At 32.6% G+C, this 132,676-nt stretch overlaps 6 protein-coding genes and 2 long non-coding RNA genes across 20 annotated transcripts; 3 read left to right on the top strand and 5 right to left on the bottom strand.

The window, feature by feature from the left end:
• Positions 1-12,537: 12,537 nt before the first annotated feature.
• Positions 12,538-15,762, top strand: LOC134727708 (uncharacterized). The gene is made up of 5 exons (XM_063592090.1): positions 12,538-12,667; positions 13,358-13,449; positions 13,992-14,150; positions 14,710-15,090; positions 15,467-15,762. The coding sequence occupies exons 1-5, from the start codon at positions 12,636-12,638 to the stop codon at positions 15,634-15,636; spliced, it is 834 nt and encodes a 277-aa protein (XP_063448160.1). The 5' UTR covers positions 12,538-12,635; the 3' UTR covers positions 15,637-15,762.
• A 2,625-nt stretch (positions 15,763-18,387) lies between these two features.
• LOC134727706 (uncharacterized) lies at positions 18,388-20,235 on the bottom strand. The gene is made up of 2 exons (XM_063592089.1): positions 20,132-20,235; positions 18,388-19,435 (listed from the first exon to the last, which is right to left on the bottom strand). Exons 1-2 carry the CDS (start codon positions 20,233-20,235, stop codon positions 18,403-18,405), a joined length of 1,137 nt encoding a protein of 378 aa, XP_063448159.1. The 3' UTR covers positions 18,388-18,402.
• Positions 20,236-24,526: 4,291 nt separating this feature from the next.
• Positions 24,527-27,826, bottom strand: LOC134681018 (uncharacterized). The gene is made up of 3 exons (XR_010100553.1): positions 27,182-27,826; positions 25,664-25,772; positions 24,527-25,182 (listed from the first exon to the last, which is right to left on the bottom strand). It is a non-coding gene; the product is annotated as an uncharacterized LOC134681018 (long non-coding RNA).
• LOC134681017 (uncharacterized) lies at positions 27,718-33,617 on the top strand. 6 transcript variants are annotated; one of them, XR_010100549.1, is made up of 3 exons: positions 27,718-27,741; positions 31,347-31,453; positions 32,031-33,617. It is a non-coding gene; the product is annotated as an uncharacterized LOC134681017 (long non-coding RNA). The 6 variants fall into 6 exon arrangements; XR_010100548.1 differs by lacking the exon at positions 27,718-27,741 and adding an exon at positions 27,862-27,909; XR_010100552.1 differs by lacking the exon at positions 27,718-27,741 and adding an exon at positions 27,905-28,049.
• Positions 33,618-47,872: 14,255 nt separating this feature from the next.
• LOC134681942 (2'-5'-oligoadenylate synthase 2-like) lies at positions 47,873-50,291 on the bottom strand. The gene is made up of 3 exons (XM_063541567.1): positions 50,119-50,291; positions 49,642-49,829; positions 47,873-48,236 (listed from the first exon to the last, which is right to left on the bottom strand). The coding sequence occupies exons 1-3, from the start codon at positions 50,251-50,253 to the stop codon at positions 48,062-48,064; spliced, it is 498 nt and encodes a 165-aa protein (XP_063397637.1). The 5' UTR covers positions 50,254-50,291; the 3' UTR covers positions 47,873-48,061.
• Positions 50,292-60,531: 10,240 nt separating this feature from the next.
• LOC134681016 (2'-5'-oligoadenylate synthase 1-like) lies at positions 60,532-67,717 on the bottom strand. Its single transcript, XM_063540374.1, has 6 exons — positions 67,525-67,717; positions 65,635-65,830; positions 64,043-64,319; positions 62,349-62,527; positions 61,522-61,709; positions 60,532-60,896 (listed from the first exon to the last, which is right to left on the bottom strand). Exons 2-6 carry the CDS (start codon positions 65,797-65,799, stop codon positions 60,725-60,727), a joined length of 981 nt encoding a protein of 326 aa, XP_063396444.1. The 5' UTR covers positions 65,800-65,830; positions 67,525-67,717; the 3' UTR covers positions 60,532-60,724.
• A 2,722-nt stretch (positions 67,718-70,439) lies between these two features.
• On the bottom strand, positions 70,440-121,233 carry LOC134681013 (2'-5'-oligoadenylate synthase 3-like). Of its 8 annotated transcripts, XM_063540368.1 has the most exons (15): positions 121,078-121,213; positions 95,134-95,205; positions 93,554-93,621; positions 89,659-89,712; positions 87,395-87,576; positions 85,810-86,083; positions 85,202-85,380; positions 80,869-81,056; positions 77,697-77,816; positions 76,660-76,834; positions 75,135-75,408; positions 74,478-74,656; positions 73,783-73,964; positions 73,109-73,228; positions 70,440-70,772 (listed from the first exon to the last, which is right to left on the bottom strand). In XM_063540368.1, the coding sequence occupies exons 5-15, from the start codon at positions 87,560-87,562 to the stop codon at positions 70,508-70,510; spliced, it is 2,124 nt and encodes a 707-aa protein (XP_063396438.1). In that variant the 5' UTR covers positions 87,563-87,576; positions 89,659-89,712; positions 93,554-93,621; positions 95,134-95,205; positions 121,078-121,213; the 3' UTR covers positions 70,440-70,507. The 8 variants fall into 8 exon arrangements, with proteins under 8 accessions (XP_063396438.1, XP_063396440.1, XP_063396435.1 ...); XM_063540370.1 differs by lacking the exon at positions 95,134-95,205 and having other exon boundaries at positions 121,078-121,233; XM_063540365.1 differs by lacking the exon at positions 89,659-89,712 and having other exon boundaries at positions 121,078-121,211.
• Positions 121,234-121,319: 86 nt separating this feature from the next.
• Positions 121,320-130,883, top strand: LOC134681015 (uncharacterized). The gene is made up of 2 exons (XM_063540373.1): positions 121,320-121,453; positions 128,815-130,883. The coding sequence occupies exon 2, from the start codon at positions 128,822-128,824 to the stop codon at positions 130,490-130,492; it is 1,671 nt and encodes a 556-aa protein (XP_063396443.1). The 5' UTR covers positions 121,320-121,453; positions 128,815-128,821; the 3' UTR covers positions 130,493-130,883.
• Positions 130,884-132,676: the final 1,793 nt, after the last annotated feature.

Raw genomic sequence — 132,676 nt, 5'->3', positions numbered from 1 at the left:
TCCAAGTTTTTAACTCCAAAAGGAGTTCCTATGGGAAATTGCATTGTCTATATTTACAGAAATGCATCCTATAGGAGCGGATCCAAGATTTTTCGAAGTCATAGGGACGACATTCTATAAAATAAAAGAACTATTGCCGAGCGTTAGAAGACGACAATAACCCACAAACAGATACACATACACACAAAACCCACTGACTAGTCAGAAAGAGGACCTCGCCTTTTCGGAATTTTCATGACAGAAGAAATTCACTCTGCGTAGCTTATTAATGGTTAATTATGACGTTACGCACCGGCAGTGTTCGGTTTAGTAAATTAATGGTAACGTTACTCGACGTTTTTAATTATTTCAACCGACTTCTGTACAAAATGTCAAGGTTTTGCACTATTTTTAAATACAGCTAGCATTTTGATGTTTGACTAATTATTAAAAATAGACTGTAAACCTGACTGATTATATATTTTTGACAAATAAAATGTATTTGCTCATAATCTTAACTTATTGAAAGTATATATTTTAAATACTTGTCACTGCCCAAGCATGTTAAATGTTGCAAAATGCATATCCTCACGTCACGTTAAAAAAACTATATTTGCCGCAATGCATTTTTTTGCATTTGCAAGTTTTTGTAAATGCAAAATAAACAACTTTTCCCTCACTGTAAAAAATAAATAAAAATAGCTTGAGAAACTACGGTATCTGCGCTTTTAAATTCAGTAATAATCTTATATTTCAATATATAACGAGATGGCTAAAGCTGTATCAAGGTCTGCAAGTCGAGCTATAAGTTTATTGATTGTTAAATATAAAGCACATGGTGATTTCCAGCACAGTACCTTTACAACATTATTTGATACTCTGGTCTGGCCAGTAATAATCTACGGTGCATCCATTTGGGGCACTCGTTCTTTTTCTTGTATCAACGCTTGATACGGTGCTTTTTGTCCGCAATTTGCTTTTTGTCCGCTTTTGCTTTTTGTCCGAAACTTTCGCTTTTTGTCCGTTTCGCTTTTTGTCCGATAATTTTGCTTTTTGTCCGAAACTTTTGCTTTTTGTCCGTTGCCTTTTGTCCGTTTCGCTTTTTGTCCGATAATTTTGCTTTTTGTCCGACACTTTTGCTTTTTGTCCGTTGCTTTTTGTCCGTTTTGCTGGTTTAGCTCACCTGGACCAGAGGACTAACTGAGATTTACTCATCAGTAGGCATCCGTCTTCGACGTTAAATTTTACAAAATCTTTCTCCTCTGAAACTACTGGCACAATCATACTTAAGGTATCTAGTTTTAAAAAAAATATCACATGACCCCGCCCAATAATCAAGATGGCCGCTATGTCTATAAATAGAACTTTGGGTAAAATTTAGATTTTGGCTTATATTTCTGAAACCAAAGCATTCAGAGCCAATCTGACAAGGAGTAAATATGTTTATCAAGTCAAGATCTATCTGCTGAATTTTTTTTCGACACATCGGATAACAGTTTTTAGAGTTGCTGCCCCTTAATTGGTAATTTTAAAGAAAATTATCAGATTTTGGTTTTTATTTGAATGAAGTTTTATTACGATCTGTGAAAAAAATGTCAATTTTGATGATCGTAGTACGATCGTGTATATCGCAATAAGGTCGTATCACGCTCGTGGTGAGGTTTTCAAGATCGTGATGAGCGTGGCCAACTTTGAACATGTTCAAAACAATCGTGGTGCGGTCGTGGTGAAATCAGGTCGTAATAGAAGCGTAGTGAGAGCGCACTAAGGTCGTGGTAAGATCAAAAAGGTCGCTGTACCATCGTAGCGAGGGCGCAGCGAAAGCGTGATTCTATTTTCGGAGAGACAGCGCTGTTATCTCACAGCGATGTTATTACGACCTCACTACGACCATCATGTTATCATAGAGACCCAACTACAAACATACCACGTTAACACCACGCTGTTCACGACCATAGTAGGATTCTAGTACGCCCTTAACGTCCTCAACACGCTCTTCTTACGACCCCACTACGTTCATTTTACGACCATCATTCTCATTGTCATTTTCACATAAAATATATTAAATCTCTCCAGGTTTTATTTGTCTGTATGTAATTAGGACTTCTTTTTCTCTAACGGATTAACCATGCTTCTTGTTTTTATATGCTAGTAGATTATTTTATACCGTTGGTTTTCCCGTTTGAATGGTTTTACACTAGTAGTAATTTTGCGGCCCTTTATAGCTTGCTGTTCGGTGTGAGCATTATTTTTTGGATTAAGTTATTTTTGGATTAAGCATTGAGTTTCCGTGTAGAAGGCCGTACCTTGACCTATATTGGTTTACTAATATAGATTGTTATTTGGATGGAGCGTTGTCTCATTGACACTCATATCACATCTCCTATTTCTATTGACACATCTGTGTCATCTCTGCTATCGTTCACTAAAATATCGTCATTTGAGCTTAATGGACCAGCAATAGGTTGTAATTTAGATTTGATTGGTCGGTTCGAAATCTCTGCTGGATCAGGATTCGAAACTATTAGAGCTCCTTTTGCCTCTACATCAACCCCTCAGTACCACCACGCCCACGTGCGGTGAGAACGTGTTATTATCGTAGAAGGATTGTCGTAGAAGCGTAATGAGAACGTAGTAGCATCGTGAAAGCAACGAAAATTTACATTTCCATGCCGCTCATACCGCGACCTCACCACGATCTGAATTTATTTTAGATCTCGGTGAGCGTGGTGTGATCGTGGTTTAGAGGGACTGGGGTTTAACTTGTTATAACGGCTTGGATTTCAACTTAGCTAACTTGTTTTAACGACTTAACCAACATCGTACTCTCTTGTTCCTGTCAAAAAGGGACAAGTTTTGGTGTGATTTAATAGAAATAGATATGAGGGTTTGGATGGGGTTAACTGATTAGAGAATAATGCCCTTAAAAAATGAAGATTAGAGAATAACGGGCAAAAAAAAAAGATTAGAGAAATGTATGGTCTAAAAATATAATGAATATTGAATGATTAATAAAAGAAAACACTAAAAATTAACTGTTAACAGAATTTTCCCTTCTTAAAATTTAAAGAAAATTATCAAAATTATCATTGTAAAAATATGATAAAAGTGAAAACAAACTTGGTAAACTTTTTTTTGGTTTCGTGATAACAAACTATAGGATTCAGTCAATGTGAACTGGTTTCCGATACTTCTACTTGGACTTTTAATTCAGTGGCGGATCCAGAGGGGAGCGTAGAGGGCGTCCTTTGTTCAGACTTTAAAAAAAAAAAAAAGATTAATCAGACATATTTATATTTTTGTCCATCTGATGAGTTAAGCCTTTTTCAAATGATTTTTATAGCTCGTTCTTATTTTGTACTGTTATACCACTGTCCCAGGTTAGGGGAGGGTTGGGATCCCGCTAACATGTTTAACCCCGCCACATTATTTATGTATGTGCCTGTCCCAAGCCAGGAGCCTGTAATTCAGTGGTTGTCGTTTGTTTATATGTTACATATTTGTTTTTTTTAACATAAATAAGACCGTTAGCCAAGTTTTTTCGTTTGAATTGTTTTACATTGTCTTATCGGGGCCTTTTATAGCGGACTATGCGGTATGGCCTTTGCTCATTGTTGAAGACCGTACGGTTACCTATAGTTGTTAATGTTTGTGTCATTTTGGTCTTTTGTGGATAGTTGTCTCATTGGCAATAATACCACATCTTCTTTTTTATATAGACTTCGTGAACATGGTGAACTTTGCCATTTCCTGTGTACTACTTTTTTTATTTTATACGACAATTTTTGACTTATAAAGATATTTTTCGCTGGAATTTACTGATTATCAAAGTCATATGATTCGATATGGTGAAGTTGACCTGCAGTGCGTCGAATAAAACGTCTCTCAGTCATTTTGAAATTCAAATTACAGTAACACATTGCATAGGCTGAGGATGACAATCATAACCTTCAAAGCAACACAGAATTTAGCAAGAACATATTGACTTCTATTTCACTATTCCACCAAACAGAAAGTAATGCTCTATAGACTATTACACTCTCATGAAAAATAGTTCCACTGCAATAGTATCTAACTACGGAAATATGTTTAACCCCAAACGCCCCAGCCTATTTAAAAATAATTTAGCTGAATAATGATCCCTAGTCAGTATAGGCTCTATATAGTTTTAAAGTCGTAAGTCCGAACCATTTGATTTGAGGAGACAGTCTTAGATATTTGAGAGAAAATAAATTAACTCTAATTTTTGCCTTAAACAAAATTTATAGACGCAAAATAAAAATCTTGTCCACTATTTTGCTATTAGAAACGAAAATTCCCAACAGAATTGTTTAGCATTAAATGAACATGATGAATAAAAGCGGGCATATTTTTTTATGGCAGGGGTTTTCATGGTTGACCGGAATGTCTGTTTCGCCGAACTGATATATATGGAATACTTTTTTCAAGACCAGACTGCAACCTGCCTGCTGGGTGTGGCCTTTATGTCTTCATTTGTCGGCCGGCATTAATAAATTCGTTGTCATTTCAGACTCATTCTTAGCCTTTGATTGATTTGGAACCCTTTACTTCCCTTAATGTTGTTGGTGAAACATATCAACCAAATATTTGGATAAAAATTGCTTGTTTGTCTATTTTAACTCGTGTAAGTATCAAATTCAATGGAATAGTCCAGCGTATATCTTGTTAACAACAACAACTCTGTGAGGTTATTCTTACTTAACTTACAACAAACGTGCGAGAATTTTTCATGCCTACATGTATGTTTTACTGACACATCACACATTAAATGTATCAGTACATAGCTCTTGGATCCAAACTATCATTTAATGATAGAAATTAATAAGGAGATACAGCATCTAAAATGTCCAACCCTTACACCTTACCAGCAATTACAAAATATGCATGCCCCACGCCAGGAACCGTTTAAAAAGTGCATATTTCACTTATTTTATGTTTTAAGTCCTAAAAAGGGGCCAAACATAATTTTGCCTCGCTCCGCTCGTCGATCTTTGCAAAATACGGCCCCACTTTCAAAAAACCTGGATCCGCCCCTGTTTATAGCTGACTATCGCCCCTGTTTATAGCTGACTATACGGTTGGCTTTTGCTCATTGTTGAATGCCGTACAGTGACCTATAGTTGTTAATTTCGGTGTCATTTTGTCTCTTTGAAGAGTTGTCTCATTGGCAATTACACCACATCTTCTTATATGTAGTCAAAATCACCGGAAAGAACTGATGAGAACTTGGACTTGTTACATGAAGGAACTAGCACTTTAATCATGCAGAACAATACGCATCGACACGTCATTGTTGAGAAACAAATGAAAGCCTTGCTGTTGTTTGGAAATCACCGTTCTCATTCATTTAAAAGAATGTTTTTTACTTTTATTTTAAGATTAAAGAAAACTTGATATATCATATGTAAATATACTGTCCTATCTTCCACGTTTACCTCAACTATCGATCTAATAGTCTCGATGCACCAGAGTTATCGTTCTTACAATCAACAATAACGTCTGGATTCAATTGTAGAGATGGATGTTATATTCATGAGCCTCGTCCTCAGTTTAAGATATTTTTTCCCAATACGCGATTGGATGGTATTTACATATTGAATAATAAACTCCTCCCTTACTTCAATAACAACAACGTGGTCGAAGAGCACGTGTATCGTGTTGTTTTATTTCAAAGAGGAGAGTTTTATCTTTTATTTAGATGCATTTTTAAATGATTTGTGTTAAAAGCGAGATGAACAAAATATTTTCATTGAATGTGTAAAACTCCTGAAAATCTTGAATAAGGATTCTATAAGTATTTCCATATAAATCCTTGGTTAAAAATAATATATATATATATATTGCCAGAGACATATTGATGTTGCCTTTGGTATAAAAGAAGCATTATAAATCTCGAACCCATTCTCCACCTCATCAAAAGATGAATGATTGACCCTATTTTTAAAAGCAAGATTTAATTTAGCCTATTGCTGGCACCACTCTTTTTTTTTTTAATGCGGAAAACATATATGGGCTGATTATATAGGGAATAGCCTTACCACAGTAGCCTGCATCGGCCCCTCTAAGACAGTCAGTATTTTTTTTAGATACGTAACTCACGACCACTTCATGTATATTTACAAGCATACACGCTTTGTGTATTATATCAACAAAAATGATCGGGGTTTTAATGGGTACACAAATCACTGATTTGTCAGTATCAATACAATAGCGAATATTGTGTTTATCTTAACAACTAATGATAGTGCCTTTACTCCCCCTTCCATTTCGGAAAGATGATTGATTTGTTGTTCGGAAAAAATTCATGTATGCATTTTCCAGAGGATGCAAGCTGTATATGCCAAGCAGCTATACCGATTGTTCATTACTGATATCAAAAATAATGTTTTACCGTTGATTTATTTATTTTCTTTCTTTTGTATACTTTTGACAGTGACGTTAAACTAAGGAGTTGTGTACTATCCTTCTGGAAAATGCATGCACTATTTTCCTAACAACTTATCAATCATCTTTTCAAAATGGAAAGGGTCTTTCTAAGTAAATAATTAAACCTCATAGATTTAATCATATTGACTTTATTTTGTTTTCAGTTTTGCTATTATCCTGACAAGGTAGAATTGGACATAACTGCTTTACTTCAAATTAAACTTCCTGGTGCTTTTTTTTTGTATATAATTAAGTTAGAATAATTCGGCTGGGGAGGTGGGTTGCATTTGAAATTAATAAAATGAATATTTTTCACATTTACATATATCAAGATTTAATAAAACACTTCTAGTTCAATTTTTGTAAGTCTTTCAGTTTACAGGGATTTTTTTTTTCTCAAAGCTGACATTGTATCGCTGTTTTACACGGCTAATAGTTTCATGCGATGGTAAAGGCCCCTCTCTATATCTTTGGGAAGAAAGAGGGGGGGGGGGAATGGATTAATAAACAAGGTCAAATAAATTAGTATGACCGATGTGGAAACTAAACTTGAAATTGATAGAAAATAGCAAAAAAAGTTAGTTGTATATTTAAAAAAAAAATAAAAAAAAATCACGACATAGAAAATCAAGAAAATTTAGAAAATTTAACGGATATATGAAAAAGGGCTCAACTATTGCTCGGTCCACAAATATCTAAGAAATGTCCTTGGTTTAAGTATTGTAGCCATCAATGAACAAAATTATTACCGTATAGTCTAAACCAGACCCGACACAACCAAATGAATAAAAATTTAACTAGAGGCTCTTGTGAGCCTGTGTCGCTCACCTTGGTCTATGTGCATATCTGACAAAGGACACACATGGGTTCATGAGAAAATTGTGTTTTGGTGATGGTGATGTGTTAGTAGATAGTACTTTACTGAACATTCTTGATGCTTACAAATTTCTCTATCTAATTAACTTGAACCAGTAATTTCAGTGGATTTCTGTAATATTTCTTGTTGCAGTCATAAATTAGACTGTTAATGACAGCTTTACACTTAAATTGATTGGATGTGTGCTGATTGATACGTCTTTAGAAACAGATATTTTTACAAGTTGTTCTCGACTTTGAGCTAGCTGTCGGTAACTGCCAGTAAATACAAAACAAGTTGTCCTAATCAACTGATTTTTATAGTTCAAATTCATCTATGGTACTGTTAAACCGTTGTCCCAGGTTAGAAGGGGGTTTGACGCTGAACAACCACTATTGCATTCTGAATGTGCTTGTTCTTCAGTGGCTGTATATCATATTTGCTTTTAATTCATTTTTAAAATAAATCAGACTTTGTTTTCTCTCTGGAATTGTTACACATTTCTATTTTGTGGCCTTTTATAGCTGACTATGCAATGTTGGTTTGTCTCATTGTTGAAAGCAATATGGTCACATTTAGTTGTTATTGAAATAAAATATTCTGCACTGAATAAAAATGAGAATGGAAATGGGGAATGTGTCAAAGAGACAACATCCCGACCATAGAAAAAAACAACAGCAGAAGGTCACCAACAGTGGCGGATCCAGAAATTTTCATAAGTGGGGGCCCACTGACTGACCTAAGAGGGGACCCGCTCCAGTCACGCTTCAGTGATTCCCTATATAGGCAACCAAATTCCCCCCCCCTAAATCCGCCTCTGACCAACAGGTCTTCAATGTAGTGAGAAATTCTTTTTTCAAGACTTGTAAAATAAGAAATTTCACCAAGAGACTGAAATGTGTTTCCTGCTTAAATGATTTTATATTATTCTTTTAACAGATAAAAGTTTACTACAATTTTAAAGATATTTAAAATGGTTATAACAATGAGGTCAAGGTCTGACAGATAAACCAAGCCTGGCAGACTTGTATACCATACAATCATTCCATAAACCAAATAGACATTTAGAGACATTTTGTTTCTAATGTTTTAGAGGAGTATCCACTATTTGAAAAGTTACACTGACTTTTGAACCATGAACAAAGACAGATGATGCATGCCAGCCAGACATGTAAACTTTACAATCAATCTAAATAAAAGCATCTTTGGGGTTTATTATATTTCATTACATGTAGGTAAATGTTGTCACTTTTATAAAAATTGAAAACTCAACACAGATTTAATCATTTTATGGTTCATAAGTTTTTTGTTTTGCACCATTGCACAGCTTTTTCTTGTTCAAAGAATTAACTGGTATTGTTGTATTAATTTCATCAATACATCCAAATTTCATCCACAGCAAACTGCAAAAATCACTCTTAGTCCTGAATCTTCTCTCTTTTACTGTTGATAGTAGAATTAGCAAGCAATAGTAGTGTAATGTAATCTTAAGGGCTAGAGTTATAGCTCTTAAGAACATTGTAAATATCAGTTTCATGTATACACTTGATGAATGGTTCTCTGCATCTTATTTCCCTACAAAGATATGACACAAATTCAGACAACTGCTTTATTAATTGGAGACAAACATAATGTATTTAAAGAATTACTGCATGCATTTACTCTTTTAATTGTTTGGTATTTGACTGTAGGGAGCATTATGTTTGATTAGACAGTTAAAAAAGTATCTTGATTTGTTCCTTTGGTTATTCTTGTAGTTGAGTTGCTGTCTCATTGGCATATACCCACATCTCTTCAAACAGTGTAAGCTTCATGTAATGATCTAAAAGAAAGTTTCATATGAAAGCTTAAATCAAAAAGGTTATTGTGTATAAATTATGTGCTTCATTTCTTCCAATTAAAGAAATTATAAAAGTAAAACTGAGAAAGGAAATGGTGAATGTGTCAAAGCCACAAACAACCTGACCATAGAGCAGATGCATTGAACAAAGTTAAAACATTATATTTTTCTTAAAAATATGTTTAAATAAAAAAGTTAAAGACTTAAATTATACTTAATGTTTTTTATGGAAACTTAAGATAATACCATATACATATACATTAGTTTCTTAAAGCCTTACAATTTCAGCTTTTAAAGTCTTGAGGCATGGAAAGTCTCCTGTCCTTTGATAAATGAAATTAGTCTCCTTTAGTTGACCATAGAACCATGGTAAATTTTGCAACTCCATCATGTTAAAAGGAAGTGCTAGAAAATACAATAATGGAATAATCATTACTTAAAAACTATCAAATTTTATGAGTAACAATTTATCATTATAAAAGGTAAATTTTAATAAGTATACAATGAACAATGTCTCTAGATCTGTTTTAATTTGCAGGGTTTCAAAATAATGAATAATACCTCACAGCCATAATACATGTAATATTGATAGCAATTATGAATTAATAAAATTATATTCACTCATTGACAAATATGGTTGTGGTTAGAATAAGATCATCATAATATCTGGCAATTTTCTATGATCTGAAATACCCAAAAAATCACTGACCAGTGAGTTGTGGAATGCATGCTTGCAGACTATATAGTTCTTCAATCTTGAAAACATTTTCCCCTGATGGTCCTGCAAGAAAACCTGCTGGTCCTTACTATAATTATCTATAATTTCTATTAAAAAAAATAAGCAAAGTCATATATCAGTCCTTTAAAATATTTGATTGTCAAATCTTTGGACCACCACTTTTATATAGGATTCTGTGCTTGTAAATGATTAAAATAGCTTGTAAATGAAAGAAACTACATGTACATTTTTACATGTTGTTTTGGAAATTCTTGGTTATTTCAAAGTCAGTTTTAAATAAACAATTAACGATTCATCTGACATATCATTAAATTTATCAAATAAAGGCAACATGTAGTTGTATACTAACTGCTGTCCAAACAATTTTCATATTCAGCACTCATCACTTTGCTACATTCCATTTGTTTTAATTTCTCTCTAAGATGTGCAAAATTGATCTAAAATAAATATTTAATCTTTAAATGACAAAATTGTAACTTTTATAATGATAAATACAAATACAAATATTTTTATTGGCACAAACTCATTAACAATAAATGGTTAATTAAGACCTATGGCATTACATATAACTATAATAATTGACATGGTAGAATGAAAGGTTCCATGATAACATATCATACTAAATTATGAAAAGTTACAAAATGATGTATCATATAAGTTCACTATATATATCTTATATTTAGACACTCTGATATGAAAGAGGAAGACAGTCTAAGTAATAATGCTGAGCTAGAATTAACCAATAGAGATATTTTTTCATCAACGGTAATGTTACGCTGTATTTGAAATACAACATTTATTTTATTTTCTAATATTTCTCGCTTTGAGGTAAATCTATTACATTTTAATAAGAATTGTTGTTCATCCTCAATTTTCCCATTTTAACAGGGGGTCTCAATGGGGGAGTTCCGATCTCAGATTCCACTTACTGGTCGGACTTCATTTGCTAAGGCGGCTTAACCCGGGTTAGCCCGGTAGGTACTTCCGGTTCGGCTAAGACACTTCATTTGCTGAAAAATCACCCGCCGGAGCACAACGGCTCACGCCGATCTTGCCGGTCTCCGCAGAGCGGCAAGACATCACCCGGTTAAAAAGAGCATGGCGGACAGCGAATGGTAAGGTAATTTGTCGAAGCTTAAATTTTCAGATTGTAACACATCTGGGAACAGTACATCTATGAATTCTTTCAAAATGTGATACTGCTTAACTCGTTTAACATTTACTAGTATTATTATCATTTAGCAACTGTATATAAACAGTTATCACGTTTGATGAGTCGCACATACGTGACATAGGCCTGATATATGTACCCAAAATATATTTTCCGAAACATTGTTGGTAATACAGTGGTATTTACATTTAAAAATATAAGTTATAAAAATAATGGTGTTCTTTTTTAATAGATTATACCGTTGGTTTTCCAATTTGCATGGTTTTAGGAAAACCAGTAGTATAATTTTTTGGGGCCCAAGCTTTGACTTTACAAATTGTGACTTGGATGCATGCAGAGTTGTCTCATTGGTACTCTAATCACATCTTCCCAGAGCTATATTGAGAGGGGGCCAGTGGAAAATTTGATTGATTATATAGGAAATCAATGAAGCATGGCTAGAGTGGGCACCCTCTTAGGCAGTCAGTGCCCCCCCCCCCCACCAACTTTTGAAAATTTCTTGATCCACCACCACTTCCTTTATCTTTGAAGTGTTTACCTTTTTGTTTATTATGTTTATGTCAACAAATATTCAACTTTCAACATCAAACAAAATTTAAAACATCTTTATACATGTTATAGTTCTATAACCATTGTTTAAAAAATACTTCTGTTCTTTTTCTTAGCAAAAAGATTCAAGAAAATCTTACATATACATGCTATATTTGTCACCAGAAGGCACCAACAGATTCAATACACAGCTTGGCAGAGCAAGAGGCATCAAAGAGGACAAAAATTTTAGTAGACGGCAGTTATAGGTCTGTTGATTAACACAACATTAAATAAAATTACATATTTTGTTATGAGAATTTTGAATTATATATTAGATTGATTTTGTATAAAGATTAATAATCTGACAAATTGGTTACATTTGTCATTTTTGTCTCGCTTGACAAAGTCAAAAAGCGAGACATAGATATGCTGTTTCCAGCGTTGAAGAAGAAGATGGTGGTGCCAACAATGTACATGTATTAGTTTGTAATTAGGTCTAGTTTATGGTGAACCACTAGTCATGCTAGTGGTAATTGTGGAAGATATTTGTTATGCAGTTGTATCAGTATTGGAACATCTCATTACCATGGAGATTATTTGACCAACCCTTAAAGTTATGGTTTAATGACTGATTTTTTAAAAGTTTACATGTATTAGTTTTGCTAAGGTTTATTGAATTTAGGAACCATCTGTGATCATTCAATGGTATTTGTATATCATGCAGTTGTATAAGCATTGACACATCTCATTTCTATGAAGATTTTTTAGCCATGTCCCTTCAGTTCAGTTCATTGACAATATTCAATATTTGCAGATCTAACATGTATTTTTTTGTTTTTAGAAGTGTTTCTATTTTTAACAATTTCAACATTTGCATTATAGAAATATCAAAAAGCGAGACATATCTCTGTGATAATAGGTTATTTTCTGAAGCAGATTAATTTGATAAAATTTAGATTATTTTTTTTCAGAATCTACATCAGGTGCAGTTACTGCAAATTCATATTTCATGCTGACTGTGCAAAGTACGAGTTGATCGATTTGATAACGAAAGAAGAAGAAGGCATTTGCGATGTCTGTTCTGGGGAGCAACCCAAATAACATGTAAATATAATTGCCGATATATATATATATATAACCCTGGCGAGGGAAGAACCAAAAATTTGCAAAAGCAAATTTACAGATCTAACATTGATGTTGGGTTGATGTTTAGACGAGTTGTATATATATATATAAACGAGTCTAAATTGAAAACTACGTTCAAACCTATGATTGCATATATATATATAGTAATAGCTTTAGGTTGTCAGTTTCTTAAAGAATTATTTCTATTTTTTAATTTTTGCCCTTTAAAACTTGTGTTACAGCACAACAGAAGAACAAATCAGTTGAAAAGGGCATAAATCATCAGACCAATTCAAAGCAAAAAAAACATTTTTAACAAAATCACAGGCTGGAATAATCAAGGTATTTTTACATCAAAAAGACACCAAGTACAGATTTCAGAGTACTCATAGAAACTGATAAATAGTTCAAGGTCTGTAACAAACAACAGAAAAAAATATGTTTCTGTATATACTAGTAATTCAGTACTCATCATGCACATGTTACGTACTCATCCAACATCCAATGGCATTTGTGTAAAAAGTCATTTACAGGAAGAGAAATTGTAACTTTGAGTAATGCCAAAATATAGGTATTGATAGATTGTAGTACAGTGAAAATGTACATGTTTTATATATCAATAATATTTAATACAGTTTCTTTCACAGCCTTCTTTTAAAATGATTATAGGGTATGGATTAGTTTGACAAGAAAGTCTGGAGAAGTTATCACCAGACTAGTGCATAGAGATATTGCAGAAGCATTAAAATCTTCAAATACAGGTACTTAAAGCGAATCTTTCATAAGTAAATAAATCTTACTTGCATGCTTAATTTCTAGAATCAATTATTCCATTCATTTCAGGAGTAAAGAAATTTCTTCTTTTTTATATTGACTATTGATGATGAGGCTTATACTCCTTACAAAGCAAAGTTGGGCTTTATCACATTGTAATAGAAAAAAACAATTGACCTCTGGGGTATCCATAACACAAAATCAGTACCTGTACAACAACAAAAACACTCACAAAGCAAAGGAAAAACCCTTTTTATTGCTGTTCTTCATATCAAAGTCAGTGTGAAGCCTTCAACACAGAGCAAAAAAAACACAAATCTTTATCACATATGACAGTGTGTATTAATGAAAATAACACAGCTAAGTCTTTTTGAGGGACAAAATATGTATGTGACTTTGTAGTATTATATTTTTTAATCTAGAGGTCAGATATATAGATTTAGAAAAACTAGATATTTTCATATATATGCAATGCATATTCCTGATATGAGTTGTAGATATTTAACATATATATGTTACTTTTATTTAGATCCAGAAGTGAAAGCTTTACTGTGGCAAACTTTAACTAGTAACAACAATGAGGGGTCAATGTTAACCAAGAACAATGAGGATTCAAACAAAAACAAGGATGAACAGCCAGGTTGTAGTACTAGTGGCAATGTCTGTACTAATGCAAGAGAGGATTCAAGTATGTTACTGAAGTCAAGAGTGTTTTTATATTTTCACATATTTTGATTGTTAAACTGTAAAAACTTGAAAGAAAAACTTAAATATAAATTGTTGAAGAGTAATTATTCTTAAGTCAAAATATAGGTAAGAAAATCCCTTTAGTGTTGTTCTTCAACTAGTTAAGCTGATAGTCATAATAGTAATGAATTATATATCAAATATTATTTCATGTATCATTCATATATATAATATATGTATGTATTCTGATATCTGTCAATCTTGTATTAGGTTTACTTTTTGGTCTAGACAATTTTTCCAGAAATTGTTGTCAATTTTATTATATTTCAGTTTTGATGTTGGTTTTGTGGTACAATAAGCATTGAAATGTGATTGTGATTAAGTCTTCATTAAGTACTGTGTACACAAATTTGTTTGTGTATCTATTTATCACAATATGTACATTATTTAACACTCTAGTTTAGGTGTACAGTTCTTTATATGCTGTTGCACATATATATATATACACCTAGTATACATAGTTACTTAGCTGATTGTTAAAAAAAATAATTTATTTGCAGGTATGCAATGGACTCCTTCAGCTGAGAAGTTAGTGTTGAACAAGCACAAGGAATTAGAAGAATCCAATATACCCATAAAGAATAAATGGAAGAAAGTATGTGAATTCATGAATACATACAACTATAAATTTACTGCAGAGCAGTGCAGGCTAAAAATCAAAGGACTTAAAGAGAAATATGAAAGAAACAAAAAAAAGAATGAAAAATCAGGAGAATCTCCAGGAACGGAAGATGAGCTAGAATTAGATGATGTATTTGATAAATTCCCTGATATGAATCCAGAGTTTTCAATTGATTCCTCCAGTTCCTCCAAGAAAGGACCGACAAAAAGGAAGGAGTCCTCAAGTCCGGAAAGTGATTCAAGCAGCAGTGTAGTGAATGGTAATTATTTTCATGTGTTGGAAATGTAACTAACAGGAATAGTATATACAAAAATAAGGAGATGTGGTAATGATAGTCAATTAAGGACAACTTTTCTAAAAGACCAAATAACAAATATGTGAACAATTTGATATAAAAGGCAAATGACCCAAAATAAATTTTGAAATAAGAAATGTGGTATGATTGCTACTACAGGATCTTTCAATTTTGTTATATGAATGAAGTAACTGATTTTTTTATTTGAACTGCAGTCATTGTGGGGGAAAATTTAGTTGAACTTATTCAGATTGGTCCACTTTATCTTCAGTAACATTATGAAAAAAAAGTTAATTTGTAATTCTTGAGTGTTTGTAAATAATTTTATATTATTTTGTAGATAAAGCAAAATCCGCAAAAAGACCAAGAAGGGGTGTTGATGTTATAACGGATTATTTTGGAGATGTCTTGCAGAAGAGAGAAGACGCTGCTGAACGTAGACATAAAGAAAGAATAGAGACGATGAACTCTCTGGTAGAAGTGATGAAGCAGGTGGCTAATAAAAAGTAACTCAAAAGACACATACATTTATTAGATATAGATTTGTGCCAGTCTGTCAGAGTGTTGTACTGGGGTTGTGTAATGTTTTATTTTGATTTTTTTTAATTAGTTTTGATGTAAGGGAACATAAAGACAATTGAGGTCTTGTGAAAGTACAACTTTTTGTCTGTTTTTGAAAAACAACAAATAAGAAGAAAAAAAATGTTAAGATACATGAATCATGACATTTATTGATTTAAAGAAATGTTTAGTATTAAATACATGTTGCTTACAGTAAAATGTATCATATTCAGTGGTCAAAGAAATTAACAATTGTTGACTTATAATTTTGTTCCCTATAGCTATTAATATGAAAACAGTATGCATGTTTTTATTGCATACTGGTATATTTGTACTTGGTTTTAACCCCATTTGTTTTTTATATGATTTTTATACTAGTCGATGATATTGACTGTTAAGTTTTATTTTTTTAAAGTTTTATTTAAACTGTTTGGAACTTGTGATTTTTTACTGAATAAACAGTGACATATAGTTGGTATAATTTTATCTCCCTCCTGGATATACTCAATCTCCCCCGGTAATTCATACTCTATGTCCTGACTAATGTTGTCTGATCCAATGATAATAATTGTTTTCTCTGGATAGTCATATACCGTAGCAGATGTTTCTAAATCAAGATATGACATTTATTGATTTAAAGAAATGTGTTTGTATTATACATGTTGCTTACAGGAAAATGTATCATATTGGTCAAAGAAATTAACAATTGTTGACTTATAGTTTTGTTCCCTATAGCTATTAATGTGAAAACAGTATGCATGTTTTTATTGCAAACTGGTATATTTGTACTTGGTTTTAAACCCATTTGTTTTTTTATATGATTTTTATACTAGTCGATGATATTGACTGTTAAGTTTTATTTTTTTAAAGTTTTATTTAAACTGTTTGGAACTTGTGATTTTTTACTGAATAAACAGTGACATATAGTTGGTATAATTTTATCTCCCTCCTGGATATACTCAATCTCCCCCGGTAATTCATACTCTATGTCCTGACTAATGTTGTCTGATCCAATGATAATAATTGTTTTCTCTGGATAGTCATATACCGTAGCAGATGTTTCTAAATCAAGATATGACATTTATTGATTTAAAGAAATGTGTTTGTATTATACATGTTGCTTACAGGAAAATGTATCATATTGGTAAAAAAAATTAACAATTGTTGACTTATAGTTTTGTTCCCTATAGCTATTAATGTGAAAACAGTATGCATGTTTTTATTGCAAACTGGTATATTTGTACTTGGTTTTAAACCCATTTGTTTTTTTATATGATTTTTATACTAGTCGATGATATTGACTGTTAAGTTTTATTTTTTTATTGAATAAAAGTGTTTGGAACTTGTGATTTTTTACTGAATAAACAGTGATATAATTAACTAAAGGGAGACTTGTATTTATCTTTCGGGTAAAATAAAACATCTTTAATAAGATGATGTGATATGATTGACAATGAAAGCAAATATTAAAGATGTCAAGTAGATATCACTGTATGACCTTCAACAGTAAGCAAAAGCAACTCTTTAAAATGCCTCATAATTAAAAGTGTTAAACCATTCAAACATGACAACTAACTACCTGATTTGTGCAAATCAATTCACTAAACACATACTAGGATGATAACAACAAGCATCAACCTAGTTTTAAAGATTTTATCCACATAAGATTTTAAAGGATTTTTTCAACATACTATTGATATCATTTATATGTAAGGTTTCAATACAAATTAGTTACAAAATTTCAAAATCATTTCTTTAACATTCTAGTTAATGAGCTTCACGGTTATACTGCTTTAGCATTTGTCAAATTAAGACTGATTTCCTGGAACATGTCTGTATGCATCTTACCATTGCTCTTCTTTTTGATCTTTGATGTTGTTTATTGCTCATGGTATTCCCTGTTAATATTTATTTTAAGTTCTCAAAATTTTAAGCTGGAGCTACACTGACTATATTGAAAAAAATATATATTAATATATATAAGTAAGAAGATGTGGTTCTTTTGTATGAGTCTCAATTAGACAAATAACCATCCAAGTCACAATGTGTAAATGGAACACACATAAAGGTCAAAGGAAGCCTTCAACTTGTCTCACAAGTACAGCAAGCTATAACGGCCCCCCAAAATGACTATTGTAAAACAATTCAAACAGGAAAACCTATGGTATAATCTATAAAAAAAAACCAAGAAACACTTTAAACCCCACCAACAAACAACCACTGAACAACAGGCTCCTGACTAAGTACATGTGTATGAAAATGCAGCAAGTTTATACGTTATAACAGGCACCAACCTTCATCCTAACCTGACACAGAGGTGTAACATTACAACTTGAAAGACAATTGTTGTTAATTTGTATTATTTGTTAATTTCTGTGTCATTTGGTCTCTTGTGGAAGTTGTCTCATTGGCAATCATACCACATCTCCTTTTTTATAAATAATAGCATATCAATTGAAATGGTGTAACTCGATCAAAATAACTTATTCCCAAAACACTGAATGAACAAGTTTGATCTATGACACAATAGGAATAAACGCATATAAACAATACTTTTGACAACTAATTAAAAAAAAAATTGATGGCTTTTAATCTAGACCACCATTTAGGTTAGACTGGCATAATTTTGTATAGACAAACTTATCTATATTTTATGATTTTTATTAAAGGAAGATAACCATTTCTAAATTCATCACATAGTCCATGTTAGGCGATTTACATTCTGTTTGTAATGTTCAGTCTTTTCAATTGGCCTTGAGCATCATTCTCAAATAATCCAGCGATACCAGGTACAAAATTTTGAGCTGGAACAACTACATCATTTAAGATTTCCTCAATAATATCCTGTTCAATAATGCATATGTTGTGCAAAATGCAGCATGCAATGATTGTCTGACAAATTTCTCTCATGGATTTCATGTTAATGTATTTTAGTCTTCTAAATCTTCCTTTGAGCATGCCAAAACATCTTTCAATCACCTGGCGTTTTGATGACAATGCAACATTAAAACGAGTTTGCTGTTGTGATAAATGTCCATTGTCTCTGTATGGCGTTAAGAGCCATTCTTTTAAAGGATATGCTGCATCTCCCAATAGATGATAGCGACCATTGCCACATTTCTGGAATCCATTTTCATATAAACCTGAATTTCTAAATACTTTGGCGTCGTGGACACGTCCCGGCCAGCCTACATTTATGTCAATTAATTTCAAATCTTCGGTACAAACACCTTGAAGCACCACTGAGTGAAACTGCTTTCTGTTGAAGTAAGATTTTGGATTATGTGATGGTGCTTCAATTTGAATATGGCTACCATCAATTGCTCCTAAAATGCCTGGAAAATTGCGTGTTCCGATATCATCAAATCTCTGTGATATGGGCTGAAAATCATTATTTTGTGGCCATACAATAAATTTTGAAAGCAGATTATCACAAATTGTCTCAATAACTTGTCTTTTACAACGAATAAAACTATGTTCTGTCACTCCAAATCGATCACTCAATTCTTTAATTGTTTCTTGGGAAACTAAATACCTCATAGTCATTAAAACCTTCTTCTGAAGAGGAATTTCAGATCTGCCCCCAGGAATAGCTCGAGGCAGTAATGCTGGGTATTGACCCAAAGTCTGACATAGTAATTCAATGGTTTCATGATTGACTTTGAAAAACTGTTTAAATGAATCTGGCAAATAGTTTGGAACAGTATATTCAAAATATTGAAGAGACTTTATCCTATCTTCTCTATTCCTGAAAAGATAAGAAAAGAGAAATTTTAAAAGTAACAGGTTACAAATTCAACAAATAAAAGTTTGTAATGTATCAATTGTACTATATTTTCAAATGTCCAGTGGAAAATATTTCATACATATGATATGAAACAGTAATGACCTGGTGGCTTTATACTTCTGATTTTGAACATGATTGCAACATGGTATGAGCTGAAAGTAAAAAAGTTTGCATAAGAAAGATATAAGATATGCTGAAAACGAATATTCTATAACACAAAATAATGTGAAGCCACTGAAAAATAACACTTACATGTAAATCCCCCTCCCAACTCCAACCCGACTTCCTGAAATAATCAAATGATTATTACTTTCATAAATTGATGAACAACAGTCTTCTGTATAATTTAAGCAGTTTATACATGTACCAGATAAAAGTGAGCAAAAATTGAAATCATTTATTAAAGGAACAATTAATAATTGATAACTGCATGAGGGAATATTAAATCAACCTGAAGAAAAAATTTTAAACCTATCTGAGACTACTGTATTACGGTGAGGTAATTGGATATATGAAAATGTTAACATGCACTTAAAAATTATATGATGTTTTTGATATTAGATGTCTTGATTTAATTTCACGAGCAATTGTTTATCCAGTAGCCCTTCCCATGATTAGAACCAAGTGCCTGTGGTAAATATATATATAACTATGTACACTGCTTGTATTTGTATCATCTCCAACATAATTATGTCATCATCTTCGTCTTCTTCATCAAAAATTAAAAAGTCTATCGCACTTGCTGCTGCGGCAATCTCCATTTTGAATAAGCCGATATAAGCCGTTTACACTCGTTTTGCTCTCTAGCCGGCTTTGAGCCGGTCACGTGACCGGGCTAAGCGGGCATAGCCCGAACCAGAGCAAATGAAGCAGGCCCACTGTTTAGACAGATTCCCATATCCCGCTTACACTATATACGTAAGCAATTCTCATTTTTTTGTCATTTCGCGGGTCCTGCAATATCTCATACCCCGTTTTCACAACACAATAATTTGACTTTCACGTGTCACGCTTACAAAAAAAATTGTGTCCTGCTTTTTTTTTTTATTTGTAAACTCTGTCCTGCCTTTTTATTTTTCAGTCTATTCGATCCTGCCTTTTTTTCTTAGCTTATCCTGACTTTTTTACAACAATTGTCACCCTGCCTTTTTTTTTTGGCCAAGTTACTCCTTCTTCTTCTTCCGAATACGGGAGTAGACTCCTAGGTAGGAGTGTAAAACTTCCCGGAACTTGTGTGCTATGTACATATGGACTTAATTTAAAAAATAATATGACAAAGAAAAATCGTTATCAATAACATATATATACATTATGTACAGTGGCTTTTAAGTTTAATAAGTTGCTGTGGATCCTTCAAATGAGTGGATATGCCACTTTTGAAGGATTCCAGGGTGTCAGACATACCTATTGCTTCAGGTAGTGAGTTCCAGTCCGAAATAGTGGGAGGATAAAATGAAAATTTATAGAAATCTTTATTTGTAGATATTTGCCTAAATTTATGTTTCCCCCTAGTGCGTCTATCAGATATTGTTAAGTTATCCTTAGGAACTTCAACTAACCCCCAATTTATTTTATACAGCATAGTTAATCTAGCCCTTTTCCTTCTTAATTCTAAATTTTCTCATTCCAATGATTTTATTAAATTTGAAACTGCTCCAGGTGATCTGTCTTTATAATCATTGAAGACAAACCTGGCTTCCTTACGCTGTACCTGCTCAACCTGAGTGATGTGTTGTTTTTTGTACGGATCCCAGACAGGGGAAGAGTATTCGACGACCGGACGGACAAGTGATGTGTACGTAAGGTTTTTAACCTTACATGTGCAGTTTTTTAAATTCCTACGAAGAAAACCTAAGGTTTTATTTGCCTTACAAGTAATATTGTTTATATGTGTTCCCCAATCAAGAACATGGCTTATAGTTACGCCTAAATATTTACTGTCTTTTACTGCTTCTAAAATATGATTATGCAATATATAATCAAAAGTGGAAGGTTTACTTTTTTTAGAAATATGAATTACATAACACTTCTCAGGATTAAAATCCTCTTCCCATTTTACTAAACTAGACAAATCTTTTTAAAGTAATTGTGCATCAGAACTATTATTTACATTTCTATACAATAAACAGTCATCTGCAAAAAGTCTTACATTGCAAGTTACATGTTCGGGTAGGTCATTTATAAAGAGTAAAAATAATGTTGGGCCTAAAACTGTTCCCTGAGGGACACCAGAATCAACTGCTAATTTTGAAAATTTTACACCGTTTAGTAGTACTTGCTGTTGCCTGTCAACTAAAAAGTCATTTATCCAATTTAAATTTTGATTTCTAATACCATAAAATTCTAATTTCTGGGCTAATCTTTTATGGGGGACTTTATCGAAAGCTTTGGAAAAATCTAAAAGTATGACATCTATTTGGTTACCATACATTGTATCCCAATGATTTAGCAAGATCTTGTACGCTGATGATAAGTTGGGTCTTTTGCTTCTAAACCCATGCTGACTATCATTTAAGAGGCAATGCCAGAGAAAACCAGGCAGGACTGTTCAACTAAAAAAAAATAATTTGGTCAAACTTATATTTTTCCCTTTCAGTATAACATACTGACTGGGAATATATAATTTTTTTTTCAATTTTTTGTGAATTTGACATTTTTTTAATGAAATTCAATATAAGGGCTCAAACCGCTATTTTCCATTGAAATGTATGGGGAAAAAGCCAGTTTCTTACTGTTTTCAATTATCCATCATCAGAGAAAAACAATACTTATGACAAAACTACCTATATGGAAGTCTAGTACTATGTTGGTGTAAAAAATAATGAAAATAAAATTTTTGGTATCTTTTTGATTTTTTTCAAAAAATAAGGTAAAAAAATGCTAAAATAAGGAAAATTGAGAAAATTGAGAAATGCCAGTTTCTAACCGTTTTCAATGAACCATCATTGGAGAAAAACAGCCCTTATGACTAAACTACCTATATGGAAGTTTAGAACTATGTCGGTGTAAAAAATAATGGAAATAAAATTTTTGGTATCTTTTTGATTTTTTTCAAAAAATAAGGTAAAAAAATGATAAAATAAGGAAAATTGAGAAATGCCAGTTTCTAACCGTTTTTGATGATCAATCATTGGAGAAAAACAGCCTTAATGATTTAACTACCTGTATGGAGGTCTTGTACTATGTTGGTGTGAAAAATGATGAAAATGAAATTTTTGGTATCTTTTTGATTTAAAAAAAAATAAGGTAAAAATATGCTAAAATAAGAAAAATTGAGAAAATTTAAGAAAAGCCAGTTTCTAACCGTTTTCAATCCTCTCTTTTACTCTTTTTAAAACAATTAAGTAAAAAAATGCAAAAAATAAATGGTATTACATGGATTAAGTGGCAAAATATCATACACTTTTGCATCTTTATTGTATTTATCATGTTTTAGTGAGTTTTTGATGAAAAAAAATAAAGAAAAAAAGTTGTAGTCTTGTCGCCACTTTGTTCCTTTGGTTGCCATAGCAAGCATAAAATGTACACTATTCATTTCCTGTAGGCCTTTTTTGTACAAATTTTCACCATGAAAGTACTTAGTTGGCAGATGCAAGAAAATTCTCACTGAATTGGCATCTAGATCATAAGTCAATGCCACAGATACCTATAATACAATTTTTTGAAGTACTTTGACCTTTGACCTCAAAGTTAAAAGATGACTTTTGTTTACAATTTTGTGTCGGGAGCATTATCTGTTTACCCTTTGAATGTTTTTGATGAAAAAAAATAAAGAAAAAAAGTTGTAGTCTTGTCGCTACTTTGTTCCTTTGGTTGCCATAGCAAGCATAAAATGTACACTATTCATTTCCTGTAGGCCTTTTTTGTACAAATTTTCACCATGAAAGTACTTAGTTGGAAGATGCAAGAAAATTCTCACTGAATTGGCATCTAGATCATAAGTCAATGCCACAGATACCTATAATACAATTTTTTGAAGTACTTTGACCTTTGACCTCAAAGTTAAAAGATGACTTTTGTTTACAATTTTTTGTCGGGAGCATTATCTGTTTGCCCTTTGACAAAATCTTTCGATATTTGGCACATGTGTGCAGCACCTCAAGACAATCTGTTGTGTTCCAAGGACCATCATCCCCAAATTTATCCAAACCTTCCTTTAGGGGAATTGAACCTTATAACAAAATTTCATAGATATCCATTAATTTAAACTGAAGGTATTGTCCGGAAACCAATGTGTCTTCAGACAACAACAATGACGACATCATACCATTATACATTCCCAAAAATTGTTTGCGGTCGAATAATAAATGATTAGATCCAAATTTCTCAACCTTGTATATTCTGAACTCCCAACTGGCATGACCATCATGACCATGGATCTTTTCCGTTTATAATTATTTTTTTATTTTTTTTTATTTTTTTTTGGGGGGGGGGGGGGGGGGGATTTCAAATCAAGGACAGACACCACATGAATACATTAGTACATGCAAGTATATAATTGATAGTGACAAAATCTATAAATAAGCATGCTCTTTGTTTTTGCAAAATCAAATATGATTATGCAGAGTGGTTAAATTCTTTATTGAAGGCTGTACCTATTACTATAAACTTTTACATTGTATGGTCTCTTAATGGAGAGTTGTCTGATTACAATTATGCAGAGGCGGATTTAGGGGGGGTGCAGGGGGGTTCATATAGGGAATCACTGAAGCGTGACTGGAGGGGGCCCTCTTAGGTCAGTCAGTGGGCCCCCTCTTATGAAAATTTCTGGATCCGCCACTGTTATACTACATCTTCTGATTTTTATTGTGTTCCATAGCAGTTTCTTCAAAACCTTTGGAAATAGAAGCACCCTTTATCTTCATCACTTGGTTTGTATAAAAGTCAGAATATGACAACAGATAATTATTTCCATACATCACAATGATTATGGCCTAAAGAGAACTGTGATAGGTACATGCAGCCTTGAAATTGGCAATCATATCAAACCTCCTTTGTTAATAAGACGGATAACTTGACCTGATTAAATGTGACATATACTTAGCAACAGTGTTAACATAACAATTAGTTTATTCTGTTTAGTAATTCAATCCATAAATTTTGATCAAGATTCAAATGCATGTACTGCACAAAACAAAAAATAACAAGGGCATACTACATTGATACTTATATTAAAGTTGTTTTTTTTGTGTACATATTTCTAAATAGCACAAAAATGTTAACACAATTATTTTAAAAAATACAATTTTTGACTTTTCATTCCCTTTTAACAGATTTGTTTTAATATAAATATATCCTTTTTTCTGTAACTCTGTAATAATTTGGAACTTATTTTATCAACACATATATATACATCTTTTAGAAATTCATATAAACCCTTGCATAACATAAATGACATGTATAAATATTTGCCTATATAAACACATGAAACATGATAAATATCTAAATAGTTTCAGAAAATTTTGAAATATTCTTTCAGACACCCAGTAATATTTTAAAAGATAAAGATTCATAAACAACTAAGTTGATATTCTTAAAATTGTCCTCTATCAAAATTGTCATTTTCAACATTTTAAAGTAACTTCCAAAATATTACCAAAAGTCAAACATATACATAAAAAAAACTTAATAGGTATTGAAATGTTCTGTTGTATGAGTCTCCCAAACTGGTTATAGTTTCATGTGTGATTTTCTTTATGCTCAGTCACCTGAAAACAAATGAAGGAATAGTCAAGCTATACATTTATACATCAGTTTTTTGCTTGAAAATGTTTTAAATTAATTATATTAAATAAGATGAATTTTAATATTATATACATATATTCAAGTACACATATTTGAAGTTTAGTATAATTTTTTAGAAGATTTCACATTCAGGACTTCAAATACATTTGTAGTGAGAGATTAAAACCCTTCTTGCATATCTGGAAAATACACACTTGGTCTCATTAATTTTTATGTGTGTGTATCTGTGTTTTAATTTGTTCTTAAATTAAGCTGACACTGGTCATATTAAAATGTTTAACAATTCATTTGTTATGCATTCTTATTCTGATTTACATTATGTACTGATGTAATGTCTAGTTTATTTACAGGATTTAAGATTTCACATACTTTATCTCATATGGTACTTTATCAAAATATAGATAAACATGTAAAAAATGTACTTTAAGAGATACTGGTACTCACTTATGAATTTTCATATTAATGCAGTAGGTTAACTTCAAAATCAAGTTGATCCATTTCTCTAATTATAGGCTCCTCTATATGTAAGTCTGTCATCTGATGTATCTTTTATCTGTTTAAAGAAATAGCAGATTATAAGGTGATCAATTATTCTTTGAATTGAATTTGGAAAATTGTATTTAAAATCAAATTAGTTATTTTCTTATCTTAAGAACCAGTGGAATATATATATTGAGCTGTTAGCATCTTACTACATTAAAACATTCAAAGTTACAAGACTTTTTTGTATGATTAATTCTATTTTTCAATGGACAGGTTTAATAATGTATAAAATGATCTAAATGAACACTTTAAAGCAGAAAGGTAAATTGTGATTTACTTATTACTAAACAACTTTACTTGATATATTTGAGTCAAATTAACCTTATATGTTATGCGCTTCAGGATCACACATGTACATGTACCTAAATTCTAATGACAAGATCTCAAAATGTGCTAATTTTAAAATATTTTTTTCAGTTTTGAACTTAATGTTAAAAGTTTGAAATCCTTGCAATTGTATCATGTATATATCACATGTCTAATTTAGTTTCTAAGGACACGAAGGACAATAAACAACAATTTTATGAAACAAAGGTATTGCTGTCCCAAAAGATCCCATCAAATAGTGGATTAAGAATCTAATTATCTTAAGATTTGATATACAAGTTTTATTTTTATAAATAAATATATATATATGTAATCATGATAACCACTTTTCAATATATGTGTGTCTTTCATATGTCATAAAATATAGGTACACTGTATACATGGTATATGTAGCAATCAAAATTACAGAAAGTTTAAATTTGACGTTCCTGATTTTTAACAAATTAAGCTTTACTGTTTACATGTATATCTGACATAAACATACATACATGTATGACTATCCTGATAACTGTAGGATTGTCTTTACTTTTATAAATTGTGACTTGGATGGAGAGTTGTATCATGATCTATCATTGACACTCATGCCACATCTTTTTATACATTTATCTATTCTACATGTACATGTACATGCAAATGTATTCAGTTGTAGTCCCATTTTTGCCTACATGTACATTCATTTTGGCACATGAACATACCTTACTGACATGTACATATTAATGATAAGCATAATAAATAAGGTGACAGACATGTATGGTCTGTTTTGTATATGGGAGATAGTTGTACATGTGATTTTCTCATTGGCAATCATCATGATCATAACCAAATCTTCTTTTTTTTTGTAACTTTTGAGTCTGATACATGTAGTTTTTTTGGTTTTTTTTTATTTTAAATTATTATCCTATTCAAATAATGTTTAAACATGATGAATAAAATTGTATAAAATTGCTTTCAGCACAGATCATACATTTGCAGAGAATAATTTCACATTGTAACTAAAAATATGAGGGAAAGGGGGGATGTATTAAAATTATTGAACGGGCCAAATGATTTATCCGAGAAGTAATTTTAAACTTTCATAATTTAAACTATTACCTGTTCCAACTGGTATAACTGTCGCAAAGAATTCTTTTAAACACTATCACTATCATCTGCTTCAAAGTGATCAGCCTTTCCAGTTTTCAAGATGCACAAAATTATGGCATTTAGATCTTTATAGTTTGCTTTTGGTGTCCATGATATACCATGTAGCTGTTTTAAGGTGGGAGAAAACTGTATAATTTCCGGCATTTGTCCAGCTGAATCATCAAAAACTACTCACGAATGGTTTTAAATTCCTCATATTCCACATTTCCAGCAAATAATACAATAATTTCAGTCTTATAAATAATCCTCATTCCCGTACAGATATTGTAACTACCTCTGTCTGGAAGTGATCACCCGTACATGTATGCAACAATCTCCTGGTGAGGGAAATAAGTTTCCCAACACCACAAAGTTATGTACTTTTCTTAAATCTTATCAAAATGTTCAATTATGTATACAAATATACAACAGAAGTTCATTTTTCTGTCAAAACGAGTGATAATATATATATCAAAACGTGATGAAAACCACTATAAGCACCACCGTTTGATTGGATTATCGTTTTTCTGGTAACCCGTCTTATGGTTGAGACAAGGTCTCAGTCATTTTTTGTTCGATTTATTTCTAGCTTTTAGATTGTTTCGGATCGAAAACTCGTAGTAATAGCTGCGCATGGTCAATTAAATCGAAACATCCGGTTTGTTTAGTCCACATTGAACTTCACATTTTATAGGCATGTATGGTTGTCTAATTAACTGTTTAGGTTCAGATAATTATTACAAAGTCCCCGACGGGATATCTTGTCCAATTTAAAAATCTACCGGAATGTTTTTTCATTGAAAATAGTGTTGAATTTAAAGCACCACCAAAAAATGATGTAAGCACCGGAGGAGGAACTCAGGAAGCTTCTGTCTGTCTTAAGGTCTTACATCCAGAGCTTGGGGACCAAACTTGTGTTGTCCATTCCAGAGGCCAATTCTGGTATATCATTAAAAAAAATCATATCAGCACAAAAAAAAAACCTTACCACTACAGATGATAGCTTAAATTCCACCACAATGTCCAATAAACAGGAAGATGGGGTCTACAAAACTCTTTTGGGGTCTAAGATGGTTTGTTACGCTCATAAGTCCACAGCCACAAATGGTCCAATCTACACAAGTACTGGGGTCTGTTGGTGTATATATCATTAAGAAAAATATAAGCACCACAGAAAAAAAAACTTAGCACCACGGGAGGTAGCTTCCCTCCAATTGGTTTAACTGACATGCATAGGGGTCTAAAGCACTCTATTGGGGTCTTAGATGGTTTGTTATGCTCATTAGTCCACAGGCACATATGATAAAATCTACACAAGTCATAAGGGCTGTTGGTGTGTATATCATTTAAGAAAAATATAAGCACCACAGAAAAAAAAACTTAGCACCACGGGAGGTAGCTTCCCTCCGATTGGTCCAACTGACATGCATAGGGGTCTAAAGCACTCTATTGGGGTCTTAGATGGTTTGTTATGCTCATTAAACCACAGGCACATTTGATAAAATCTACAAAAGTCCTAGGGTCTGTTGGTGTACAAATGTATATATCATTTAAGAAAAATATAAGCACCACAGAAAAAAAAACTTAGCACCACGGGAGGTAGCTTCCCTCCAATTGGTCCAACTGACATGCATAGGGGTCTAAAGCACTCTATTGGGGTCTTAGATGGTTTGTTATGCTCATTAGTCCACAGGCACATATGATAAAATCTACACAAGTCCTAAGGGCTGTTGGTGTGTATATCATTTAAGAAAAATATAAGCACCACAGAAAAAAAAACTTAGCACCACGGGAGGTAGCTTCCCTCCGATTGGTCCAACTGACATGCATAGGGGTCTAAAGCACTCTATTGGGGTCTTAGATGGTTTGTTATGCTCATTAAACCACAGGCACATATGATAAAATCTACAAAAGTCCTAGGGTCTGTTGGTGTACAAATGTATATATCATTTAAGAAAAATATAAGCACCACAGAAAAAAAAACTTAGCACCACGGGAGGTAGCTTCCCTCCAATTGGTCCAACTGACATGCATAGGGGTCTAAAGCACTCTATTGGGGTCTTAGATGGTTTGTTATGCTCATTAGTCCACAGGCACATATGATAAAATCTACACAAGTCCTAAGGGCTGTTGGTGTGTATATCATTTAAGAAAAATATAAGCACCACAGAAAAAAAAACTTAGCACCACGGGAGGTAGCTTCCCTCCAATTGGTCCAACTGACATGCATAGGGGTCTAAAGCACTCTATTGGGGTCTTAGATGGTTTGTTATGCTCATTAGTCCACAGGCACATATGGTAAAATCTACAAAAGTCCTAAGGTCTGTTGGTGTACAAATGTATATATCATTTAAGAAAAATATAAGCACCACAGAAAAAAAAAACTAAGCACCACGGGTGGTAGCTTCCCTCCAATTGGTCCAACTGACATGCATAGGGGTCTAAAGCACTCTATTGGGGTCTTAGATGGTTTGTTATGCTCAATAGTCCTCAGGCACATATGGTAAAATCTACACAAGTCCTAGGGTCTGTTGGTGTATATATCATTTAAGAAAAATATAAGCACCACAGAAAAAAAACTTAGCACCACTGGAGGTAGCTTCCCTCCAATTGGTCCAACTGACGTGTATAGGGGTCTAAAGCATTAGATTGGGGTCTAAGTTGGTTTGTTATGCTCATTAATCCACAGGCACAAATGGTCTAATCTACACAAGTCCTGGGGTCTTTTGATGTACATATCATTTAAGAAAAATATAAGCACCACAGAAAATTGACTTAGCACCACAGGAGGGGGTTTACCATCCATTGGTTCAACAAACGGGTAAAATAATTTTTAATGCTGTTTGGTGTTCTAAGTTGGTTTGTAAGGCTCATTGATCCACAGACAACTTTGATCCACTCTTCAAGTCAAGAGGTCTTTTATATTATATTTTATTTGATGAAAATATAAACACCACCAAAAAAAACTTTGCATCTGGAGAGGTAGCTTCCCTCCAAATAGTCCAAAGGATTGGTAGTGGGTCTAAAATAGTCTATGGGGTTCTTATTTGCTTTGTAAGGCCTGTTGGTCCAAAATGAACTGTGGTCCAATCTACATTAGTCTAGGGGTCTCTGGTTATATTTCACTGAAGAAAAATATAAGCACCACCAAAAAGAAATGTAGCACCACAGGAGGTTACTTTCCTCCATTTGGTCCAACAGATGGGTATAGGGGTCTAAATACTGTTAGGGGTACTAAGTTGGTTTGTAAGGCTCATTGGTCAACAGGAAACTGTGGTCTAATCTTTAAGTTAAGGGTTCTCATAGGGTATATTTCATTAAAGAAAAATATAAGCACCAAGAAAAACAAACTAAGCACCATGGGAGGTAGCTTTCCTCTCGTTGGCCCAACAGACAGATTTAGGGGTCTAACACATTCTTTGGGTCCAAGATGGTTTGAAAAGCACATGTGGGGCGATCTTCTTGTCCAGAGGTCTGTTGTGGTATATTTCATTTAAGAAATATAATTAGCACCACCAAAAATGAACTTAGCACCACAGATGATTGCTTCCACCCCCTTGATCCAATAAACAGGTATAGGGATGGAAAAAGCACTTTGAGAGGTCTATCATGATTTATATGGCCCACTGTATGTGTCCAATCTACGAGTCCAGGAGTTTTATGATATATTTCATTAAAGAAAAACTTGATTTTGCTTTATAGGGCCATTTGGTCTACATGTATGCACAAAATGTTACTGACAGGTCTGTATCCTTAAAGCTGTGTAAATGCAAACAAATGTTGTGAGGAGATTTAAAAGTCAGAAAAATTGTATTTCTTATGATAATTCTCCATTGCTCTTCCTGTTCTCAAGGCAAAAACCCTCTACAGGAGCACATGGAATAGTATGAAATAAGCACCTTAAACATAAAGTAGCTTTGTAAAAAAGAAGAAAAAAAACCAAATATGATATTCAGCAATGATAACAGGCTGCTGACTTGGAACAGTCACATATAGAAAATCATAAATAACATGACATGTACATTATGGTGTGATATTTAAAATCATATGCTAAATTATTGATTCTTAATTGTACATCATTTTTATGAAATTGTGTGTCTAACTAGATATCTAAGTCTTGTTTTTCTTTCCGCAGATTATCCAAATTGACATCAAAAGTGTTCAGATATCAGATGTATTACAGCTAAAGAATGAAATTATTTTGATCATTTCACAGCTTTTGCCTACAGTCAACTTTTTATGGTAGGATAATATGCACGTCTTAAGTATTAATAGTGTATACAAATGTAAACAGCCAAGGCTCCGTGTTGAAGGCCGGACTTTAACCTATAATGGTTTAATTTTTAAATTGTTATTTGGATGGAGAGTTGTCTCATTGGTACTCACACCACATCTTCCTATATCTATGTAAAATAAATCAATGTATACACACTTTTTATCAATTAATAATTTGTTCATTCATTTTCACATATTTTGATAAATTACATTGCACATAATCTAAATAAATTATCACACATTAAAGTAAACAATAAGTATATGCAATTGGATAAATATAAGTTTCAAGTAGACAATTATTCTATGATATTACAAAGGTGGCAGATGACCTGTAGTTGTTAATTTCTGTATCATTTGGTCTCTTGTAAAGATTTGTCTCATAGGCAAATACATGTACAATCTATTAGGGAGCTGATTTTACTGATTCAGACAATTTATTTCGTTCTATCTTGCTTGATTATGTAGCATTAAACAATTGTCAGTAGCAAACATGTATTTGAATTTCAAGTTATTATTTTAATAGATTAAGGCTTTACTTTTTCAGTGAATCAAAGAATGAAGAGAAATCAACTTATTTATACCCAAGCTGACCAACTGTCAAGAAAGAGAAGACAAGGCAACTCCATCTGAAGGAAATTAAAAGAAAAGATTTTATTGTTAAAAAACAATAGATGTGAAAATGTTATTTTTTCAATCTAAAACACACATAACAAAAACTACACTTAAAAAATATGGTTCAAGAAAGTTTCTTAAAATATCAGTCTTACTATTATTATATACTTGAAGATGTATTGTAAAAGTAAATTTGTTAGATTAAAGTTTTTCAAGGCTTGAATTATCTTCCCTTATTAACCTAACTTTATGCAAGACTATTTGTTTTCCAACTCATAGAATTCTAAATTTTTAAAGTTGAAAACATGTGTCAATATTTGTTTCTTCTTTGTTTACAGCTTTATGAATGGAGTTCAACCTTTTATCTCAAGACATAAAGGAAATCTACTGTGCACAGATTTAAAAGTCTTCCTCTCTCTTTTTTTAATGAATTTTAAAGATTTTTTAAGACAGACAATTTAACACTGTATTAGAGAAATTTATGTTGCAGAAATTCAAGATACTTTGTAAAAACAAACAATATGACTTTTTTACTTAAATTAGTTCTTATTTCAAAATCAAATGACTAAGGGAGATAACTCTACTTCTAAATTATTTATCTGAAATTGTAAATTAAAGTGGCTCATTTTAGTATTATCACTGACAGATAGATTTGTCCCTTAATAAAGATTAATGTTCCTAACAATTGATGATAACTTATATCTGCTGATGCAAATTGTCCCTTACTTTTAAGAGTATTACTTTTAAATTAAATATATGTTATTTTCAGGAGTTGTGTCCCTTTAATATTTTTTTATTTATCAGAATATGTTTGGTGTATATGTACTCAAGGTGTAATTTTATGCTGATTACATTATCTTTATTTATATTCAAGGTTGTCAAACAATCCTGTAGTTGTAGTATTTTGAATTAAGAGATGATCTGTATCAATATGTATTAAAATTCATTGTTTCTTTTGCACGCACCTCAATAACATAGTAATGGCTTATTTTTTTTTATCAACCTTAATGGTGAAAGAATTCAGAATTGACGAATTCTGAAATTCTGCATTTTAGATCTGTGGTAATAAATGATTTATTTGAATTTGAAACATCATTTAAGTTGACATGTTAGTTTTTCAAACATTTACAAATGAACACAATTGTTTTTTTATTTGAAAAGATAATAATTTGAAAAACTTATTACATTTAAAATTAATGTATCTCCTACCTACTGATACTTCTAAGAATTTTGTATGCATAGATATTAGATTTATAGAAAGTCAAATTTGAAAAGAAACTTGGATTGCTGTGCATAGTTTATGTTTAATTTGAAATTGTAACAAATTGTAAACTTTTATTTGATTGTACATTGTGCTGAATGTTAAATGAAGTTAATCTGTATAGATGAAACTTCTGTTTTGAATATTCATTGATTAATAAACTAAATAAGATTATAATGCAATACCTGTCTTTGTATTTTTTATGAATTAATTCAGAACTACCACAATTTAAATCACAAATAAAACAGTTGTCTTCTGTTTGAAGTTTCTCTGTATGTCCATTAAATAATTAAACCTGTTAAACTAAGCATAAACATTTTCTTGCTTACTGAATGATCAAATCAATAGAATATAAATCATATGTTCCAGAATGCAAGACATAGGGATGCTGATCTCAACTTTTTTCATTTCAGATGGTAGAAGAGTTTGATAAATTATATTTAGATGTCTGTCTTGTGTCTGGTGTCATTGATCTCAGCGTTTTTATCACCTGATTTTGTCAATTATCATGAGTAAAAGGACAATTATATTTGGTATTAAGTCTGCACAAGAGGGAAACATTTCTGTAAGAAGGAGTTCATCTTCTTTTTAATTATTGATTAGTAAGATACTATAGTTATTATGGGTATGAGTATGAAATGATTATGAGATCTACTAATATGTGTCGGTTTGGCAGAACTCATACTTTTATTTGAATTTTATGATTTCAAACATAAACATTACTTTTACTGTTCTTGTGGATGTATGTTCGTTTATAACATTTTATGCAAGCAGGGGCTTTAACTGTGTCATATGGACACTTCCCAATTTTTTTTTACATTGTAGCTATTATCTTGAAAACTATATTAGATAGATAGAAACTCTAAAAATGATCAACAATGCAACCATCTACAATTAAGACAAAATGGAAAAAATTAACCAAAGACTCCTTGTTGGAGTAATTGCCCTTAAATGACGATTTTTAACTTCTTTCTTGTTTGCATATATGTTTGCTTTCAAATGATAAGAATTGTAATAAATAGAAAATTAAAATCTTAATGGTTTACTTTTATAAATTGTTAATTGGAGGGAGAGTTGACTCATTGGCACTCATACCACATCTTCCTATATCTGAGATCTACTAACAAACTCAAATTTTGAGTACATACTTAGTAGACTGTTGCCCTTTAAGGAGTGATTGTCCTTAAATGAGGATTTTTTTACCCACTTTTTAGGTTTGAAGGACTATGTTTTTCAACAGACAATTAATATCCTTTTAAAAGCCTCTTTTAGTCCATCGTTTCTTTGTTGAAATAAGACCTTCATGATACTGGAGCTTGTTAAGAAGATATCTTAAAAGCTAGACTAACCCTTGTACTTCCCCTTTCCAAATGGAAAGGATGTTCTATTTGATAATTACGTTTGGTGACAATGTTGATACCAGTCCTCCCTTCCGATTTTGAAATAAAGGATACCATCAGTACAGCCAATATAAAAAAGAAGATGTGGTATGATTGCCAATGAGACAACTGTCCACAAAAGACCAAAATGACACAAACATTAACAACTATAGGTCACCGTACAGCCTTCAACAATGAGCAACACCCATACCACATAGTCAGCTATAAAAGGCCCCGAAATGACAATGTAAAACATTTCAAACGAGAAAACTAACGGCATTATTTATGTAAAAAAAATGACTTTCATCTAGCAATTACCAATAAGGGTGGTTTTGCACTAAACATAAAGACAAAAAAAAATGATTTCAGCTTTCTTATCTTGAGCTTTCCATTTCTATGTAATAACGTAATTGACATGACCATCAAATGGACTTATTCCAGTTGATAAGATATTTCATAGTTTCCATACACGAACATGATTACTTTGCCAGATGCTGTTGCTTACAAGGAATATTTGGAATCAGAGATCAGATATTTCAATTGGTAAATTTAAAGTAAGCCCCTGATAAAAGGTTTACGGAAGCTGATATTATTTGGGTTGCCGTTTTAGAATATCTGCCAGACAGATGACCACGGCTGAATTTCAAATTGGGAAAGCCATATTCCTTTTTTATTTTCCTTGACTGAAAAATTGACTTATCACCAGATTTGTAATCGCCATGAGCGTCACGATGGATACCACTAGTGGACCAAGATATGACTACCTTTTAAGAGCTACTGATATAACCAACAGTATTTGGTTGGTCTGTCGTTTTTGTGATTTTGGTGTTTTGTAAAGTATTGCTGAATAGGTAGTCTTTTATCTATTTTCGTTGGATGCCAAACTGTTCCCGGTTTTCAAATGATGAATGGTATGTTTCGCAACTAATATTAAGATGAACCATTTTGTTCATGACTTGGACACATTCTTCTTCAAAATTTACAAAGGTTTCTTAAAACGCATTTGGTATTTACTGCTAAAAGGGCTTTTGATTTTTGCATTTAAATACAGTGTAGAGATCAATAACTTAGTTCAAAACCTTAATGGAAGTTAATAAAACTTTTGCGAAAAGCTTTCAATTTCAAGACATATAAGGGAGTAATAAAGTCTTAATCTGTGCGCCATAGATGGAAATTCAAGCATTGAAGATATTAAAACTAGCGATATAAAAATCAAGCGATGGTGGTACAGACGAGATAAATGAGAAAAAAATCTGTAACTGAAAATGTATAGTTTAGCTCTGTAGACATAAAGTTATGCGCTGTACATATAAAGATCAACACACGAAATGTAATGTCTATAGCGCTTAGTATGTTAAGTCCAGTAAAAGAAGCTACATATTCAGATCTACCACACTAGACCTTTTATTTTTAGCGGTAGACTTGGCATATTCGGCTTTAATTCTGGATTTTGTATCTTAAGATATGATCATGTCATGAGGAGGGACACTGATTGATTAAAGGGAGGCTCCAGTCATGCTTCAGTGACTCAATATATAATCAACCATTTTTTTCACACGAAAGCCCCCCCCCCTTTCCCCCCCCCCCAGACCCCTGGATCCGCCTATAATACCATTCACATAGCATTTGAGCCTAATGCTTAGGACACCGGTGGTTTGTCTCAGACAAAGAGAACAAAAAGTAAAGTTCTAGTTTATAATGTCTTGCGAATTCAGCACTGTAGATGTGAATATTATCGACAGAATTAAAAACAATGCAAAAGAGCAGATATGTTACATCTTACATCCGAGAAAGACAACTTTTAATAATAGAAAAGTTAATATAAAAGGAAAATATGTCTTGCATTGAATATCCAATCACAGTCAGAGGTTATGTATTTCTTTGTATCATTAGGTTTTATTCTTTACATCTCAAGCCCAAAGACAGTACTTCTTCAAAGGACAACTATGCAGTTGCACTGCAAGATTAAGATAAATTTGGGTAATCGTTTAATTCAATCTGGTTTTGCTTAACATCCGAATGGAAACATGACTATACGTAAAGATGTACGACTTCAAATTTCTAGCGCACAAATTTACATATCAGTCATCTTAAGACTTGAAATATATTGCGCTACACTTTGATACTACAGGTTTTTACACATCCAGTAAAGGATTTATGCAGTGAGATCAGCGCCTAGCAGACTATGGCTATTTATATATAATTTTCACGAAGTTATTTCAGCCTCATACTAATGTTGAGTTATGATGAAGTGCTAGAGAAGTAAAATTAAACAATGCAGATCTATAATCTACGAATAATGTATTAAAGTAACAGGTTTAGGGTTAGGGCTATGTCATGTAACCCTAACCCTAACCCTAACCCTAATGCTAATCCTAACGATAACCCTAACGCTAACCCTAACCCTTACCCTTACCCTTACTCTAACCCTAACCCTAACCCTAACTCTAACCCTAACCCTAACCCTAACCCTAACCCTAATCCTCACCCTAACCCTAATCCTAACGATAACCCTAACGCTAACCCTAACCCTTACCCTTACCCTTACTCTAACCCTAACCCTAACCCTAACCCTTACCCTAACCCTTACTGTAACCCTAACCATAACTTTAACCCTAGACCTAACCCTTACCCTAACCCTGACTATAACCCTAACCCTAACCCTAACCCTAACCCTAACCCTAACCCTAACCCTTACCCTAACCCAACCCTTTGAGACCCTTTCACCCGTTTGTTGGACCAATAGGTGGGCAGCCAACTCCCGCGGTGCTTATTTCGTTTTTGATGGTGCTTATATCTGTATTTGATGTAATATATCCTAAAGCACCATATGGAGTTGAAAGTTAAACCACAATTACATGTGGACCAATGAGCCCTACAAACCAGCTAGGACTCACAAAAAGTGTTATAAACCCATATAATAGTTTGTTGGAAAAATGGAAGGGAAGCCACCTCCCGTGGTGCTAAGTCCATTTTCGGTGGTGCTAATAATGAAATATAACCGTAAGGAACCCATGGATATGTAGAGTGGAACATATGTGACTGTGTACTAATGAGCTTAAAAACCCATCTTAGACCCCTAAACACGTCGGTTGGACCAATGGGAGGGAAGCTAACCCCCGTGGTGCTAAGTTTTTTTTCTGTGGTGCTTATATTTTTCTTTAATGACATATACACCAAAAGACTCTAGGACTTGTGTAGATTGGACCATATGTGCCTGTGGACTGATGAGCATAACAAATCAGCTTAGACCCCAATAGAGTGCGTTAGACCCCTAACCACGTCAGTTGGACCAATGGAAGGAAAGCTAACCCCCGTGGTGCTAAGTTTTTTTTCTGTGGTGCTTATATTTTTCATAAATGATATAAACACCAAAAGACTCTAGGACTTGTGTAGATTGGAACATATGTGCCTATGGACTAATGAGCTTAACAAACCATCTTAGACCCCAATAGAGTGCGTTAGACCCCGAAACACGTCAGTTGGACCAATTGGAGTCAAGCTTCCTCCCGTGGTGCTAAGTTTTTTTTCTGTGGTGCTTAAATTTTCTTAATGACATATAAACCAACAGACACCAGTACTTGTGTAGATTGGACCATATGTGCCTGTGGACTGATGAGCATAACAAATCAGCTTAGACCCTTATAGAGTGTTTTAGACCCCTATACACGTCGGTTGGAACAATGGAAGGGAAGCTAACCCCCATGGTGCTAAGTTTTTTTTCTGTGGTGCTTGTATTTTTCTTAAATGATATATACACCAACAGACACCAGGACTGAAATAGATTGGACCATATGTGCCTGTGGACTAATGAGCTTAACGAACCATTTTAGACCCCAATAGAGTGCGTTAGACCCCGAAACACGTCAGTTGGACCAATTGGAGTCAAGCTATATCCCGTGGTGCTAAGTTTTTTTTTCTGTGGTGCTTATATTATTCTTTAATGACATATACACCAAAAGACCCCAGTACTTGTGTAGATTGGACCATATGTGCCTGTGGACTGATGAGCATAACAAATCAGCTTAGACCCCAATAGAGTGCGTTAGACCCCTAAACACGTCGGTTGGACCAATGGAAGGGAAGCTAATCCCCGTGGTGCTAAGTTTTTTTTCCGTGGTGCTTATATTTTTCTTAAATGAAATATACACCAAAAGACTCTAGGACTTGTGTAGATTGGACCATATGTACCTGTGGACTAATGAGCTTAACAAACCATCTTAGACCCCAATATAATGCGTTAGACCCCGAAACACGTCAGTTGGACCAATTGGAGTCAAGCTACCTCCCGTGGTGCTAAGTTGTTTTTTTTCTGTGGTGCTTAAATATTCTTAATGACATATAAACCAAAAGTCCCCAGTACTTGTGTAGATTGGACCATATGTGCCTGTGGACTAATGAGCATAACCAATCAGCTTAGACCCTTATAGAGTGTTTTAGACCCCTATACACGTCGGTTGGAACAATGGAAGGGAAGCTAACCCCCGTGGTGCTAAGGTTTTTTTCTGTGGTGCTTATATTTTTCTTTAATGACATATACACAAAAAGACCACAGTACTTGTGTAGATTGGACCATATGTGCCTGTGGACTGATGAGCATAACAAATCAGCTTATCCCCAATAGAGTGCGTTAGACCCCTAAACACGTCGGTTGGACCAATGGAAGGGAAGCTAACCCCCGTGGTGCTAAGTTTTTTTTTCCGTGGTGCTTATATTTTTCTTAAATGAAATATACACCAAAAGACTCTAGGACTTGTGTAGATTGGACCATATGTACCTGTGGACTAATGAGCTTAACAAACCATCTTAGACCCCAATAGAATGCGTTAGACCCCGAAACACGTCAGTTGGACCAATTGGAGTCAAGCTACCTCCCGTGGTGCTAAGTTGTTTTTTTCTGTGGTGCTTAAATATTCTTAATGACATATAAAACCAAAAGTCCCCAGTACTTGTGTAGATTGGACCATATGTGCCTGTGGACTGATGAGCATAACAAATCGATTAAGACCCCAATAGAGTACGTTAGACCTCTATACAAATCGGTTGGACCAATGTAAGGGAAGCTAACCCCCGTGGTGCTAAGTTTTTTTTCTGTGGTGCTAATATTTTTCTTAAATGATATATACACCAAAAGATCCCAGTTCTTTTGTAGATTGGACCATATGTGCATGTAGACTAATGAGATTAACAAACCATCTTAGACCCCAATTGAGTTCTTAAGACCCATATACATGTCAGTTGAAGCAATTGTAGGAAAGCTACCTCCCGTGGTGCTATGTTTTTTTCGGTGGTGCTTATATTTTTCTGAATTATATATACGCTTAAGGACCCCATGGACTTGTAGATTGGACCCAAGGTGCATCTGGACCAATGAGCCTTACAAGCCAACTAAGACTCACAAAGAGTGTTATACACTAATATTCTTGTCTGTTGGACTAATGGGAGGGAAGCCACCTCCCGTGGTGCTAAGTCCGTTTTCGGTGGTGCTTATATTTTTCTTTAAAGAAATATACCCTAAAAGACCCAATGAGCTTATAGATTGAACCGCAGGTGCATATTGACCAATGGACCTTACAAACTATGGTAGACCCTTAAAGGGTATTTTAGACTCTTTTGTCCGTTTGTTGGAGTGATGGGAGGGAAGCCACCTCCCGTGGTGCTTAGTTCATTTTTGATGGTTTTTATATGTATTTAAATGTATTTGATATAATATACCCTAAAGCGCCATATCATATGGACTTTGGAGCTGAACCACAGGTTCCTATGGACAAAAGAGCCTTACAAACTAACTTAGAATCCAAAGAGCTGCTTTAAACCCTTTTATCTGTCTATTGGACCGAAAGCAGGGAGGCTACCTTCCGTGGTGTTTAGTTTGTTTTTGGTGGTGCTTAAATCTGTATTTAATTTAATATATCCTAAAAGACCCATTGATCTTTAATTTGACCACATGTGCTTGTGAACCAATAGGCCTTTCAAACTAACTAAGACTCCTAGAGAGAGTTTTAGACCCCTAAAGCCGTCTGTTGGACCATTGGGAGGGAAATTACGTCCCGTGGTGTTAAGTTTGTTTTTTGGTGGTGCTTAATTTCTGTAAGGATTTGTATAGTCTACAAATCCTTGATTAGTCCATATAAAAAAAAACTCGATTTAATTTTTTTTTTTTTTTTTTTTTATTTCATGATTATTTGATGTATCTTAATCTCTACGTATACATTATATAACTCATAGATGCCCAAATGTATTTATTCTATTGATAAAGTCCGTGGTGCTTATCGTGGTTCTTCGTGGTAGAATCGGGGGATATTCTAACTCGTCAAAACATTACCAGCTGGTTACAACCTTTATCGGTTTTTAAATTGAAGAGCATCACTGTTGGTATGTCTAAACACCAAAAAGACGAAAATAAACTGCTGTTTCCTGACAGTTTACTGCATTAGAACATTTACATATCAACAGATACCAAAGATGTTATTATCATTTCCTGCTGTATTCATGGTCATCTTTTAGAATATATATCAATTGTTATATTGTAGGCTGTTTTTGTTGAGAAATTAATACCCCTATTTCCCTATATAAGCAGTCAAATACTGAAAAATCAAATTCATTTTTTTATACATAATAACCCAATATGACTTTTTAAAATGTCATTTCCCAACAAAACAAGGTGGATACATTACAAAAACACATTTATCTCAAAAAGGCTGTTGAACAAAATTTCCAAGTTCTGCCTGGTTTTCTCTGGCATTGCCTCTTAATGTGTTATTAATTGAAAGGTGTTTCCTTATGTTGCTTGGTCCTGCCTTTTTTTTACTCAAAATCCTGTCCTGCCTTTTTTTTTCAAATTTCATCCTCTAATTAGAATAGAACATGGGCTGCACGTGATTGACGTCACAATTGAAAAAGCAACGTCAGATGAATTTTGAACAACGCCAGAGATCAAAATGGACATTTGTGTTGGTGTTTCTCGCTAGGAAATAAAATAAAAACATTCTAAAAGTAAGTTTAAATGTTTCTGTTCTTTTTTATTGATAAACTGATGATTTTTCTATGGGGTTTTTGTTCATCAAATCAAAATGGCGACATTTCGAGCGTCTACTATAGGAAGTAAAAAAGTTCAAAATATTCCTATTAGAATCGAAATAATTCTATCATGCCATGCTCTATGCTCATTTTAACATGGGTAGGCATTATATTTGTAAACATTTAATACCTCGCTAACGCTCGGTATTAAGATATTAACAAATATAATGCCTACCCATGTTAAAATGAGCATAGAGCATGGCATGAAAGAATTATTTCTTAAGTTTACTTTTCATGTCTAAATGTCGGTTTGTATCGGATATATCACGATTTATTTCGGAAATGACACTACTTTTTCCTCCTAAATTAAGAATTTTGTATCTGAGGCATACAATATGTCTCGGTTGAAATTATAAATCAAATTATAATTTATATTCGACGCCCTCATCAATAAATGACATGACTGAAGGAATTGGCAAAAAGAAACTTATTAAAGATATCTTTAGAATGTCAGTTATGATCAGTTACTGTATCATCAATGATGATCAATGATCATTTTCGAATTCGGTTTTCTTATTTTCGAAATTTCACCATGTTGAGGAAAAAAATGTACTATACAAATTCGAAGATGTGATAAAGTTGTCAATGAGACCATTTACACCGGATATCACTGAAATAGCAGAAGTAAATAACGATTCAATAAAGACACCCGGTCACATAACGGCATTCAATAATTTAATGAACAAAACCCATACCGCATTGTCAGCTATAAAGCCTTAAGGGTCCTCCTGTAACTGTTAGCTGCTAGTATATCTGAACCCCCCCCCATAATCTCTATTTAGATCACGCCTTTATTGTTACGGTTCTTTCCAATAACTGGCATATGTTAAATCGAAATATTCTATTTCCCATTATTAATTTGCCTTTTCTATCAGATTATCATCGACGACACACACATGATACACATAGATGCCGTGTAGAATAAGTTTAGAAAATGTTCTTAAAACTATGCAGTTATATATAAGCATTCAAAACTTTCATTTATACTCTAACTTTTGTAAGATCCAATCGATTCCGATGATCCGTTTAGATATTTACAATGAAAGTCTATATGGCCTTTTATTCATTTTGTCAATAACTAAAACATTTTACTTTTCAACCCTTAACACATTATTATTTACCATTTCAAACTTAAAGACAAATCGGACTATAGGTCCTGCTTTGTTTCATAAATATAATGGCCAACGTACGCCGAGAAACCAATATCTTGATTTCGGGAGGTATGGTAGCAATACACAGTTAGAAGTTTAGATTCGCATTATGGCCCCTGTGAATTTTTTAAATATTAAAGTTTTTGTACAATAAAATTGATTTTTTAGATAATTGAAGAATAATATAGCCTTCTTAGTGGGTTTATATGAACATCTAGATTGATTTTAACATGTTTTATAGGCCATTTCAATGATTGACAGTCCGTATTTTCCTATCCGTACCGTTCATAGGTCCATAAATTATTGTAGTGTTTATCAACAAAGATTTTGCGCTCGATCTTTTCAATTCAATTTTCTGGAAAAACGAGCAGGAAGACATATGATTTTTTTTGGACCACTTGATAGATATAAACCTATGGATTCAGGAAAGGTATCACTGCAATTCATTGAAATTTTCCTTTAGACCAAATTTTGGAGACTTTTGTGACATGTTCACCCCCCTTTTTTGCTATATTTTGTATCTAAGAAATGCAGATTGTTGGCATGGTTACACCCAAAAGTAATTATATTTCACCCTTATGACCATTAGAAATCAAATCTATAGAAGATTCTCATTCTACAAGTATATACATGCATAACACACATATAAAGCCTTCTTTGTTAGACAGGAGGGGAAAGCGGAGGGTGTTTAAAAATTATGAGTGTCAATTTTAAGTTTTTTTCCTAACTGTGTATTGCTACCTATACCTCTACTTGAAATAAAACCCATTCTTATTCAAACAAGACATTCTCTGACACTGATATTATCAAGATCATGTGCCTGATTTCTTGATTGCAGCAAGGATTTGTATAGTTCTAACTATACAAATCCTTGATTGCAGCATACTTTGTACGTTTTAAACAAAACTTCGACATTGCAATGGAACCAAAGGTGCCCCTCTTCTTATCAACTTGTTCCTTTATTTACAATATCCTGGCTTCATAGGCCTACAGGATATTTTTTACGGGAAAATGATAAAAAAAAAAGTTGGCAGTATCACTTTATGGGTCGCTATTTATGTGATGTCCTCCCACTGAATTATTTAAAGTTTAGTGATTTGGTGAATATTGTTAATATGCCATTTCGTGGTGGTACATTTTGAATCGCACTTCAAAGGCACATTTGATTTGTTTAAAAATAGTTGAGAGAAAGTTTTGGGGTTTCTATGGTTACATTACTGAATTTTAATAACACGTGCTTTAAGTTGGCATGATGTGCCATTCATATGACTCGAAAAGTGTTTTCCTTTTTTGCAAAATTTATTTAAGTGTACTTTCCCCTGTACAACGTCATTTGTCTCTGGTTATTTGAAATAATCCCGGATGACCAGCATTTTAAAATCAATCTGTGACAATAGCATGTAATTACAGTGGCCAAAGCTCAAGGAAATGACATTTTATTGTTGATTGAACGTTCATTGTTTCTATACATATCAGCAACGAGGATGTTCATTCTTCTCTTTTTGTGTTTTCTTCCGACGATATTCTTATCACATAACCCTTTATAAATATTTTTTTTACTGGTGAAAGTGTCATATATAAACCGTACTTACGGAATCTCAAGCACATGGAATCTAGAAGTGTTGACATACAGTTTTAATCATGGATACTTACAAGGTTTGTAACAGTTAAAGACGTATTGATTTTGCGTTACATACATTTCTATCAATTGAAAATAAGAAATGACACATGTAAACCGTGAAAAATCTACATATACGTTCTCAGTAATTTCCACAGTGCTGCAGTGCTATATTCTTATTGATGAACTTTTCTTCATGCAAATTTCCCACATGTAAAATAATGTGTATCTTAGATTAAGCGACAACGGACAAAGATTAAACTCTGTTCTATTTGTATTGTGGAATGTATACGGAAGAGCTAATACTATCACAGTGACTATATATATTTCCCTTTTTAAAAAGAGAGCTATACCGCGTAACGACAATTATATACTGTAGACAATACAACACAATGTTATCTGATTAAAACAATTACATACATTATGCCGTTAGTTTTCTTATGTGAATTGATCTACATTGTCATACGGAGCTGACTATGCGGTATGGGCTCTTCTCATTGCTGAAGGCCGTACAGTAAAAAAACATTTATAACAGTAGTTGTTAATTTCTGTGTCATTTGGTCTCTTGTGCATGGAGAGTTATTTCATTTGCAATCATACCGGTCCACATCTCCTTTTTTTTTTATTGTGTATAAAAAAATAATATAACAGAACCTTTTTAAAGGTTAAATGTTAACTAAAAACAACAAATTATAAGGAAAGCATGTAGAATAGACGACCTTACGGATATTAATGAAATTCTGCATGCTGTTACAGTATATGGAATCGAAAATTAATATACATGATAGACTGATAGTTGAATAATTCAACTCTGAATTGTCATTTCATTACATTTTGGCTCAACGAGTCCTGTATAAGAATGTTGAATTAACATTTATACATAGTTTTTACATGATATAAGTGAACTTAGAGTATTAGTATACATTGGCTTTTTAAATCGACCAACTACTAGTATGTGAATTAAAAACCATTATTATTTAATTTTTAATTTCTGCAACCTTTTTCGAAAAAAAACAGAGAGAGAAAAAAATATAAAAAATTGAACATCGAATAGCACTGAGTCGATCATATCGGTCAATCTTCGAGGATTTTATATGATATTAAAGATGGTCTGATGAATAAAAGAGGGACGAAAGATACCAAAGGGACAGTCAAACTCATAAATCTAAAATAAACTGACAACGCCATGGCTAAAAATGAAAAAGACAAACAATAGAACACATGACACAATATAGAAAACCAAAGAATAAACAATACGAACCCCTCCAAATAAAGTATTATTGAGACACCAATTCCTAACAACACAATTTTATAATAAATTCATTTAGTCTTATATCATTAGACATTATACTTATGATCATATCGTAAACGTAGATTTATATTTCTTTTTACTGTCAACCCATTGGAACTCTAATTCAATTTTGAATTCTTTTCATATTTGTTGTATATACGATAAAGTATAAGTGCTAGTTATAATACTACTGCTGCTCTATACAGACTTGTATTCTCTGACAAACTGTTGTTTGATTATTCCGACTGTATGTAAATTGTGAGAAGGAATTAAAAGATATTTAATTTATTGATAATACATGCATATGTTTTTTTTTATCATTTCAGCTTTGTTATTGGTGTATTTGTTTTACTTTATATTTTGTACACGCAGTATGCAGTACTATCAGAGGGCAATGCAATAAAACCAGATCGTTCCAAAGTCTGACACAAGAAACCCAGTATATGCTTCCAGGTGCTGTAATGAATTATGAACACGGCGAATTAGAATCAATTAACCAATCATTTGTCAATATCAAACGCAGACCTTTATATCCAACTAAATGTAGAGTGCCACTCAATTATCAAGGATATTCACAGAGGGCGTTATGTCCTTGGACTTTTGTACGGAATATAGACGAAAACAGAATTCCAAGGGAAATAACTGAGGCAAAATGTCTGAAAAAATTTCGACTCGGAAAGACATGTAAATGTAAAGAAATCAAATTTTACACTTATGTTTTACGAACTGTCATAAATAATGATGGCGCGTATCAAAATAAATCTATGTTAGAACCAATTTCTGCAGGATGTGCCTGTATTTTGAACCGTCCATCAATTCGTAAACGCATAACAATGTCAAAATGTTAGGATCGATATGTACAATTGAAAATAAAGTGGTGAATATTATTGGAAAGTTTGTTATGTACAGACTATCATTGGAGATAAAAATCGATATTTTCTAGGTTAAAAAGAGATTCATTACATCGCAAATATCCCAATATCATATTACATTAATTTAAAATCTTTTCTGTAAATCAACTATGTCTTTATTTAATGTTTTGTGTATAAATCAGGTCGTTGGTTTTTCATTAAAATTGTTTTACATTTTGTGATGTAAGGGCCTTTAATTATAGCTTGCTATGCGGTATGCGGTCTTTCTAATCATTTAAGGTCGTGCGAGTACCTAAAATTGATACCATCTACGCCACTTGGTTTCTGGTGGATTGTTGTCTCATTTGCCGCTTTTTCTTCTTTTAGGGGCCTTGGTGACAGAGTGTTATGAGTAATTCAACTGCTGTATCACTATCCTGTCAACAGTTGAATTGTGAATTCTAGTCCATCACGTGCAGGTGCGTTCGACGATCTTCGACTACAATCTTAATTGAAAAGGATTGTTAGTTTTCTTATCGTAGATCGATGGTTCTATCCGGCCAGTCCGTCCTTCCACAAACAATAAAAGCTGGCAGCCCCGATAATCTAATAAATTAAACACTAACCGATCGATTGATCTCCTTATTTTATAATATTAGTTATACATTTTATAAGTGATGATGGATTGCACATGTAATTATATTTGAAACAATAAAATTGAGAATGGAAATGGGGAATGTGTCAAAGAGACAACAACCCGACCAAATAAAAAACAACAGCAGAGGGTCACCAACAGGTCTTCAATGTAGCGAGAAATTCCCGCACCCGGAGGCGTCCTTCGGCTGGCCCCTAAACAAATATATACTAGTACAGTGATAATGAACGCCATACTAATTTCCAAATTGTACACAAGAAACTAAAATTAAAATAATACAAGACTAACAAAGGCCAGAGACTATGTCCATAGTACACGGTTGCCAAACTTCACTCACTATCACATTATATGTTCAGCGGACCGTGAAAAGAAGGTAAAATCCCTTATTTGCATTAAAAATATAGAAAGACCATATCATACTAGGGAACATGTGTACTAAGTTTCAAGTTGATTGGACTTTAACTTCATCAAAAACTACCTCGATTAAAAACTCTAACATGGAGCGGGACAAACGAACGGACAAACGGACGAACGAACGCACAGACCAGAAAACATAATGCCCATACAAACGGGCATAACAATAACATGACAGAATTTTGATAAACACTAATTTTTTTTAAAGTAACAGACATGATCATATGATCATTAGGTGATGAATAGTTCCAAAAAAGTTTTTTTTATGATACCACGCAACCACTTTCTTCTGATAATTCTGAAAATTCAGACAATCCTTCAAGTTTTCGCTGCAGTTGTTTACCTTTTGATTTTATACGGGAACAATCTGTAGACATATTCGGATCAGATGCTACGTCATGGTATGGATTAGATGGGTCCAAAACATATGGGGGAGTCCTGTGAATTTATAAGTATGAAGTTAAAATAAAAGTATTCAGAGATATATAAAACCTTTAAACAGTATTGCAATCATGTTGAGGAAGGAACAGATTTAGTAAAATAAATCTTGATAATTTTATTTACAAACATAAATGACTAAAATAGTTCGGGGTTTTCATGTTACAATACACCATTTCTGGTCTCAAGGTGGCAAGCATCATGACTAGTAGCCGTTGAAAACTGGTAATTTCTGTTTCAAGTTACATCTTAATGTGTGCATATTGTATACTCGCAAATTTAGAACAAAAACATATGGGTCAGTTTGTAAGTCTATTGCAAAGCAGGGTTCTTATTCATATCACATTAACATTGAATATAAAACAAGATGAGGTTTAATTGTCAACGAGACAACTCTCCGCTATAAGTATATAGTTATCAAAGGTACCAGGATTATAATTTAGTACGCCAGACGCGCGTTTCGTATACATAAGACTCATCAGTGACGCTCATTTCAAAATATTTATAAAGCCATACCAGTACAAAGTTGAAGAGCATTGAAAATTCAAAATTACAAAAAGTTGTGCCAAATACGGCTAAGGTAATCTATAATACCTGTGATAAGAATCCTTAGTTTTTCAAAACAATCTGTTGAATTGAAATGGCTAAACTTATCAGATCGAAACCAAGTAGAAAAACATTATCCAGATAGGCCATATTAGAGCTGTCAGTGGAAGTTCACCCATCCATCATATTGGAAGGAGAATATATATATTTAAAACAGACACAATGTTGTTAACAATCATATTATGTCTAGATTGCTATTCTTGTGTCAGCATATCATTTATAGTGAACTGTTTACTCGTTCAAATTAGCAGCAAAATGAAATAGCGACTTCTTCCATTCACAGTAAGTTAATATATCACGTCATCAAATTAAATACTATGACTTTATATCACTTTTAAAAATAAAAACTTGGGACATGATTTCTCATATTGTATTAATCAAATATTTGGTACTTTTTGGAACCTTCTATCTTATTTTACACCTTGAAGTACTAATTCCGCACCTTGCGTCCATATGAATATATTTGAATTAATACGCCAATTATGCATTCCGGCTTTTGACCAAAATTGACAACACTTTTCGGAATTTGGGTCCTCAATGGTCTTCAACTTCGTACTTTACTTGGCCTTTTTAACTTAATTGGATTCGAGCGTCACTGATGAGTCTTTTGTACACGAAACGCGCGTCTGGCGTATATACAAAATTAAGTCCTGGTATCTGATGAGTTTATTTGATTACTGCCTCGTCCATATTTCTTTAAAATGTTGAATTTATAAATAAAAAGATTCATAGAAAACGAATCAGTCACATTTTATTTTTATGTTACTCCCCAAACTGATATTTACTCCAAAACACTCACCTCCCAAGTTCATGTATGTAATCTAAAGGAGTATAATGATCGCTGAAGGAAATTGTCGATTCTCCAAAAGTTACAAGTAATGTAACGACTTTAATCATTAGTTGCTTCATTGTGAAGATATTTGGCTTGCCATTTTCTCTCCAGATATGAATAACAAGTAGTTCAATGCAATAAGATGTTAACTCAACCTACAAGACAACGTTACAATAATCAATTATGAAAATGCCATTATTTTGAAAGTTAATTTATACAAACGAAAAATGCTTTATAACATCAAATTTATTATCCAAATACAAAAAAACAAAATACTCTATTCTTCTAAATAGGCAATAACTGAACAATTTCCGTTCTTAGAATAGCATAATTAACAAGCATACTAGTACATCTACGTTCCTGTTGGCCAAAATATACGAGATTAAGTTTGCAGACAAAGCTAAATATTTTGTACTCGACTGTTGGTATAATTGGTTAACTCACTTCTTCGGTATATTTCCAATATTTCAGCAGACATATTAAATCCTTAACCTTCGGTGGCATGGACGTTACAAATTCAATTTGTAGTTTAGCTAATGACTTAGCATAGTATTTTCTTAGATGAGGTTTCAATTCCATTGTAGAATATGTTGATTGTATTCCACCAGCGAAACCCAGAAGCCCTACATAGCAAAGAAAAATTATCAATAAAATTATTATTTTTTTCTGGATTTCCACATCATACAAAAGGATGAACTGAATCAGAAATGGACATAATCATTTATATCAAAAGTCCTCTACTTTACAAGTACCCCTTTGAGAAAAGAGAAGATTAAACAATACTCGTTTCATAATTCCGCTTTATACTGAATTCACAAACTTTGAAATGACTAGATCACTATTAACATCCCCCCTCCCTAAAAAAGAGAATACAGACCTAAAGATTTAAGACGTTGGAATACATTCTTGAAAGACAATTTTTAAAACTATTTTAATATCTTCTCCTTATTACACAAAGAAACAAAGTGTCTAGAAATGTTTCTTCTAAAATTCAAATTATCATTTTGTTATACATTAGAATTATGGCAAATAGTGATAAAGATAAAGGTAGGTATGTTTTTTTTTAAATTTTCATATCTATTTGGCGTGAGACAGTGTCGCTGGATTTTTCATTTTTAAGGAAATTATTGGTAGAACATATTTTATTATGAAATATATATAAAACTTGATCTCACTTATTACAATTTTTTTTTTACAGCAAACAGTCGGGTACCACTTGTCGAAACAATTTTTGGTGAAGTTTGTGTTGCTCAGTCTTTAGTTTTCTATGTTGTATTTCGTGTTATATTGTTTGTCTGTTGGCCTTTTTCATTTTTTTTCAGGGCGTTGTCTGTATATTATCCACAAATGAGTTTGAACTCTGAGTCTGTCAGTAACTGCGAGTACCCTCAGATCTGTGCTTAGTGTCTTTTTGTTGTTGGGATATACAAGTACCCGACCAAGTCCACTTGTATTTGTATCCATCTGATGATTCAGCCTTTTTCAACTGACTTTTATTGTTCTTTCTTATGTTGTACTGTAACACCACTGTCCCAGGTTAGGATCCCGCTTACATGTTTAACCCCGCCACATTCTGTATGTTTGTGACTGTCACAAGTCAGGGGCCTGTAATTCAGTGGTTGTCGTTTGTTACGTTTTTCGTTCATTTTTTGTACATAAAGTAGGCCGTTTATTTTCTCGTTTGAATTGTTTTATATTGTTATTTCGGGGTCTTTTATAGCTGACTATATATGCGGTATGGGCTTTGCTCATTGTTGAAGGCCTTATGGTGACCTATAATTGTTAATTTCAGTGTCATTTGGTCTTTTGTGGAGAGTGGTCTCATTAGCAATCATTCGACACCTTCTTTTTTATGTTGAATGTTTCTCTGGTTACTTTCGCCATTCTTTTCAAGTAATTAGAAAGATGAAACAAAATTGGAAAGCTAGAAAGCTATTTTGTTTATTTAAGTGCATTGGATATTTACAGGAACTCCATACATCCACAATAGGAATCAAATCTACATCGAACCATGGCGAATCATCACTGGAACGTAAATCAAACTGCAAAGTAAATGGCGTTTGACCCATTATCCGAATTTCTATATTACTGCCTTCTCTCTCCACTGCTGATTTTAGATAATCGCAAAAGTGATGAAGTAAATTTTCCATGTTTTCTTTTAAATGTTCAACACTCTTAAAATTATTTAACACTACGAAGAGGTCTACATCGGTATGTCCTCGTATAACTGTTCCTTTGCCTATAAACCCACCCTGAAATCAAATACAGTAACAGTAAGGATATATATTCAATAACCTTATCAACTTTGATTTTTGTAATACTAGATGAAGAACCGCCTTTGATGGTTTAAATGTAGCGTTCAACCCGAGTGCGGAGGACCGTAGGTTCCATCCGCATCGGGTCAAACTAAAGATAGCAAAACTATGCTTCACCGCTCAGCACATTACATTTTGAAGTAAGAGGAAAAACTTTTATATTTTTTATAAGCAGGTTAACAATCGTTGTGTTTGGCGTGGTGAAAAGTAGGGTTTATATTCATATCGTGTTTTTAGTTTGCTACTATTCGTTAAGTAGGAATGTTCATTTTTATTTGAAAAAAATGCCACATTTCTACATAAAAAACGAATTGAAAGTGCAATAATTTCACATACAGTTACATAGAAGTTGTCAACTTGTAGCATTATTTCTTACTTTAATAACTTGGTTGACACTGTATTTTGGATGTCGATGTATTAGTTTAACCACTGTATCAATGATCTGGTTGCAATCACTGAGAAAATCTGTATCTGGCCGAATTTCTCTCTCTAGGAATTTTTCCAATGATTCATCCGGAAGCATGCCATCGAAAAACACCATCTTTTATTGTATAAAGAAAAGTATCACTGTAGGATTTTATTTTCAAGATACTCATAATTGATAGAGGAACATTCGATTTATATAATGATTCGATGAATGATTCTGCCAAAAGCTCACCTCTAGTTTTGTTTACATTATTATGTAAACGTGTACAAAAAACCTAAACTAAACGGGATGACCAGAGATTTTGAAAAAAATGAATTAAGAATAATGTTTTAAACAGACTTATTCGGACAGGATACAGTTACAACATGTAGAGTTTTGTGTGACGACCATATTCACTGAACTAGTACACAATTTTATTTAGGGGTCAGCTGAGGACCAACTCCGTCGCGGGATTTTCTCGCTGCGCTGAAGACTTGAGCTGTTGTCTGCTCTTTGGTCGGGTTATTGTCTCTTTGACATATTCTCAATTCCATGTTGGCTATAGTCAAGATATATAAACTTATTTGAACCTATCTCAAGTCAGGCATCAAATGTTCAGTGGTTGTCGTCTGTTTATGTGGGTCGTAAGTGTTTTTATAGACTAGATTATACAATCGGTTTTCACATTTGAATGGTTTTACACTAGTAAATTTTGGGGCCCATCATAGATTGCCGTTCGTTGCGAGCCATGGCTCCGTGTTGAAAGCCGTACCTTGACCGATAATGGTTTACTTTTATAAATTGTTACTTGGATAGAGAGTCGTCTCAGTGGTACTCATATCACATCTTCCTATATCTATAAATTATGCTATATATGCAATATAAATAAACTTAAGTTTCTCAGGCATTTCAATAACTGTTTTGATGTTTCATGTTTATCCCAGCATACACGTAAGGAGGTTTTCTATAAATATCAATGAAACAACTATCCACAGAAGCTCAACATGTTCAAATGAAGTGGATGTGAGCAATAGGCTTAAATATTATACGGAAAGAAAGCATACATTTTCATTGAAAAAAATCAAGTACATAAAACGGCTTTAGAATGTTGCCAATATCGTCACTTTGTCACCTTTAAGTGCATAAATTAACTTCCGGTTTCAAAACATTATATATTTTCTCATTTTTTCAATAATCAGCGATGGTAGCTATGCTGACGAGTCACATTTTTAAAAAGTAGTAAATTGACTTTCAGAAAACTAATACTAAGTTTGTTTCATCCATACATGTAAATAACGATTACAGGTATTGATAACATGTACATGTAAGAAGTTTTATTGATAATACACTATTTATAGTATTTAAATTTAGTAAGACTTTTATCATTGGTGACGTAGACTATCGATCGTTTTGACCTTTTCAAGTAGAGTTTGTAATTTTGGTACAAACAACAATGAAACTATAAGATATCTGAATATCCTAATTCCCAATAGAAAAAAAACAAAAAAAGGTTTGTAGTATGTACCTTACTCATCAAACATTTGAAAATCATTGCGCTCCGCAGTATACTTTTTCATGAATCCCAGAAAACATTGGGTCATGTTTAGTAGTTGCTTTTCGAACAGCAGTGTTTCAATACAAGAGTTTAAACATTGGTTGAATATTGGCATGTAGAAACGTGATACATCTACAATTCAGGATATACATTATTAGGTTTTATGAAGGTTCCCGTTAAACTTTATAGGTAAAATATTTAGAAAGTTGCGAAAATTGAAAAAAATAATTATGATTGAATAGTTGGGGATTTTGAATTGGGACACCTTTATAACAATGTTTGTATGTCTTAAAGACACTTATTCATGCGAAAGCTCACCATGGAACTGACGATCATGTTAGATCTGAATAATCTTGACAAATTTACTGAAGACAGCGTTGAAACACAGCTAGTCGGTGTAGTTCCCTTTTTACTTAATTTAAAAAAAAAGTAGCTTTTGGATATAGTCTAATGACGTGATAAAATAAAGGCAATAACGAAGACAGTTTAAACAATATTCACCAATAAACTGGACAGTGTTGTCTAATATGACAAGCATTAAGAAATCATTATTTCATAGAAGATGTTCTAGTCCGGCCGATCGGTGAAAAAAAAAAATGCTCAAATAATGAGGAAAGCACCAAATTCTGAATGATGAAACATTTTATTGTACTGAGCAATATTACCTATGGACCCACCCTCAAAATTCAATATGGCGGCTAATTTCAAGATGGCCGCCATATATTCTAAAATATATTCCAGTATTGCACAAACCGAAGATCTGACATTAAATTGATTAATTTAGAACCATCCAAAAATAAAGTTTCAAAGCAACATTGAACAAAGTTGGTTTTAGTTGTTTTATATTAAATTCAAAGTTGTATTGCCATATAAACTTTACAGTTTGTGACATATAACAACAACAAAAACAAATAAAGACAATAACTAAGTAACTCAATATATATACACAAATTCAGGTAAATATTAAAGGGTCCCCTGTCCTCAGTTCCATTGACTTTTTTATAAAGGATCCTAGTTTATTCACTTGTGCTGGTGTTGATGGGTTAAGTATTATATATAACTTTGTCATTGTCAGTGAGATTAGCAAATAAATTACTTTCTCTATTAATGCAATCAAAATATGTTAATCTAATATTTGAATTATGAGAACAATTTATTAAGAAATGCTTCTCATCATCTAGTACTTTGCATTTTTTACAAAGTCTCTCTTCGCGAGGAATTTAAAAATGCCTCCCTTTTTCAATTAATAGTGAATGGTCACTGATTCTAAGTTTTGTAATTAATTTTCTAAATTCAAAGTTTGGGTTAGAGAGGTAAGGTTTGATCAATAGGTTTGGCTCAAGTGCTTTATAAAAATTTAATTTACCTTTATCATCAATAGATGTTAACTTATTTATCAACAGGTTGTTGTAGTATGAGTTTATTTGGGGTTTAACATAGCTTTTAATATTTTTAATTGTTTTAAATTATCACAGGTTTTTAGTCTATCTATATCAATGTTAGATTCAGAAAGAATATCTTTTGCAAAAGTGAACCATGAATAGGTGCCACTAGAATCAAAAGTTTTAGTTAATTGAAAAGATTCATGTAATAAGGGATTCAAATTTGAGGTGAAAAGCCTTGCTAAATACATAATAGTTTGGGTTTTTATATGACATTCAATAGGCAGTCTTCCCAATTCGTTTCTTGTACCAAAATTTGAGGCACTCTTGTTAGTGCCAAGGGTAAACTTGCAATAACCAAGATGCAAGTTTTCTATTGGAGTCTTGTCAATAAAATTAAATGGGTCCACAATTTTTCTAGAAACCAAAGCTCTTTTTTTAGCTTTGAAATATGTTATATATGAGTCCAAATATGTTATTTCAGAATAATAAGTCAATATAGGTCTTACTAAGGTGTCAAATAAGCTATTTTGACACTCTGATATAGATACTATAGTATACAAAGATGTGTTGTGAGTGCCAATGGGATAACTCTTCATCCAATTCACAATTTGTAAAAGTAATCCATTATAGGTCAAATAGTTATCAAATGTACCAGGCTTACAATTCAAAGTGCGTTCTTCAACACTGAGCCTTGGCTCAAAACGAACAGCAAGCTACATGTATTACTATTTCTTTTAGGTCCTTTTTAGTCAATCAGCTCCTCGAGTATATAAATAACATTATCATTAGCTGAGCAAATAGTTAATACTTGCAGACGATGCTCTCCTCTATAAACCCCCTTGGATAGCGAAGATGATAAAAGGATCGGATTGTTAACCTTGGCTATCCAAAATGTAGTGAGGATCTGATCCTGATCTTTGACAAGCGAAGATGAAGAGAGGATTCGGATCGTAACCCTCGGCTATCAGAGATAAAGAGAGGTTCAGATCTTGACTCTTTGACTATCGAGGATGAAGAAAGGTTTGGATCACAACCCTTGTCTATCGAAGATGATGAGATGTTCGGATCGTAACCATTTATTATCGAGGATGAAGAAAGGTTCGGATCGTAACCCTTGGCTATCGAAGACGAAAAGAGGTTCGGATCGCAACCCTTGTCTATCGAAGATGATGAGATGTTCGGAACGTAACCTTTTATTATCGAAGATGAAGAAAGGTTCGGATCGTAACCCTTGGCTATCGAAGACAAAAAATGGTTCAGATCGCAACCTTTGTCTATCGAAGATGAAGAGAGGCTCGGATCGTAACTCATAGCTAGCGAAGACGAAGAGATGTTTGGATCGTAACCCTTGGCTGTCGAAGATGAAGAGAGGGTTGGATCGTAACCATTGGCTATCGAAGATGAAGTGAGGGTCGGATCGTTACCCTTGGCTGCGAAGATGAAGAGAGGTTTGGATCGTAACACTTGGTTAGCGCAGACGAGGAGAGGGTCGGTTCTTTAATCTTTCAAACTAGAACATGAAGAAAAGATCGGACCGTTATTCCTGGCTAGCGAAGATGACGAGAGGGTCGGACCGTTACCCTTGGCTATCATAAATGAAGAGAGGTTCGGATCCAAACACTAAGTTAGCGAAAACGAAAAGAGGTTCGGATCACAACCCTTGTCTATCGATGATGATGTGATGTTTTCGAATCGTAACCATTTATTATCGAGGATGAAGAAAGGTTCGGATCGTAACCCTTGGCTATCGAAGACGAAAAGAGGTTCGGATCGCAACCCTTGCCTATCGAAGATGATGAGATGTTCGGAGCGAAACCATTTATTATCAAGGATGAAGAAAGGTTCGGATCGTAACCCTTGGCTATCGAAGACGAAAAGAGGTTCAGATCGCAACCCTTGTCTATCGAAGATGAAGAGAGGTTCGGATCGTAACTCATAGCTAGCGAAGACGAAGAGATGTTTGGATCGTAACCCTTGGCTGTCAAAGATAAAGAGAGGGTTGGATCGTAACCATTGGCTATCGAAAATGAAGAGAGGGTCGGATCGTTACCCTTGGCTGCGAAGATGAAGAAAGGTTTGGATCGTAACACCTGGTTAGCGCAGATGAGAAGAGGGTCGGTTCTTTAATCTTTCAAAATAGAACATGAAGAAAAGATCGGACCGTTATTCCTGGCTAGCGAAGATGACGAGAGGGTCGGACCGTTACCCTTGGCTATCGAAAATGAAGAGAGGTTCGGATCCAAACACTTAGTTAGCGAAGATTACGAGAGGCTCGGATCGTAAAACTTTCGAAATCGAAGATGAAGAAAAGTTCGGATCGTTACTCTTGGCTAGCGAAGATGAATAGAGGGTAAGATCGTAACCAATGGCTAGCGAAGATGAAAAGCGGGTCGATTCGTAACCCTTGGCTATCAAATACGAAGAGAGGTTCGGATCGTAATCCTTGGCTATCAAATATGAAGAGAGGTTCGGATCGTAATCCTTGGCTATCAAATATGAAGAGAGGTTCGGATCGTAACACTAGGCTTTTTTCGGAGATGAAGAAAGGATCAGATCGCTACACTTGGCTTTCGGAGATGAAGAAAAGATCGGACCGTGACCCTTGGCTATCGAAGACAAAGAAAGGATCGATTCGTAACCCTTGACAATCGAAATTGAAGAGGAATCGGATCGTTACCCTTGGCGACTAGCAAAGATGACGAGAGGATTGGATCGTAACCATTGACAAACAAAGATGAAGAGAGGATCGGATCCTGACCCTTGCCTATCAAATATGAAGAGAGGATCGGATTGTGATATTTGGCTTTCGAAAATGGAGAGAGGTTTGGATCGTAACATTTGGCTTTCAAAGATGAAGAGAGGGTCGGATCGTAAACCTTGGCTATGGAAGATGAAAAGAGATGATAAGATTGTAACCCTTGGCTATCGAAGAAGAGAGGTTCGGATCGTAAACCTTTGGCTTTAAAGATAACGAAAGGTTCGGATCGTAATATTGGGTTAGCGAAGATGAAGAGAGGATCGGATTGTAACCATTGGCTATTGAAGATGAAGAGAGGATAGGATCGTAACCATTGGCTTACGAAGATAAAGTGATGATCGGATTGTAACTATAAGCTATCGAAGATGGTACAACATTGGCTTTCAATGTTTTTGTTTTGAGCGTTCCTGTTGAAGTTAAACTCAGAAAAAAATCTTTGAACGCACCTTATTTATGAAAGGTTATCTTTTAGACTAGATAACTAAATAGAGTATTTTGCGAAACGAGCTATAACTAGATATCATTGAGATGGGAGCCATCTCTGTGGGCCCCGCTGTCAATAATGTAGGGTAAATAAGTTGTATGGATAATCTGATATGAAGCATTATTTGAAGTTATTACATAGTCTCATGTGTGATTTTAATCTAAGATTTTAAGTTAAAACTGATAAATATTCTCATCTTATTTTCATAGTATAATAGTGATATGACTGCATGATGTGGACTCATTGTTGACTACTCTAAGGTGACATCTGGATATATGGATTGATGTTTGAACTATATGTTTAAAGGTGCTACCCAATTGATATATGTCACATATTTTTAGAATTATGCCTTCAATATATTATGACCCACCAAGTATAAAGTATGAAATATTAACGGTTTTCGAGAGGTAGAGCGGACACAATTTGGTAAGAACAACGAACGGATGGACAGACCGACAGACTGACCTTAGACCTAGGATGCATACATTATGACACATTCTCTGGTGTTGGTTGATATATATGTTAAGTTGAAAATGTTTGTCAGGTATAAAGTATGAAATAATAACAGCTGTCCTCTCAAAATATAGTGTGGATCAAATTTGTTAGCGATGAACAGAACAACAGACAGACAGACCTTTGACTTAGGAAGTGGTACATACATCATGACACACCCTCTGGTGTTGGTTAAAATGGATGTCAAGTAATATATTTGAAATCATAACGGTTCTCAAGATATAGAGCGGACACAATCTTCACCACAGGACACAGGGTTGTCAACTGAAACCAAGTTTTTTTGACATTGACCTTTGACCTAGGAAGTTTTACATACATCATGACACGCCCTCTTGTGGTGGTTTAAATGGATGTCAAGTATAAACTTTGAAATCATAACGGTTATCTAGATATGGAGCGGACACGATCTTCACCACAGGACACGGGGTTGTCAACTCGAAACCAAAGTTTTTGACCTTGACCTTTGACCTAGGAAGTTTTACATACATCATGACACGCCCTCTGGTGGTTGTTAAAATTGATGTCAAGTATAAACTTTGAAAAAATAATGGTTATCTAGATATGGAGCGGACACGATCTTAACCACAGGACACGGGGTTGTCAACTGAAACCAAAGTTTTTGACCTTGACCTTTGACCTAGGAAGTTGTACATACAACATGACACACCCTCTGGTATTGGTTAATAATCATGTTAAGTATTGAGTATGAAATCATAATGGTTCTCTAGATATGGAGCGGACACGAAAGTGTTACGGACGGACGGACAGACGGACGGACGGACAGTCTGATCACTATAGGGCGACCCGCCTAAAGGTGGGGCCCTAATTAACTCATGATGTGGTTCCAGCAAACGCAACTTACAACAGTAAAAGTGTTTAAGAAGTAATAAAATGACTACCAAATCACCAGGCTTGGGATATATAATTAATTCATCTCTGCATATGTAAAAAACTAATTATATATAGATACCAGGATTAAACTTTTGTTCATTTGATTTTGACATCTTATAATTGTACTTACAAATAGTAAGTAATATTAACGGTATGAAAAATGGTTTTTTTCTAAAAAAAATTAATATATAATAAAATGACATTTTAGTAACGTAACGACCAGAAGGGTCACACTTACGAAGAGTTTAAAAAGTATACGTGTTGATTACCCCGACCATACGCGTACGGTCCGACCATACGCGTATGTTCGGACCATATGAGTATATACCCATATGGTCATGACCATACGCGTATGGTCCAGATACTCACATGGTCCGGAACATATACGCAAAAGGCGCTTCTCGTCTACAAAAGATTTATAAGTGACGCTCGAATCAAAAATTGTTTGAAAGGCCAAATAGATACGAAGTTGAAGAGCTTTGAGGACAAAAAATTACTTAAAGTCTTGCCAAATACAGCTTAGGTAATCTTTTCCTGAGGTAGAAATCTAAATGATTCATATTGACTGAGGATCTACGTCTAAAGAGATCAGATTTTTTTTAATGAATTTTCTGGATTTTTTACTCATAAAATAACAATAAAGAGACACGTGTACATCCAGCAAAAGGTTAAATGTTTTCTTTCATTTTTTTAAAGCAAGTTGCAAACATGATATCATAAACAGATAATTCGATTCATTTTTCTCATGATATTACGCAGCTGCTTTCTTCCGGTAATCCTTGTAGTTTTCGTTGCAACTGTCGACCTTCCGACTCTATCCTGTGGAAATCTCGACACCATGTAGAGAAACTCCATTTTGGGTCTGAGGCAACATCATGATAAGGGTTAGCTGGATCCATAACATACGGTGGCTGTCTGAAAAAATATTGTGTTTTTTCTATCATATAGCACCAACTTTCAAATCAAAGTGAGTGAGTGACATAAACTTTAATAATTTGGATAAACCATTAGAGCAAAAAATTTAAGACATTCAAGCCTTTTCTGTTTTAAAATGGAACTATATTAGTCTATATGGTACATATCAGTGTGTGTGTCTGTGTGTGTGAGAGAGAGACACTTTCATTGAAATGCCTAGAGGTGTACTGTTAACCTTTCATACTTGTCTAAAATTATTTAATGATTGCAAAGTACTGCATTTATTAATTTAAAAGATTACAGCGCGTGGCTACACTCTCTTCGTAAAACAACATTAAGGGGGTTATTATTTTTCATAGTTGATGGAACGATATAATATGGAGCTCGAATACATGAGCCAAAAGAACATTTCCATCTATTAATTTTTATTTAAGATTTTATATATCTAGCTGGAGGGGTGGTTGTCTAAATCTGCAGTAACATGTATTACGATCTGAATTCAAAAATAATCTTTCTGGTTTTATTCTAGTGTAATTGACGAGTTTTGTGTTTTAGCCGTCACATATGATGATGATTATTTCAGAAGTATTCTAAATCGAATTGCGTGGAAATTCAAAAGAATTACTTTTTGAGCTGCTTTATGTAGTACGATGGAGTAAAATGATCGTTAAACGTAATTCGAACGTTGTTGAAAGATGCAAGAAGGTCAACAACTTTAGTCATCATCTGCTTCATAGTGAAGTTATTTTGTTTTCCATTTTCTCTCCAGACATATATAACCATCAATTCAATGCAGTATGAAGTTAAATCCACCTGAAAAGATATATAAATTTCAATTTATAATACTGATTATAATACTCAGATTTAGTTTTTAACCCAGATTTTTTTTCTCAATCGATTTATGAATTTGGAACAGCGGTATACTACTATTGCCTTTATTTATGTACCCGTCTTAAAATATAAATGGTCTCCACGCAGTTGTTTTTCATCAACTATAGTACTAGAAATGTATAGTAGGTAGGATAACGGTATTATCAATGTACGTACGATGTTCTAATCGAATATAATTATCCCTAAAAACGAATATTATCTATTATACATTAAGATCGTGCACTACTCCACTGTGTATCTTCTTATATCCTTTCAACTCTCCTGTATAATAACGAAAACTCTTAAATTTGTATTCTAGATTGCTTTAACTTGTCACGTCGAGGTGATATTGCATTGGCCTTTATCCAAAATCACCTTTAGTTATATAATAAGTAAACAGAAAATATACCGACTAGCTATATAATTGAGCGCTTTCTTGAGTAAATAGTCAAGAATGTCAACTAACATAACCGCCAAAGACTTGAACTGTTCTATCTTAATGATGGAACAACGTAAAATTAAAGATTTGTATTTTTAAAAACAAAGTATAATTATGTAACAATATACAGAGAAAAGTTTTACCTGTTCAGTGTATTTCCAATATTTCAGCAGACGTATCAAATCTTTGACTCTGGGCGGCATTGGTTTCACAAATTCCACTTGCAGTTTAGCTAAAGATTTGGCATAGTATTTCCTTAGATCAGGTTTACTTTCCATTATAGAATATGTAGATCTGACACCACCAGCTAGACCAAGCAACCCTAAATTACAAAAAAAATTACTAAAAAGATACATACTAAACATAAAGGATGATAATAAAACTTTTTTTTTAATAATAAAACTTACCGACCTGCTCATTGCTTCTCAGCCTTTGAAGAATGTTGATACAATTATATTGTCTCTTTAATAGGGAGGAATACATAGTCCTTTAAAAAAAATATTCCGATTTAAACCCCAAAAAAAATATGAAACTGACATTTTTGAAATGCTTCATTTCACGATTGAAAACGTATTTTTTTTTACATTTTAGAGACTTGTTTTTTCAACACAGCATTGGCTTTTACATGGGAACCAACTGTGTTATTTTTATAACTAGTCTGTACTAATTAATTTATGCATATCAGGTTGACTTTATACATAAGGTTCTTTGGAAGAATGAAAGAAGCTAGCATTATCCTTCAACTTCACTTTTTTCTAAATAGATAATTTCATTTCACTAAATAATTCAATGTTTTGAGACTATATTGAACGCATTTATATACAATCGAAATTGAAAATAAGGATAAAGCAGACATAGATAGACTGTCTGAAATCTTGAATTACATAATGATAATTTTAGCTTCCTGATTGAACTTTCCATTTCTATTTAGCATCATTACAACAGCAACTATACATAGAATATATATACTAGTGTACTAGTATTTCCCAGTTGATACGATATTCAAGGGCATGGTTTTTTTTTATCACAGTTTCCTTGATGGAGTGTTGAGGTTCACAAGAAAACTCTTTAAAAGAGGTCTCTGTTGTCAAGTTGAAATAACCTCTTCGAAAATTCTACGAATGCCATAACCAGTTGGCTGGCCGTTATGGGACACATTTCAATCGTTGAAAGCACAATCCAATCGTCAGTTTCTCCGAGTGTGACCTACCGAATTAGACTTACATTGGGTTTGAAGATGTATGAGTTTTCATGCTGTGAGTTGTAAACTGTTGGTTATCTTTTAGTATCTTTATCTTTTGTCATGCCTTGTCGGTTTATTTTCGAATTATGAGTTAGAATGTACATGTGGTATCTTTCGCTTTTCTTTTCTTAAAAATCGTACAAGAGTTGAACAAATGAGAGCGTCAACGATGCAATTTCCCATACAATTAAAATATACTAGTATATAAAAATATGAGAGCTCTATTTAACATGTCAAGTTGAAAGTGAGAAATGTCATCTTGGAAGTGAGAAAAGTCAAGTTGAACCGAAATGAAATGTCGTTGAAACTGAGAAATGTATAAAAGACATAACATTCATCGTTGTTGCATGTTAACTTTGAGATGAGACATTTCAATCTCCAACTGAGAAATCCCAAGTTTGGCGTCAGGAAAGTCAAGTTGCAATTGAGTTTGTCAGGTTAACAATTTTACAACAAAATGACATTACTGGATTTTCGTACTATCACGTAAAATGTATGAAAAGATGGCGCTTCAGGTGCACTTTTGAATTACATTAAATATATTCCTATATCTTTTTATACACATAGTTATAATTCAATAATGAAAATATTTACATGTACTCCATACATCAACTATAGGCAGTAAATCCACATCAAACCACTCATTACCACAGCATAGGTCAAACTGTAGGGTGAAAGGCGTCTGGCCATTCATTGATATTTCAATATTTTTGGTCTTTCCGACTGCTGATTCTAAATATTCTCGGAAGTTATAAAGAACCTCTTCCATGTTTTCTGCCAAATGTTCGACATCCCTAAAATTATTCAATACCACTAAAAGGTCGACATCTGAATGATCACGTACTGCTGTTCCTTTTCCTAAAGATCCACCCTAAAATAATAGTCACATGCTAACAAAGCACTAATTATTTACATACACATAATCTATAAATCATCTACAGAGGTTTACCTAAACAGTATCTCTTAACTCTTTAAAATGGAATACGAAAAAAGGAGGCGAAAAATACCAAAGGGATATTCAAACCCATTAGTGGAAAACAAACTGACAATGCCATAGCAAAAGAGGAATTAACAGCTACGCTATCAGCACATGATACGTCCGTCGGCTATCTTAATAGATATACTTTAGTAAACCAGTCACCAAATTGCTCAAAACATTGTCCAAAAACAATTCAAGTTTGATGAGAATTAGTTCAAGCGTTTTTGGTGTCCGACATATAGACGACGGACGGACGGACTAGAAGACAATGGTAACGGCCATAACGATAAAATGACTAACAAGAGTACAAAAAACACAACACAGAAAACTAAAGACCGAGTAGCACGAATCATACTGAAAACTGACACCGAAACAGTAAAATGCTTAATACACTTGTCCAAAAGAATCCCTCTCTCCCTCCCATGAACTTCAAAATTGTATGATTTCCAAACCTTATGAGAGATTTTTCAAGACGATGCTTTTGATATATTGATTTCAATATTTTTCATTAAGGAAAGCTTCAATATACACACAGATAAGGAGACAATGTTGATCTCAGGTCACCCAAAGGATAAAGTTAAATATCAAAATCATCTACTGGTAAGTTCTTTTGTCTGTATTTCGTATAGCTAAATTAATGGAAAGTCGACAAATAAAACTAACATTATAACCGCAACTTTCATTGTGAAGTAACTGAAAACAAAATCTACAAATATTTGAGTGACACTAGTTGTTACAACCTCCCCCTCCCACCCCAAAAAAAGAAAGCAAACATTACTGAGATATTTCATTATCGCTGCGACATCTATAAATAGACTACTCTAAGAACCTTACATATTTTTAAGTAGATAAAGACTGTACAAGGTATCGTCAGGCTTAAAAATCATAAGATAAAATGATGACTTTAATCTTTTCAAAGACAAAAACAAATAAAAGAGTAAAAGAACGGAAGTTGAAATCTTTACCGACAATTTTCTATTCCATATGACTTTATGAATACAGCCGTACTAATATTGATAAAATCCGATTATTCATACCAGTATACAGAACAGTGTTCATGTTTAATTATTTTTTCTCGGAAGGGGGTCACTATTTGGTACCCTTACTGTTTTACCTGATATGACGGACATTTCAGCAATTGCTGCAGTCTGTATATACACTTTTTTGTATTCGCTTAACGACAATAATGGAATTATATAATAGCTACCTTGATAACTTGATTGACTTTGTATTTTGGATTGCGATGTATTAATCGCACAACCGTGTCTATAACTTGGCTACAGTCACTAAGGAATTTTGTATCTGGCCGAACTTCTCGGTCTAAAAATTTCTCCAATGTCTCTCCAGGAAGCATGCCATTAAAAAATGTCATCGTACAACAGAAAACAATCGTCTTATATTTACTGAAAAAAGTAAAGACCCGATATAAGATTCAATTTGCACTGCAAAAAGTTAAGATTCGATGTTTTGTTTTAATATCAACATTCATCGTTGTTGCATGGAACTATTTTGTTTTCACATTGCATATGTTAGAGGAATCCCTATGTTAACAACATTACAATTCAAAAATTGTTTTAAGACAAAGCTTTGAATTGATTTATATTAATTAAAACTAATTTGTGAATGTCTAATTTGCATACTTTCTTTGGTTAGTCAGACCTTATTTAGATTTATTTAAAAATCTGCAAATATATTAGAACCGTTATTGTCAATTTTCTGTGAGCATGAATAATAACTATTTTTATGTTTGTCTTAGTATCATTATTTGTGTAAACCATTGTAAACATAGACCTCAGATTTCTCCCTGTCAGAGTGTAATGATGGTTTGTAAAAGAACGGGTCGTCATGCGACATGAACCACTTCGGTAATTAATGTCAAAATAGGCAATGTTAATCATGTTAATAGCAGACGTCAAGTGTTTGATCTCCTGCAAACTCGAACCAAACGGTTAAAAATTTATATTTGCTGTCATTCTGATAATGAGACACACGTTCTTGGAGAGAGCAGGTAGATTGTCATCTGTTAAAATTCTGCTCGTTCTTTCCTTTTTCATTCTGTACATCAAACAATCTGCTTTTTGTACCAAGAAGTTTTTCTTCTGACAGGATTTTCACTGTAAAGCTTGTCAGAATCTTTAATGACAATATAAATACTAATAAAAGGATCGAGTAAAACACTCAGCTTAAATAAATAGACATCTCGAACGGTGTAATAGGGTAGATTTATTACCGATCAGCAAGTCTCGACCTAGTGCATTGTTTGGATAAATTTGAAAAGAAAAGTGAAAATAAAAGATGCAATAAAAAGAAGTTATAAATCAGACATGAAAAACACATTCATATCTTGATACTATACATCACTGATTTATATACAATTTAAAATGATAATTCTTTATCATTCATTGTATAGTTTGTTCTGTTGATAGGCCACTAAGTCCATGAGATATAAGTGTGCATCTATTAATACAGTTGACTGATAGCCTTGTATTTAAATTACACAAACATTCAAATTAACAAAATATGAAATGCTTAAAACCAATGTTTGTTTTACGTATACTCATAGCTTCAAATGTATAATTGTCTAAAGCGTAGTAAGCATATTTGCACATACACATTCTTTTAGATCTTTTCCGGATTAAAAATACTTTTTTAGATAATTTTCTCGGGGAAATCTTATCGAAAGTCCTGGTGGCAGAAAAACCTACTGTGGATTCATTTATTTTGATATGTAACGATTTTCATGGATTGGAGAAAATTTGTATTTTATGGATGCTCAAATTTACATATATACAAGCCTTTGATACTTAGAACCACTATTAAATTCATTATTCATTTGTGCCCATGGAACAACGACAACAAGTAACCCACGAATAAAAATGAATCCACAGTAACTGGACAGTATCATAGAAATAATGCTGTATGCTACAATGCTCGGCGATAAACTTCATTGTGGCACCCGTCGGTGTTGATTGATGTCGTTCTCTATAACATTATCAGAAATGCTTACTTTGCAAAATTCCTAATATGAAAACTACTTCCCCCTCCTTCCACAAAAAAACCCACCCACCCCACCTACTACAAATGAAATACAGCTTACCTCGTAATACTTTTCCTTTACTGTCAGTACGTTTTCAAGTCCGTCAAGTTCCAGAATCAATGACCCCATAAACTTTATTTCTTGTTAAATATTGTGTGATAGTCTCAGTGACCATCCATAAGATGCAGAGACAGCTATGTATGACGAAAAACAATGTCTCTTTTGGAAGATGGTCTAGAATCTTAACAATCAATATTTGTTCAATATCATGTGTTACATTGAAATAATGCATCACGTTCTATTTTAAGTAATAACACGATTTTCAGGAAATCAAACAATAACTTATTGTATTAACAGTGATAAAGACGAATGAACTTTTATTACTGATAACAATTTTATAAAGACCATTAAAAAGAGATATTTAAACGAAATGAAACGATTCCTATGGCAAGCCGTTTTACTTTTTATTTGAATTGCAAGATATCTCCTATTATAAATAAGATATCTTATATAATATATAAGATATCTCCGTTAATACATAAGATATCTTATATAATTTCATTTTTATAAGATATCTCATATATTATATCAGATATCTCCTAAAGTTTATAAGATATCTTATATTATAGTTTATAAGATATCTTATATACTTTATAAGATATCTCCTAAAGTTTATAAGATATCTTATAAAGTATATGATATATCTTATAAACAACTTTTATATAAGATATCTTATATAATTTATAAGATATCTTATATAGTTTATAAGATATCTTGTATAGTTTATAAGATATCTTATAAACTTTTGGAGATATTTTATAAAGTATATAAGATATATTATAAACTATATAAGATATCTTATTAACTTTAGGAGATATCTTATAAACTTTAGGAGATATCTGATATAATATATGAGATATCTTATAAAAATGAAATTAATTAAGATATCTTATATATTAAAGGAGATATATTATATATTATATGAGAAAGATATCTTATAAAATTTATAAGATATCTTCTAAAGTTTATAATATATCTTATAAAGTATATGAGATAGCTTATAAACAATTTTTATATAAATATAGATTCTTACATTGGTACCAGTGAATTATCGGATTTATCCAATCGAGATAGTTAAATTAATTTTAAAGTCCGAGCCGCCTCGGCGAGGACTTTAAAATTGATAATTTAACTATCGAGATTGGATAAATCCGATAATTCACGAGTAACTATGTAAGAATCTGTTTCTCTAATGATTAAAAATACATTTTCTTTTTTTGTGAACCGAAAATCCCCTTCGAGTACCTTTCACATTGCACGAAGTTGTCAATTTCATTAACACCTGTTATAGCATATTTTGATTCATTCATGTTAGCTTAAAAGGTCATGACCCTTAAAATCACCCAATGATCTTCTGAGATCACCGACAACCACACGTTGATTATATTTTTTTATACAATGGGTTCGAAAAGGGATAAATTTACATAGAATTAGAGAAGCTATCTTATATGGTTTATAAGCTATCTGATATAGTTTATAAGATATCTTACATAGTTTATGAGATATCTTATAAAGACAATTATATAAGATATCTGATAAATTATATAAGATATCTTATAAACTGTATTAGATATCTTATAAACTATATAAGATATCTTATAAACTATATAAGATATCTTATAAACTATACAAGTGTGGACACAGATGAGTGTGGATAGTATGTTTGGATGTTGGACATTGTCTTATGGCAAAAGGAGTTCTATGTTTTTCCTTTATGGTGTTATTTTTTTGTCTATCTGATGAGTTAAGCCTTTTTTAACTGATTTTTATAGTTCGTTCTTATGTTGTACTGTTATACCACTGTCCCAGGTTAGGGGGAGGCTTGGGATCCCACTAACATGTTTAACCCCGCCACATTATTTGTGTATGTGCCTGTCCCAAGTCAGGAGCCTGTAATTCAGTGGTTGTCGTTTGTTTATGTGTTACATATTTGTTTTTCGTTCATTTTTTTTACATAAATGAGGCCATTAGTTTTCTCGCTTGAATTGTTTTACATTGTCTTATCGGGGCCTTTTATAGCTGACTATATATGCGGTATGGGCTTTGCTCATTGTTGAAGGCCGTACGGTGACCTATAATTGTTAATGTTTGTGTCATTTTGGTCTTTTGTGGATAGTTGTCTCATTGGCATACCACATCTTCTTTTTTATATTATTAACTTGTTGCACGGTGACAACCAACCTGAGCATTAGTACTGTTATTTATTTAATATTTTTTTTTATGTTCAAGACAGGCATGGAGGAGACAGTAATAACACTAGTAAACTATATAAGATATCTTATAAAGTTTATGAGATATCTTGAAGTAAGAATAAATAGCGAAACGGCTTGCCATAGATTCCTATCATATCTTAATATAACTCAATGCTCATTGTTTAATATATTGAATAAACTTAAGCTCTTTCTATAAGTTTTCCGTTTTTGATAGCAACAGGTTATAACAAGTGGATATATCAACTTTAAAGAATTGAAAACATTATGTATTGTTTTGGTATACCCAAATTCATCTCTTTTTAAATCGTTATTTTATATTTATTGATTTAGCCCTAAATCCATGTTGTTTGGTCGGCAATACATAGAGTAAAGACTTAATACTAGACTCACTGAACTAGTACATAATTTAATTTAAGGGCCAACTGAGGACTATCTCCGAGTGAGGGATATTCTCACTGCGCTTTCGGCTGTTGTCTGCTCTTTCGTAGGGTTCTTGTCTCTGACATATTCCCCATTTGAATTTTCCATTCGCAATTTTATCTTTTACAAATGAGGTGGATCAATTTAGGTTAAAATTGAAAATATGGTTTCAAACTAGAAGAATTGTGACAAAAATAAAACGACACTTGTCAAGAGATGACGAAAATTAAAAATGGCCCTTAAATAAATTTAAAATATAAGAATAATCACCAACAAGTCATCCTGATCAACACTATCTTTAATGTTACTTATATTAAGTTAGCTACATGTTTGTTTAGAAAGTTGATGTATTATTCTGAGTCTGATTCATCCTCTTTTGTAGTAATTTTGTGAATAGCAAACGCGGCTAATAATCCTCCAGTAATTGCAGCTCCAACACCCAAGGCAGTCCATAATCCCGATCTTCCAGGTGTTGCTTTTGGTACAATAGAGATACTGTCATCCTTACGATGTCTACTGCTAAACAAATCGTCTCTGTCGTGGAGTTTTGAATTTAGCCTTGTTGTCGTTGGTTCTCTTATTGTTACTGCTTGTACTAACTCTTTTGAACCTGGTCTGAAATAAACAAATTTATAAATGAATACTTGATTGGAAAAATGTATGAATGACTTTATTATATCATATTCATAATTAAAACTAGATGCTCTTAAGAGCCTTTGTCGCTCGACTTGGTCTATATGCATATTCAACAAAGGACACTCTCCAACTTTGTAGACGAGAATAGAAAGAGTGAAAACAAAATCTCTTTTTATTTATTAACGTGTGGTTGTAGCTGATCATTGAAGTTTGTTTAGTTTCTCTCTACTTTCATGATCTTATTTAGCTTTTGCCCCAAACACAAAAAAGGATGAAAAAAATCATCTTATGAGCAGTCTACTAATTATATCACCAAAATTTGACTTATTAGTACGTCTTGCCTTCCTTATCATTTTTGATTAATTAAGTTTCTTTCTATCTAGTATCTATTATAATTTGTATCATATAAGGAAAAGCGCAAAACTGACGGCCCTAAAGATGGTCTATAGGCATATGAAACCAAGAACGCTCTCCAACATTCTAGACGGGAATATATTTCATGACAAAAATATATATTTTGTTGATTATGTATTAATGATCTTTTAGTCTGTTTAGTTTCTTTGACTAATTGATAGATTTTGCCTTGCTGATACTTTTTTGTGCTTTAAAGTGTTTATGTATCTATTATAAATTAAATCCTACATGTTTAAGGCATAACAGAAAACAAATGCTTTCTCTCTGAATATCACAGTTAAAATGATGATAGGCAAAAAAAAAAAAAGGTAAAATTTATCCTTTATGCGCAATTATTCCTATTAGAATTTGTCTAACAGTTTTGACATATATGGACAATTGGTATAGCTCATTATCATTTGCTCCTTTCCGATTTTCTCTGTTTATAAAGGTTAAAAAAATAAAATACAAAACTTGCATTTTACCACTGTATTCTATTTTAAGCCATGTCAGTCATGTAGGCGTGGTCATTTGACCCATTTAACAAAAATATAGATACCCTTATGATGATTGTTGCAAGTTTGGTTAAAACTGTTCAAATAAAATAACATTAACTACCATTTATATAAATTTTGTCTATACCATTTTGATGTGTAGCAATTAAACTGTAAGCGAAAGGGCAACAACTTTAAAATGAAGTTGTAAATCGTGGCTACTGGGTCATCCTCTGTTCGCCTACAATAACGTCGTATGTCTTACCCTTCCGGAGCACCTGATAACACCTCCAGTAGTTGGTTAAATTCGTGTTGCTTATTCTTTTCTATGTTTTTTTTGTTCTACTATTTGTCTGTTTGTCTTTCTTTTATAGCCATGGCGTTGTCAGTTTATTTTTGATTTATGAGTTTGTCCCTTTGGTATCTTTCGCCCCTCTTTAGACTGAAAAATCGCATATTTGTAAGGATATATCAAGTCTAGTTTGATTTAAGATGATTCAGTCATTTAAGGACGAGAATCACTTGTGATATATGTAGCAAAAACTAAAATGTCCCTTAAGTAAAATTCAAATCTTAAACTTGGATTCGGAGAGAGAATGTGAACAGCAGAAAAATCCACAACACTTCATTTTCATCCATAAATGCATATTCTTCGAACAAACTATTAAATTTCACAAAACGAAGTATTATATTTCACAAAAGTTTTGCTAGAGAATATAATAAGACACTATTTTTTTTTATCGGACAGTCGTGACATTAAGACTGACGACACTCATATTTGATAAGATAACGATGACCAGACAAGCATTTCAAAATATATTGCCTAGATATATATGAATTTTTTACTGCTTTTATAATGAATCAATGAAAACTGATTAAACAGTCAATATATCACACAATGAAAAAAAAATGTTTGAGTAATTATTTGAAGGAATACTAATATAATCATTATCAAAAAAGTGAAAACTGTCAATATTTCTAGCAAAAAAAAACAAAAAAACTCTTTGGACTCAACATTCAAGCTTGATACACCTCTGAATTTCGATTTTAACTAGATATTTGACATATATCATAAGTTTCTGAAATAGAACGAATGTGTTCTAAGAACTATAAAATAATTTGAAATAGGACATTTACTTATTTTGTTCCAAAATCTAAATCTGATTAAATTAGATTCAGCAAATCAGAAAACCTTAAGATTCATTTTTATTTTATGAAATCATACAAAGTTTAATGCTAAACTCTTTGGACTTCAACGCGGGCCAATTTGAAAAGGGGGCTTAAATCCTAAATCTATTACACGGTTAATTTCAGCAAATTACATGATCAAAGAAGCATATAAAAGAATCTTAAGAATTCAATTTTTAGTTTGACGTAAATTACACTTGAATGTGGAATAAAGTATTCAGTGTTCATTGAGTTTCTAACCTTAAATTATCCAACAACTTTTGTCCTCTCTCTTGAATTCGACTATAGTCACCTTTGACGCTCTTGTGAGGTGCTGCGTCGTTGAATGGATTCGCCGGATCCAAAATATAAGGAGGTGTCCTAAAATAAAATATTAAAGGAACAATCATTTTTATTTTTTATACAAAATATAATTTTTTCTTTAATTTTTAACAAACAAAAAATACAAATTTAGATAAACAACTGGTTCAAACAAAGTCCGGAAAACTTACCACACAAATTAACCGTCGGACGGAGTTCCAAACTTTAGTTAATAAAGGTGACTTATAAAATGCCTGTTTCAAGTCAGGAATATGACTGTTCTTGTCCATTCGTTTTAGATGTGTTTTGTCATTTGATTTTGCTATGTGATGTGGGACTTTCCGTTTCAATTTTCCTCTGAGTTCAGTATTTTTGTGATCTAACTTTTTTTTTTATACGCATTGAAAAAAATAAAAGCTGGTAGCTGAGTTTCATTATTAGTTATCATCGTTAACGATAAATAATCTGGTTTTTTTTTCTGAGGTCTACAAAATGTGTATATATCAAAGTGAAAAGTATCTTTCATTTCATTTGATTGATCGACAGTTGTTTATTTAAATTCCTGCAGTGACATAATTTTATTTCAATATGATTGCAAACTAATATACACTTACAATTTTGTTGTAAAGTGGTCAGGTTTATAGTAATCATTGAATGTGATTGTTGTTTCTTTGAAAAAAGATATCAAATACACAACGTCATAAATCATAGGTTGTAAATCAAAATTGTCCGGACTGTCTTTCTTTTGCCAAACGTGAATTACCATCAATTCAATACAAAACGATGACAGACCAACCTAAAATGTATTGGAAAGTCAAGAAATAAGCAAAACTGTAAGAATAGCTTGTTGAATTTATAAAAAATAAGTGCAGACGCTTTTGTTTAAAAACCTTTAATATTTTCTGTATTAAAGTCAATAAAAATATAAGATTTACTAAGTGAAACGAATATTAAACAACTACTATTAGACGTTTTGACCTTCACATTAAATTTCATAGTGAATAAAAGTCCTTTTAGGTTAGTACTCATAATTTTGAGTAACATAATAAAGGTTGATTCTAAAATATTTTAAAGTTATTACTTTATCATCTTTGTAACCTTCATTTGCAAAACATGAAATAACCCCCATCCCTAAATAAGGCTTTACATGATAAAATATATAAAATGTACTACAAACATATTTCTAGCAACTTAACTACTTTTACAAGTCGCAAAATTTATATATTTACGATTATGTAGCCTTTTAATTTCAAAGCATAACATAAATAACTAAACACATGAAGTTCAATGTAAAAAATAAACTACCAACATTTTCGTTGTAATTCCAGTACTTTAACAGGCGAATTACATCTTTTGCTCTAGATGGTACACGTTTCACAAAGTCAACTTGTTGTTTCGCCAAACATTTAGAATAATAATCTTTGTTATAACTCTCTTTATCCATCATATCATATACCATCTGTAAACTTCTACAAACATTTGATGGATCTGGAAATAAATTTAATCTGAAATGCAACTTAATTATTTGAGAATATCCTGCATTATTTACCAAAATAATTATAACGATTTGAATACTTCTTTCATTATATGATACTGTAACACCCAGCTGCTGATAAGTCTTACGAGAGGTGCAATTAAGACTTAAACATGCACACAACGGTAAAAAGTAAAAAAAATCAAATAAAGAACCAAAATCTGAAAGTAACTTACCTATGACTTTTATATATGTATACCTGTAACTCATTAAACTTATCAATAGTACTGCTTTCAATACACCCGACTCCAAATTAATCACAGAGTAAGTAATGTGCCAATTACTTTTTGGTATAAAATGCACCAAAACGACAATGTAGCAGCATAAACAAGGAAATATCTGAACATGAAATAATCTATATTTATTCTCAAGAAGTCATGGACAATAGCTAATCCTATTTAAAAGTTCCTAACATTTTAGCATAGAACTTACCTACGACGTTAATGACTGGAAGTAAATCTACATCAAACCAGCAATCTCTGTCAGCACAACATAATTTAAATCGGAGTGTAAAGGGAGTCTGATCTATGATCGCTATTTCAATGCTTTCATTTTTAACCGCTGCAAGCAGGTAACGATTGAAACTAGATAGTATTCCTTTCATATTGTCACGCAAATCATTGACATTTCGATAATTATTGACAACTACCAGTAGATCTACATCTGAATGACCCCTTACTGCTGTGCCTTTTCCAAGAGATCCTCCCTAAAGCGAATAGAAAGTTTTCTAATGTATTATGGAATTCAGATCATAGACAAATATGATAAGATTTGTATTAATTTTACTTTATAATAATATCAGCTTTGCTACTGATCTGTATTCATGAACAGACTCGATCCAAATATTGATAAACAAAAACGATGATGAATCGCCTCTTGGTGAATGCTCTGTTTATTGAAAATATCGCATGATTCGAGGTTATTATTTTTCCCCTGTTGATGTACACGGATCCACCCTTTTAAGCTTATTTGATTTCTGCAGCATGTTCAGACTTAGGTTTTTTTTAAACTTGATTTGTATTTTTAACTTATTTCAAAGATATATCATCGGTAAACAACTGTTCCCGAATGTTACATACCAAATAATACTTATTACCGAGTATGTACTGACATGAGTAACACGGCGGCTCTCACTTGAAGTGTGTAGAGCAGGATGTGCTTTCCTTTCCGGAAAACCCGACATTACAGGCATTATAGGCATGGTGCTGTCAGTTTATTTTTTATCTTTAAATATGTGTTTGAATCTTTATTTGGTTTCTTTCGCCTCACCTTTTCATGTGCTTATACTCTTAAAAATGTGACTCGATTAACATTTTCATATTATCATTATTAGTATTCAGCTGCACATTTAATAAAATCAGCAGTCAATATTTCATACATAATTATTTTGTTCAGTGGTCACAACTAACAACAAAACTGTAATATTTTTAACCCCACGTTCCATTTATATCACTATATATTTGATTACTAGTCATGAATCTGCATGTGCTTCATTTTTTTTAATTGACACTGTATTTGTATAATTGACAAATTATTTACTCTGTTTTACAATTTAGCGTAAATGGAATAGATGTGATAATTTAAAGTAAAAATAATGATTTTAATCTAAAATAGTACATGATCCTATATAAAAAGTGAATTTTTTGAGTTTTTTGTTTTAAAAACTAAGCACTTTTTTCAGCATTGCAATTGCATGTCTATCACCCTTTTATTCAATTCATACAGAGAATTACATACAGTTTGTATAATTGAATTGACGAACGATCCATGATGTTTCATTGTCATCAAGTGGCTTTTTTGTAAAAATCTTTCCCCCTACATAATACCTTTAACGGCGCCACTTTCACTTCGTAGATAATTAATTCACTGTATTTCAGTTAAGTATACAAAAAGGAATCATATGGATATATTCACAGCAGTGGATTAGAGATAGGCATATATTTATTTATTATTCCACCTTAATAACTTCTTTGATGCTAAAATCTGGGTGTTGATGTATAAGATAAACAACTGTATTGATGACCTCTCTGCAACTGTTTAAAAAGCTTGTATCAGGTCGAACTTTCCGGTCTAAAAACTTCTCTAGCGTTTCTCCAATACACATTCCAGGAAAATGTTCTGCCATTGCATGCCTTTAAATCAATAATAATAAAGTAATGTCAATGTATTATGAAGCCATTTAAATCACCTTTTATTTGAGGATGATAAAAGCTGTGAATATTTTTCATGACATATGCTTCTCAGTTAAAATGCCATTTGTTTGCACTCAATCAAGTGTCTGCTTTAAAGTCATATGAAACGAGTGACCGATGAAAAATAATGTTAATCCAATTCTTGAACCAATGCTTACATATATCGTAAACTTAGTCTTCTGTGCACGATTTTATCATTTTATTTGGTTTAAATTGACCAAAATGGTCAACAAATATTTCAATCGGTCAGTGTTGTTGTGACAATATGGTTGATAATTAATGGTCGTGTTATGAAGCCGAAGTTTAACGATTGTCATCCGTTTGTAAACAATCATTAAAGATGCATGGATATTCAGGTAAGCACGTGTATAACAGGTACAATAAGATAAAGTATATCTTGATGAGGGAGCGATGTTTATGTTTGGTTTTCTATTCGCACTTGCATATTGCGATCACCAGATTTTTTCGAGAAAGGTGACGCTGCATACGGAAAACATAATGGCGAATTGTTTGCTGGAAGCAAGCAATTAAAAAAAGTAAACTTCTTCTAAATTTGGACAATTTTTAATTTGAAGTGTCATGTGACTTTAAAGGGGCATTACCTACGGTATATAAAAAAATATGATATTTTTGTTTGTTTAATCATTAATGAAAGTGAAGGAGTGAAATAATAGTTCGCTTCATGCTGCCAGTCTGGTTCAATTTTGTAAAAATTAGCTTAGAAAAATCGCTGATGAATCAGTTGCACGTGAATAATTCGAACTCATTGAATCCATTTTCATGTGACCATGAAGATTCTTACCCCAAATTATCCAATAGCATACGGCCTCTCTCTTCAACTTGACTATAGTCTCCATTGACACCCATCTCAGATGTAGCGTTATAAAATGGGTTTGCTGGATCCAAAACGTAAGGAGGTGATCTGAAATTGAAATGTGAAGGGGAAAAAACATTCAATAGTTATGGAGAAGAAGTTTCAAATAAAATGGACCAGCCCTTACTCATCACAAAAACAAACAACCCCAAAAATGGCCCGATTATTGTGGAAAATAGTAAAAAAAGATGCGAAATATACCAAAGGGATATTCATACTCATAAGTCGAAAACATACTCCAAATATCATGGACAAAACCTTAAACTACGAAAAGACAAACGACGGTACACAAAATACAATGTAGAAAACTAGAGTCTGAGTTATACGAACCCGACCAGAAACTGGGTTTGATATCGTGTGATCAGGAAGGGTAAAAAAAATCATAGTCGATGAGCGACACCCTTTGTGCTGCTCATATTAGTATCATCACTCTGAGAAGTCCTATTTGGAAAGTAAAAATAGAGGAAGAGATTACATGTAAATTCTCAATAATGTTTATTATGAGAGTTTTGTCATTTAAAGATAAGTAAAATTTAAAAAAAAACCACACACACAATTGAGTATGTGCAAAAATAAAGAAGTAAAATGAATAACTGAAATATGTAGAAACAATCGGTAAAGATTAAAATGTAATAATCTGGTTTATAAAAATATCCTCTAGGTTAACAAGAGAAATTTCAGAAATATAAATAACAACATGTTGTTTTTAACTTTTATATTACTGGCGGAGGGCTGTCTCATTGCAATCATATCGTATCTTCTTGTTTTCTTAAGTAAAAAAACATACTATACTGTGTCTTTTATGGACGTTTACAATTAAGACTGAAACTCCTTTTCAATGTTCAACGTCTAATCATATTATGAACAACGTTATATAACTCTTTTTGTAACTCAACATTCTGTTTTTCCTTATAATGCATTTTATATTAGCAGCTCTTTACCACTCATATTTTTTGGGTCATAAGCTATTGGTTCTGCTTAAATTATGATTCAAACCTTAAAGCATCAAATGTCTTTTTGCAGATAACTACTCCGAAAATGTTCTTTGTGTCTTTCTAAAATTGATTTTTCATCATACGACTATGTTTAAAGTAAAAATGAAAATGTCAAAATCAGTTATTATAAAAAAAATATCGTGGTTTGGGTCAAAAGAAACATGTCAATTGTTCACGGATGTATTTTATTATTTTCTTTGAAAGTATATTAGTTATTTTTATTATTATTAGAGCTTCTAAATAAAGACAAACAGACAACACATTTAAATTGTAATCGTTTTCGGTATTTTTAACTTGAAAGTTCTAACCATAAAGGCAAAATTGGGCAATTTGAAATATCTATAGTACCTCTTGACGGTATCATTTATCGTTAAAAAAAAATAACCCAAAAAAACTGAACTCCGAGGAAAACTCAAAACGAAAAGTCAGTAATGAAATGCAAAATCAAAAGCTCAAACACATCAATCGAGTTGACAACAACTAACTGACTTATTACTGGCAATTTCTTATGTAGAAAAAGGTGGATTAAACCTGGTTTCACAACAAGCTAAACCTTCCACTTGTATGACAGTCGTGCAAAATTCCATTAAATTGACAAAACAGACATAAAAGGTAAAAATATCAAAAGAGGGGTACAGCAGTCAACTTAATGTTATTATCTTAATCACTATAAAAGCAAACAAATATATAGATTAGACCGTTGGTTTTCACGTTTGAATGGTTTTACACTAGTAATTGTGGGCCCTTTATAACTTATTGTTCGGTGTGAGTCAAGGCTCCTTGTTGAAGGCCGTGCATTGACGTATGATGGTTTACTTTTATAAACTGTTATTTGGATGGAGAGTTGTCTCATTGGCACTCACACCATATCTTCCTTTATCTATATAAACAAACATTTACAATTGACGCAATAACACAATGACGGGATGTATAAAAACCCTGATATTCAAGAACGGAAAATGACATTCCTCGTTATTGGTAATGACAATCACGAGAAACGGTTTTAAAACAGAAAAATTGTGTTTTGTCAAAAATATAAACTATTTATGTTAACCAGAAGCATACTTCTTCGCCTGATTCATATTATCTCAGATGTCCATCTATTTAATATATTTTACTCATGTAAATCTTAAACAAACAAAAATATTTCTTAAATCATAATTTCTCAAAAACATAAACTAGTTTTTGTTTCGTTAAAACTTGGTTTATCGTAGTTTCTTATTGTCAGAGTGGCTTCAACAGTTCCGCCCTGGAAATGATTGTATCAGAATAACATAAAAACATATAAACAACTAAATAGAACTTTTAGGTAGACTTGATAAAAAGATTAATTCATCTATATAAGTTCTCCAGTAACGGCAAGACCCACAAAATATATTCTAGCACCGAAAAGGTATGTCAAGACAAATCAGATTACGCATATACAATTAGGTCGATCTCAAAAGTGAATACTCAGGTTCAATCTATAAGTAATGAACCACACAAGGAAACCAAAATTATAGTCTGCTTAAACAATCAAAAAGTTGAGCCCGCAAAAAGCTCTTATGTGTTATAACATGTATGCAATCCTGTTTTGATCATACAAGTTTACAACTATTTAAATGCTTAGGATTTTTGTACTCTTATTCATAGATTTGGCACAATTATTTTGTAATTTTTGGTTTTCAAACTAGGTCTGATGTTAACAATATCAAGCCTGGTATATGTGATGAGAATATTTTAATTTTAAATTTTAATTTCAAATTTAGTCAGATACTCAACGCCACACATATCCAAATACATCTAGATTTGTCAAGTTTTCATAATTAAGCAGGTTCTTTTACAATATGTTAATTAATAAGGGCAAGAGTAATATACCGCTGTTCGAAATTCATAAACCGATTGAGAAGAAAACAAATCCGGGCTTCCAACTAAAAATTGGAGTAACACATCAAATATAAGAGGAGAACCACGACACACCAGGAACAAACACAGAAAATAGTGACAGAAATGGTAATACGTGTTTATATATCTACTAAGTGCATAAAATGTAGTGAATGTTAAATTTATTTTTGACATAGGATATATAAGGTACACATCTTTTTTTAAATTTTATTTCATCTTACCTCTCTAATTTTGTAATAAAGTTGCCAGAACTATAAAAATCATCAAATGCGATAGTTGTTTCCTTAAAAAACGAAATCTGATAGGCAACGTCATAAATCATAGGTGCCATCTCAAAGTTGTTTGGGCTACCCTTTTTTTGCCATATATGTATCACCAATAACTCAATACAAAACGATGACAAGTCATCCTGAAAAGTATAGATAATTCAGATAGTTTATTTAAAAAACATACAGCGAATAGAAGGCTAGGCCGTAAGAGTAGTTGTCAAATCTTTTAGATTTATTGTTCAAAATTAGATGTGTGTGTCTAAAAATATAAAAATACGCAGAATTGATAGGCTTTCAAATCACATATTTAAAGTCATAAGAAACCTCAAATTAAAAAAAAAATAATGCATATGTTTTTTTATAACTCAATGGATAGTTTTTATTATAAAACTTATGTAAATATACTTTTTTACTGAAGAAAGTTCTTTAATTTGTTCATATTTAGAAGAAGTTTACTATATTTTAATTGCTTCCTTCAAGGAAAAATCAGGTGAGTGCAATACTCATGAATGTCCTTAAAATAAACTATTATCTGATTGTACATATTAAACACGTGCTCAATTTCCATATTTTTTTGTTGATTGTTGACAAGCAGGTGACAATCGGTAAACTTCGGCTTCAAAAACTATAATTACCTGTCATCTTTCACAACAACATTGAAAATCAAATTGACGATTATACGAAATTTATGCGAAAAAAATGATAAAATCGTGCACAGAAGACTAAGTTTATAATTGGTTCAAGAATTGGAATAACATTATTTTTCACCGGTCACTCGTTTCTAATGACTTCAAGCTAACCTGACATAAAAGCAAAAAAGGTTTTTGATAATCCTTATATGTGTCTTTTTATAATGGCTTGCATTAACAACATTACATTTTTTTTCATTATGAGAGTTTTCATTACTTGGCACACAACTAAACTTTTACATTTTGTATTTACTTGACATAATACTAATGGCCAGTATCCAGTATTTATTTTCATCATTACAGTCAAAATATACATGTAGCTACGGAACGCCGTAGCTGCCTTATGGTACTTCATTTTTTATCATGATAAGTTGTTTTTTGTATTATGATGAGGTTTTTCTCTATTATGATGAGGTTTTTCTCTATTATGATGAGGTTTTCTCTGTTATGATGAGCTTTTTCTTTATTATGATGACCTTTTTCTTTATTATGATGAGCTTTTTCTCTATTATGATGAGCTTTTTCTTTAATATGATGAGATTTTTCTTTATTATGATGAGCTTTTTCCCTGTTATGATAAGGTTTTACTTTATGATGAGGTTTTTCTCTATTATGTTAAGCTGTTAGAAGGGAATCATGGGAAATTAAGAGAATTAAGATCAAACAAAAAGTAAAATGGCAGAATCAGAAATGTTTGATAAAGATAAAATAACAACAAATTTTGTCAGCATGCTTTCAAAACATGCACTGGAATATCAAGCCGTTACCATTCTAGCGAATGTAATGTATCAAGTATGGAAACATGTAACCTGTGAAAACTGATAGTTTGGATGGCCATCCAAATTACCATGTCGACAAAAATGTATTAGAATCGTTGTTGGATTGTCACTTCAAGATATCGGACATTGGATCTCTTATAACTCTAAGAGAGAACAATATATTGACGGAAGGCTCATTTTAGACTACAGAATAGAGATGTTTCCGACATGGAAGATGACAACCTTGACAGTATCCTTTCCGCCATTGTCGTGGACTTTCCTCGTTGTTGCGAACGCATGTTGCGTGAAATACTGAAAGGAAAAGGAAGTACAAAGATTGAGGTTAAGATATGTCATTCTTAGAATATACTTTGCTGGTACCCAAGAGAGAAAGACCGATCGACTGCACAAACGTGTATACAAAGTCACGGCACCGAATCACTAATGGCACATAGACACTAACCATAAATTAGTAAGATGGAGATTCGTTATACTGGTTGGAGCTCGAGTTGATGGGTTCAGTGGGCTTATAATGTTTCTACATTGTCGTGACAACAAAACTTCCGCCACCGCTAACGTATTAATTAGCGTCCTCTCATGAGTTGTTTTGTTTTTGTAACGGTTTTGTCAGCAGTGGTGGATCAAGAGATTTTCATAAGTGGGTCCCACTGACTGCCTAAGAGGGGCCCGCTCCGGTCATGCTTCAGGGATATCCTAAATATTCAACAAAATTATTCCCCAAAAAAAGAGGGGCGGACCGAACTGCGTCTAATAGCCCTGTACTACATTTACATGGATGAAATTAGCAGAAGACTTGAAATTTTGACTCAAACCTGGGTAAGCCATAGAATGAGAGCATCAAAATCATCACCTGTCAATATTTGAATCGATTGTCAAATACAGAATCCAGTTGGTTGGTACACAACTCAGTGAACGAGATTTAGTTGATTATGGATTAGAGGGGAACATTGATGCGCCTCATCTTATTCACGATGGAAAGCCTATTTTGAGCCAATGAACATTGCAATTAATGACCAACGAATAATGATAGCAGATTTCAATCGGACAGGTACCAACTTTGGCATCGATGACTTTGTGAATTGTGTCGAAATCCTCTCTGCACAAGCCTGATTGAACTTTCAGTATTTTTTTACGTACAATAACAATGTTATAAATGATCATTGCCTATTTCTTGCCCTGTTTTCCCCCAGTTTAAGTCTTGTTTTGTTTTATCCATCATAGAACTCATCTGGTACACCTATATTAAAAGAAATTTGTATGATTGTCAATGAGACAACTCTCCACAAGAGACCAAATGACACAGAAATTAACAACTATAGGTCACCTTTCGGTCTTCAACAATAAGCAAAACCAATACGCATACTCCGCCATTAAAGGCCCCGAAAAGACAATATTAATCAATGCAAACGTTAAAACGAACAGCCTAATTTATATTTTAATTTTGCTTTTGTGCTTCTTTTCTTTCTTCTATATTTTGTCATTTGTATATCATTAAGAATTAATAATAATCATTGTAACAAATTGTTTGTAATTATACTGCTCTTTTAGGGCGTCCTTGATTGACAATAAAAATATTTTATTGTATTGTATTGTATTGTACAAAATAGAAGGAAAAAAAAACAAATATGTAACACATAAACAAACAACAACTGAATTACTGGCTCCTGATTTGGGACAGGCACATACTTACATAATGTGGCGCTGTTAAACATGTTAGCGGGATCTCAACCTTTCCCCTTATATAACCTGGGACAGTGGTTCAACATAAGAAAGAACAATAAAAATCAGTTGAAAAGGCTTAACTCATTAGATGGATAAACATACAAATACTACAAATACAAGCGGACAAGATCCATAATCTGATTACAGTGCTGAATTGGTAACCTTTTCGAATGATTTTATTTAAATGATAGTTTTAACATTTCTGGGAAAAATAAACAACATTGCTGTAAAAATGAGGATGTGCTACATGCATCCCGTTTGAATAAAGTTTTAAGGTACAACCAAACTTTAAAACATAATCTTTATATCTATATATGGAAGAATTAAGAAAAGGTTTTAAGTATGTGTTGTAACGAAATCCCTAACTAATGCATAGTCGTGAGGAGCATAGTTGGTGGCAGAAGTGAGAAGCAGTGTCATAATATGCGCTGGAATAGTAACTCCTAGACATTCCAGTGCATGTTTTGAAAGCATGCTGACAATATTTGGTGTTATTTTTTCTTTATCAAACATTTCCCGGACATGGAGCAGACCAACATTCCGAAGAACTTTCAAGGTTTCAGATTCTGCCATATCTCTTTTTGTTTGATCTTATTTCTTTTAATATCCAATGATTCCCTTCTAACAGCTCACCATAATAGAGAAAAAAAACTCATCATAAAGAAAAACATTATCATAATAGAGAAAAAGCTCATCATAATCAAGAAAAAGCTCAACCTATTAAAGAAAAAAAAAAGCTCATCATAGTAAAGAAAAAGCTCATCATAATATAGTAAAAGCTCATCATAATAGAGATAAAGCTCATCATAATAGAGTAAAAGCTCATCATAATAAAGAAAAAGCTCATCATAGTAAAGAATAAGCTCATCATAATAAAGAAAAAGCTCATCATAATAGAGAATAAGCTCATCATAATAAAGAAAAAGCTCTTCATAATAAAGAAAAACCTCAAAACGATAAAGAATGTAGAACCATAAGACAGTTACGTTCCATATGTAGCTATATTTCATCTAATTTATTTTAGATCATGTATAAGATAAAGCCCAGCATACATAAGTTTATAAGTATTTCAATTTATTTACCGATATTACTTACATAGTTGGTATAGTTCCAGTACTTAAACAAACGTATTAAATCTTTAACTCTAGAAGGTACACGTTTCACGAAATCAACTTGTTGCCTTGCCACACATTTAGCATAATAGTTTCTGTTATGATATTCTTCTTCCATCTTATTGTATACTATCTCTAAACTTCTACGAACATCTAATGGATCTAGAAATATATCAAACTACAGTTCAATGTATTCACTTTCAAATTGTGACCCAGATACTTATTTCATTCTTTTACTCACACGACGGATATGCATCAAATGTTTTAACCCATTCTGGACTTGTTTTCTCAAACTACTTATCACCGAGATTTGTCTTTCATAAGCAATACGACGTTCGCCGCATGTGAAGCATGGTCTGCCTACGCTTCTGGAGCACATGAGATCACCCCTAGTTTTTCGTAAGGTTCGTGTTGCTTAGTCTTTAGTTTTCTATGTTGTGTTGTGTATCATGGTATTTGTTTATCCAAACATTCATCTATTTAGTTATGATGTTGTATTTGTTATTCTGATCGGATATTGTTAAATGTCCTATCGTTTGTAGTTGTAATTCTATTTTTTCTTCTTTCTATTCTTTATAAAGTACAACATACTTATGACGTCAATTATAGGCAGAAAGTCTACATCAAACCAATCTCCGTCTTCAACACAACAGACTTCAAATTGAAGGGTATGTAGAGCCTGTTTCGTAATCTTAATTCTTACGGTTTCCCCTCTCACTGCAGCAAGTAAATACTCTGCAAAGCTAGAAATTATGTTTGGTAACTGTTCACGTAAATCATCTATTTTTCTAAAATTGTTGATTACTACCAAAAGGTCGACATCTGAGTGGTCCTTTACTGCCGTGCCCTTTCCAAGTGAACCTCCCTATGATTAATGAAAACATTCTAATGTTACATGGATAGTCAATTCATTGTCAATCTGGTTTACCGTAAGATAAAAACTATAATAGTTACTGGAAAATAATAATGTATCCAAGACAAAATATCAATCAGTACATTTCCAATAGATTGAATAATATAAGTATCGGAATAGTTCTTTTGACTTTTATAATCAGTTTAAGAAAAAGTAATTCCCCGTTTTTGTGATGAGTATATAGACTACCGTAGCCGTATTTGGCACAACTTTTTGGAATTTTGGATCCTCAATGCTCTTCAACTTTTTACTTGTTTGGCTTAGTAAATATTTTGATATGAGCGTCACTGATGAGTCTTATGTAGACAAAACGCACGTCTGGCGTGCTAAATTATAATCCTGGTACCTTTGATAACTATTTACGGTTGTTCGTAACCAAAGAAGTTTTATTTCTAATGTAAAATAACTAGATTTTATTTTTCATTTGGATTTTATCAAATTTAAATTCTTTCTCAAATGTATGTGACTGTGCTAGCTGTAGATTTGTTTATGATCATAACAAGTGTGCGCCGTTTTACAAAATGCATGTATCATTTAATTGTATGACATCCTGTATGTATTGAGGAAATTGCGTTTTTATTTTTGTTTTATTGATAATTTTAGTATTGCATAATGATACCAATAACATATACATCTTGAAAATTCTACATGACCTTCTCTTTTTCTATCTATTAGAAAAATGTTATTTTTAGAAAAGTGTTGCAAAGATCTCGATTGAGTAGTGTCGCGGAATCACACATTTAGTATTTGTGTGTATAGTCATATAGAATCTATGTAGTGTTTCATAACTCTTATTAATAACTGGATGAAATCAGTTTTTGTTCTTGTTGAGTTTTAGTTAGTTTAAACATATTTATTTATAGTGGATTGGGAAACAAGTTTTGCAAATCATATTAATCCTTTTCCACTTTGCGGGTGCGAGTGCTGCCTTGTAGCGGCATTAGCCTACTCCTTTTCGAAATCTACAAGGGTGTCTTTAACGTGCAAGAGATGGCTCTCTCTTAACACGGGTCAGCCATTTATCGCCCCTTTCCGACGGACTATCATCGTTTAGTACCGACATTTGTAATTGAGCTACTACCTACTGATGTTAACAGTTTGTTCTTATATTGTGCTGTTATCCCACTGTTCCAGGTAAGAGAGAATTGAGTGCCGACAAACATGTTCAACCACATCACATTCTTTCTATGCCCATGCCGACACAGTATAATGTAACTCAGTTAGAAGCAGTGGTAAAAAAAAACAAATATTTGTTATTGATACCTTAATAACTTCTTTGATGCTATAAAGTGGGTGTTGATGTATCAGACGAACAACTGTGTTTATAACTTCACCACAACTATTTAAAAACAAAGTATCAGGTCGAACTTTCCGGTCTAAGAACTTCTCTAACGTTTCTCCAAAACCAAGTCCAGGAAAATACTCTGCCATTTCAACCGTTCAATCTAATAAATAAAAAAAATCGCAATTGCAAAAAAGAAGGCATGAGAAGAATAATTGAATTGAGAAATTGTGCTATTCTTTTTAATTAATGTCAAATAGTTGCACGCATATTAGAACGAAACCAGTCTTACTAATGCGATATAAATTAGAATCTCTATGTTTGCTAGACAAAGTCGTCCACGAGATTATAGAGGCGTTAAGCAGGATTACTTTTCCAATTGAAAATAGAATAAACTAATGAAATCAAAACCCTCCTTTTCCACTGATTTATATAGTGTGTTCTTATGTTGTTCTATTACACCACTCTCCTAGGTCAGGGGAGATTAGTTCGCTTTCAATCTAGTTGCCGCATATAAATGTGCGTATCCAAAGTCAGGAGCCTGTGTATCGTTGTCGTTTGTTGCTTTATATCATAATTGTTGCTTGTTTATTACTTTGTACATACATCAGGTCGCTAATTTTCTCGTTGGAATCATTTTACATTTATCATTTCGGGCCTTTAAGGTGATACCAACGCCTTCACTAAAATTAATTTGGCTTGTTTAATTTTCTTAAAATTTTGAAAAAAGTATTAACTTTGACCCTTTGACAAAAATATATAAATTTTAAAATATTTGAACCAATCATTTTATCAGAAAAATTACACTGGTTGTATTGCAGTTTGACAAACACTAATTTTGATCTTCGAAAAGCTAGATATTGCCTTTACAATTAACGCAACGTAATTAAAACGTTTAGCTGATTTTACAGAGTTATCCCCCTATAGTGTTAGATACCACCTTAAATGCATACAATAAAATTTTGATCCCGTATTTACATTTTGATAAAAATTTCCATTTTGTATCTGATTAAATCAAATATTTAAAAAAATATACACCGTAATGTGCTACTTTTTGAATAAATTAGTTCGAAATTTTGTATATTTCCTCAAAATTCGGATTTGTGGCCGTATTTCCCTTTTGAAAGAAATACATAACTTTTTTGTTTAAAAAGACAAACACAAATTGTTTTTTGTTAAATAATTTGTAATTTCCGTTTTTTATAAGTATCCTAAAAATTTATACTTTTTTCAGAAATAATTCATATTTATCAAATGTTCATGAATGTAGACAAAAAACATCGTTTTTGCTGTATATTTATCAAATTAAAAATAAAATAATATTTACGTTTTCCAGAAAATTGGCACACATAATCTTCTCGCGTAATCAAATCAAATGGCATTTTCATGGTTTTCTAAGGTTTAAAATGGAAATTAGAATTAAATTTTGAGAAATTACTGTAATATTTTTTCTGTCTACTCGAAATAACATAACAAATGTGGTGCACACTGTTAAATAACCCGCTACGAGCGTTATTCAGGGTGCATCAAATTTTTTATGTTATTTCTTTATGGACAGAAAAAATATTACAGTCATTCCTTAAAGAAATGCAACTTCTAACATTGATTTCTAAATTTCATTGTGAAAGTTGATTTTGTGTTTTATGGATCGAAGAAGGTATCGCATCATACAAACTTTTTTTTCTCATTTCCCCCCGTTCAAATAGTGCATTTTGATGACATACATACGATTCCCTCTTATTTTTTTCCCCTTTCAAATCTGTAGAAATTTGTGGACTGAGTGTATTTCTATCCATTGAAGTTTTTCAAAAGGTAAATAATAAAAAGTTGTTTAAAACTGTCGGGAAACGACTCGTGTAGTTCGACACTGCTGATCAGATTGACCAATTTGTAGATCTAGGTATCATTGGTTTTTTTTTAATTCATTTTTGCTTTTATTTACGATTACAAATCAGTATTAAGGGTAATAACTTATGTAAGGGGTCGAAAACTAGTCAGAGTAATGTATTTTTTGTGGATTTTATTTTTCTAACTGTTTTCAAAAACATCGAAGGGGCTATATGGCTACCGATTTCAGCCATGTTGACTTATTTGTGAACTTTTCATTAGTTCTATTTTAAGTTTCCCTTTAGCTTTATTTTTTTCAAGATTATTGCCGAAAAAAACAAACAATTGTAAAATACTGAGATTGAAGGAAAATTACTCCATTGAATAGACTGGTCATTTCGGTCACAGTTACTCTTACGTGGATCTTTTATTTTCTTGCTGATATCTCTGGTAATTTATCTGTTTTCTGTATCTGTTGTGTATAAAATCTTTAAACAATTAAAGTTTAAAACACAAAATATGATAAAAGTCATAACTAAATGATAATGATAAAATTACTTCACAAAAGGCGTCAACCGCTGATTTCTGTCATTAAACTTTTCGCAAAAATAGGTCCATTACTTTTAGAATTTGACAGGCGATTTCTGTCCCACGTAAGAATACTTAGTTAAAGATTTAATTCTTGCTGCTGACAGTTTTGTGTTATTTAATAGTGGTGAATATGTGAGCCAAAATTTGTTCCTGTGAAAAAGTTCCAGTGGAACTAATATCACAGGAAATATGATCTAGGAGAACTTTTTCATAGATAATTTCAATATAATTTGTTCCATATCTATAAAATAAGTACCGGGTTGTTGAAATTTGTTACTTACATGTACCTAGTGAAATATGTTCCAGGTTTATGAAATTTGTTCCTTTACCTGGTGAAATAGGTTTTGGGTTTGTGAAATTTGTTCCTCACCTGGTAAAATTAGTTCCTAGTCTGTGAAATATGTTCCACTGGTTAAACAGGTATTTTATATACTGAACATTTTTCATCAGAGAGTTTAAAAGAGGGACGAAAGACAGCAAAGGGACAGTCAAACTCGTAAATCTAAAACAAACTGACAACGCCATGGCTAAAAATGAAAAAGACAAACAGAAAAACAATAGTACACATGACACAACATAGAAAACTAAAGAATAAACAACACGAACCCCACCAAAAACTAGGGGTGATCTCAGGTGCTCCGGAAGGGTAAGCAGATCCTGCTCCACATGCGGCACCCGTCGTGTTGCTTATGTGATTACAAATCCTGTAAATAGTCTAATTCGGTAGGTCAAATTCATGAAAGGGAAGGGGATTGTAGTTACGACGTAAGGAACATATCCGATATCATTTGTGAAACGGTTATTCCATAACGGTCAACCAACTCGTGATGGCGTCCGTAAAATTTACGAAGGGATGATTTCAACTTCACCATTTGGAACTCTTGGTTTAATAGCTTCCTTGTGAGCAGTAACCCTCTATCAAGAAAATCAGGATTAAAGTTATCATTCAAGTGCATTATAAAAATAAGTATATCATATTGATAATATAATAAATAAAAACAAGAATGTGTCCATAGTACACGGATGCCCCACTCGCACTATCATTTTACATGTTCACTGGATCGTAAAATTGGGGTCAATACTTTAATTTGGCATTAAAATCAGAAAGATCATATCAGAGGTAACATGTGTACTAAGTTTCAAGTTGATTGGACTTCAACTTCATCAAAAACTACCTTGACCAAAAACTTTAACCTGAGCTTCACACTATCTTTGTCTTTGTTCAGTGGACCATGAAATTGGGGTCAATACTTTAATTTGACATTAAAATTAGAAAGATCATATCATAGGGAACATGTGTACTAAGTTTCAAGTTGATTGGACTTCAACTTCATCAAAAACTACCTTGACCAAAAACTTTAACCTGAGCATTACATTATCTTTTTCTTTGTTCAGTGGACCATGAAATTGGGGTCAATTCTTTAATTTGACATTAAAATTAGAAAGATCATATGATAGGGAACATCTGTACTAAGTTTCAAATTGATTGGACTTCAACTTCATCAAAAACTACCTCGACCAAAAACTTTAACCTGAAGCGCGACGAACGAATGGACGAACGAACAGTCGAACGGAGGCACAGACCAGAAAACATAATGCCCCTCTATTACATAGGTGGGGCATAAAAATGTAGAACATCCAATTAGGATCTTGTGGACTATAGCAAGTGTTTAACTATATACGTAAAAAATATCAAAATGACAGTCCCACTTTTGAGCCAGAAAAGAGTAAAATAAGAAAATTCTTTCGTAAAAAATTGAAGTATTGAAAGATGAACATATTAACTAATTTGAAAAGGTCAAAATGACTGATCATTTTTTCCACAAGACACACTCTTTTGAAACTGTTACATGACAAGTACATGTATGACTAGAACACAGGGCCATGGCAGTTAACAGGAACCAAGGAGAAACACATAAACCATACATACACATTATCTTGTTACCCTGTAGAACTTTACAGTCATGCCTACAATTGCACATGTATCCCATGCCAGCACACTCAGTACAACATTTAGCTTGCATTAAAATTTAAGTGTAACCAGAAAATGTTTCGCTGTGCAAAATGTTGCAAAGGTACTTATTTCAGTGAAAATAGGTTTGAGGAGAACTTATTCATTGATTTCTTTGAAATATGTACATATTGGTCTAAAATTAATATCACAGGAACTTATTTAAAAATTTTAATATTAACTGGAAAAAAATCATGGAGCTATGATATTTGTTCCGGAACTTATTTCATATTTGGTAAAAAAAAAATAGTTCCGTAACAAGTTTTACAGTGCTGGAACATGTTTCCTGTGATATTAGTTCCGGCGGAACATATTTCCTATGAATTTTTGTGTTATAAATACAAAAACGTGCAAACTCTTTTATATGGATTGAACTGACGATTTCGACCATGTTGACGTATTTGTACTTCTTATTTAGACAATACTCATTTAAACTGTTTACATTTTTGTATACATAACAATCATTCTGTGAGTTTCGCATTGCAACTTCAATACATAGTCTTCTACCGGTTAAAAATGCATTCAACAAAATTCTAACTTGATCTATAACTTGCCATGGTGTGAACCAAATCACAAATATCAAGTCAATATCTTTAAGCATGACAAAAAAAGGTTCGTGAATCTGATTATTAAAATGAATTTTCTCAGTCCAAGGACCATAACTGTGGACAAAATCATCTGACCGAAACTAATTCGAACTTGATCTGTAACGTGTCATGATAAAACGACAGACGGACGGACGGACGGACAGGAAATGTCAAAAGTGCTGTTTCAAAACTACTATGTTTCAAGTATCGGCAGAATTAAGAAAATATTTTTCATCGAGTAATAACATATAAGTAAATTGTACTTATATAAAAGTTTAAAGCAAAATTTCGAAATGGAAAACTACTTAAACTATAAATATTTTGAAAAGAGAAGTAACATAACAAAAATGAGAATAAGCGATCATAATTTAATGATAGAAAAAGGAAGACATTTGAAAAACCTGGAGAAAAAAGACTATGCACATCCTGTAAATACAATGGAGGATGAAACCCATTTTATTTTATAAAGCCAAATAATTGCTAAACTAAGAGATAACTTTAAAGGAAATGTAATTCAACATATGTCAGATTTTACGTCCTGGCAAGAACATGAAAAAAATAAATAAATATCTCCTTTGTTCATCAACCTCAAAAGAAGTAGAAAAATTAGGGTCCTATTTTAAACAGGCATTAGAACTGAGAACAGGGGGACTCTTGATAGTCAACTAACTTTCCACAGTAAATGATGTATGCGTATCAAAATAAAACAGAAAAATACGTTCGCAATATTTCAATAAAAACAGTCACATTTCGAGATACATAATTATGAAATACATTTTCAGTTTTGAAGATATTGAACAAAACTTACATAAACGTGTTCACCTTAATCGTGTTAATGGGAGATATAGATAATGGCCCGTGATATCTTATCCACAGATTTTATATTTACAAACTTATCTACAAGCTTATTTATTTAAAAGACGAATGCATACGTAAAATGTCGTTAAATCACAACATGTAATTGAAGTTTTACGTCGCAAAAGCACTTGAAAAAGTATATCATACAATGACAAACACTTTTATATTATATATATATTAAGAAGTTTTCGAGACCCATACAAACTGTACTGACTTATCCAGTTCTCGTTTACTTTTAATCAACCATAATTTCGTCTTTAACTTACCTTTCAAATAAGCTGAAGACATTCCATTCCACTATGCGTGCAGTTGTTGTTTGTGGAGGTGCCAATACCTGTAATTATCAAAAATGAAATGCAGTGGCTGATAGCATGTGTACAGACAGCAACGAATCGATAGATATTATCACAACGAGGCCTCGCTTATCGTTTCGTATTATTAAAAGGAAAATAAATTATCACAAATGAGTAGAAAATTTTCAAGTAACCTTCCCAAATTTATAATCAGTACATCTTTAACAAATGTATTCCAGGCTAACCAAGAAGTACATGATGTATTGCGATACAATAAGCAGTCTTTATACATGTAGTATATTAAATGTACACTAATTATTGCAAAATGAAATCGACCAATTTGTTTATCCCTTCGGTGCAAAGTGACAGTTGTTTATAAGTATGGCACGCGGGAACCACATCATCATAGTTTAAGGGATTAATAAAAACAGAAACATTTAACAGAATGGAACCTCTAGATTCCTGACGTCAGAATACATTTGCATAGTCATTTCCTAAATACAAACTGTAATAATGCCCTGAGAAATGGGTCAATCGATCACAGTATAAAAAAGGAAGACGTGGTTTGATTGCCAATAAGACCAATTAACTCTTCACAAGAAACCAAATGACACAGAAATTGACAACTTTATGTCACCGTACGGCCTCCAACAATGAGCAACCCCAAACCGCATAGTCAGCTATAAAAAAAAATCGAAATGACAAATGTAAAACAATTCAAACGAGAAAACAAACGGCCTAATTTATGTACAAAAAAATAAACGAAATACAAAAAATAAGTAACATAGCAACAATAGACAACAACTGACTGACAGGCTTATTCATACAGAATAATGCGGGGTTAAACATAATTATCAGCGGGATACCAGTCCTCCCCCTAATCTGGGACAGTGGTGTACCAGTACAACAGTAAGATCGAACTATAAAAGCAGTTGAAAACGTCAGCAGATGGATACATATAGAAATACATGTAACAAACACACAGTACAGATTTGAGAGTATTCGCAGCAACTGACAGCTAGTTCAATGACAATAACACTATTAAAAAAATGCATATAAGACTAAATTATCAATGCGTTGGGGTAACTACGAATTTACAATTACTAAGTAACACGTGGAATTAGTTCAAGAGTAAATTTGTATTATTCCTCGGAATTTCATAATTGTATTTATCCCCTGCAGTGGCGGGGATCCAGCCATCTTAAAAAAGGGGTTCCTAACCCAGGACAAAAAGGGGGAGTGTCCAACTACATGTCCCAATTCAAATGTATTGATCGTCCAAAAAAGGGGGGTTTCAACCCCCAGAACCCCCCCTTCTGGATCCACCACTGCTCTGAAATACATGTAATTAACAGAGCTTTCTTACATTTTGACGAAAGGTACGAACGAACGTAAAGGGAGTATGTATCACATTTGCATGATAACACATAAAGAGCCTTGTTTTATCCGGTAAAACAGAAATTTCTTAATCAAACGTATCGTTAAAGATAAGCATATATTGCAACTAAAACACTCTTTTAATTTATTAAAATAAAGAAAAATACGTCACTTACGTTAACCTTGATCACACACATTTGCGCGGGAAATGTCCAGCATGCTTTTCACCATTATTGAAGTATGATACTCTAAATTAAAAACAATATTCACAATAATTTCTTTTCCTAAATGAGTATGCGATCATCAAATTGATAACGTGGATAATTTATATAATCGACAAGGATGTTGCACGTTTTAAAAGTAAAATAAATCTTCGGAAAAAAAGTAATGTGATCTTATGATCGCAGAAAACGAGTGTGAAATGAAACAATTCCTGTTTCCCCTTTTCTTCGAAGGTTAAGGGTCGTTGCCTCAGTAAGCCACAGAGGAATTTCATGGTCTGTTTTTCGACTATAAATATCTTCAGGTAATACCAAAGATCGACGAGTTATATGTGATAATTGGTCGGTTTAAGTCCAGGCAGTGACAAATATTTCATGAATGCAATATTAAGTAAATTACGCTGAAACAACCCTTCAATAGGTGAGCTTAACATGTGATTATTGGTCGACCTATTACAAAGCAACAATGGGTAGAAATGAGGAATAACCACAAGTTATCAAAAGTGCGTCGGATAATAGGTTTTGGAGGTGTGATTTTTTTTATTTTGTTATTTTTGGGGTTGCATTTTTTTTTATTAAGGAAGTATCAAATTCTTATTGTATGTTATTTTTGTTGGAATGTATTTGCATTGACATTTTCTTTGGTTGAATAATGCAAAATATAAATTTAGGGGAGGGAGGAAGAGATTAGTACATTTTTTTTCTCAGGATGAGTCTTATTTATATATCGGAAATCTTATGGAGTTATCCTCCCTTTTTGGGTGGTTCAATCTCGTTGAAATCTTGTTCTCAAATTATAAGTAAGCTCTTATATATATTACATATTTTGAATGCCCAGATATTGTTCACAAGCTTCAGCATTCGACTTTCGTTTTCAACTTGTCAAAGAGAGAAATAATACGTTTTGTCTATTGTTATGCAATTCATTCATTCCATGGAACATAATTGCCTTTGTCTCTTTAAAAAAATCAAGAGAGCAATTGAACGGAAGAAAACAAAACGAAATGAAATAAAAAAAATAATGAAATATATCATGATAATGAAACGAAATGCATATTATAACTCCCTATGCTTATCGGTCGTTCAACTATCCCTCTTCTCTGCTCTAAATACAACTGCGTATCACGGCTTTGTGACATCAAATACCACTGAGGTAAAGCTGATGACCGTAACTGCATTCACGGTCATCCCAAGATGTCGGATGAAAAATTAGGTCAGTATTTTTATAGTCTGTTAAGGTGTTTCTACATCATTTTCCTTACAAAGCATACTTTGATACGATGTAAATTTATAAAAGATTCACATGGAAGTCACAAATCTCTACCGAGGAACGTGTATAAAACGGAAATTTGGGTTTGAAAAATTCGCTAGGATGACCGTAAATCGTAATAGAGATGACCGTAACAGGATTAGCGATTCATAACAAGGCTGACCGTAATTTGTTAAAAGATGACCGTAAATTGTTAAGGATGACCGTAACTTTTAAAGGATGACCGTCAATTCTAAGAAATATTCATATTTGTATTCATAACTGTTTGTCGAGTTTGTCTCAATAGGGGTTCAGCGGTTATACATATGTTTTATCAATTTCTTTTCAACTATTTGCCGTATTTAGAGTTTATGACAATGATAGTAAATTTCATATTTCTCGTAAATGATTAAATATTTAAGGAATGACTGTAATATTTTTTCTGTCTATGAAGAAATAAGATAAAAAAAAAGTTGGTGCACACTGAATAACGCGCGTAGCGGGTTATTTAACAGTGTGCATCACATTTTTTTTAATGTCATTTCGAATAGACAGACAAAATATTACAGCCATTTCTTATAATTTAATTCTAAATTCCATTTTAAACCATGAAAAAACGTCGATGACGTCACGGTCACGTGACTAAATTATGTCTATGGGCTCATTACAAAATAACATCAGCCAATCAGAAGACGCGTTACATCTAAAATTAAATTATTTATTGATAACAACGTTAAAATTTGAATACAAATCAAATATTTTATTTTTCCAATCAGGGTCTCAAAGCGGGCATTTATACAATTACCAATAATGAAAGTATATGCAACAAACATTGAAAATTATATGACGTGACAGATATTAAAATAGACAAATGACAATAAATTTGTTCATCTGTATAGGAGACACCAATTCAAGGGACGGTGCTGTAGGATATACTGTTGATTGCGATATGCAATAACAGCAATCCCCCTCGTGTCAGAAGCAGATGAACAAAAATAAATATAGAAACTAAATCCTGTCACTTAACATTTTTTTTTTTAAATAACAACAATAACTAATTTTGCGAAACATGGAATATAAATCTGCTTTTTGCAGTGTTTAACCAGGAATATACACAACTCTTTTCATACAGTTGAGTTCTCACAAGACAGCAGCCGTAGCAATTTCTCTTGGAACATGATTCAGCTGTGATATAAATAGTGTCTGTCTTCGTTAGATTTTGTGCAATAAAAGAGAAAATGAACTTCATTTTCAATATTACCAGAGTTATATTGCTGACATACGGTCTAAGGTTTGGAGGAGTACCCTGGTATCGTTCTATTTTAATCTGCAAATGGTGAGATGACACCCTCAATTTTGTTAATGATCTCCTACGCTAGAATTTTGTTATGATATTTATATTGATACTTTTCGAAACCATAATTATCCTTAACTGTCACATAAGTGCGGAGCTCTCCTTCTGTTTCTTGGTCAGTTGATCCTTCCAAAATTTGTATGCACGTCTCTTTCAATATTTTCCTGATGGTATTATTTGAAATATTTTCCCCATCATTTAAATTTGCAAAACCAGGAAGAGTTTTTTAAATGTGTTGGAGAAAGCTATACCATGAAAACTTATACTGATAATATAGAGATTTGAATGCTGGTATGCATCTTGTTATAAAGGAAATTATTCTTAATTTTTAGTCTAAGCCAATAATTCAAAATAGACCTCATTAATTAAAAATACAGTGGAAACCAACAAAGTTAAAATAAGGCTGCACATTTTGTGTTTTTAATTTGCCGACCAGAATGAATTTACAAAATTTACTGTGAAGCTTTCCACAAGTTAAATTTGAATACATTTTATCCATGCAAATTAGTTGGTTTCCATATCTAAATTTTTCTATCCAGGGATTGAATGAGCTCCAAATTTCACTTCCATATAGAGAATAAGCTTAATAGCATGCTCAAAAACATGCATACAGTACTAGTTTTTAAGGATTTAGAGATAATATGCCTATTAATATTTACATGGTCTAGAGATAATGATTTTTCCAAATAGTTGGGAAGGTCATTGATGAAAATCTTAAACAGGTTAGGACTTATGTTATCTCCTTGTATAACTCCAAACTGTGAAGGGAAGAAAATAAAACAAATTGACAGCGATGCGACGATAAGTTGTAGAAAAAAACCGTTGATTAAGCATAAGATTATCCAGCGGAATCAGATTAAAATCTTAACATCTGCCTTGAAATATACAAACAGTCCATTGACAACACCGGATCGATCCGATGGAACTGCAAAATTTATTCGGCATTCAGTTGGTTTGACTGAGATTAAACATTCCGTAACAAATGAAAAGCAATATGTTCAGTAAATATTCCATTAGATAAGAATTCAATACTGAAATGAAGTCTTCGTATCGCCCTATCTCTTTTAGTTTTGCTTGAATATTTGGCAAAAGTCATAAATATAAAAAAGATGTGGTATAATTGCCAATTAGACAACTCTGCAAAAGACAATTCTCCACTGGAGACCAAAATGACACAGAAATCAATAACTATAGGTCACCGGACGGTCTTCAACAATGAGCAAAGTACATACCGCATAGTCAGTATATAAGGCCCCCTAAATAACAATGTAAAATAAATTCAAACGAGAAAAATAACGACCTAATAAAGTTCATTTTTGATTCCGTTGGACACCCTTCTTGGACATAATCGGCACTGACTTTAAAATTGGAGGAACATCTTTTGAATGATATAGTTAGTTCTTCTAAATTTATAATTTGGTTTTCACTTGAATAATTTAGATTTTTTACAGTACTATATACATTGTACATCGGATAGAATTAGAAATTTAAATTTTTTTGAACAATCCAACCCCCTTGTATATTTAAAAGGTGCCCTCCAATAATATATATCCAACACTATCGTGCAAAGCAGGTGCAACATATATACACCTGTTTTCTTGGGTTATAAGTTACAGGCAGGTTAAAATGTTTACATAGTAAGCACATTGTCTACAAGATAGCTCATGTTCAAAGCTAGCAAGATTCCTCTTTCATTCAGATACGATTTAATACAGTTGGTGAACTATGTTTTTGAAGCAAGTCTTATTTTCTTCTACCTATAGGATAAGTACTATATATACCATGTTTATTACGAGTTAACATATTTAAACAAACGAATCCGAAGGATGAGTTTGTTCAAATATGTTAATGAGTAAGACACATGGTATATAAAATTTGTAATATAAATAAAATGATTGACAGCTTCAAGACTGGAAATTGATCACGTTACAGTTTTATCCAATGGAATGGAAGCTCGCGCAAGTCACTTTTGCGCCTCGTGTATGATATTCTGTGTATTTCATGTAATAGAACCCCTGAATTTGCAAAAAGGAAAGAAAATGTTAGATTTTCCCGATTTTTATTTAGTTTTGCGCCCCGTGTATGGTTGTTTGCGCAAGTAACTTCCTAATGTCATCAGACTGATGTAAACAAAAATATCGGATTCCAGCGTCGGACAAGGATTAAATAATTATTCTAATGACGGTAAGAATTGGGTTTTTTTTTCAAGTATCATACAAATAAATCATATTTTACAGAATTTTCATCTCATTGAAAAATGCATATTTATACATTTCTAGTTTTCGTACAAACTGCTCTCTTCCGTTATTTTATTAATTCGATTATTAGCTTATTTATTAAAACACAATTTTAACGATAAAACACTGTATTTAAACAGTAGCGGATCCAGGGAGCGTAGATAGTGTACGTTCCCCTAATTGATCGCAAAAAAAATCATGTTTTTTCACAGATATTTGTAGCCGATATTTATTCCTTTTTCTATAGGTACCCCCTTTTTAAAATAGAAATTTAATCGGATCTTCGCAAAGGAAATGATAGTTTCAAATTTCATTTTTTTCACAACTTAAAGAAGAAACATTTAGTAATTGTTTCCAAAATTAGGGGAATTCGTAACAATCCTATATAGTTTGAAAAAGGTTTCTTAAGATTTGGGTACACATAATTTATTGCTTTTTGTTATGAAATGAAAACAAATGAAGATCTTGACCTTTTATTACGTTTTACAGTTTCTAAATATTTAAGAGGCGGATACATTAAAAAAAAAAAAGGTGGAGCTTCAGCCATGGAATAACATGAACATGAATATGTTATACCATGCCTGAAGCTCCGCCTTTTCCCTTTGAATTCTAGTTGAGTTGCATATTTAATTAGAAAAGTATGGTACAACATTAATTTGCATATAATATACCATGGTTTTGCCTCACCACACTTTTTAAGCAAATTATTTCATAAAAACATCAAAGGAAAAAAACTAATTTATGTTACAGTATTATAAATACGTTTTATACCAACACAATTAATTATTTGATACAAAAAAGGTAATAAAAATACGGATATCTGTTCGAATCGATTGTCATCCTTTATAAATTAGTTACGGTCATCCTTTACAAATTACGGTCAACTTTTTACCAATCACGGACATCCTTGTTTTATGTTACGGTCATCTTGAAAATATTTTACCTACAATTTACGGTCATCTTAGCGATTTTTTCAAATCCAATTTACTGTTTCATACAAATTTCTCGGTAGTAATATGTGATTTCCGTGTGATTCTTTTATACATTTACATCGTACCAATGTATGCTTTGTAAAGAAAATGCTTTAGAAACACTTAAACAGACAATAAAAATACTGACCTAATTTTTAATCCGACATCTTGGGATGACCGTGAATGCAGTTACGGTCATCAGCTTTACCCCAGTGAAATACGCTGAACTATATGAAATAACTTCGTGCAACAAGAAAGGACAAGTACAGTAGATATAACTTATAACCTCTCATCAAATCTGTCAGAATCTGTCAGGAGAATTCTAGGACAGTATGTAGAATTGTAATCCTGACACCTTTTAGACAGTTCTAGCTAGAACAGTTCTACCCAAGAACTGATTTAGACAATTCCAGTGCACCGTTACGATTCAAATATGATAGAAAAATCTTGCAGCTGAGTAACTATTGACAAAAACATGCTACATTTGAGAAAAATGACTCTAAAGATTTAATTGCAGTTAAGATAATGATTATCTCTTTAATACCAGTGAGAGAGGGTAAAAAAGGCATATCCTTTTTGCAAATACCCCGGTGGCGTTAAAAAATGAACGATATTCATTTGAAAATAGTAAACTGGTGAAAAATAGGGAAATATTTTCATCCGGTTAAAAAAAATAACAACAACTCCTGTCACATTTTTTCCACCGGGTCAAATTTCACCCGGATATAATTTTGCTTTACAGATTGAGTTTCGGGGGAAGGAGGAGGGGTCCGGGGGATTGGAACCTCCCCTTATTTTTGGACGATCAATGCATTTGAACGGGATCATAAAGTTGGAACCGCCTTTACTCTGGGTTGGGACCCCCTTTTAAAATGGCTGCATCTGCCCCTGTACTAAATTTTGGCAAAGACTTAATCGTCACTTATAAAAAAAAAAAGTGTGAATATATTTAACAGGAACGATAAAAAAAAACTATTATTAAATCGCAATTTAAGAATGTCTAAATAAAAAAAAAAGTTATTAATTCAAAACTTACCAAAGTCGCATTTCCCCCTTTTCTTTACCTTACAAGAAACTTTCCTAGGATCCGTGGATTGCGGAATATCGTCCACATTTCTAAAACGTTCACGTAAATTGATTGCTTCATGTGTTAATATTAGCCAATCAAATCGGTATATTGGATTTAATTTGTACGGCTCGTGTGACCCTTTATTCTTTAACCCGAACTCCTACGTCGTTCGGGTTAATTAGGGTCACACGAGCCGTGCAGATTAAATCCCATATACCGACTTGCTTGGTCGATAACTATAACCTATCACATGGCTGAGTGTGTGATTGTAAATGATTATAAATCTTTAAATTTATTTCACTTTCCAGTGCACATTACTCAGTCATTAGTTAACAATTCAATTCAATTCAATTCAAAGTTTTATTGCCATATAAACTTTACAGTTTGTGACATATAACAACAACAAAAACAAATAAAGACAATAACTAAGTAACTCAATATATATACACAAATTCAGGTAAATATTAAAGGGTCCCCTGTCCTCAGTTCCATTGACTTTTTTATAAAGGATCCTAGTTTATTCACTTGTGTTGGTGTTGATGGGTTAAGTATATATATAACTTTGTCATTGTCAGTGAGATTAGCAAATAAATTACTTTCTCTATTAATGCAATCAAAATATGTTAATCTAATATTTGAATTATGAGAACAATTTATTAGGAAATGTTTCTCATCATCTAGTACTTTACATTTTTTGCAAAGTCTCTCTTCGCGAGGAATTTTAAAATGCCTCCCTTTTTCAATTAATAATGAATGGTCACTGATTCTAAGTTTTGTAATTAATTTTCTAAATTCAAAGTTTGGGTTAGAGAGGTAAGGTTTGATCAATAGATTTGGCTCAAGTGCTTTATAAAAATTTAATTTACTTTTATCATCAATAGATGTTAACTTATTTATCAACAGGTTGTTGTAGTATGAGTTTATTTGGGGTTTAATATAGCTTTTAATATTTTTTAATTGTTTTAAATTATCACAGGTTTTTAGTCTATCTATATCAATGTTAGATTCAGAAAGAATATCTTTTGCAAAAGTGAACCATGAATAGGTGCCACTAGAATCCAAAGTTTTAGTTAATTGAAAAGATTCATGTAATAAGGGATTCAAATTTGAGGTGAAAAGCCTTGCTAAATACATAATAGTTTGGGTTTTTATATGACATTCAATAGGCAGTCTTCCCAATTCGTTCCTTGTACCAAAATTTGAGGCACTCTTGTTAGTGCCAAGGGTAAACTTGCAATACCCAAGATGCAAGTTTTCTATTGGAGTCTTGTCAATAAAATTAAATGGGTCCACAATTTTTCCAGAAACCAAAGCTCTTTTTTTAGCTTTGAAATATGTTATATACATGTATGAGTCCAAATATGTTATTTCAGAATTATAAGTCAATATAGGTCTCACTAAGGTGTCAAATAAGTTATTTGACACTCTGATAGGAAGGCTGCCAAGAGAATTAGTATATGTTTTAATAGAGAACAAAACCTTTTTTGCCTTTTTTGTTAATTCAGCTGTACTATGACTAAGATTACCATTTGATTTAATCAGCAGACCCAAGTAAGGATATTCTGAAACATTCTCTATTTTTTTGTTTTTATATACAAGTATAGATGTTTCAGGCTTTTGCTTTGTTGTTGAAAAGACCATACTTTTTGTTTTATTTATGTTTAGAGAAAGCTGCCAGTTTTCACAAAACATGGAAACTTTATTTAGACTATTTTGGAGACCCTCCTTAGATTCTGATAGTAAAAGCAGATCATCAGCAAACAGGAGGGAGCCTAGTTTACTATTTATAAGCTCCAGTGGACTTGAGTTGTCATCGTCCAAACCTTTAGTGATATCATTTATAAAAATATTAAACAAAGTAGGACTTAATGAATCCCCTTGTTTCACACCTCTAGTAATGTCAAAATAGTCAGAAATGTGATCTTTATGTTTTAAAGAGGATTTTGTTTTTAAATATTGTTGTTTTATTACTCTGTAAAAAGACTTTCCTACTCCCATTTTGCATATACAGAAGGGCTGTCCTCCATACAGAGTCAAATGCCTTTCTTAAGTCAATGGAGCATGCATATATTTTTTTGTTATTTTTGTGTATATATTTATTAATTAAAGATTTTAATATGAAAATACTGTCAGCAGTTCTGTGGTTTTCTCTGAAGCCAAATTGACAGTTATTCAGCTGTTTATCCACAACTGTGATTAATCTATTATTGAGTACAGCATTGAATACACATAGACGCATTTCAATTTAATAGTAACTGTATTCACTACTACTGTCATGACTGTCGTGTCTGTTTTGAAAATGATCAAATTAATTGCTATGGCAGTGGTGGAGAAATATAAAACTGTATTTCTGTATGTAAGAAAGAAGAAAACAAAGAAATTAAATCTATAAAAAGGTTACCATTTCCTGAAGAAGCTGTTGTCTCCCTTATCAAATATTCTAAAATTGGAAACAAAGCCGGTGGTGAAAGCATATTTATAGATCTATATAAGAATTAGTTATAATTCAATTCAATGCAAAGTTTTATTGCCATATAAACTTTACAGTTTGTGTCATATAACAACAACAAAAACAAATAAAAACAATAACTAAGTAACTCAAGATATTAATTAATTAATATAAATTAATTTCTCTGTTAATGCAATTAAAATACTGATGTTAATCTAATATTTGAATTATGAGAACAATTTATAAAGAAATGTTTCTCATCATCTATAATTACCGGCACGGGACGTTTGCGCTTTTTCATAGGACATTTGCGCTTTTTTATTTGGACACTTGCGCTTTAAATCATAGGACATTTGCGCTTTTGCAATATTTGGTTTTTATGACTATTCTAACCTGGCAGAGTAAAAGTCATATTTTCCTTTATGGTTATAAACATCAAAATCACTTCAAAGCACATTTCATAGCACATTCATGTCATAGCACTTTGACATATATTTAAAGATAATATAGAGCTAAAAGTAAATATTTTAAAGATATTAAATCACGTATAGCCATCACAGATAAGTTTTCGCTTGATATCTGATGTCCAAAGAGTGAACAAATTTAGCCCTTGTTATCTGTATTGACTGGTATTGCGCCAACATTTCAAATAAATAATTAAGTTTCTCTTTCTCAATTCTTGCATGACTGGGGTGCCGATCATCATAAGAACGAATCTTAATGTAATTCGCCGACTGTTGTTAAATGATACTCTTCAAATATGTATTTAAAAATAAATTGGATGAGTTGAGTAGAACTGTTCATTATAGTGGACAAGACCATTTGTATTACTAAAATGATTTGATAAATACATGTTTAAGTTAAATTTATTTGCAGGTAGACTACTTTAAGGAAAAAGCGCAAATGTCCGGTCAATTTATTACAGGTGAATCGAAATTAAAAGAGCAAATGTCCATAGTATTTGAAGCGCAAATGTACGGAAGCCGATAAGGGCCAGTAAAAAAAAAATTATGTCGTAATTACGAAATCGCTATGTCGTAATTTCGACATAACATGTCGTTATAACGACATCGCTATGTCGTAATTTCGACATATCATGTCGTAATAACGACATCACTATGTCGTTATAACGACATCGCTATGTCGTAATAACGACATCGCAATATATAAAAGAATATGTATTATGATTGCCAAGAGACTAAAGGACACAGATATTAACAACTATACGTCATCATAATGCCCCTAATAATTAGAAAAGCCCCCGCATAGTCAGCTATAAAAGATGGAGGAAAGATACCAGAGGGAGAGTCCCCGAAATGCTGTGTTGCAGACAGTGTTATTATTTAATTATTAGCTCCCTTGGTAAAACTCCAAATTTCATATTTAATGCATTTTATTGTTAAATAATTTACATGAAGCTTAATGAGTATATATTTGTTAATTGCATAGCTTTTGCTATTTGAATTCATTGGTTAAAGATATTTATTTATATTGTAAAGTTTAATATTTGCATCGTCTTATGAAAAACTATTGAGGTTTCTAAATAAACGTATGTCAAATCACTGTACGGACAGATTAGGTAGTTAAAACTATGTGAATATGCGAGCTTAACTTGCCAGCTAAGCATCCCATCTCCCTCAAAATAAGCACACACTACATGGCTTCTTGTAATAAGGGTGAATTGTGATGTAATTTTATCAAAAAATTACCTCGAGTTGTGGAAATCGATATAATAATGTTTACCCTTTAAGTTATTTCAACTTAAAACGCAGTACTGTCGCAAGTTATGTAGGAAGGAAAGATGGGACGGAAGTACATGTATACGGTTTTCATATTTTTTTTTTTATCATAGGATTTTTAACTTTCAAGTTGCATATCATCTGTCATTGTAAAATTTCTATATCTTAATTCATCCCCAATACAAATATATCTGACACTCTGCAAGTAAATCGAACGTTTTTACCCTTGGTTAAATTTGAATAGAATTGTATTTTCTCTGACACATAAGTTGTCAAAATACACCCCTTCAATTACTTGAACCTTGGCTTGAGAATTATTTCCCACGTCATCTTCAGATATATACATTTTAAAATATAGTCATCTACTCCTGGGTCGTCCGCGAAAACGGCAAATAAAAATATAATCCCGTCTTTTTTTAATTCGATGAAACGGTTTTCGTTGCTGTTTGGGATTCGTCTTTCAATAACCTCCATTTCATGCACAAGTTTATATTGATGAAAAGTTCCGGCTTCGCTAGTACAACATTACTTTCATCACGAAATAGCAGGACAAATCGCGAAGTAAAACATTCCGTGAACTGGTATTAAGTGTTTTGATATTGGTGATTGCACCTAACTGAAGTGACGACTTTAAATGATCTATTTCGGAGTACTTCCGTAACATAAATTTCAATTTATTTTATAAAATGGGATTTTCCCCCCATTTCCAAATTCTTTTAAACAAATCGTTAAAAGCTATACAATTAATAAAAATTGCAAAATTTAACCTGTGTCGAACCTATTTCCCCGCGGGTGGAGTCTTAAGCAACATGCACTAAAAAAAATTCGGCAGCAATCATTAACATCTTTCTCAAAATTTCATAACACGATTTGTTTTAATTATCATAAACATCTAATTGAAACTTTAGCACATTTAACGTCGGAAATTAGCATCTTTAGGATTTTAGACGTTCTCAGACATTTGGAAAAATTGGCTACCGTTTTGTAATGTATGGAAGCATTTTATTCCTTTCAGACCCAAATATGTTGTTAATAAGGAAAGAATCTTGGCATTTTTTACTCTTCGTATATCTAATTTTTGTTTTGATCAATTATAAAAAATACGCCTTAACTGCTTTGAAAAATGAAATATCAACTTAGACAAAATGGCTACCGTTTGAAAAACGACTGTGTAGAGAAGATTTTATTGAATCAGCAATATTTGAACTCACATGAGGCAAATATTTGTACTTTTGTTAGATATAATTATTGTCTTACTATTTTTATTCATTTTCTACTATAATATGCAGTCAAGTCAAATGAAATTTGGTAAAATAACGGCTTTAACGCCACAAAGAACCGACACATGTCGTTGTTCCTGTCAAGAATCAAGAAGATCAGAGAATAAGAAATACATAAGAGTTAAAACAGTTTTTCATAAATGTAACATTGGATGGGGACATCCGTTTTTTTCACATAGCTTTCTTTTTTTAATCCTCAAATATACTAGATATTAATTATAGGAGATGATCAAGAGCTGTAAAAACATAATTCAAAACATATATTGAATTTGTTTTAATATTGTTCGTGTTTCTAACATTTTTATTTTGTTTTGCGGATGAAATTTCGAAGATTCTGTTTTAAATCCTAGGGGTTGTAGGAACATCGCGCGTGCCCAACGTTTGAAAGTAGAAATAGAGCTATCAATACTTCAATACACCCTTATACCAAGGAGCCAATAAGTTTGCGCTTATTTAAAGGGAGATGGAAACTTTGGCTTGACTTGGTTGTACAATTTTAGTCCTCTATTAATTCCACATTTCATTCTTCCAAGATGTGTGACTGCATATCTATTCTACGACCAGTAACTTGTTAATTTAAACAACTTTGTCTGACTATACAGCCCTAGCACTATGGGCTATGTTAAACTAAATTGGTATCTATAACATATATAAGTTTCTCACTGAAGGTATCCAAAGAAGGTTACCAAAGATTTTGCGACGATGCAGATATTAAACTTTACAATATAAATAAATATCTTTAACCAATGAATTTTAATAGCAAAAGCTATGCAATTAACAAATATATACTTATTAAGCTTCATGTACATTATTTAACAATAGAATACATTAAATATGAAATTTGGAGTTTTACCAAGTGAGCTAATAATTGAATAATAACACTGTCTACCACACAGCATTTCGAGGACTCTCCCTCTGCTAGCTTTCTTCCCTCTTTTATAGCTGACCATGCGGGGGCTTTTATAATTATCGGGGACATTATGATAACGTTTAATTGTTAATTTCTTTGTCATTTAGTCTCTCGCCAATCATAATACATATTCTTTTAAATATAGCGATGTCGTTATTACGACATAGCTATGTCGTTAAAACGACATACATCACTACGACATGATATGTCGAAATTACGACATAGCGATGTCGTTATAACGACATATTATGTCAAAATTACGACATAGCGATGTCGTAATAACGACATGTTATGTCGAAATTACGACATGCTATGTCGTAATTACGACATCAATTTTTTTTTAATGGCCCTTATCGGCTTCCGTAGAAATGATATCACAGATTATCATTGCAAATAATATTCTGAAATATTCAAGTAAATATCATTTTTTTAAAAAGACAATTATTATGAAACATATTTATAAAAGAAAACCAGAAGTTATTTCAAAGATCATAATTGTGAAATAATAATTTAATAGATTCAATATTTTATTAAAGTCTCACCATATACAATTACATATATTACAATATATATAAGATAAGGTAAGTAAGGTACGTGATATACAGGTAAAAGTGAGTTGTTTTCAGATCTCAGTACAAATATTTTTTCTAAAGGTATACGTATAGTTGCGTTACTAATTGTAAACAGTATTATGGAAGAATTTGAGTATGATGATTTTTTTAACTATATTAAAAATTTTGTCTAGGCGCAAAGTATCGTGTTTTAGTATATCAATATGGTTTTAGTCTCGCTTCAAACGGTGATATTTTTTTTAATTATTTTATAGAATAACGTCCCTTTCAAAATATAGGAACCGCCCCGAAAGGTAATCATAGATTTGAACTGTGCAGTATATCTGAGGTAGTTAATGCACACCTTTGCTGATTATTGCACAGAAGGGACAGAGATTTTACTTTACCCTTGTCATGTGTTATGCTCTTTTATATCTCTGAAAAAATTCCTACACCTGCTTTCATCCACACAATATCAAAATCTTTATTCCTTTTGTTTTTATATATATGTATTTACTAATTAAAGATAGTAATAACAAAATGGTGAGTATGTCCGATGTTGTTCTCAGAAACCATACTGATTCAAAGTTTATCGACAGGTTGTAGGTATCCCCATGGACACTAATTGTGCCCCTTTAATAGTAGACTTGTTTTTGTACTTTTACGAATCACAGTTTATGAGTAAACTCAGTAAAAATCCGTTGAAATTGTATTTAATTGATAAATTCAACAAGACTTACCGTTATCATGCTGATATTTTTTCGTTAAATAATCAAGAATTTTCTCAATATACTGCTGAAATTTACCCCAAGGAACTTACTCTAAATAAATCAAATTTATTCGGTAATAACTGTCCTTTCCTGTATTTAGATATTTCGGTTTTAAACGGGAAACTACACACTAAAATTTACGACAAAAGCGACGATTTTTCGTTCCCAATTGTTAATTTTCCATTTTTAGATGGTGATGTTCCTTTGGCACCATCTTACGGTGTTTATATTTCACAACTTGTTCGCTATGCACGTGTCTGTTGTGACGTTTTTGATTTAAACGAACGCAACCTATGTATTACTGGTAAATTATTAAACCAGGGATATTATTACCATAAATTACTTAAAACCTTTACTAAATTTTTCCATAGATATAAAGATTTGGTTTTGAAGTTTGGTTGTACCTGTAGAAAACTTATTTCTAACGGGATAGCTCATCCTCATTTTTACGGAAATATTGTTAACCGTGCCCGGAAATTTAAAAATGATCCATGTAAACTTGTCTCTCCTTTAGGTAGCAATACACAGTTAGGAGTTTAGTTTCGCATTATGGCCCCTGTGGATTTTTCAAATAGGAAAGTTATTGTGAAATAAAATTCATTTTTAGACAGATGAGTGTTAATTTAGCCTTCAAAGGTAGTTTATAAGAGCATCAAGATTATTTTTTACATGTTTTATGGGCTGTTTTCTGTTTGACAGTCCGTATTTTCATAGCTAGACCGGCCATCGGTCCAGAAATTAATGTACTGTTTACAAACACTCTTTTTCTACACGAAGTTTTTGACGCAATTTTACAAAAAAATGAGATGAAAGACATATGATTTTCATTGGATTTGCTGAATGATATATGTACACAGTTTCAGAAAAGGTATTACTTCAAGCAATTGAAATTCTACTTTTAGTCAAATTTTGGGGAAATATGTGACATCTTTCCCCCCCTTTTTGCAATATTTTATAACAAATAAATGCAGATTGTTGCCATGGATACACCAAAAAGAAATTATATTTTACCATTTTATATACTGGAAATAAAATCTATGAAAGATTCTGATTACATACATATGCCCATATATGACACAAACAGTAAGCTTGATATTGCAAGAAAGCAATGAAAAGGGAATGGTAAAATTCATAAGGGCTAATTTTATTATTTTTTCCTAACTGTTTATTGCTACCTTATGGCATACTTACCAAGCTCAGAATTGTATAATTTAAGACTTTTCATGCCACAAATCTATTGATATTTAGATTCAAAATCAACTTCTGAGTAAATTAAGTGTTTAACAATGACAATATGTGTCAATTTTATTGTTTACAGTCCTTAGCAACCAAAATTAGACATTTTGACACTAGGCTTATATTTGTACTTTATCGGCTTAACGCTTGCTTCTGATGGATTGGGCTGCATGTAGTAGCACAAGTATTGAACGCGTTGGGTTTTTTCTTGCGAATATATCATATTATTGTTTTTATCAAGATTTCATGTTACATTTTGGCATATATTAAATGTATAGTTAAATCAGATGTAAGAAATTGATCCCCATCACCAAGTTTTTAATCAAGTCTTTGGTATGCAATAAGCATAAAGATTAACATTTTTATGATTAAAATTGCTCAATTTTGTACAATGGTGCATCATCAGAGATCTTATTATGATATTCAACATTAAAAAACTGCCAAAAGAGGTACAATTTTTAAGATTTGGCTAAACATTGAGGTAGAGACAAGATTTTACACTTTGACTTGGCACCTTTCTTAAAATCAGTTTTTGTCGCGTTTCAGTGTCAACTGCTAACCTTCATAAAATATTCATTACTCAACCAATTTTCAAAAATAAAAGGCCAATTTACTCGTTTTAGCTAGCAGAACTCAGAAAATAAGTTAAAAGGGAGAATTTGAAAAAAATATTTACTATTAAGGTAGCAATACACAGTTAGGAGTTTAGTTTCGCATTATGGCCCCTGTGGATTTTTCAAATAGGAAAGTTATTGTGAAATAAAATTCATTTTTAGACAGATGAGTGTTAATTTAGCCTTCAAAGGTAGTTTATAAGAGCATCAAGATTATTTTTTACATGTTTTATGGGCTGTTTTCTGTTTGACAGTCCGTATTTTCATAGCTAGACCGGCCATCGGTCCAGAAATTAATGTACTGTTTACAAACACTCTTTTTCTACACGAAGTTTTTGACGCAATTTTACAAAAAAATGAGATGAAAGACATATGATTTTCATTGGATTTGCTGAATGATATATGTACACAGTTTCAGAAAAGGTATTACTTCAAGCAATTGAAATTCTACTTTTAGTCAAATTTTGGGGAAATATGTGACATCTTTCCCCCCCTTTTTGCAATATTTTATAACAAATAAATGCAGATTGTTGCCATGGATACACCAAAAAGAAATTATATTTTACCATTTTATATACTGGAAATAAAATCTATGAAAGATTCTGATTACATACATATGCCCATATATGACACAAACAGTAAGCTTGATATTGCAAGAAAGCAATGAAAAGGGAATGGTAAAATTCATAAGGGCTAATTTTATTATTTTTTCCTAACTGTTTATTGCTACCTTAAATAAACTTATTCTAAAAGGTTACCTATTCAACACTGTAATAAGATCATCGAATATTGTTTTTATTGGTATAAATATTGATTTTGTTATCAGTAGATTAAAAGTTAACTAAATATTACTAGTATGTTATATACATATACATATTCATGGATTTACAATCTTTCAATACCTGTAACTTGGCATTGCACAAGGTCATGTTTTTCTTTACACTAAATCCATTGGATGTTGGATGTGTATAGATTGAAAGTTTAGTCTTAGATGCATGATTTTTTTATTAGTTGTTAGTGGCTTTGGACTAGCTGTCAGTTAACTGCGAGTGCTCTCAGATCTGTTCATTGTGTCTTTTTGTGTCGGGATGTATAAGTACCCGGCCACGTCCACTTGTATTTTTTGTCCATCTGATGAGTTCAACTGATTTTTATAGTTCGTTCTTATGTTGTACTGTTATACCAGTGTCCCAAGCTAGGGGAGGGTTGGGATCCCGCTAACATGTTTAACCCCGCCACATTATTTATGTATGTACCTGTCCCAAGCTCAAAAGCCTGTAATTCAGTGGTTTTCGTTTGTTTATGTGTTTCATATTTGTTTTTCGTTCATTTGTTATTACATAAATAGGTCCGTTAGTTTTCTCGTTTGAATTGTTTTACATTGTCTTATCGGGGCCTTTTATAGCTGACTATGCGGTATGGGCTCTGCTCATTGTTGAATGCCGTACGGTGACCTATAGTTGTTAATGTTTGTGTCATTTTGGTCTTTTGTGGATAGTTGTCTCATTGGCAATCATACCACATCTTCTTATATATATATATGATTCGTCTTTTTTTCAATCTATTTTTATGTCCAATTTATGGACATTATGTTTTCTGGTCTGTGTCTTCGTTCATCCGTCCGTTCGTTTGGCCGTCGTGCGTCCGTCCGTCTATCGGGCGCTTCATGTTAAAGTTTTGTTCGACGTAGTTTTTGATGAAGCTGAAGTCCAATAAACTTGAAATTTAAAGTTAACATGCTCCCTATGGTATTATCTTTCTAATTTTAATGCCAAAGAAGAAATTTTATCCAATTTTCATGGTCCACTGAACATAAAAAATGATAATGAGGATGGGGCATCCGTGTACTTTGAACACATTCTTGTTTAAATTGCGTAAGATACTTTTAAAGACAATTGATAAAAGAAATGACTCTGAAGTTATTGATTTGGGACCGTTCAGGTCTCCCGATTTATGAAGAGCTATCATTAAAGAGTCCCTCCTGTGTATTTGGATATTTATCCGCTTCAAAATAAGACAAAATACGTTAAAGCAAGGATGTTGTATGAATCCTTGGTTTTAAGTATTTATTTACTTTCCGATCACTGGAAATGTAAATTTAATTATTTCATTTAAAATTCTGTTTGCTACAATTCCTACTAGATTACCAGTTTTGAATTGGGAAACAATTTGGTGTATTTTGGCGAAATCTTAACGTATTTCTTCTTTTTTATCTTTTGATTTTAATGATTTCAATATTTTCTAATATTCTTTTGGATCTTTATCTGTTCTTTTTGTTAATAGTTCATACGTCGTTTGTTTATAATTACCCTTCTTTTGTTCAACACATTTTTTTTTAAAGTTGTTTACAAAGTAAAATTTATTTTTAGATCACCTGGCCCACAGGGCCAAATGAGCTTTTCCAATCACTTTGCGTCCGGCGTCCGTCGTCCAACGTCATCGTTAACTTTTACAAAATCTTCTCCTTTGAAACTACTGAGCAAATTAATCCAAACTTGGCCACAATCATCATTGAGGTATATAGTTTGAAAAATGTGTCCGGTGACCCGGCCAACCAACGAAGATGGCCGCCATGGCTAAAAATAAAACATAGGGGTAAAATGCAGATTTTGGCTTATAACTCAAAAACCAAAGCATTAAGAGCAAATCTGACGTGGTAAAATTGTTTATCAGGTCAAGATCTATCTACCCTGAAATTTTAAGATGAATTGGACAATCTGTTGTTGGGTTGCTGCCCCTGAATTGGTAATTTTAAGGAAATTTTGCTGTTTTTGGTTATTATCTTGAATTTTATTATAGATAGAGATACCTGTAAACAGCAATTATGTTCAGCAAAGTAAGATTTACTAATAAGTCAACATGACTAAAATGGTCAATTGACCCCCTAAGCAGTTATTGTCCTTTATAGTCAATTTTTAACAATTTTCATAAAATTTGTAAATTTTTACTAACATTTTCCACAGAAACTACTGGACCAAGTTCATTATAGATACAGATAATTATAAAATATTGAAAAAATTAACCGTTAGGATGTTCAGTAAAGTAAGAATGTACAAACACATCACCATCACCAAAACACAATTTTGTCATGAATGCATCTGCTTCCTTCACATAGACCAAGGTGAGCGACACAGGCTCTTTAGAGCCTCTAGTTTTTAATTTTTAGAAATTTTGGTCAAGTCTAGGATTTCTTCTATATTTTGGGTGGATTTTGTTCAGGACGGCTTCAGCCTTTCTTAAAAGTTCCATCTATTTGTCTCCATTCAACAGAACAGGACAGAAGATAGAAAAAAAAACACCAAAAAACAACACATTACAGAAATTCCTATCAGGAATATAATAATGATGCCAAAAGTTATATGAGTCCTCATATTGTATGAGTTGCATTATATTTGAGATAAGTACATGCATATATTTTAAATTGAACACCATTCTAGCCAATGTCATTTAATTTTAAAAAAAATCAATTCGCTTTACCTGCCAATGTGTTTTGACTAAAAGATGGCGGCAGGGGCTAGTCGAAACATTTTACGAGTGTAGATATTTTTGTGTTTTTGGGGATTTCAACTGAAAGATGTCACAACAAACAAGTACAGTACGTCCCCAGGTGTTATTTGAAATCAATTCATCAACAAATACAATATTTATTAATGGAAAGTAGTAAGAAGAAGAATAAACGAAAACGAAAACAAACAGGGTCGCCATTTTCAAACAAAAAGAAAAAGATGGCTGACCAAAAAAAGTCAAAGAACTCAAAGAGTAAAGAACAAAGCCCAGCTTGCTCCATACCTCAAACACCACAAACTAACCAGGAAACTAACCAGTCACCTTTAACCAGTAATGTTTATTCTGCTGCCCACCAAACATTGTATGGGACTTACCCAGGCTATCCATTTACACCTTTTCAACCACCAGCACCCCATACTACATCAGCAAATATGATGCAGGGTCATCATCAACAATTGCCGCCTGCTATGATGTCCACCATGCCACTATTAACACCATCACCATACACAAATCCAGACTTAAATAGATTTATGAGTGAAGTGACAGAAAAACTTCAAAAATTAGATATGCTAGAAGACATACTAGAAAGGGTTGTCTCCATGGAAGCACACTGCATGACAATAGACTGTGAAGTTTCTAATATGAAAGAACAAATAAAGACACATAATAACACTATCATTAACATTGATCAAGGGCTAAGTGTAATGTCAAACAGAGTACAGAAAATGGATGAACAAAATTACTTTCTATTTGAAGAAAACAGACAATTAAAGGAGAAGGTAATAGAGCAACAGTCAAGATCAACATGATCAATGAGGGAAAACTTGATTTTTAAAGGTGTCCCAGATGATTACAATCCAGAAGAGGACACTGAAGCAATTCTAAAAGATTTTATTAAGAGTGAAATTCAAATAGAGGAGGAAATAAATGTTCATGTTGTCCATAGACTTAAACCAAAACAGGACAAGAGTCCAAGGGGCATAGTAGCTAAGTTTGAGCGACGTAAAGACAGAAATATGGTGCTTAGTGCTGCAATTCAAAAGCTAAAAAACAAAAAGCAATTTGTTGTCCATGAACAATACCCTATCGAAGTAATTGAGCGGAGGCGAGAACTAGTTCCCATACTGAAGGATGCCCGAGCTAAAGGACACACGGCAGTTCTAAAGGAAGATCGACTATATATAGATAACAAACGTTACTATCCTAGGCCAACCAGACAACATCCCCCACCTTCTGCTGCAATGGACCAAAATGGTGAATAATACAGATGTACAAGAGGACAGAGTAGTGACATTGACAACAAAGATATTAATAAAAACAATAAATGTGTGAAAAATGATCTTAATATATTTTACTTCAATGTTTGTGGTTTAAAATCTAAGTTGAAATTTAAAGAATTTACGGATCATATACTAAACTATGATATTTCAATATTTGTAGAAAGCAAACTTGATAATCTAGATGTACTAGATGTCCCAAAAGGTTATACATATGTAACAAAAAATAGGAAACAAATGTGTAAAAAAATCGGGTGGTATAGCAGTTATTTTCAAAAAAAAGCTTAGAAACAAGTTTAACATTTTTATCAAGTGAAAGTCAATTTGTACAGTGGATGAAAGTAGCAAAAAGCATTTTTGGTTTGCAAAATGATGTAATTGTAGGCTGTATTTATATACCACCCGAAGGTTCGAAATATTCAAATTTAGAAGCTTTTGATGAAATTGAGAATGAGTTGATGTCTCTTAAGAAAGTATCATATGTACATACGGCTCTTATTGGCGATTTTAATGCCAAGACAGGCATTTTGAATGATTTTGTATTAGCTGATGAAACTCTATTAGATCTATTTCACTTAGACACTGACAACGAAATTATTTCATATATGTTAGATTATGAAAATCTGAAGTCTTATAATATTCCATTACAAAGAGTGACACAGTGTAGTTGTCAACCTAATTCTTATGGGTATAAATTACTAAATTGCTGTAAAAAATTAAATATGTATATTGCTAATTCCCGTATTGGTGTAGATAAAGGTGTTGGTAAAACTACATGTAAAAATACAAGTGTAGTAGATTATTTATTGTTATCGTCAAAGCTTTTTACACTAGTCAAATAATTTGAAATACAACAGTTTGATCCACTGTTATCTGATGTGCACAGCGCAATACACATTACATTAAAATCACAAAGTACGTCACATAATAACAACTCTGTTACGCCAGACCAAACACCAAAAACAAGGTGGCATGATAACAAACGAAACCAGTTTGTCAATACAGTTCATAACAAAAAATAACAGTTATCGGCAATACTAAACGACCTTCACATTTTACACTCGAGTGATCATTGTACTCAACACGAAATTGACAAAGTTGTTGATAGTATTGGCGAAATACTCGTATCATCTGCGAACGAAACATTTGTTAAAAACCCACGGTCTACAACACAGAGAACTAACCAGAAACCATGGTATACAAAACAGTGTTACGATGCTAGAAAAAAAATTCACAAAGCAAGAAAACAATACAACTTACACAACTAGAGGCTCTAAAGAGCCTGTGTCGCTCACCTTGGTACATTTGTATATGTGAATATTCAACAAAGGACACAGATGGATTCGTGACAAAATTGTGTTTTGGTGATGGTGATATGTTTGTAGATCTAACTTTACTGAACATTCTTGCTGCGTACATATATCCCCATCTATAATGATTGGCCCAGTAGTTTCAGTTAAAAGTGTTAGTAAAAAATTACAAATTTTATGAAAATTGTTAAAAATTGACTATCGATTCATCTGAAATTTTCAGGGCAGATAGATCTTGACCTGATAAACAATTTAACCCATGCCAGTTTTGCTCTTAATGCTTTTGTTTTTGAGTTATAAGCCAAAAACTGCATTTTATCCCATGTTCTATTTTTAGCCATGGCAGCCATCTTGGTAGGTTGACCAGGTCAACGGACACAATTTTTAAACTAGATACCCCAATGATGATTGTGGCCAAGTTTGGTTTAATATGGCGCAGTAGTTTCAGAGGAGAAGATTTTTGTAAAAGATAACTAAGATTTACGAAAAATGGTTAAAAATTGACTATAAAGGGCAATAACTCCTAAAGGGGTCATTTGACCATTTCGGTAATGTTGACTTATTTGTAAATCTTATTTTGCTGAACATTATTGCTGTTTACAGTTTATCTCTATCTATAATATTTTTCAAGATAATAACCAAAAACAGCAAAATTTCCTTAAAATTACCAATATAGGGGTAGCAACCCAACAACAGGTTGTTCGATTCATCTGAAATTTTCAGGGCAGATAGATCTTGACCTGATAAACAATTTTACCCCACGTCAGAATTGCTCTAAATGCTTTGGTTTTTGAGTTATAAGCCAAAAACTGCATTTTACCCCTATGTTCTATTTTTAGCCATGGCGGCCATCTTGGTTGGTTGACCGGGTCACCGGACACAATTTTTAAACTAGATACCCCAATGATGATTGTGGCCAAGTTTGGTTTAATTTGGCCTAGTAGTATCAGAGGAGAAGATTTTTGTAAAAGTTAACGCCGGACGCAGGACGACGACGACGGACGACGACAGACGCCGGACGCAAAGTGATGAGAAAAGCTCACTTGGCCCTTTGGGCCAGGTGAGCTAAAAATGAAACAAATCATAAAAATTACTTGACTTTAGCAAACAATATAAGCAGATTACAAATAAAGCTTACAATGACTATCAATTTAATCTTGAAAGCAAGATTAGAAATACGGCACAAACAAATGGCAAGGAATTCTGGAAAATCTTGAATAACTTTAATAAAAAAAGTAAAGATGATCCAAACATTATATCTATGGAATCTTTGTACAATTATTTTAAGGACTTAAATATGAATGATATGGATGATTGTAGTAATGATATAGATGTTAACCTCAATGATATGTCACCAGAATTAAATGAATTATTGAATAATCCTATGACTGTTGATGAAATAAAAAATGTTGTAAAGAAGTTAAAAAATGGCAAATCTGCCGGTCAACATGGTATACTAAATGAATATATTAAAAACACATTAGATGATATGATGCCTATATATATTTCGCTATTTAATATCATTTTGGACACGGGTCTTGTACCTGAGAGCTGGGATATGGGAATAATGATTCCTATTTTCAAATATAAAGGATCTAAATTAGATCCTAGTGCATACAGGGGTATAACTCTTAACTCCTGTCTTAGTAAAACATTTACAGCCGTATTGAATTGTAGACTAAACACATTATCAGAGGAAATTGAATTAATTTCTGAGGCCCAAGCAGGGTTTAGAAAAGGCTTCTCAACTGTAGACAATATATTCATTTTACATGCCCTTATATCACTATATTTTTCTGCAAGAAAAAAACTGTTTTGTTCGTTTGTAGATTTTAAAAGTGCCTTTGACACAGTCTGGCGAATGGGACTGTGGCAAAAAATGCAAAAATCAAATATTCAGGGTAAAATTTTTAAAGTTATATATAATATGTATCAAAATATTAAAACATGTATAAGGAAAGGAGACGAAGTCTCAGCGTTTTTCAGTTGTGATGTAGGAGTAAAACAGGGAGAGAGTTTGTCTCCTTTCCTGTTCTCATTATTTTTAAATGACCTTGAAAGTTTCTTGTTGGACAACAATGTCGATTGTTTAGAAAAGGTTTATGCAAAATGTGAAGAAGAATTGTCTTGTCTTCTTAAACTCCTAATTATCTTGTATGCAGACGATACTGTACTACTGTCATGACTGTCTGAAACAGAAGAAGGTCTTCTACAGGCCTTGTTAGCGTTTGAGCAATATTGTAATTTATGGAAACTTCGTATTAATACAAACAAGACAAAAATTGTAATATTCAGCAAGAGAAAATTTAAACCAAAAATTGTATTTAATATTTATGGTGAAAATATTGATGTACAAGATTCATATTCATATCTTGGTGTTATGTTCAATTATAATGGTAGTTTTTGTACTGCTAAAAAGAAATTATTGGATCAGGCAAATAAAGCATTGTATGCTTTACTGCAGAAAATAAGAAATTTGTCAATTCCATTAGATTTGCAATTAAAGTTGTTTGATTCACTTATAACTCCAATTCTTGTTTACTCAAGTGAAGTATGGGGATTTGAAAATAAACAGGGTATAGAAAAAATACACTTGCAGTTTTGTAAGAGAATTCTCAATTTAAGAAACAATACTCCTAGCTATATGGTATATGGAGAACTTGGACGTTCTCCAATGGAAATTGTCATTAAATTGAGAATGGCGTTATTTTGGAACAACCTTTTATCCAGTAGTAACAAAATATCTAGTATTTTGTATAGACTTATGTTTAAACTTCACGAGAGTAAGCAAGGACATTTTAAATGGATTTCTTATGTTAAATCTATTTTTGATGAAACAGGGCTTAGTTTTATATGGAATGATCAAATGTATATGGATAACAATATTCTCAAGTCTATACTAAAACAGAATTTGACTGACCAATTTATTCAAAATTGGTTCTCGCAAATTAATAGCTCATCTCGGGGGGAATTTTATGGACTTTTTAAACATGAATTTAAACTGGAACCATAGTTACTTAGATTGACTGTAGCTGATAGATTATATATGTGTAAGCTAAGATGCTCAAATTTAAAATTTCCTATAGAGACAGGAAGATGGGCAAAGATCCCTAAACAAAATAGAATTTGTCATTTATGTAACCTTAATATTGGTAACGAATATCATTATATGTTAACTTGTACATATCCACAAATTGTGGACTTACGCAAAAAATTTATCCCACATTATTACAATACAAATCCATCAGATATCAAAATGATTGGAATGCTGTCATATTGCAATGTAAAATTATATCGTAATATTTGTAGATTCTTAAAAAACATTATCAAATATCTATAATTATTCACTTTTGAATACATATATGTAAAAACTTACATAATCATGACATTGTGTTAAATCCAAATGATAGACTGACTGTATATATATACACATGAATGTGTCACGAGAATCACGTGCATGATTGTTTATTGTGTGTTAGCTCCTGTTGTCGTATATTATATATACATGCTTATCATAATAGTATTGTAATTACTGTATAGATATATCGTCTATTTATGTATGAATGTATATTGACCTCTTGTACACTGTTGTGTCTGAGGATAATAAAAACTTTGAACTTTGAACTTTGAGCAGTATTGACCTTAAAATTAAGTCACGTGGGTTTGTCGCATTCACAGGCTGTACATACATAAAAGTAAATGGAGGATATATTTGCTCATTGATAACAGCAAAAGAGATCTGTTGAAATAAGGTAGGTTTCCCAAATAATGGATTTTAACTCAATTGCTGAAAATAGCACTTACATATCTTTATTACGGTCGCCTAAGAGTTTATGATAGAATTTCAGTGTCTTTTGGTTTGCATTTCATGAGTTATAGTTTAAAGTTTTAAAAACTTTATTTATAGACGATATAGTATACACCGAAATCAAAAACTGAATTGCAAACTGGTTTGACTGAATGATTGATTGATAACTGTTGCCAAAAAGCAAGTGACAAATTATATGCATATTCAAGACAAGTTAAACAGAATGACTCAATAATATGTAGAATGGGTAAAATAGGAAGACAACAACATGAATTTCAACTACATGTATTTATATGGGTTGTCAGTTTATTTTCGATTTATGAGTTTGACTGTCCCTCTGGTATATTTCGTCCCTCTTCTATATATCTCTATTCAAATGCATTGATCGTCCCAAAAGAGGGGGGTTCCAAACCCCAACCCCCTGGGATCCGCTACTGGTAAAACTCAGTTGGCCTTTAGTTGCATGTGATAAAATTTAGTAATAATTGTCATCGATGTATATACAAATGTAGTTCAAACCTGCATTTTACCGATTGATGATTGAACAGTCACTTTCTCTATTCAATTTTGCACATGTTAGGGAAAATTATATCAAATCAGGATACTATTTCAAAAAGACTTTCAATAAAAATCTTCTTTTACAGACCAAAAGACAATACCCAGGGGAAACAAAATTTTCCCGTATTTTCCCCTTGATTCCTTTAAAGGATTTGGCTATACTTTTTGGACCTTTTGGATTTTAGCTCTTCATCTTTTATATAAGCTTTGGATTTCAAATATTTTGGACACGAGCATCACTGAAGAGACATTTATTGTCGAAATGCACATCTGGTGCAAGGAAATTGGTACCGTTAATTTTATTACTGGTTACATTGTAATAGACTTAGTTTTATTACAGTTAGCAGTCAGGATTCTACATCGTCAACATTACATTTTGTATCTCTCCATTACGTCACCAAATTTTTAAATAATAGACAATTTTCACAAACAGTCGATTGTGGTAGCTGCAAATACAGTATGGTATTTTTTGTGCATAAGCATGAGTTCCGCCGATAAAAATCACAAAAGAGAGATAACAGATTGACTCTTTTAAAGCAGTAATTTGCATCTTCCCCTGGCGACAGTTTTTAAAAAATAAAAATCCCGAAATTGGGCATTAATTTCATCAATAAGAAAGTCGAGTACACTTTTTTTAGGAGTGTTTGATTTGACTATTAGGACTAGAAAACGTATAAAAGATAAATATTTCACACATCACCTCCATGACCTCGCTTTAGATTCTTATATTTTTTTATATTTTTAGGCTCTAGGTTGATATGATAATATTGAAAATTTACAATACTTACAAATGAAATATACTGGTTTATACTGCACTCGTTCTATTTGAGCAGTCAAAAGGCGTTGACCGTATGTCTATGCCATATACAGTCACTGACATGATATCACTAGACTTTTTCTCGTGAATATTTAAATAGAAATTGCTGAAATTATAACTAATTATTCATACGACCTATTCAACCTGTTCTTGTTTTCAATGTAAACAACGATTCAAACTTATTTCTTTTGCAATTTTTATAAAAAAAAACCATATTTCACTTATTAATATTTTCGGTCTGCAAACTATGAATCATTATGTTGTATGCTTGCTGTTGATATTTTAGTTCATTCTTAAACAAATTCATTCACCATCGATAGCAAATTTCAACAGGGAATGTACAATTTTCAATTTTCACCGTGTTGTATATTTATCCGCCTGCATGATATGAGGCCTTTTTTTTTTTTTTTTTTTTAAAAGGGGAATATTATATCAAACGATAAAATTAACACATTAAACAACAATTGAGGATTTTTTTTTTTAGATTGCAGTATAAAGACAATGATAGTGCATTGACTTGACATATCAACGATATAAGGATTCGGTCCGAAACGGGAAAATAGCTCGGCAGAGCCTCGCATTCCCCCGTTTTAAGCCTCATCCTTTTATCGTTGATATATCAAGTCAATGCACTATTATTGTCTAACTAGTGAGGTACAACAGCAGAATATGAGTGTTCGAATAACAAATCTTTACTAAAATTACTTGACGACACACTTGTCAAAAATGTATATCTTAAAAAAAACTTTATTTTTGTGTGTTTGTTATCTGAGTGGGCACTTACTATGGAACGCCACGACTGCCTTATGTTAATAATCAGCATTATACGCAGTGTTCACAGCATTATATGAAGTGATCACAGCATTATATGTAGTGCTCACAACATTATATGAAGTGATCAAAGCATTATATGCAGTGCTCACAGCATTATATGCAGTGTTCACAACATTATATGAAGTGCTCACAACATTATATTAAGTGCTCACAACATTATATTAAGTGCTCACAACATTATATTAAGTGTTCACAACATTATACGTTTTTTGTTGTATGATGAGATTGATGTATGATGAGATTTATGAATGATGAGATCATTCGGTAAACTTCGTTTTTTAGCGGAAATTACCGAATCCATAATTGGTAAATTACGGTAAATTAATGCCCAGCAAACAAAATTATATATGTGATCATTAAGGCAGTATACAATATTTAAAACGGATTGAAATAAGTAAATTAAGAAGTATGATCAATTTAACCCAAGTTTATTCTACACCAGGGCATTTTAAACTTATTTTGAGGATTAGTTTCACCATATTCACAACTTAGTATGTATATATATTTACTAGAACACATCCGTGATATCGCGGGTCTGTGACTGAATTAAAGAATATAACTATGCGTAAGCCTTATTTTAGTATTGGTATTGTCATCTGATAAAGTCATGCCGATTATAAGATGAAGTTTTCTCTGCTTTTAACATCTTTCTGTTTGAACCCGTCGACCTGGAACTTGTCAATTTAATATTGGTATTATTGATTTTGTTTGGAAAACAAAAGTCTCTGGAAAGGAGTATTTTTTAATCAACAGTTTTGTCCTTTATGAGTTATGAATAAAATTGAATCTTTGATTCGCTGTTTTATGTCTAACAAATTGAAAACTGTACATGCTGTACCTATACGCCTTATTTTAAGTCCAGATTTTTATTATTCGTATTGTCATCTTAGAAATCGGGAACAATGTGACAATGATTGAATTGAGTAGTAGTTTCAACCCTGTGATTACGACCCGTGTATATAGCAAAATCTTAAATACAGCGTTTCGTGGTACTCCTGTCAGATGCGGAACGTACAGATAATGTAATAGTTAACAGGTGAATATATTATTGGTATCGATTCGACCCGGAACTTCTTAATTATTGGCAATATTAATTATGTGGAAAACAAAAGGGTCTGGAGTGATGTTATTTTTAATCATCAGCATGGTACTATATTAGTTATATATACTCTCAGATCAGTACTTATAGTGTCTTTTTATTGTTGGGATATACAAGTACCCGCCCACATGCACGTTCACTCTATTTTCTTGTTAGATCATATGTATTTATATTTGTACCCATCTAATGAGTTAATATAAAAAAGAAGATGTGGTATGATTGCCAATGAGACAACTATCCACAAAATACCAAAATGACACAAACATTAACAACTATAGGTCACTGTACGGCCTTCAACAATGAGCAAAGCCCATACCGCATATAGTCAGCTATAAAAGGCCCCGATACGACCATGTAAAACAATTCAAACGAGAAAACTAACAAGCCTTTTACAACTGATTTTCATAGTTCGTTCTTATGTTGTTCTGTTACGCCACTGTCCCAGGTTAGAGGGAGGATACCAACATCCCGCTAACATGTTAAAACCCGCCACATTTTGCATATATGTGGCCGTCCCAAGTCAGGAGGAGCCTTTATTTCAGTGGTTGTCGTTTGTTAATTAATGTGTTACATGTATATACATGTTAGTTTTTCGATCGTTTGTTTGTACATAAATTAGGAATATTTTTCGTTTATCATTTCGGGGCCTTCTATAGCTGACTATCCGGTATGGGCTTTCCTCATTGTTGAAGGTCGTACTGTGGCCGTTTAGCTGTTTAAAATTTCTGTGATGTCATTTTGTCTCTTGTGGAAAGTTGTTTCATTGGCAAGCATCCCACTTTTATATAATATTATATACATGTATGTACCGTGCAAACTGACGAACAAACGTAGTAAATGTTTTATTCATCCCCACAAACTCAATTTTCATAAGAGATGATAACTTTAAATGAAAATGTTAAACAGGGTCTTGAAAGGGTAAATTTTTCTATGAAAGTTTAAATTTCTATATAAGACTGCTGATCATATTTAGAAGACAATCTTAGTATTGCCGTGCTAAAAAGCTTGTAAAAAAATGGAATAATTGATGTAAAGTTATGTTTAACACCTACAGTGAAATGCTTTAAACTGCATTTTCCATATCTGTTAGATACTTATTCATGTAAAAATGCCAAATTCTGAAAATCGATGCCAAAAATGACTCTATCATGACATATATAAGCTAGCGTAATATGGCACCTATGTGTTATAGAAAGCTGACTGTTTTATTTAAAAGGTAATTCAGCTTTATAAAACTGAGTACGGACTATAAAGTGGCACCTTGCTAAATTTCTTCAGTAGGAAATGAACTCGAGAATATATCATACAAATTTTCCTACGATATTTCATTAAATAAACTTTTTATTATTTAACTTACATTTTGCCATTCGTATTTCTTACGACGAACAGAACTACTTCAATCATTCACCTCTCAGTTTCATCTTTTCCTTACTTATTTCAATCAGTTTTAAATATTGCATGCTACCTTATGATAACATGATTTTAATAACTTTTTAAATTTGTTTGCTGGGCATTACCGTAATTTACCAATTATGGATTCGGTAATTTCCGCTAAAAAACGAAGTTTACCGAATGATCTCATCATTCATAAATCTCATCATACATCAATCTCATCATACAACAAAAAACGTATAATGTTGTGAACACTTAATATAATGTTGTGAGCACTTAATATAATGTTGTGAGCACTTAATATAATGTTGTGAGCACTTCATATAATGTTGTGAGCACTTCATATAATGTTGTGAACACTGCATATAATGCTGTGAGCACTGCTTATAATGCTGTGATCACTTCATATAATGTTGTGAGCACTACATATAATGCTGTGATCACTTCATATAATGCTGTGAACACTGCGTATAATGCTGATTATTAACATAAGGCAGTCGTGGCGTTCCATAACTTACAACGCTTAAATGCCGCGATTAAATTAGCAGTTAGGATTTTTTTTTGTAAAATAGTACACACATGTTAACTGATATACTTTTATTGCAATACAATATTTCAATACATTTTAAACCCGGTTATCCATAGAAGCACTTATCCAAAAACATTTATTTTCAATCGAAATGGGGATATTAAATTAAAATGTTCCTGGATTAATTTGCACTTCTCATAAAGTCATGAATATACATTCATCGCCTGTCTCAAAGCAGAAATCTTTATCCTTTGGTAATCTCATGTGCTTTTTTTTCAATTCAAGTTCAAAAGTGCGTTCTAGTGTTTAGTGTAGCAACCATTTCACTGAACTATTAAACATTATTGTTTAGTGACCAAAAGAGGCCCGCCTCCATGTGCGGAATTTTCTTTCTACATAGAGGACTCATCATTTTGAAGTCATTAGGGTTCCTGTACTCAACCGACTTGTTATTTATCTGAGACATGACTGTGACACCATCTAAACAAAAACTGTGAAAAAAATCAGAAGCAATTTTAAAACAACACATGGTGTTGGGGCTAAGAATACCACCAGCTTTTCATTGAAAGTAATGACAAGACAGAAACATGCGTCCAACGGGTATATCCAATACACTACAATTACTTAAACAACTTTGAAAATCGTACATAAGTGTTTTTGATTTTTATAAAGTATAGCTTGCTTTCTTGCTTTCCGTGAAGATATTTTTATTGTGGAGATGCCTGAAGGTGACACAATGATTTCTATATCCTTTCCCAGTGGCAACCTAATTTTTCAGCCATGCATCACGTCTTTTACTTTGTGAGACCGACTGAGCAATAGATCATTTATTGAACACTAAATTTCAGACGTTCTTAATATTGCATGAAATATTTGCCACTGAACGTTGAGAAGAGAACAATTTTTCATAGTAAAAGAAAATGAATTATTATTTTGATTCAGATTCACCGACAATAGAAATTATTAATTTTAGAGAATTTCTTCAGAAAAAAAATCCCTTCTTTTTCTTTGTTTTTTTTATTCGTATTCTCTAAAACTTTGAGCAAATGATACCCTGTAAATATTCATATACATGTAAATATTCATATTCTTATCCTTCGGGAGTGCTCCTTAGATAGGAGGAACATACCAGTACCAGTAACAGTAACAGTGGTCAACAAATATTAATAAACATGATTAAGAAATAAGCAAATAAGGATAATATTTTTTTTTAGAAATTGTTTCTTCGCCTACCGAAACAACTGAAGGCTCGAAATGAACACTTTAATCTGACACGTTTGATAATTCACAACAAGAAGTAGTTTATAGAATCGGCTGCTCGGAGTTTTTTAATATTATTTATTTAGTTTTGTCAAATTTTACCACAAAAGCTAGATTGAAATGGACTGATTTGTTTATTTTGCTGTAGAATAGAGATAATTATATTGTATCTGAATCTTTGCATACATTAACTGGGTTTTAATGTCAAAAAATGAAAATACCTTGTAGTATAATTCAGTTGGGCGTACCGCGGAACAGACGGTTTTGGTGCATGTATGTATCATCGCTTGCACTTAAAGTAGATATACTGTGATTATACTGGTTGACAATAATATGGTCGTCATACTAGAATTATAAATACAGTATTGTTTTCGCTCTAGTGTAATACCTATATTTTTCGAAAACCTCAAATGAATAGTTGAAGGACAGATGTGTTTTATCAAGTTTGAACTCGTCACATGGTTCGTGGAACAGGTACCAATCTATCCGATTCTTCGGATTGGAAGTGAAAGGCAGACAATTAAGGAACAGTATCACAAAACTGTACTTGTCATTAAAACTTATAATAAAGATAGGAAGGACTTGATTTAAACTGGTGGTAATGCTACAAAAGTGTGGAATTATAACAGAGCAGAGTCTTCAATTTCTAATTTTATAAATGTACTGTTTGTTTGATGCCTCATTGGCATTTACTTCATTTGTAATTTACTAAACTACATGCATACTATTAGTTATGTTTGGTAATTCGTTATAAAAGCTTATTTATAGTATATGATCAACTATTCTAAAATAAACTTGTTTTATATTGTATCTTAGGTTTTCAATGGGAATGTCCAAAGAATTTTGTACCCTACATCTAGAAGAGGATTTATCCATTTCTGCTGAATCATGGTGTATAGAATGCCAAACCTTTCTTTGTCTACAATGTGAAAAGGACCATAAGAGAAACCGAGCTTCAAAGCGTCACCCGATCATATCCATTGTAGAATACAATCAACTACCTGCACTCATTCTAGAATCGAGCAATTGGTGTGATGCACATGGCAAAAAATATGACTTTTTCTGTCATTTCCACGACACTGCTGGTTGCGTTACATGCATTAAAGATCAGCATAAAGAATGCAGAGATCTAAGTCCTCTTGAAGATGTCATGAAAGGTATAAAATCTTCTGCCACAGTTGAAAAGGTTAAAAAGGAACTGCAAAACCTTAATGATGATGTTATCAAGATAACTTCTTATTTAGATTCAAGACTGATCTCTCTCCAAAAGCAGAAAGTCCAAATGGTGGAAGAAATTCAGTGTACGAGGAAGTCCGTAAACAATCATCTCGATAAAATTGAAAAAAGAATTTTAGACGATTTGGATACAGAACTTTTTAAAATTAAATCAAAATTGGAAAAAATGTTGAACGAACTTAAAAGTAAAAAGACAAAATTCGACAGTTTACACAATGACTTTACCAAGATGATGGAGTTTGCGACAGATTTACAAACATACAATGCCTTGAGACAAATTGCTAAGATTACAGGCGAAGAATCTAGTAACATTGACAATCTTAAAGCTAAATACGAATTAAAGGACCTACATGTGAAAGTAGAGATTGTAGAAGCACTCCAGTCGGTTGAAAATAATATAACGGCTTTTGGTAAGATAATTGTTAAAACTGTACCGTTCAATTTACAACTGAAATCGTTGAAAGAACTCCAGATAAATGTACTACTTCCGATAAAGCCAAAATTAATCAGCACATTGAACATTTCCGGTGTAGGCCAATGCAAGATACATGGCTGTTTGATTTTACCTCAAGAAAACTTCTTATTTGTTGACAGAAGCAACAAACGAGTACTGTTATTTTCTCAAGATGGAACATTTAAAAGAACTGTTATCACTTTTGTAGACAGTCCATCTGATGTTTGTTACATAGAAGATGACATAGTGGCAATCACATTTCCTGAAGCACGTTTGATTCATTTAGTTGATACTGAAAAGAATAGAATAAAAAATACCATAAATATCAAGGGCTATGGATATGGTATTGAAAGTGACGGGGGGAAATTATTCGTTAGAATTTCAAACCAAGACAGTTTTATTGTTCTTGATTTGGAGGGAAACATTTTAAGGCGCATTCAAATTCCTGGAGATTGCATCACTCGATTTACCATAATGGAGAATAACATTGTATGTATGAACTGGGATACAAGTGAGGTCTTGTCTTATAACATGAACGGGAACCTACTCTGGAAATTTAGCCATGAGACAATTCGAAAACCCATGGGAATAGCAAAAGATACGAGAGGAAACATTTATTTATCTTGTCAAGATTCTGATAAGGTCGTTGTTTTGTCATCAACCGATAAAAGCAGCTTCAGCTTCTTATCAAATTCAGATGGATTGAATAAACCATTCTCATTACATATTGACCAACAACGGTCATTACTACTCGTTGCTAATGAAAAAGACGGAAAAGCATTTGTTTATCAGATTCCAAAATAATTTCAACTCGCAAGTATTCCTGTTTTATGTGTTAAAAACATTACTCTGTCGGAGTGGTGGTTCGTGTGGTATTGTGACTTTCAATGCATATAAAAACTTAATATAGCCAAGGTACTTAATATAGCCAAGGTAGCTGAAAGAAACTTTAAACACAAACTAACAAGACAGAATCGTTATTCTTTCCCATTCTGCAAATAATTGAGATGATAACTTCACCTTTCTCAAGTATGATTTTTATTTCTTTATTTGGGTCTACTCACGATGACAACAAAAGAAAGCAACATTCGAATTACAAATCATACCGTTGAGCAGTGACTTTATAGCAATTATTAAAGTAGAGCTTTTTTTAACAATATTTCTTCTTACAAAATTAATAAATAACAATGTTGTCTTACTGTTTTCACGGTATTTGCTTCACCAAACATTTTAAAAAGAAAAGACATCAGATTTTTTATACCCATTTTTTCTTTGATAATCTTTATTGTTATAAAAGCATGAAAACAGCTAGTAACAAACAAAGCACAAACTTCATAAAACATTATAGATATCACCAAGATTTCAACATTAATGTATTTCATTCAAATTTAAACAAACGCACGCACACACGCACACTCTCTAATATGAACAGAATGAACAAAAATAAATTAATCACCGAACACATGTAATAAAATAAATAACAAACAACAATTAACTAAATACTGTACAGTTTCAATGGCACATTGAATTTCGGCCGGTATCCTGTATACGTTTCAGTTCACTGCACATACATGTACACCCTGCTGATATAGGTTCGAATACTTCTCTGTACTCGTTTACGTCTGCCGTATAACGACGTAGTACTTTTGTGTAATATTTGACCTCTCTGCATTCTTGTTTCTCACAGCCATTCCTTATGTTTTGTAATCCCGTAGTAGATGAACCACACGCATTGGTATTTCTTACACGACACACTGCTTCTGTTATTTCTTCTGGAATCCTGTTACTGTCAACGTTTTTCTGAAAACGCCAAGGACAGGTTGACCTCTCCGCCATATGAACGTAACTGGGGTCACATGTAATTGGATAACTTGTTTCTGTTATGTGTTTATAGGAATCTGGAATGAAAGGCAATTGTCCCTGTCTGTAATCCATGTTCTCCGCCATTATTGCCTTTGTTTCATTTGTAAGTGTATTCAATGTTCGTATGTTGGAATTCAATCTCACATGTGTTGGATATGGAGAACAAATAGCCACAAAATGAAATAAAGTGATCAAAGCTACAACCTGAAACATGTATATTATCATAAAAATTTAAACATATCACTTTTTAATCCCTCTACAGTGAAGATATAACAAATTGTAAATAGAACGGATCTATGCACCGTATGTAACTATCTCTGCAATTGTGCAAACAAACGAATATAAACTGACAAGTACCATTAAAACAACAAGTAGCTAGATTTTGAATGTTTCTGTAATTGGTGAGTGCATTCTTTTTCGATATTATAATACACGCAGAGTAAAAAAAAACAGAACTAAAATTGGCCTGGCTCTTTTATAGAAAATGTACTAAGACCGGCATCTTTTTAATTCATTAAGTAACCGTTTGAAATGTTTTTAGTAAAATCACAGAACTCACCATGGATTAAAAGAAAACGACTAAATGATAAGAAAAACGAACTTAAACACAACATAGAAAACCATAGATTGGGTAACACGATCCAAACCAAAACAACTAAGGTGCTCCGGAATGGTAAGTAGTTCCTGATCCACTAATGCTAATGATGAGTCTGTCCAGTGTCAAGGGTTTTGTAAAAGTTGATTTAACCTAAACCTCAAATTAATGCATAATTGGTAAAGGTTCTTCACTACAACTACTATTGGAAGTCAGTTAGTTGAGACTGAAAGCTTTGACCTTGTACAGAATATTACAACAAGAATGACGACAATTTAACCTGGCTGTACCGAATTATCGGTGCATCATCATTGACTTAGTTACATTGATCACATCGAACCAAGATTAATTGACCATTAGCATGATCTGTTTTCTTTCAATTTGTGATTTAGCTACAGAGTTATACAGTTGCAGCATACTAATTTCGATGAACAGATGCAAACATATAGGAATGATGTATAGCAAAGGAACAATGCAAATACACGAGCAAAGTTGTGAACCCATAAACAATAAAAACCGACAAAGAGGTA

The sequence above is a fragment of the Mytilus trossulus genome, chromosome 8 (genome assembly GCF_036588685.1).
Source record: "Mytilus trossulus isolate FHL-02 chromosome 8, PNRI_Mtr1.1.1.hap1, whole genome shotgun sequence".
Classification (NCBI taxonomy): domain Eukaryota; kingdom Metazoa; phylum Mollusca; class Bivalvia; order Mytilida; family Mytilidae; genus Mytilus; species Mytilus trossulus.
This window is presented reverse-complemented; position numbering and strand designations above follow the sequence as displayed.

Coding starts and splice junctions, on each gene's coding strand:
- LOC134727708 (XM_063592090.1), top strand. CDS start 12,636: ATGTCTGTTCTGGGGAGCAACCCAAATAACAT. Junction 12,668..13,357: donor GGGAGCAACCCAAATAACAT/GTAAATATAATT, acceptor AAATGATTATAG/GGTATGGATTAGTTTGACAA. Junction 14,151..14,709: donor TAATGCAAGAGAGGATTCAA/GTATGTTACTGA, acceptor ATTTATTTGCAG/GTATGCAATGGACTCCTTCA.
- LOC134727706 (XM_063592089.1), bottom strand. CDS start 20,235: ATGGAGATTGCCGCAGCAGCAAGTGCGATAGACTTTTTAATTTTTGAT. Junction 19,436..20,131: donor ATGATACAAATACAAGCAGT/GTACATAGTTAT, acceptor TTATCTTTTCAG/GAATAGAGAAGATAGGATAA.
- LOC134681942 (XM_063541567.1), bottom strand. CDS start 50,253: ATGGAATTGAAACCTCATCTAAGAAAATACTATGCTAAGTCATTAGCT. Junction 49,830..50,118: donor ATTGGAAATATACCGAAGAA/GTGAGTTAACCA, acceptor GTTGTCTTGTAG/GTTGAGTTAACATCTTATTG. Junction 48,237..49,641: donor TACATACATGAACTTGGGAG/GTGAGTGTTTTG, acceptor ATAAATTCACAG/GACTCCCCCATATGTTTTGG.
- LOC134681016 (XM_063540374.1), bottom strand. CDS start 65,799: ATGACATTTTTTAATGGCATGCTTCCTGGAGAGACATTGGAGAAATTT. Junction 64,320..65,634: donor AAGTCAATCAAGTTATCAAG/GTAGCTATTATA, acceptor CTATTATTTTAG/GGTGGATCTTTAGGAAAAGG. Junction 62,528..64,042: donor AGTTGATGTATGGAGTACAT/GTAAATATTTTC, acceptor TTTGTAATTTAG/GGTTGCTTGGTCTAGCTGGT.
- LOC134681013 (XM_063540370.1), bottom strand. CDS start 87,562: ATGGCAGAGTATTTTCCTGGACTTGGTTTTGGAGAAACGTTAGAGAAG. Junction 85,381..85,809: donor GCCTATAATTGACGTCATAA/GTATGTTGTACT, acceptor ATATATTTCTAG/ATCCATTAGATGTTCGTAGA. Junction 75,409..76,659: donor GCATCAAAGAAGTTATTAAG/GTGGAATAATAA, acceptor TATTCGCTTTAG/GGAGGATCTCTTGGAAAAGG.
- LOC134681015 (XM_063540373.1), top strand. CDS start 128,822: ATGGGAATGTCCAAAGAATTTTGTACCCTACATCTAGAAGAGGATTTA.